General features: G+C 49.0%; 4 protein-coding genes, 1 long non-coding RNA gene, 2 other non-coding genes and 1 pseudogene across 21 annotated transcripts; 3 read left to right on the top strand and 5 right to left on the bottom strand.

Annotated features, from left to right (window-relative positions):
• Positions 1-16,022: 16,022 nt before the first annotated feature.
• LOC126963525 (uncharacterized) lies at positions 16,023-16,203 on the top strand (annotated as a pseudogene).
• A 7,487-nt stretch (positions 16,204-23,690) lies between these two features.
• On the top strand, positions 23,691-47,912 carry HNRNPF (heterogeneous nuclear ribonucleoprotein F). 11 transcript variants are annotated; one of them, XM_050804321.1, is made up of 4 exons: positions 23,691-23,803; positions 36,802-36,936; positions 38,684-38,742; positions 45,995-47,912. In XM_050804321.1, the coding sequence occupies exon 4, from the start codon at positions 46,047-46,049 to the stop codon at positions 47,292-47,294; it is 1,248 nt and encodes a 415-aa protein (XP_050660278.1). In that variant the 5' UTR covers positions 23,691-23,803; positions 36,802-36,936; positions 38,684-38,742; positions 45,995-46,046; the 3' UTR covers positions 47,295-47,912. The 11 variants fall into 11 exon arrangements, with proteins under 11 accessions (XP_050660278.1, XP_050660276.1, XP_050660283.1 ...); XM_050804326.1 differs by having other exon boundaries at positions 23,728-23,844; XM_050804324.1 differs by lacking the exon at positions 23,691-23,803 and adding an exon at positions 24,056-24,208.
• A 2,768-nt stretch (positions 47,913-50,680) lies between these two features.
• FXYD4 (FXYD domain containing ion transport regulator 4) lies at positions 50,681-62,443 on the bottom strand. 5 transcript variants are annotated; one of them, XM_050804350.1, is made up of 9 exons: positions 62,378-62,443; positions 60,964-61,009; positions 59,977-60,109; positions 59,305-59,337; positions 59,168-59,194; positions 58,235-58,309; positions 58,092-58,131; positions 57,756-57,793; positions 50,681-57,678 (listed from the first exon to the last, which is right to left on the bottom strand). In XM_050804350.1, exons 3-9 carry the CDS (start codon positions 60,011-60,013, stop codon positions 57,659-57,661), a joined length of 270 nt encoding a protein of 89 aa, XP_050660307.1. In that variant the 5' UTR covers positions 60,014-60,109; positions 60,964-61,009; positions 62,378-62,443; the 3' UTR covers positions 50,681-57,658. The 5 variants fall into 5 exon arrangements, with proteins under 5 accessions (XP_050660307.1, XP_050660306.1, XP_050660305.1 ...); XM_050804349.1 differs by having other exon boundaries at positions 59,977-60,136; XM_050804348.1 differs by lacking the exon at positions 57,756-57,793.
• A 2,350-nt stretch (positions 62,444-64,793) lies between these two features.
• On the bottom strand, positions 64,794-65,675 carry LOC126962806 (60S ribosomal protein L7a-like). The gene has a single exon (XM_050804340.1). The coding sequence runs from the start codon at positions 65,654-65,656 to the stop codon at positions 64,856-64,858; it is 801 nt and encodes a 266-aa protein (XP_050660297.1). The 5' UTR covers positions 65,657-65,675; the 3' UTR covers positions 64,794-64,855.
• Positions 65,676-67,814: 2,139 nt separating this feature from the next.
• Positions 67,815-67,918, bottom strand: LOC126963439 (U6 spliceosomal RNA). The gene has a single exon (XR_007729077.1). It is a non-coding gene; the product is annotated as a U6 spliceosomal RNA (small nuclear RNA).
• A 35,397-nt stretch (positions 67,919-103,315) lies between these two features.
• LOC126963495 (U6atac minor spliceosomal RNA) lies at positions 103,316-103,440 on the bottom strand. Its single transcript, XR_007729124.1, has one exon. It is a non-coding gene; the product is annotated as a U6atac minor spliceosomal RNA (small nuclear RNA).
• A 15,375-nt stretch (positions 103,441-118,815) lies between these two features.
• LOC126962813 (NEDD8) lies at positions 118,816-119,428 on the bottom strand. Its single transcript, XM_050804352.1, has one exon. The coding sequence runs from the start codon at positions 119,331-119,333 to the stop codon at positions 119,088-119,090; it is 246 nt and encodes an 81-aa protein (XP_050660309.1). The 5' UTR covers positions 119,334-119,428; the 3' UTR covers positions 118,816-119,087.
• An 8,175-nt stretch (positions 119,429-127,603) lies between these two features.
• Positions 127,604-129,700, top strand: LOC126962820 (uncharacterized). The gene is made up of 3 exons (XR_007728818.1): positions 127,604-127,651; positions 127,950-128,311; positions 129,452-129,700. It is a non-coding gene; the product is annotated as an uncharacterized LOC126962820 (long non-coding RNA).
• Positions 129,701-140,651: the final 10,951 nt, after the last annotated feature.

The raw sequence follows: 140,651 nt of genomic DNA on the forward strand, positions 1-140,651 counted from the left end.
GCGCCTGTAGTCCCAGCTACTTGTGAGGCTGAGGCAGGAGAATGGTGTGAACCTCGGAGGTGGAGCTTGCAGTGAGCCGAGATCGGGCCACTGCACTCCAGCCTGGGTGACAGAGCAGCCTAGGCAACAGAGCAAGATTCTGTCTCAAAAAAAAAAAAAAAAAAAAATTAGGCCGGGCGCGGTGGCTCAAGCCTGTAATCCCAGCACTTTGGGAGGCCGAGGCGGGCGGATCACGAGGTCAGGAGATCGAGGCCATCCTGGCTAACACGGTGAAACCCCATCTCTACTAAAAAATACAAAAAACTAGCCGGGCGAGGTGGCGGCGCCTGTAGTCCCAGCTACTCTGGAGGCTGAGGCAGGAGAATGGCGTAAACCCGGGAGGCGGAGCTTGCAGTGAGCTGAGATCCGGCCACCGCACTCCAGCCTGGGCGACAGAGCCAGACTCCGTCTCAAAAAAAAAAAAAAATTAACCAGGCATGGTGGCAAGCACCTGTAATCCCAGCTACTCTGCAAGCTGAGGCAGGAAAATCATCTGAACCTGGGAGGCAGAGGTTGCAGTGAGCAGAGATCACGCCACTGCACTCCAGCCTAAGCGACAGTGCGAGACTCCATCTCAAAAAAAAAAAATACAAAAATTAGCTGGGCGTGGTGGCGCGATCCTGTAGTCCCAGCTACCCAGGAGACAGAGGTGAGAGAATCGCTTGAACCAGGGAGGCAGAGGTTGCAGTAAGCTGAGATCGTGCCATTGCAACATAGGGAGACTGCGTCTCAAAAAAAAAAAAAAGAACCACAGATGTAGCCAGGCACAGGGGCTCATGTGTGTACTCCGAGCTACTCAGGAGGCTGTGGTGAGAGAATCACTTGAGCCTGGAAGTTTAAGACCAGCCTAAGCAATGTAGTGAGACCCTGTCTCTAAAAAAAAAAAAATTTAGGCCGGGTGCAGTGGCTGACGCCTGTAATCCCAGCACTTTGGGAGGCTGAGTCAGATGGATCATGAGGTCAGGAGTTCAAGGTTCAAGACCAGCCTGGCCAAGATGGTGAAACCCTGTCTCTACAAAAAATACAAAAATTAGCCTGGCATGGTGGTAGGTGCCTGTAATCCCAGCTACTCGAGAGGCTGAGGCAGAGAATTGCTTGAACCCAGGAGGCGGAGGTTATGGTGAGCCGAGATTGTGCCACCGCTCTCCAGCCTGGGCAACAAGAGCAAAACTCCATCTCAAAAAAAAAAAAAAAAAAATTAATAAGCTAAAACAGGCTGGGAACATGGCTAAAACCCGTCTCTACAAAAAACATAACAAAAAAATTAGCCAGGTGTGGTAGCAAGTGCTGGTGGTCCCAGCTACTCAGGAGGCTGAGGTGGAAGGATCACCTGTGCCCAGGACATTGAGGCTACATTGAGCCATGATCATGCCACTGCACTACAGCCTGGGCAACAGAGTAAGACTCTATCTAAAAATAATTAAAATAATTATAAAATTAAATGTAAAACCCCAAATGTGGCTGAGATGCAGTGGCTTATGCCTATAATCCTAGCACTTTGGGAGGCCGAGGCAGGAGGATCAGTTAAGCTCAGGAGTTTGAGACCAGCCTGGGCAATTAGTGGGACCCTGTCTCTATAAGAAATAAAAACCACAAATCTACAGGAGGAACAGGGAAAGTTTTGGTAAGGCGGCATTGTCAAATCAAAGGAGAAGGAAGGAAGGTATGTCTTAGGCTCTGCAAACACATTGACACATCTCCTGAGCCTTTCTTGGTGGTGTCAGCATCCCCCAACCCCATCCCCTACTCCCAGACTTCCCCAGACACAGAAATTAATCAACACTGTACAGGATAACCAACAAAACAGAAAATAGCGTATTCCAGCCTGGACACCAGACAGTCACCATGGGACAGCCCAGCCTTCTGCAGTAACAGTGGACAGATGTTTTCACTCAGGGAATCCACTAATAAAAGGAAGATGAATGTGCATGTTAAGGGCAGAAAAGAGGGAGAAGAGGGATTACTTGACTCATAACAATTGTAACTTTGACTGAAGGAGCCTGTCTTCCGGAATCTGATGGCTTTCATAATTATGTGGTAAGAGTGGAGGCTACCTCTGTAGCAGTGCTGTAGAATAGAACACAGAAATACATAAGCTGGCCAGGCACAGTGGTTCACGCCTGTAATCCCAGCACTGTAGGAGGCAGAGGCAGGTGGATCATCTGAGGTCGGGAGTTTGAGATTAGCCTGACCAACATGGAGAAACCCTGTCTCTACTAAAAATATAAAATTAGCCGGGCATGGTGGCATATGCCTGTAATCCCAGGTACTCCGGAGGCTGGGGCAGGAGAATTGCTTGAACCCAGGAGGCGGAGGTTGTGGTGAGCCGAGATCACGCCGCTGCCCTCTAGCCTGGGCGACAGAACAGGACTCCATCTCAAAAAAAAAAAAAAAAAAAAAAAAAAATTTCTACTAGCTGCATTTATAAAAGTAAAAAGAAACGGGTGAAATTAATGTTGTATTTTTATTTGATTCAATATATCCAAAATATTATAATTCACATGTGATTAATAAAGTTATCCATGAGACATTTGACATTCTTTTTTTCTGTATTAAGTTTTTGAAACCTGGTATTACAGCACATCTCAATGCAGATGCTATATTTTCCTGGGTATACTTAATTTTTATTTAGAACCCGTAAAAACAATAGTTGATGCCGGGTGCAATGGCTCAAGCCTGTAATCCCAGCACTTTGGGAGGCCGAAGCGGGCAGATCACGAGGTCAAGAGATCAAGACCATCCTGGCCAATATGGTGAAACCCTGTCTCTACTAAAAATATAAAAATTAGCTGGACATGGTGGCAGGTGCCTGTAGACCCAGCTACTCAGGAAGGTGAGGCAGGATAATTGCTTGAACCCTGGAGGCGGAGGTTGCAGTGAGCCGAGATCAGGCCACTGCACTCCAGCCTGGCAACAAAGCAACAAAACAGAAAAAACTCCAGCCTGGACACCAGACAGTCACCATGGGACAGCCCAGCCTTCTGCAGTAACAGTGGACAGATGTTTCCACTCAGGGAATCCACTAATAAAAGGAAGATGAATGTGCATGTTAAGGGCAGAAAAGAGGGAGAAGAGGACTAAAAAAGTCCGTCTCAAAAATAAAATAATAGTTGAAAAAGTAGATTCACATACCTAAGTTATTCCAAACATACTTAAAAGTCTTCCAATAACTGAATGAGTACTTGTTTTTAAATTTAAATTAAGGCAAGGACATGAAGAAATGTCAGCCCTGTGTACTGTTGATAGAAATGTAAAATGGTGCAGTCATTATGGAAAACAGTTCTGGCAGATCCTCAAGAAACAAAAAATAGAATTACCATACATATGATCCAGCAATACCACTTCTGGGTCTATATGCAAAAGAATTCAAAGCAGAAACTCAGATATTGTATGTTCATGTTCATAGCAGCATTATTCACAATAGTCAAAAGGTAGAGGTGAGCCAAGTGTCCACTGGTTAGATGAATGGATGAACAAAATGTGGTATATACATACAGTAGAGTTTATTGTTATTTTTTTTTTCTGAGACGGAGTCTTGCTGTGTTGCCCAGGCTGGAGTGCAGTGACACCATTTTGGCTCACTGCAACCTCTGCCTCCCAGGTTCAAGCAATTCTCCTGCCTCAGCCTCTCTAGTAGCTGGGATTACAGGCACATGCCACCACGCCTGGCTCATTTTTGTATTTGTAGTAGAGACAGGGATTCACCATGTTGACCAAGCTGTTCTCAAACTCCCGACGTCAGGTGAACCACCCACCCCAGCCTTCCAAAGTGCTGGGATTACAGACAAAGCAAGACCCTGGCTCAAAAAGTAATAAAATAAAAAGTCAGGCTCTCAGTGGCACTAACCACATTTTTTTTTTTTTTTTTTTTCTGAGACAGAATCTCGCTCTGTCGCCCAGGCTGATGTGCAGTGGCGCGATCTTGGCTCACTGCAACCTCTGCCTCCCAGGTTCAAATGATTCTCCTGCCTCAGCCTCTCGAGTAGCTGGGACTACAGGCACGTGACACCACGCCTGGCTAATTTTTTGTATTTTTAGTAGAGACATGGTTTCACCATGTTAGCCAGGATGCTCTCGATCTCCTGATCATGTGATCCGACAGCCTTGGCCTCCCAAAGTGCTGGGATTATAGGCGTGAGCCACCAGGGCCAAACTAACCACATTTCAAGTGCTCAACAACTCTGCATGGCTAAATGGCCCCCTGTATCATACAATGAGCTCTAGTCTGAGACAGAACAATGGAAGTCCCATCTTAAATCTGACCTGTTGCTCAGTCTGTGTGCTAAGGTACTGCCTTTCTTGACTTATCCTGAAGGGCTGGAGCCCCTTTATCTGACAAGCCTTGATTATTATTCTGTTATTTCACAAAATGCTGCAGTATGCTGTGGGAGTCTTACTAATATGTATAGAAGAGGCTGGGCGCAGTGGTTCATGCCTGTAATCCCAGCACTCTGGGAGGCTGAGGTGAGTGGATCACCTGAGGTCACGAGTTCGAGACCAGCCTGGCCAACATGGTGAAACCCCATCTTTACTAAAAATACAAAAATTAGCCAGGTTTGTTGGCACACGCCTGTAATCCCAGCTACTCGGGAGGCTAAGGCAGTAGAATCACTTGAACCCAGGAGGCGGAGGTTACAGTGATCTGACATCGTGTCACGGCACTCCGGGCTAGGCAACAGAGTGAGACTCTTGTCTTTAAAAAAAAAAAAAAAGTATAGAAGAAAGTGCAGCCTTCTAATATGCTATCCATCCACTTTTACTCTGTGGATGCAAAATTTATCAGAATGGAGGCATAGGAAGCTTACTCTAACTCCATTTGTCACCTCATGAAATTGTACCCTAACATGGATGACTTCACACCAAAGGCAATGATCCAATGTCTATGAATTGAAAGCAGCTTATTGTAAGGTTGTCTCATTTATGAATAGCACAGGGACTTGATATCTGAAACAGGGTGAAGGAATGCTGCCCCATAAGCATCAGAAGGGTTTGCTCTGACTTTGCCTTAAGGGTTTAATGTGGTTGGTTTTAATTTAGTTTTTAGTAGAGTATAGGGTTCCTAACAGATGCACAATATACATTTATTTCAGATAAGTATTGATTGGAAATGTGCTATTTTTATATTAGTCTTTATATTTCATTGCTGTGTGATTTAATCAAACTTTTCGATTCTCAAATATTCTTTTTGTTTGTTTTCAGTTACATGCAGCTCCTGCATATGTCTTCTTTTCTGAAAATGTATAATATCTGACTTATCCCTCAGCTTGGCAGTAAGCGCTCTAAAAAGCAAGGATGCTGGCCAGGCACAGTGGCTCACACCTGTAATCCCAGCACTTTCGAAGGCCGAGGCAAGCAGATCACAAGGTCAGGAGTTCGAGACCAGCCTGGCTAGCATGGTGAAACCCTGTCTCTACTAAAAATACAAAAAATTAGCTGGTCGTGGTGGTGCACACCTGTAATCCCAGCTACTTGGGAAGCTGAGTCAGAAGAATCATGTGAACCCAGGAGGCGGAGGTTGCAGTGAGCCAACATCGTGCCACTGCACTCCAGCCTGGGCGATAGAGCAAGACTCTGTCTCCAAAAAAAACACAAAGCAAGGATGCTGGTATCCAAGACATTAAAAATAAAAGCGCCGGGCACGGTGGCTCAAGCCTGTAATCCCAGCACTTTGGGAGGCCGAAACAGGTGGATCATGAGGTCAGGAGATCGAGACCATCCTGGCTAACACGGTGAAACCCCGTCTCTACTAAAAAAATACAAAAAAAAAAAAACTAGCCGGGCGAGGTGGCGGGCGCCTGTAGTCCCAACTACTCGGGAGGCTGAGGCAGGAGAATGGCGTAAACCCGGGAGGTGGAGCTTGCAGTGAGCTGAGATCCGGCCACTGCACCCCAGCCTGGGCGACAGAGCGAGACTCCGTCTCAAAAAAAAACAAATAAATAAAATAAAATAAATAAATAAATAAAAGCAAGGACAGAACAATTTAATTCTTCCTGTCTTATATAAGTTCTCAGTATTTGCTGACTACTAGAAATGTTTTTCTGTAAGAGTTCATGCGTATTTTAATCTTACTGCATATGCTACTGAAGTGAGCACATGTTCGTGTATATTTTGTGTTTTTTTTTTTTGGTTTTGGTTTCTTTTTATTTTTTGAGACAGAGTCTCCTCTGTCACCCAAGCTGGAGTGCAGTGGCGCAATTTTTGTTCACTGCAACCTCTACCTCCTAGATTCTAGTGATTCTCCTGCCTCAGCCTCCCAAGTAACTGGGACTCCAGGCACACACCACCATGCCTGGCTTATTTTTAAATTTTTAGTAGAGACAGAGTTTCACTATTGGTTGGCCAGGCTGGTTTCAAACTACTGAATTCAAGTGATTGGCCCGCCTCAACCTCCCAAAGTGCTGGGATTACAGGCGTGAGCCACGATGCCCAGCCCACATGTATTTTCTTTTTTTTTTTCTTTTCTTTTTTTTTTTTTTTTTGAGATAGTGTGTCAGGCTGTCACCCAGGCTGGAGTGCAATGGCACGATCTCAGCTCACTGCAACCTCCTCCACCTCCCGGATTCAAGCGATTCTCATGCCTCAGCCTCCAGAGTAGCTGGGATTACAGGCGCCCGCCACTACACCTGGCTAAATTTTGTATTTTTAGTAGAGACAAGAATTTCACCATGTTGGTTAGACTAGTCTTGAACTCCTGACCTCAGGTGATCTACCCACCTTGGCCTCCCAAAGTGCTGGGATTACAGGTGTAAGCCACCATGCCCGGCCTTTTTTTTTTTTTTTTTGAGACAGGGTCTCACTCAGACTGGAGTGCAGTGGTGCGATCGTGGCTCACTGCAACCTCCACCTCCCAGGTTCAAGCGATTCTGCTGCTTCAGCCTCCTGAGTAGCTGGGATTACAGGCACATGCTACTACTGCATGGGGTTTCACCATGTTGGCCAGGCTGGTCTTGAACTCCTGACCTCAAATGATCTACCTGCCTCGGCCTCCAAAGTGGCGTGAGCCACCGCACCCAGCCCCACGTGTATTTTGAATTAAATTATCCTGTTTTATTTAACAAGGGGAAATGGCTTTATTTAACAAGTAATCAAGGGCAACGACCAACTTCAGCTTAGTTACTGCTGCATCCAGTACAGCTGGCAAGGCCCCTGCCTGAAGGAAGGACACGAGCAATGCTGAAACAGTCCTTAGAAAGAACTTCCATATTTTATGAATATTTCAGATGTTAAAAAGTAGAGCAAAAGTGAAATTTTTTACATCCTCTGTTTTTGCTTTTTTCAAGTCAGGGTCTTACTGTGCACACAGGCTGCAGTGCAGTGGCATGATCTACACTGAGATCTACAGCTGAGACTACAGGTATGTGCCACCACACCCAGCTGTCCTCTCAGATTTTATAAACATAAATACTTTTTTTTTTTTTGAGACAGAGTTTCGCTCTTGTTGCCCAGGCTGGAGTGCAATGGCACCATCTCGTCTCACTGCAACATCCGCCTCCCGGGTTCAAGCGATTCTCCTGCCTTGGCCTCCTGAGTAGCTGGGATTACAGGCATGCGCCACCACGCCCGGCTAATTTTGTATTTTTAGTAGAGTCAGGGGTTTCTCCATGTTGGCCAGGCTGGTCTCAAACTCCCAACCTCAGGTGATCCATCCACCTCGGCCTCCCAAAATGCTGGGATTGCAGGCATGAGCCACCGTGCCTGGCCAAAAACATTTTTTTAAAGAGATTGGCAGGGCTGGGGGGGAGGTCTCACTATGTTGCCCAGGCTGGTCTTGAATTGGCTTCAAGTAATTCTCCTGCTTTAGCCTCCCAAAGTGCTGGAATTACAGACATGAGCCACCACATCTAACCCATAAAGGCACATTTAAGGGGCATGATTGCCCAAGTGCATTTCAGCACCAGAAAGAACCATGAGGAGAGGATCCCAGCCATGGAAACAGGCCTGTCAGGTGTGGTCAGGATGAATGAAAACTAACTTTGTGACTAAGTCAGCCAACTTATAGGAAATCAGCAAACTGATAGGAAATAATGTTTATAGTTAACATTTTCAGAAAACCAAATTGCTTTTCACTGCTTTTACAGATATCAGTAGACTGACTTACAGATTCAGTATTCATTACTTCGTTACATATTGAATCAAGTGGCCCTCTCTCTCTTAGGGGATGAAAGTTAGGCCTGGCTGGCAGAATTCAGACTGGCTGGGATAGAAGAGAAAGAGTCCCAGTTAAGACCGGTTATTTTGCTGTCCAGAAAACTCATCCCGGGGAAGCTAAGCAACTTTGCAAAAGTTGCCTAAGTGGTAAATAGCTGCACAGAAACCCACTGTGCCTGGGTCCTATTCTAATCATCTTCCTCTCAAGCCAGACTGATTTATTTGCTATGTGTGTGTGCATGTGTGTGTCTCCCTGCTTTGCCCAGTAAAAAGTACTGAAAGTACTGTACCGTAAGTACAAAGTAGTGTAAGACTGTAAAAATGAACATACAAGCTGATACCATGCAAAGCAATCTTAATGATCAATAAGAAAAATGATTGTTCTGTAACCTTCAAACTTTTTTGCCAAAACAATAAAAACTCTTTTAGTTTTAAATGTCCAGGGAAATGAAAATAGTAAAACTAATATTTATCTGGTACTATGTAATTTAATACATTAGAAATATTGAGGCTGGGCGCAGTGGCTCACACCTGTAATCCCAGCACTTTGGGAGGCCAAGTCAGGCAAACCACCTGAGGTCAGGAGTTCAAGACCAGCCTGGTCAACATGGTGAAACCATCTCTACTAAAAATACAAAAATTAGCCAGGTGTGGTGGTGGGTACCTGTAGTCTCAGCTACTTGGGAGGCTGAGACACGAGAATCACTTGGAACCGGGAGGTGGAGTTTGCAGTGAGCTGAGATCACACTATTGCACTCCAGCCTGGGTGACAGAGTAAGACTCTGTCCCCCAACAACAACAAAAAGAAAGAAAGAAGGAAGGAAGGAAGGAAGGAAGGAAGGAAGGAAGGAAGGAAGGAGGGAGGGAGGGAGGGAGGGAGGGAGGGAGGGAGGGAGGGAGGGAGGGAAGGAAGGAAGGAAGGAAGGAAGGAAGGAAGGAAGGAAGGAAGGAAGGAAGGAAGGAAGGAAGGAAGGAAGGAAGGAAGGAAGGAAGGAAGGGAGAAAGAAATACTGAGAATTAGGTTTTTTTGTAAAAACCTACCAAGAGGCCCGGTGTGGTGGGAGACAAGAAGCAACACAACCACATGCCTTTCTGTGCATAAGTGAATGAAATAACAGACTTTCAAAGAAATTATGCAACTTGTCACTGATCATGTACACTTGTTATTCACACAGTGCTTTGTGCACTGACGAGCTAGCAACGAAGTTTATATTTTATGTAATTGCTCACACTTAATATACTGTAGTAACTGATATTTGAACCCTGTTGTTGGGAGACTGATGTTACTTAACAAAACCACGGTTAGCGAAATCCATGCATATCTGGGCCTTGTACAATGAATTCTGGCTGTATAATGTATTTGTATGACATTGGACAAGTCCCTCTGAGATAAAACCACCCATCTCTCAGAGTTACCATGCAAGGTAGTGATCACATAAATATGTTCTACGCAGCAGTGGCCAGACAGCTGCCAGGCTTTTGAGTAGGAATAGTTAATATTTATGGCAGCAGAAATAAAATCTAAATTTTTTGTAGAAAATTCCAAAATTAGGCTGGGCGCGGTGGCTCAAGCCTGTAATCCCAGCACTTTGGGAGGCTGAGACGGGCGGATCACGAGGTCAGGAGATTGAGACCATCCTGGCTAACCCGGTGAAACCCCGTCTCTACTTAAAAATACAAAAAACTAGCCGGGCAAGGTGGCGGGCGCCTGTAGTCCCAGCTACTCGGGAGGCTGAGGCAGGAGAATGGTGTAAACCCGGGAGGCGGAGCTTGCAGCGAGCTGAGATCCGGCCACTGCACTCCAGCCTGGGCGGCAGAGCGAGACTCCGTCTCAAAAAAAAAAAAAAAAAAAAAAAAATTCCAAAATTAGGCAGGTGCAGAGGCTCACGTCTGTAATCCCAGCACTTTGGGAGGCCAAGGCCGGCAGATCATGAGGTCAAGAGATCAAGACCATCCTGGCCAACATGGTAAAATCCCATCCCTACTAAAAATACAAAAATTAGCTGGGCATGGTGGCGCGCACCTGTAGTCCCAGCTACTCGGGAGGCTGAGGCAGGAGAATCGCTTGAACCTGGGAGGCAGAGGTTGCAGTGAGCCGAGATTGCACCACTGCACACCAGCCTGGGCAACAGAGCAAGACTCCATCTCAAAAAAAAAAAAAAAATCCAAAATTGCTTTTAGATTCCTACTGATGTGATTAAACAGAAGATTCAATACTTTATGGAAACATATATATTTCCTATGCCCAGCTAATTTTTGTATTTTCAGTAGAGATGGGGTTTCTCCATGTTGGTCAGGCTGGTCTTGAACTCCCGACCTCAGGTGATCTGCCCACCTTGGCCTCCCAAAGTGCTGGGATTACAGGCATGAGCCACCATGTCTGGCCACTAGTCTGAAACTTCTTAAGTCTTACCTAAATTATCGAGTTTTGAGAGGATGAAGAAGGCAGTTAGAATGTCTAAAGCAAGGTACTGTGTAACCACAGAAGAGGACTGTTGCCTTGTTTCCAGGGATGGAGGAGGCAGAATAGGGGTAAAAAGTGAGAAAAGGGATGGTGTTCCACAACAGTGTTCCGTGTTTTTCTGAGTCAGATCTACACGGGAGCTTCATTATTTGGTCTGCAATTTCTAAAATCTCTAAGTCTAGTCCCAAGTGCAAGAATGAACATATTCCAGTAACAAATAACAGATTAAATTTTTAACATTTATAATTTTAGTTTTCTATAGCATGTTCCTAAGTGTTTTATTTTATTTATTTATTTATTTCTTGAAATGGAGTCTCACTCTGTCGTCCAGACTAGAGGGCAGTGGAGCAATCTTGACTCACTGCTACCTCCACCTCCCAGGTTCAAGCTATTCTCATTCCTCAGCCTCTGGAGTAGCAGGGATTACAGGCATGTGCCACCACACCAAGCTAATTTTGGTATTTTTTAGTAAAGACAGGGTTTCGCCATGTTGGCCAAGCTGGTCTTGAACTCCTGGCCTCAAGTGATCCGCCAGCCTTGGCCTCCCAAAGTGCTGGGATTACAGGCATGAGCCACTGTGCCCAATCTAAGTGTGCTTTCTATATGGAACTACAGATATATCGATGAGTCATATGCATAAAGATAACAAAGTCCACGACTTTTTTTTTTTTTTAAGAAACAGGGTCCTGCTCTGTCACCCAGGCTGAAGGGCAGTGGTGTGATCCCAGCTCATTGCAACCTCAACCTCCTAGGCTGAAGTAATCCTCCCACCTCAGCTTCCCAAGTAGCTAAGACTATAGGTATACACCACCACACCTGGCTAATTTTAAAATTTTTTTGTAGAGATAGGGTCTCGCTTATGCTGCCAGGGCTGGTTTTGAACTGCTGGGCTCAATGAATGCTCCCACCTCGGCTTCACAAAGTGCTGGGATTACAGGCATGAGCCACCATGCCCAACTGACTCAGTCTTTAATACAATTTTTTTCCCAGCATCTATAATATGGTCATTCAGGACAGTGTAGAAACAGCTTATCTGATGAGTGGATTGCTCATCAGATTCTGATAGTAGTCGGTGGAATTAACATTGGTAAGAAGCAGTTGAGACCTGTAAGAGCAAAGAGAGACAATTTATTTCAAGAGGGTGCCCAGACGACCTGCAAACAAGTTTGCTCCAGTGAGGTCCCTGAATTTGGAGAAGCAATGAAGGAGACAGGGCTAAAATAACAGAGTGGGTTGTTCCAGTGTTCCAAACGGGAAAAAAGAAACCACTAAAAACATTTTGAGGTATATCCTTCCAGAACTTTTTAATGTATATTAAAGTATACATTGTGTATATATATATATATATATTTTTTTTTTTTTTTTTTTTTTTTGAGACGGAGTCTTGGTCTGTTGCCCAGGCTGGACTGCAGTGGCCGGATCTCAGCTCACTGCAAGCTCCGCCTCCCGGGTTTACGCCATTCTCCTGCCTCAGCCTCCCGAGCAGCTGGGACTACAGGCGCCCGCCACCTCGCCCGGCTAGATTTTTGTATTTTTTAGTAGAGACGGGGTTTCACCGTGTTAGCCAGGATGGTCTCGATCTCCTGACCTCGTGATCCGCCCGTCTCGGCCTCCCAAAGTGCTGGGATTACAGGCTTGAGCCACCGCGCCCGGCCTACATTGTATATTTAATCCCTATACCCTAATCCATCATTCTAGGGAAATGTACACGGGATCACTATAAAAGTTCTAGATTATCTCCCTCAGCCTAGCCCCAAGTCTTCCCGAAGGCAGAAAAGTTGACCACTTGTCAGATAGGAGGTTAACCTCTGCCGTGGGTGTTACGATAGCAGTAAGAACTCAGCCTCGTCTCTAAGCACCCAGTTATTGAAGTATGGAGTACATGGTACAATTCCTTATCTCTGTTAGTGGCCTCCTGTATCTATCAGGGTTCAAAGGGAGAAACACCACCAGTCACGCCTAGCGTATCTGAGATGTGTTTCAGGGATCTGACGTTACGCAACTGCGGGAGGGAGTGGAGGGCTGCAGGAACATGCTGGAACGCACCTCAGGTCTCCCGTTCTCCGCGCCTCTGACCTCGGCAGCCAGGACGTCTCGTAGAGGGCAGGGACCCTTCTCCACTGAGCTGCACACGCCTGGCCCCGGAAAGGCGAGGAGTAGCCAAAAGAGGCTCTCGGCCGGGCGCGGTGGCTCATGCCTGCAGTCTCAGCACTTTGGGAGGCCGAGGCAGGCCGGTCGGTCGCTTGAGCTCCGGAGTTCGGGAGCAGCCTAGCCAACATGGAGAGACCCCCGTCTCCACTAAAAATACAAAAAATGTAGCCGGGGGTGGTAGCACCCGTTCGTGGTCCCAGCTACCGGAGCGGTTGAGGCGAGAAGAGGCTGAGGCTGCAGTGAGCCGTGATCACACCACCGCACTCCAACCTGAGCCACAGAGCCAGACTAGGTCTCAAGAAAAAATCAGAGGCCGGTGGCAGCCGCTCTCTGCAGAGCCTGGGAGTCCGCGTCCCGCCCCGCTCAGCAGGCGCGCCCGGCCCCGCCACCGCTGGCGGCGCAGGAAGGGCGCTCTGGGCCACGTGGTCCCGCGGCCGCCCCCCCTCCCCAGCTCCGGGCGGACAAGGGCGGCCTGCTCCGGGAGGAGCCCGCGTTGGGCGGGCTCAGTGCTTCCTGATACCAGGCGGCTGTGAGGCAACTTAGTTTTCTGAGGAAACTTTGTTTTATTTTTCTTTGTCCGCAAAAGAGGTCAGCCCTATCCCTTGTTTCCCATTTTTCGCGGGTCTCTCTCATTGCCCCCAAACACCAGTTTTAACCACAGTTAAACTGGGAAAGAGCTGGGCATGGTGGTGGCACACGCCTGTGGTGCCAGCTACCCGAGAGGCTGAGGACGGAGAGATCGCTTGAGCCCGGGAGGTCGAGGCTGCAGTGAGCCGGGATCGCACCACTGCACTCTAGCCTGGGCGACACAGTGAGACCTTCAACAAAAAAATAATTTAAAAAACAAGGCCGGGCATGGTAGCTCACGCCTGTAATCCCAGTACTTTGGAAAAAGGAGACGGACGGATTGCTTGAGCAATCCGTTCAAGATGAGCCTGGGCAACATAGCGAGACCGCGTCTCTATAAAAAGAAAAACACAAATATTAGCGGGGTGTGCTGGCCAGAGCCTGTGGTCCCAGCTACTCGGGAGGCAGAGATGGGAGGATCGCTTGAGTGCGGGAGGCAGAGGTTGCAGTGAGCACAGACTGAGCCAATGCACTCCAGTCCGGGAGAAAAAGCGAGACCCTGTCTCCAAAAAGTAAAAAAAATTAAAAAAAAAAAATTAAAAAAGGAATGGTGGCGGGAAAGGAAGGATAAGGAGAGATTTGCTAAAGGATATACATAAGTACAGCTATCTGATTTTCTGTGCCATAGGATGACTGTGGTTCACCATAATAGTTTCAAATAGCTAGGAGAAAAATATTGAATGTTCCCAACACAAAAAAATGATAATTATTTGAGATGATGGATGTTAATTATCCTGATCTCTATACGTTACATGTATCAAAACATCACTATGTACTCCATGAATATGTACAATTATTTGTCAATTAAAAATTATTTTAAAAAGATCAACTGATCTTTATGAACTATCTTTTTTCCCCACCCTCTGTTGTAGGAGGGAATAAAACTTTAAAGTCAACTTTATTAAGAACCATTATGATGAAGATTTTATAAAAAGCTCAGATTTGGCCAGGCACAGTGGCTCATGCCTGTAATCCCAGCACTTTGGGGGTCCCAGGTGGGTGGATCACTTGAGGTCAGGAGTTTTACACCAGCTTGGCTAACGAATGGTGGAACCCCATCTCTACTAAAAATACAAAGATGAGCTGGGCGTGGTGGCATGTGCCTGTAATCCCAGGTACTTGGGAGGCTGAGGTGGGAGAATTGCTTGAATCTGGGAGGTGGAGGCTGCAGTGAGCCAAGATGGAGCCACTGCACTCCAGCCTGGGTAACAGAGCGACTCTGTCTCAAAAACAAAAACACAAACAAAACAGGTTACCTTAGGTGAGGTATGGTGAGGTTAGATGCAGTACAGGAGTCACAAACCAGTTTTACAAGTTTTACAGTTTTAGTTTTTGTTTTTTCTTTGAGACAGTCTTTCACTTCCTCAGGCTGGAGAGTAGTGGCGCTCCAGACTCTCAGAGGAGGTTGCTCCTCCACCTCCCAGTTTCAAGTGATTCTCCTTCCTCAGCCTCCCGAGTATCTGGGACTACAGGCGCGCACCACCACACCCGGCTAATTTTTGTATTTTTAGTAGAGACAGGGTTTCACCATGTTGGCCAGACTGGTCTTGAACTCTTGGCCTCAAGTGATTTGCCTGCCTCTGCCTCCCAAAGTGCTGGGATTACAAGCGTGAGCCACCATGTTGGCCCAAGTTTTAGTTTGGTACTCTCATTTCCCTGGGGCTTCACACAAGGCCACTCAGCAGGAACAGAAGGGGTCACTAGGCAGAGGGAGTGAGGGGGGAACTGCGGAAGAGCTTTTGTTGTGGTTTTTGCAGGAAGAGAAGGGTTAGGCAAGGCCAACAGGTTTGGGATTAGCTAATTTGAGTAATTTCTGGGGGCTGAAGGACATGGGGGCTGACTCTAGTTGTCTAGTAGCTGGCCCTGGAGTGATTAGGCTGGGTGTATAATGGTCCCTAGTGTTTGAGCCTGATAACGGAGGTGGTTGGGGATGCAGACATAATCGGCAGCTCAAGAAGAGGAACTGACTTTTAGCCAGAGCCTAAAAACAAGTCAAGACAGCACACACCCACACACAAACTACATTGCCTGAAACAATATTCTTTAAAGATATTTACCTAAAGGGCCACAAATTTAATTAAATCCCTGATCCTGAAACTTCAATACTCCCCATTGACTGTATAAAATTATCTTCAGGTTTTTTTTTTTTTTTTTTTTGAGGAGTCTCGCTCTGTGGCTCAGGCTGGAGTGCAGTAGAGCACTTGGCTCACTGCAACCTCCACCTTCTGAGTTCAAGCAATTTTTCTGCCTCAGCCTCCAGAGTAGGTGGGATTACAGATGTGTGCCACCACGCCCAGCTGATTTTTGTATTTTTAGTAGAGACGGGATTTCACTATGTTGGCCAGGTTGGTCTTGATATCCTGACTTCAGGTGATCCACCTGCCTCAAGCCTCCCATAGTACTGGGATTACAGGCGTCAGCCACCGCACCAGGCCTGTATTTTTAGTAGAGAAGGGGTGTCACCTTGTTGGCCAGGCTGGTCTCGAACTCCTGATCTTAGGTGATTCACCTTCCTCAGCCTCCCAAACTGCTGGGATTACAGGTGTGAGCCACTGTGCCTGACCAATTTAGAAATATTTTATCACTCAAAAATTAGGCAGCTTTCAGGGATCATTTCTGTAGCTGGTTACTAGAGAACTTTCTGTGAAAGTGTAGAGCCCCGGAAACGACAGGAGGTGCAGTTTTCTCCTGAGTGTGAAGCCGGTGTTGCTATCACCATTGATGTTTCTTCTCCTCCGGGGGGAGTGAGAGGGAGAGGACACAGGCTGAGTGGTTTCAGTTACCAAAGGAAAAAAATATATTTACAGCAATGCTTTTTATGTATTTATTTTTCTGAGACAGAGTCTTGCTCTGTCACCCAGGCTGGAGTGCAGTGGCATGATCTCGGCTCACTGCAACCTCCGCCTCCCAGGTTTAAGCAATTCTCCTGCCTCAGCCTCTGGAGTAGCTGGGATTACAGGTGTGCACCACCACGCCCAGCTAAGTTTTGTATTTATAGTAGAGACGGGGTTTCACCATGTTGGCCAGGCTGGTCGCGAATTCATGACCTCATGATCCGCCCACCTTGGCCTCCCAAAGTGCTGGTATTATAGGTGTGAGCTACCACGCCTGGCCTGCTTTTTATTTTTTATTTCATTTTATTTTATTATTTATTTATTTTTTCTGAGACTGAGTCTTGCTCTTGTTGCCCAGGCTGGAGTGCAGTGGTTCAATCTCGGCTCACTGCAAACTCCGCCTCCTGGGTTCAAGCGATTCTCCTGCCTCAGCCTCCCGAGTAGCTGGTATTACAGACGCCTGCCACCACGCCCAGCTAATTTTTGTATTTTTAGTAGAGATGGGGTTTCACCATGTCAGTCAGGCTGGTCTCCAACACCTGACCTTGTGATCCGCCAGCCTCGGCCTCCCAAAGTGCTGGGATTACAGGTGTGAGCCGCTGCAGCACCCGGCCAGTAATGTTTTTCTTTTTTTCTTTTTTTTTTTTTTAAGGGTTTCACTCTCGTTGCCCAGGCTGGACTGCAATAGCACTATCTCTGCTCACTGCAACCTGCGCCTCCCGGGTTCAAGCGATTTTCCTGTCTCACCCTCTCGAGTAGCTGGGATTACAGGCATATGCCACCATGCCTGCCTAATTTTGTATTTTTAGTAGAGACAGGTTTCTCTGTGTTGGCCAGACTGATCTCGAACTCCTGACCTCAGGTGATCCGTCCACCTCAGCCTGCCAAAGTGCTGGGATTACAGGCACGAGCCACCGCGCCTGGCCCAGTAATGCTTTTTAAAGAGTCGAAAAGCACCTCAGAGCGCTGGTTTATCTGTAATCTTTTTTTTTTTTTTTTTTTTTTTGAGACAGAGTCTTGCTCTGTTGCCCAGGCTGGAGTACAGTGGCACAATCTCACTGCAACCTCTACCTCCTGGGTTCAAGTGATTCTTCTCCCTCAGCCTCCCGAGAAGCTAGAATTACAGGCACAGGCACATGCCACCACACCCAGCTAACTTTTGTATTTTTTGTAGAGACGGGGTTTCACCATGTTGGCCAGGCTGTTCTCGAACTCCTGACTTTGTGATCTGCCCGCCTCGGCCTCCCAAAGTGCTGGGATTACAGGCGTGGAGCCACCGCGCCTGGCCTATCTGTAATCTTTTGTCCAAAAACAATAAAAGGAAAGAGCAAAATGTCTGTTAACTTTGTTATATATCTACAATTTTCTGTATGTTTAAAATATTCCATAATTTTTTTTAAAAATGGAAGTTAATAAGAGAAAAAGAAAGGTAGAGAGAAAGAGAAAATGCATGCTGTCCTGTCCCTTGCACATTTTGATCCAAATGAAGTTTTCTGACTCTCCTGAGGCTCCATAGAGATGAAGGCATCTAACTGTACAGTTTTTGGTGGGAAAACTCATGATCAGACTAAAAGATGACTTAGAATGAAGAAAGAGCTGGCCAGGTGTGGTGGCTCATGCCTGCCTATAATCCCAGCACTTTGAGAGGCCAAGGCAGGTGGATCACTTGAGATCGGGAGTTCCAGACCAGCATGGCCAACATGGTGAAACCCTGTCCCTACTAAAAATACAAAAATTGGCTGGGCGCGGTAGCTCATGCCTGTAATCCCAGCACTTTGGTAGGCCAAGGCGGGTGGATCACCTGAGGTCAGGAGTTCGAGACAACCCTGGCCAACACGGCAAAACCCCATCTCTAGTAAAAATACCAAAAAAAAAAAAATGTAGCTGGGCATGGTGGTGGGTGCCTGTGATCCCAGCTGCTCAGGAGGCTGAGGCAAAAGAATCGCTTGAACGCGGGAGGCGGAGGTTGCAGTGAGCCGAGATCACACCATTGCACTCTAGCCTGGGGGACAAGAGGGAAACTCCGTCTCAAAATATAAATAAATAAAATAAAAGTAAATAAATAAAAATACAAAAATTAGCCAAAAATTGCTTGAACCTGGCAGGCAGAGGTTGCAGTGAGCCCAGATCGTGCCACTGCACTCTAGCCTGGGCGACAGGGTGAGACTCTGTATCAAAAAAAAAAAAAAAAAAAAAAAAAAAAAAGGGTGAAGAGCTAGAACTTAGCTTACTAACATCCAAGTAAGGCCCTCAGTTGCTTGCTTGGCCTGCTGGGGAAATGGGCAAAGTAAGGGCAGCCACTCCACCAACACTAGCCACTACCACCTAATCAAGCTGTGGTCTTTTATTGGGCAAAGAAACCAATTCAAGCAAGTAACCAGCAAGCTCAGGTATCCCATAATCCTTCTTTCACTATTTAATACATAGTAAAAAATGTTATTTGAAAGAACTGTCAAGTTCTCTGAAAGAACTGCAAATAACCTAGGGGTCCAGCCTTCCTGGTGGTAGCTCACTTCAGTGAGCATCAGAGCAGCTTCAAAGTTGCACTTTTCTATATTAGTCAAGAAAATTAACCAGACAAGGCTGTGACTGCCGAATTTGCCTCTTCCCACCTGGGTTATCTCTGCCTCCTAGAGCACCTCACTTCAAGAAGAAAACTGACATTTGGACAGGGACTATACTGTGACTAGACAGGTCAGTTGGCTTTCTCACTTCATTCTCCTCTCAGATGGGAAAGGGACGAGAGGAGGGGTTTAGGAGACAGCCTGAAAAGCCCGTTTCTTACTAGGATCTAGATGCAGTAGATGAGAACGGACCCTGGAATCAGATGGGGCCTCCAGCCCCCATACAACTTCCAGCTCAGCCATCTGGAAGCTGGGTGACTCAGTTTCTTTCTGCCAAATGGTGGTAGTATCTACTGCTGGGTTGTTATGAGGTTTCAATGGGATTAAGTAGAATAGTGCAAAGCATAGTGAGAATGCAGTATGTGTTAGCTACAGTTATTGCTATTTAACAGATACTATGATTTTTGAGCAAGAGACATCTCTGAACCTTGGTGATCCCTGCCTACTTAATGGCACTGTCCTGGGGGAAAGGGGAATCTCAGCTTAATAGGTAAGGTAATTTTTCAAGAACTACTAAGTAGAAGATTTAAAAACCTCTGTAACACTCCAAACCTGTAACCAATTGTATGGATGAGGAGTTTCTAGAGGGGAACTTGTTTTTTAAAACTCACAATACTGGCCAGGCGCGGTGACTCACGCCTGTAATCCCAACACTTTGGGAGGCCAAGGCGGGTGGATCATGAGGTCAGGAGTTCGAGTTTAGCCTGGCCAAAGTGGCGAAACCCCATCGCTACTAAAAATACAAAAATTAGCCAGGCCTGGTGGTGGGCACCTCTAATCCCAACTACTGGGGAGGCTGAGGCAGGAGAATCGCTTGAACCTGGGAGGCAGATGGTGCGGTGAGCGAAGACCGTGCCATTGCACTCCAGCCTAGGCGACAAGAGCAAGACTCCATCTCAAAAAAAAAAAAAAAAAAAAAATGCCTGACAATATTTATTAAAAAGTATTAAGTTTTTGGCCAGGCGCGGTGGCTCACGCCTGTAATCCCAGCACTTTGGGAGGCCAAGGCAGATGGATCATGAGGTCAGGAGATCAAGACCATCCTGCCTAACATGGTGAAACCCTGTCTCTACTAAAAATACAAAAAAATTAGCAGGGCATAGTGGCAGGTGCCTGTAGTCCCAGCTACTCGGGAGGCTGAGGCAGGAGAATGGTGTGAACCCGGGAGGCAGAGCTTGCAGTGAGACGAGATTGCACCACTGCACTCCAGCCTGGGCAACAAGAGCGAGACTCCGTCTCAAAAAAAAAAAAAATAATAAAGTTTTTGATAATAATCAATGTACATAAACAACAGGAAATAATCAGGCAGGTCAAGCAACATTTTGCAATTCAATTGTTTTAAACCATAGATCTTAAAGGTATACCTCTGTGAAGATGCTCTCAAGCATCAAGGTGCTCTGTGAATGTTTAGATTTCAGAGCTTAGGTAAGACATTTCTATGCACAGAGGTGAAAGGGCTACAGATAAGGAGGTAGTCCAGGTGGACCAGGTGTGGATGAGCATTTGCCAGTTGATAAAGTGAGCCCAGTGTGGAAAAGGCCGAGGACCTGTGGCATCATTCTGATTGATGCCAAGTCTTCACTGTGGAAGAAAGCCTACATGTGACTGTGCTAGTACTCAATGCTGAAAAAGATATAGTGGACACCTGGGATGACTCCTTAGGACGGCAGGAAGTTCATAATCAGGCCAAAGTACTAGTCTTGCATTCAGAGAAGACCATCTCCAACAACTATTACCTCATTTATGAATAATGGAGAACTGTCAAATTTGAGTGAGGGGATCAAAGGTCCACTTAGCTCAGAGGTTTTTTTTTCGTTTTGTTTTTTGTTTTAAAAACTTTTAAAATACAGACCGGGTCTCACAATGTTCCCCAGGCTGGTCTTGAACTCCAGGGCTCAAGCAATCCACTGGCCTTGTCCTCCCAAAGTGCTGGGATTACAGGTCTGAGCCACCGCGCCCAGCTAGAGAGACTCTTAATACAAAGATTGCATGAATATATCTTCTTGCAACTGGTTTGACAGTCCCTAACTTCTGAAGTATTACTAGTCTTTTGGTTTAATTTTCTTTCTTTCTTTCTTTCTGAGACAGAGTCTTGCTCTGTCGGCCAGGCTGGAGTACAGTGGCAAAATCTTGGCTCACTGCAACCTCTGTCTCCCGGGCTCAAGCAATTCTCCTGCCTCATCCTCCTGAGGAGCTGGGATTACAGGCATGTGCCACCACGCCCAGCTAATTTTCGTATTTTTAGTAGAGACAGGGTTTCACCATGTTGGCCAGGCTGGTCTTGAACTCCCGACCTCAGGTAATCTGCCTGACTCAGCCTCTCAAAGTGCTTGGATTACAGGCGTGAGCTCTTTTGGTTTAAGTTTCCTAATATTTGATTTAAATTGGCTACTTGAATTTTTCTCTCCAGAAACATCTTTCTACAGCATGAGCTGTGATGCAGTCTATTTATTTATTTATTTTTATTTTTTATTTATTTATTTTTTTTGAGACAGAGTTTCGCACTTGTTGCCCAGGCTGGAGTGCACTGGCACAATCTTGGCTCACTGCAACCTCTGCCTCCTGGATTCAAGCGATTCTCCTGCCTCAGCCTCCAGAGTAGCTGGGACTACAGGCACGTGCCACCATGCCCAGCTAATTTTTTTGCATTTTTGGGAGAGACAGGGTTTGGCCATGTTGCCCAGGCTGTTCTGGAACGCCTGACCGCAAGTGATCCACCCACCTCGGCCTCCCAGTCTTGGGATTACAGGCGTGAGCCACCGCGCCTGGCAGGCCACAACTTCTTAAGGATACCTACCTATCTGATTTTCACCCCCTTCCTATGGTGCTAAATATCTATCTGATTTTTGCAGGAACTATTTTCTGTAATTTGGCCTCAAATTACATAGTTTTCTCTTCTGACATTTTTACCTCTTCTGACAGCTCCTGCTTTACTCTTTCCGTTCTCTTTCTTGGAATTAGTTTTTTTTTTTTTTTTTGACAAACTCCTTCCTTCATCACAGTCATCCCACTCATCATCTGACACTATTTTGAGCACTCCTTTACTTTCTCTGGTGATTTAGAAAATAACGTTCAGCCAGGTGCGTGGCTCAATCCAGTAATCCGAACATTCTGGGAGGCAGAGGTGGGCAGATGGCTTGAATCCAGGAGTTCCCGACCATCCTGGGCAACATAGCAAAACCCCATCTCTACAAAAAATACAAAATTTAAGGCCGGGCACGGTGGCTCACGCCTGTAATCCCAGCACTTTGGAAGGCCGAGGCGGGTGGATCACGAGGTCAGGAGATCGAGACCATCCTGGCTAACATGGTAAAACCCCGTCTCTACTAAAAAATACAAAAAATTAGCCGGGCGTGGTGGCGGGCTGCTGTAGTCCTAGCTTCTTGGGAGGCTGAGGCAGGAGAATGGTGTGAACCCGGGAACCAGAGCTTGCAGTGAGCCGAGATTGCGCCACAGCACTCCAGCCTGGGCGACAGAGCAACACTCGGTCTCAAAAAAAAAAAAAATACAAAATTGAGCCGATAGTGGTGGTGCTACTCAGGAGGTTGAGGCAGGAGGATTGCTTGAGCCCAGGAGGTCGAGGCTGCAGTGAGCCGTGATTGTACCCACTGCACTCCAGCCTGACTGACAGAGAGAGACCCAGTCTGGAAATAGTAATAATGTTCAGCTTAACCTGTGATGAGTGCCTTGACATCATCTCTTCATGAAGAAGGTCCACCAAAATGAAATTATAATTATTAGCCTTACAAAGCGTGAGAAAAAAAAAAAAAATCTGTCCCTGGCTTAGCCATTAGCCACCAAATCTCTGTGTTGAGGTGCGCTGTGACGGAAAACCTTGCCCTCGACCTGGGTCTGAGTTACATTCTGAGGTTTGGGGGCTTCTCACACCACGGAATTACCACGTGAGCAACTTTGACCTGACAAATCCCTCCTAACGCTTGCCCCGCTCTGAGACGCCTTTAAGCGATCTCTGGAGTACTCAGCGTACTTTTTTTTTTTTTTTTTTTTTTTTGAGACGCAGTCTCGCTCTGTCGCCAGGCTGGAGTGCAGTGGTGCCATCACGGCTCACGCAACCTCCGCCTCCCGGGTTCAAGCGATTCCCCTGCCTCAGCCACCCGAGTAGCTGGGACTACAGGCGCGCGCCACCACGCCCGGCTAATTTTTTGTATTTTAGTAGAAACGGGGTTTCACCATGTTGGCCAGGATGGTCTCGCTCTCCTCACCGCGTGATACGTCCGCCTCGGCCTCCCAAAGTGGTGGGATTACAGGCGTGAGCCATTGCGCCCGGCCCTCAGTGTACTTCTTTCCTTATTTTTTGAGACAGCCTCTCGCTCTGTCGCCCAGGCTGGACGCAGTGGAGCAGTCACGGATCACTGCAGCCTCGACCTCCCGGGCTCAAGCGATTCTCCCGCCTTAGCCTCCCAAATTACTGGGACCACAGGCTTGCGCCACCACGGCCTGCCATGGTTCTCATTTCCTTTTCCCATCCTAGTCTTCAAATCAGGCGTCCTTTGAGCGCACGTTTCAGTGTCCTGCGGGGCTTACCAGTGGCCTTCCTCCAGGGCCTCAGGGGCAGTCAGAGGGATCTTTCCCGCCGCTCCACTTCCTCCTCCTCCTCCCCCATCCCCTCCCCACCCCTCCCTTCTCCTCCCCCCCATCCCCTCCCCACCCCTCCCTTCTCCTCTCCAGAAACATCCTCGCTAGTCTGCCTCCGCCGCCTCCCCCACACCCCCGCCCCCAGTGTCGGCTCAGCTCCGCGCCCGGCCGGCCAACCGGTAGCTCCGCTCTGGGCGCGTCACAGTAGCGCCGTCGCGGCCCCGCCCCCGGGTGCAAGACGCAGAAGCTCCGCCCTACCGCGGTCCTTGCGTCCTTCCGGCTCCGTCGTGGAAGCAGGACTGCGCCGCGTCTTCCTTAAGGTGGGGTTCGGGGTGGCACTGAATCGCTGTCACGCCGGCAGGTAGCAGCGGGGTGGGGACGCGGGCTCCTTGGGCTTCTGTTTCCGGGTGCTCAGGGCAAAGGGCCGAGCCGGGGAGTAGGGCCGAGACGGGGCCTGGCACGCCGGGAGCAGGAGGGCTTCCGGCAAAGCCGCGTGCTCTCGTCGGGCAGGCGCTAAGGACTGGGGCCGGCAGCGCGCCTGACCCCGCCCCTCGTAGGCCCCGCCCCGTGCTCGCAGCCGGGGGTTTCCATGGTGATGGTCAACAAGCCTCAACTGCCTCTGCTACAACTGCCAAGTTCCCCGCGTCCCACCCTCCTCTAGGTGCTCCGAGGGACCACCGGGGTGCCTGATGTGAGAGCGGGAGCGTAGAGACTCGGAGGCCGAGGTGAGGGGTGGCCGAAGTCTCCGACGTCGAAGGCCGCACACCCGTGACCGAGCGGGGACCGGGTCCCCCTGGGGGTGTGGACAGTGGGCCTGGGATTTGAGATTGGGGAGACCTTCCGAAGTCCAGGGCCCCGTACCCGGACTACCTGGGGTTTGGGCCTATTGGGGTGGGTGGGGCTGGGGCTGGGATTTGGGATCAGGGAGGAGAGATCTGAGTTTAAGCGCCACGCATCTGGGACCGATCGAGGACTGCACATAATGAGGGGCCGCGGCGCTGAGATTTGGGGGACGGATTCGAGGTCGAGGGGCCGGTACGTGGGACCGGCGAGAACTGGACCCCTTGGGATCGGGAGACGCAGTGTCGGAGGTCGAGAGCCGCACGCCCAGATAGTGGTCCCACGCGGTGAGCACCGCGGGTTGAGATTTTGGAGTCAGGGGCTGCCGGGAAGACACGGCCGGCCGGTGCGTTAGTTCAGCCTCCTGGTCGGGCGCTGGCGACCACCGGAGGGCTCTGAAAGTGAGAACAGGCCTGGCTCAGTGGGAGGCCCAGCCGGGAGGATCTCTTGAGCCCAAGAGTTCCCGACAAGCCTGGGCAACATAGTGAAACTGTCTTTGCTAAAAAGTTAAAAAAAAAAATAGAAAGCCACGTGTGGTGGCGCGCGCCTGTTGTCCCAGCTACTCGAGAGACTGAGGCGGGAGAGTTGCTTGCTCTGAGGAGGTCGAGGCTGCAGTGACAGTGACTGTGCCACTGCATTCCAGCCTGGCCGATGGGAGTGAGACCTTGTCTCAGAAGTAATAACAGTAGTAATAATACCTGAATAAAATGAAAGCCGCGCGCTCACGTGGCTGTAGGCGCCTGAGAGTTGCACAAGACTTCCTTGTGGGGAGTTGGCTCCGCCCTCCTCCCACGCCCGGTTCCCGGAGCCTTAGCGCTCTGCCCTGGGCCCTTTTTCTTCCTCGGCGGCGCCGCGTGTCCTCGTAGCGCGGTCTCTGTGTTGGTCTCCTGCTCCTAGAGGTACCGTGTTTGTATCTGGGGTGAAAATCTGACTCGTGCGCGCTCTTCGGCTTAGTCGTCCCTTTTTTTTTCCCTTCTGCTTGTGTGTATGAAGCATTTTCGTCGATTCTGCCCTGCTCCTAGGAAACTTGCGGACGGGGCCCGGCTCCTGCTGCGCCGGCTGCCCCGCTCCCCCAACCGCAGAGTCGTGGACCAGGGTTTTGAGGAGCAGGGCACCCGACTCGCCCTCCCCGCCAGACCGCCCAGGTCGCGGGGACCCCTCCCGCTAGGTGCCTGGGATCCCCGCACGGCTCCGCGTGTCTCCCGGCTGGAGGGTGGAAGGAGAGCCGAGCTCGGCCATTGCCCGCGGGGCGCCCTTCGCTGCGGCTTTTCGGTCTCCGAGCGGCCCGGGGACGAGCTAACGCGCCTCTTTAGTTTTCGAAACAGCTTGCGGGCGCTGGGGGCTCGGGCCGGCCATCTGCGTGGCGGGACAGGAGGCGCGCGCTGGCGGCTGCGCGCGAAGGGCAACGGGCGGCGACGGCGGCTTCCCGGAACCGCGCGGGGCGGGCGCTGCGCCGGGGTCAGGGCCACAGCCTCAGGCGGCAGGGAGTTCTGAAAGTGTTGTCTTCAGTCGTTCCTTTCAAAAAGTCATCTTAATTCTTCCAAAAATGTACACATATAATTCTTTCTACTTATATTTTTAAAAGTTAGATACGTGGTTGTCTCTGAATTCCTAGTAAGATAAAAATTTATTGGGTTCTCTAGGTAGGTGAAAGATATCTTAAGTGCTATCCCTGAAAAGTGACTCGTTGCTTTTACAGAATTTATAAAATAAGACATTACTACTTTAATGAATGTAAAGAGAGAGATTGCTTTATTCCTAAGCAAAAAGATCTTTTGCCTTGTAGGTATTACATTCCGGTGTGCATTCTGTAGATTAGAGTCACTGCCGGCCGGGCGAGGTGGCTCACGCCTGTAATCCCAGCATTTAGGGAGGCCGAGGTGTGGGAGAATCGCTTGGGCGTCAGAGACCGACCCCGTCTCTATAAAATGATATATATATTATATATATTATTTTTTGAGACAGGGTCTCACTTTGTTGCCCAGGCTGGAGTGCAATGGTGTGATCTCGGCTCGCTGCCGAGATCCTCCTGTGCTCAAGGGGTCCTCCCACCTCAGCCGCCGAGTATCTGGGACCACGGGCATTCTCCAGCACGCCTAGCAAATTTTTGTATTTTTTGTAGAGATGGGGTCTCCTTGTGTTGCCCAGATTGATTTTCAAACTTTTGTGTTCAAGCGATTCTCACGCCTCTGCCTCCCAAAGTGCTGGGATTACAGGCGTGAGCCATCATGCCTGGCCACTTTTTTGTAAACTGTCAAGTTTTCTGTTAAGGGTAGCGTTACAAAGCTTTATTCAGGTAAAAATTGCAATTTATTTAAGGGAAAATAGTGAGTAAATAAAGTTACTTCTCCCACGTGGCCAGAACCTTGGAAAGTCTGGAGGCAAATGAGAGCCTAGTGCGGGTAGATGCCTGCAGGGGCTGCAGAAATGTGACAGGCCCTTTCCGTGGAGGTGACTTCTCTAATTCCCCTCCTCCACTGAGCTCTGGTTCTCTGCTCTTCGAGAGAACCACATTAGTTGATTCTTACTAGGTCCTAGAAGTTTTACTCCATTTTCTAATTACATTCTCAGGACTACTGTAAAAGGGGTTGCTATTAGCCCCAGATGAGAAAATGGAGGTTGGGAGAAGTCACGTGCCCAGGGACACAATTGGGACTGGGTCCCAAGTTGGACCGGGACACCCCTCCCCTGCCGGGGCCCTTGCCCTGTCTTAGTTCCCCTGAGCTACGGTTCTTTGGAGGGCAACAGGGTGGGCAGAGGGAGAACTGTCAGCCAAGACGACCCTGGGTTATTTTACAGCAAATCCCAGACCAATAAGGTGTTTATTAATAAATAAATCCGCAGTATTTCTAAGGACTTTTAAAATCTAACCATAATACTGCTATCATACCTAAAAATACATTCCAAAATACCAAGTTTCCAGGGTTTAAATGTTTCCGTATTAAATATTTTAAACAACTGGTTGGTTTGAGTCAGGATCCAAAGTCACACCTTATATTTTGTAGATAACTTTTTAAATTCAGAGCAGCACTGGCCAATAGAAATATAATGTATGCTATAAATGTAATCTTATATTCTTTTTTTTTTTTTTGAGACGGAGTCTCACTCTGTCGCCCGGGCTGGAGTGCCGTGCGGATCTCAGCTCACTGCAAACTCCGCCTCCCGGGTTTACGCCATTCTCCTGCCTCAGCCTCCCGAGTAGCTGGGACTACAGGCGCCCGCCGCCTTGCCGGGCTAGTATTTTGTGTTTTTTGGTAGAGACAGGGTTTCACTGTGTTAGCCAGAATGGTCTCGATCTCCTGACCTCGTGATCCGCCCGTCTTGGCCTCCCAAAGTGCTGGGATTACAGGCTTGAGCCACCGCGCCCGGCCAATCTTATATTCTCTAGTGGTAAAAGGAAACGTGATTCATTGTATTAGTAATTTAACCTAACATATCCACTATTAAAACACTTTCGTTTCTCCATGATCTTGACTAAAATAATTAAAAACAATCCTGTGAACCTGTCAAAATCCAGTGAGTTTTACACATACACATTTCAGGTGTGGTGAATGGATGCTGTATCAGTGATCATCTAGAAGTTCCCCTTTCTTAAAGGCCCCATTCCCGGTTATATTTGTCGGGTTGTCTTGCAGCATTCCTTCCCCACACTTCGCATTTTTCTGATTGTTTTTCCCTGGTGGCCTTTGAGTCTCTGTTCTTTATATTTGCTGTAAAGTGATAGTTACCTCTAGAAGTGGTGTTGGTTTTGGTTTTATTTTTGTTTTTAAAACAGAGTTTTGGTTTTGTTGCCCAGGCTGGAGTGCAATGGCAGTGATCTTGACTCACTGCAACCTCTGCCTCCTGGGTTCAAGCAGTTCTCTTGCCTCAGCCTCCTGAGTAGCTGGGATTACAGGCGTATTTTTAGTAGAGACAGGGAATCACCTTGTTGGTCAAGCTGGTCTCGACCTCCTGACCTCAGGTGATCCACCCGCTTCAGCCCCCCAAAGTGCTGGGATTACAGGTGTGAGCCACTACACCCAGCTTGGAGGTAGTTTTGATTCAGATGGGAGTTTTTGGAAAGAATACTTAGTTGAGGTGCTGTGCCCCTACTGGAGGCACATATTGGTTGGTATTTTCCCTTTTGTCATGTTACAGCAGCTATTAATGATCATTACCTAGATCTATTATTTTCTTAAATGGTTTCCAAATTAGTGATATTTTAATAATCGATTCCTTCTCACTTATTAGCAGGAATACTTTTATAAGATGATAACTCCTTCAATGATCATTTGATCACTCTAAGATGTACTTTTGTTTTCCTTTTTTTTTTTTTTTTTTTTTTTTTTAAGACACGGAGTCTCACTCTGTCACCCAGGCTGGAGTGCAGTGGCAGGATCTGGGCTCAGTGCAGCCTGAGCCTCCTGGGTTCAAGCAATTCTCAGGCTCATGAGCAGCTGGGATTACAGGCGTGCAGCACCACCAGGCCTGTCTAATAGTAGAGATGGTTTCACCATATTGGCCAGGGTGGTCTCAAACTGCTGACCTCAAGTGATCTGCCTGCTTTGGCCTCCCAAAGTGCTGGGATTACAGGCATGAGCCACCCACCACACCCAGCCCCCTACATTTTGTTTGTTTTTTTTTTTTTCAAGAAACAATTTCATTTTGATGCGCACACTGGAGTGCCATGGTGCAAACAGAGCTCACTGCAGCCTTGACCTCCTGGGCTCGGGCAATCCTCCTACCTCAGCCCCCCAAGTAGCTGGGATTACAGGTGTGTGCCACATGCCCAGCTAATATTTTTTTGTATTTTTTTGTAGAGAAGGGGTTTTGCCATGTTGCCCAGGGTGGTCTCCTGAGCTCAAGTGATCTGCCCACCTCGGCCTCCCAAAGTGCTGGGATTACAGGTGTGAGCCACAGTACATGGCCTCGTTTCTTCCTTGACATAAATTCAGTTTAGCATTTCTCATAAAACATTAAAAAATTACCTCTGTACTTTGTCTCCATTGATACATCAGTATGATAAATTGCAGTGATTGAGTTTGAAATGATCAACTACACTTGCATTCCTGAAATAAACCCAACTTGGTCATAATATTGCTTTACATATTGCTGGATTTGGTTGACTGATACTTGGTTTGGACTTTCGCATCTGAGTTCTTGAGTAAAATTAGCCTGTGATGCTTGATGAACTAATTGTAAACTCTTTTGGAAATGAAAAAATCAATTTCAAGTTCATTGTAGATCTAAGTGTAAAAATTTAGGTAAAAACATCAGCGCTTTGTAAGTTCAGATAACCATATGGACTTGGGCTAGGAAAAAGATCTCTTGAAAATGACACAGACTGGACGGGGTGGCTCACACCTTTAATCCCAGCACTTTGGGAGGCTGGGGCAGGCAGATTGCTTGAGGCCAAGAGTCCAAAACCAGCCTGGCCAATGTGGTGAAACCCCATCTCTACTAAAAATACAAAAATTTGCTGGGGGTGGTGGTGTGCATCTGTAATCCCAGGCTGAGGCAGGAGAATTGCTTGACCTCAGGAGGCGGAGGTTTCACTGAACTGAGATCGTGCGCCTGCACACTAGCCTGGGTGACAGAGCCAGAGTCCGACTCAGAAGAGAAAAAGTGACACAGAGCAGGCAATGTAGGCTCACACCTGTAATCCCAACACTTGGGAGGTCAAGGTGGAAGAATGGATTTGAGCTCAGGAGATCAAGACCAGCCTGGGCAAGATGGCAAGACCCTATCTTTTCAAAAAAGAATTTTTAATTAGCCAGATGTGATAGCGAACACTTGTAATACCAGCTACTTGGCAGGCTAAGTGGGGAGGATCCCTCGAGCCCAGTAGATAGAGGATGCAGTGAGTTGTGATCGCACTACTGCATACCAGCCTGAGCAAGAAAGCAAGACCGTTTAAAAAAAACACACACACAAAAAGCCATCATAATTAAGGAAAGGCATGACAGATTAAGACTCCTATTAGATTTATCCTAACAGCATGCCTCCTGTTAGACAACTCTTCACCTAATATAAATACAGATACTCCTACTTACTACGTTACATCCTGATAAACCCATCATAAGTTATTTGATTAGAATAGGACCATCTAATAGAATTATGACGTTTATGACAAATACCTATCTTTTCTAATTTAAGTTGGTGTTAGAAGTACATAGAATTCAGAAGTTAGTTTTCTTGTGGTGTTTTTGTCTGGTTTGGTAACATGGTGTATTAGTATGCTAGGGCTGCCATGCAAAGTAATAGAGACTAGTAACAAATTTTCTCACAGTTATGGAGGCTAGAAGTCTTAAGATAAGGGTGTTGATAGGGTTGGTTCCTTTTCAGGCAGGAGAAATAATGTGAATAGTAGGAATTCCAGAAGGAGAAAAAGAAACAGATGGAGGCAGCAAGAGAAACGATAAAGCATAGAAGTGAATTTTCCAGGCTTAAGATCCCTGTAGTTCCCATTAGGATATTGTGAAAAGACACAGCACAGGCGTGTGTTGGTAAAACTCCTAAGTTTAAAGTATAGTGGAAACTGTTTTGGAAAAAGTATGTCATGCAAATCTCTTATCTTCTCCCCCATTGTTTCTGTTTTGATGTTTATTCTACTGGATTTTCCTTTCTTTGAATTCATTACTAATTTTTAAATTTGAAACTCGATTTTAGTTCCAGAAAGTTTTTTTTTGTTTGTTTTTGTTTGTTTGTTTTGTAATGCAGTGGTATCTGAAGTTGCTCTTTTTTTTCCTGTTAAAATCATTTTGGTTTTTGTTTAGCACTTCTTGTTCCCTGAAACCTGCCGAAGTCTGAGGTGTGATACGTTATTTCTGAGTGCTGGAGCCCCTCTTCTGTAAATTGTCATGTTCCTTTCCTCTTTCCATCTCTGTTCTCCACAGTTCTCCCAAGGCAGAATGCAGTGGTCCCCTGGGCAGCACAGCTCAGGGCCAGCAGTCTCAGCTCAGGGCCTGCTGCTTGGAACCTAAGGTGTCATGTTTCCATGGAGGCTTCAGAAAGAATTCCCATCCCAAGGGATGTACCTTCCTCAGGGGGCTGAGGATACCCCACAGGCCTCCTTTCTGTCCAGCTCCAGGGTTTGACTATGCACCTACTTAGGGGCTGCTTGCTCAAGGGAGAGAGGTACAGGAGGTGGTCTGGGAAAAACAAAATTGATCTTCCTATCAATTGTATTTTTGTTTAGTGGAATCTGCACATACCCATTTCTTAGGTAGGCATGGGTATTATTTCCAGTTAGTCCAGGTAATCCAAATAATGACATTTTCCCTCAGTTAAGAACAGATTTTATTTTTAGGAACAGCAGTCTAGTAGCAGTTTTGCTTTTTATTAACATTTTAAGGAACATTTACCTTAGATATCATGATTCTTGAGTCATTTGCAAAATGCAATCAATATCAAATAGCAATGGTTGCTTGTTTTATGATCAGTCAAAAAAATGTCCCTTACATTAATTTCAATACAAACAGTATATTTAAAATGTAACATTACATTATACTACTCTTGATGCTTTTTAGTAACACATCTTTTGAAAAATGAATGCTGAGGGAAGCAGTGTGTTATCCCCCCAGATTTAGCTACAGCAAGTAAGTGAAAGAACCTGATAAGATGGTAATGGAAAACAGCTTTCCTGTTGCAGGCAGATCAGAACAGATGCCCTTTGGTGGATAAAAATGTAGTAATAATGGAGTAAACATTTAAAATGTTAATATATGCTCCATCTGCAGCTTCTCAGTCCTTTTTTTTTTTTTTTTTTTTTTTTTTTGAGATGGAGTCTTGCTCTATTGCCCAGGCTGGAGTGCAGCGGTGCTCCCTGCAAGCTCCGCCTCCTGGGTTCACGCCATTCTCCTGCCTCAGCCTTCCGAGTAGCTGGGACTACAGGCGCCTGCCACCATGCCTGGCTAATTTTTTGTATTTTTAGTAGAGATGGGGTTTCACTGTGTTAGCCAGGATGGTCTCAACCTCCTGACCTCGTGATCCGCCCGCCTCAGCCTCCCGAAGTGCTGGGATTATAGGCATGAGCCACCGTGCCCGGCCACTTCTCAGTCCTTAATAGCTTTTAGGATAGCTCTGTGTATTGAATTTGGCATGTTGTGTGAATTGGGTTGAATTCTCACACTTCAGATCCATGTGCCCTTGAAAAATTAAGTACAAATGTGTGCGTTGGTGCATTTTTTGTAATGGAATTAGTGTCTTGTATCATAATTCTTGAGTTCATGACAGCAGGAAGTACTTTAGAGTCACAATAGGGATTTTATAAAATTGCTGGGTTGGAAGAGACTTTTGAGGCCATTAAGTCCAATTTTCAATATCATTTCCAACAGAAAAGGAAGACATCCATAACAAATAGGTCTGTGATCTGCTCACATACTATATACCATGATGGGGAATTTTTGCCCCCAAGACCCATCTTGTGCTTCTCATGTGGTGAACAGACGTGAGCAGCAGCAGCAGCTAAATTTCTTCAATCGAAAGAATTCACCACGAAATAAGAATATGAATACAAAGCATCCAGCACCAAAATGTATCCTAGTAAAGGGCTTTGGTAAAAAATATAAATAATTTGAACAAGTATGCAGAGGGGAAATAATGTACAGAAGGAAAAAAGAATAATGGGCTTTTAACTTGTCTTTTTTCCCCCCTCATTTTTATTTTTCCTATATAGAGATGGATGGGGGGGTCTCACTATATTGCCCAGGCGGGTCTCAAACTCTCTTGGGCTCAAGTGATCCTCCCACCTCGGCCCCCCAAAGTGCTGGGATTACAGGCTTGAGCCACTGCTCCTGGCCAGCTTCTACTTTAAACCTCAGCTATTTATCAAGGAAAAAAGAATTTCCCTTCTTTCTACATGAAATTCATCACTCAGTGTTCCCACTCACCCATGCTCCTGTTTAATTGTCACTTCCTCAGAACCCCAATCTGAGCTAATCCCTATTTTCTATTTTTTGTTCATTCCAAAATTTGTCCTCAAATATTTGTACATTTCTTGATTTCCTTTTTTTTTTTTTGAGACGGAGTCTCACTCTGTCGCCCAGGCTGGTGTGCAGTGGCCAGATCTCAGCTCACTGCAAGCTCCGCCTCCCGGGTTCATGCCATTCTCCTGCCTCAGCCTCCCGAGTAGCTGGGACTACAGGCGCCCGCAACCTCGCCCGGCTAGTTTTTTGTATTTTTTAGTAGAGATGGGGTTTCACCGGATTAGCCAGGATGGTCTTGATCTCCTGACCTTGTGATCCGCCCGTCTCGGCCTCCCAAAGTGCTGGGATTACAGGCTTGAGCCACCGCGCCCGGCCTCATTTCTTGATTTCCTACTCCACTGTTACTGGACCCACCAAGGCAGGAACTGTGTCTCTCTACCACTACAGTTCCTGCATCTTTTAGGTGCGCAGTATTTCTTGGTGAGTCAATCAATTTCCAGATTGTCATTTTTCTCTACATTACTCAAATCCTTTCACATTCTTCAATTCCCAGCAGTCTTCCTAGACTTATTTCATTCCTTCCCATCTTATCTCTATGTATCTATTCCCACCATTCATTTTCCAGATAGCATCTAGACTGTTAAAAAGCAAAACTGCAATCACACCACATTCCATTAAATGCCTTCCCACTGGCCTTTGAACGGCAAACCAGGCCTTTAAGGCTATGTCATCTCCTACCATTGATCTCAGACCTAGCTGCAGTTGCACAGTAAGACCCCTGGCTCAAGTCTTGTGCACACGTTGTTCCCTCACAGGCAGGAACCCTATGGTGACTGATCAATAATTAAAACTTGCCTTGGGCCAGGCACAGTGACTCACCCCTATAATCCCAGCACTTTGGGAGGCCAAGGTGGATCAGTTGAGCCCAGGAGTTACAGACCAGTCTAGGCATCATAGAGAGATCTTGTCTCTACTAAAAAAGGAAAAAATTAGCCCAGCTTGGTGGCATGCAACTGTAGTCCCAGCTGCTTTGGGGAGGCTAAGGTGGGAAGATCACTTGAGTCCAGGATGTTGAGGCTAATGTGCCTGTCACCCAGATTCAACAGTTATTCTCCATCTCCCCACCTACTACTTTGTGGACAACTTCAAACAAATCCAAGCCATCACAGATATTTCAAGATGGATTTCTAAAACTTAATTGCTTTATTTTATAACATAACCATAATTCTGTGGGTTCTTTTATCTGGAACTATTCTGAGGAAGGACTGGCTCATTTGTCCTTGTAGTTTCTACATCACTATATGCAGTATGTTACTGTTCCCTGTAATTGCTGTCATCTAGTAAGTGCATTGTAAAGACTTGTTTTCTCTCACTTTTACAGACAGTTATATTAGCCCGGCGTGGTTGCATGCCTGTGGTCCCAGCTACTCAGGATGCTGAGGTTGGAGGCTCGCTTGAGCCTGGAAGATTGAAGCTGCAGTGAGCCAAGATCGTGCCACTGCATTCCAGCCTGAGCAACTGAGTCGGACCCCGTCTCAAAATAATTCTGTTAAAAATGTCAAACAGGCCGGGGTGCGGTGGCTCACGCCTGTGATCCCAGCATTTTGAGAGGCCGAGGTGGGTGGATCACAAGGTCAAGAGTTCGAGACCAGCCTGACCAACATGGTGAAACCCTGTCTCTACGAAAAATACAAAAATTAGCCGGGCGTGGTAGCGTGTCCCTGTAATCCCAGCTACTCAAGAGGCTGAGGCAGGAGAATTGCTTGAACCTGGGAGGGGAGGTTGCAGTAAGCCGAGATCGCACCACTGCACTACAGCCTGGGGGACAGAGTGAGACACTGTCTCAAAAAAAAAAAAAAAAAAAAAAAAAAAAAAAACCGCAAACAGGCCGGGCGGGGGGCTGGCGCCTGTAATCCCAGCCCTTTGGGAGGCCGAGGCAGGGGGATCACGAGGTCAAGAGATCAAGACCAGCCTAGCCAACATGGTGAAACCTCATCTCTATTAAAAATACAAAAAGTAGCTGGTACAGTGGCATGGGCCTATAGTCCTAGCTACTCGGGAGGCTGAGGCAGGAGAATCGCCTGAACCCAGGAGGCGGAGGTTGCAGTGAGCCGAGATCATGCCACTGCACTCCAGCTTGGGCGACAGTGAAGACTGTCTCAAAAAAAAAAAAAAAAAAAAAAACCAAAAAAAGTCAAACATACACAAAAGTAGAAACAAGTGTAATGAAACTGCATCAGGAGCTTTAATAATTACTAGCTCATAGCACATCTTGTTTCATGTGTATTTCCACTTTCCAAGTAATCTGAAACATATTCGAGAAATCAGTTATCTGCAAATATTTGTGGCTCTAGAAAGGGTCTTTTAAAGAAATAAAATTACAGCATAATTACAACAAAATTTATAATTCCGTAATATAAAATGTCACTGTTCATAGTATCGAAATTGCTTTATAATTGTTCTCCAGTTCATTTGAATTAAGATTCAGAGGTCCACAAAATTGCGTGGTTAAAAGTTTTAGGAATTGCGTTCTAAAAATTGTTTTTCAAAGATTTTTTTTCAAAATCTTTTACGTGTATCCACGGTCAAATGTACAAACCAAGGCACCTCCTCTAGTTCGAATTTAGAGACAGCCTCCCGGAGAAAGGCTGTGTCTAACTTGCTGGCTTCTCTTCCACTCTGCAGTGCCCGCCCCTCCCCGTGGCTGGCACTCTGGACTTTCCCCAGGTCGCGCTCGCGCCCAGCTCCCTTCGGGAGAACTCGGAGAACTATCTTCCCGCCGCCCTGACTCTCCTTCCCCCACTTCCTGCCTGGGCCCAGCGCGCGGGCCACGGGGCCGCACCTGCAGGCACGCGTTTCCCATTGGTGACATCTTGGCGGGCCCGGCGGTGGCACTTCCTCCTCTACACCCCGTGACCCACGTCCGGTTGCCGGTCTTGAATCACGAGGCCTCCGCTTCCCGGACTCCGGACCCCGCGCCGCCTCGGGGCCGACGGCCCGTCCCTGGCGTGGTGAGCCGCTGCGCGGGCGCACCAGCCCCGCCACTCCAGCCCGGGCCGCCCCCCAGGTCCCTTTCCGCCGCCCTGGTCGCCCAGAGACGGACCCAGACCTAGGAGCGCCTCTTCCTTCCCTCCCCTCAGCCCCGCTCGGACCGTGGGTCCCGGAGGTCCCGCCCAGGCGGGCTAGCTCGGCGGGCCGGGGAAACAGCCCCCACCCCACCTCGCCGTCGCCCTCACCCTCAGGGCCCCGGAAGCCCGCCAGGCGCCCCCTCCCCTCCCCCTCCCGCAGGGCGCCTCTCCCTCCGGGAGTCCTCCAGTCCCTGCCCCCCCCCGCCCCGCTTGCTCCGCCCCCCGCCCGGAAGCTCCCGCCCGAGCCCGCGCAGGCCCTGGGGCCGACCTTCCTGCCGGGCCGGGCGGTCCGAGGCTGCCGGAGCGCTGGGAGGAGGCCGCGAGAACGTCGCCGTCACCTTCTCTCGGGTCCTAGGCGCTGCTTCCCGCCAAAACACGCTTATCGCGCGTCCGGGCCTCCCACCTCGCGGAAGGGGCTCCCCACCACTTGGATTTCTGTTGCAGGTTGAGAACAAAAAGATGCACCTGGACTTTCCCCGGAGCCCTCTGCGTGGTTGAGCTTCGGTGGAATTTCGGGGCTCTTGGCTGCCAGCCGCGCTTGCCTGGTAGCAACAGAAACCAGTCCCGCTCGCCTCCGTGGTAAGTCTTAGAGCGTGAAAGTCCGTGGGCCCGACCGGGTGGACTTTGGTTTGAGAGTGTAACTGAGTAATGGGGGCGGCGCGGCCGAACGCGCTCCCAGCCGCCTAGCGAGAATGCTACCCGGTTTCCCGGGGAGCACGGGAGTGTGTCTAGGAGGGGAGGCCAGGGTTCCTCCTCGAGTCCTGTCCTGAACAAAAGAAAACGAGGTGGGTGGTGCTTGAACGGCCCTGTTTACTCTGCAGATAGCCAGACTAGTAGGACTCCGGCGCGCCCTGTTTATCTTGATTGGCTCTGCCTGAAGGCAAGCGTTAATCCCGTCCAACCTGTATCACAGCGAAGAGCTCGTTCGAGAGCGCTTTTTGGAAATGGAGATTCTTAGCCCCCACCCAGATCTGTTTTAGGGTCGCTGTTTTAATTATCTAGGTAGACCGCGTGCAAGCTCGCTCGGAAAACCTCCCTGTCCAGTCACCTGGGGGAGCTGAGCAGCCCTCCCCGCCCCCAGCGGTTTCCTGGCTCTGAGGGCGGGGAGACCAGACTCTTCCTCCGTGTGCGTTGGCGGTACGCTGTGGCCGGGGTCTACAGGCTCACAGCGACTGGTCCATTGGGGTAAATGGGTGTACGTGGGTCTGGCTGCCAGGTTGTGCATGTCCCCAGAGGCCTCAGGGTGTTGGTCTGTGGATCACGCAGGGATAAACTAGGGCAGAAGTGGATCAGATCATTAAGATGACTGGGTTCCACCCTTCAGATCCTTCAACAAGACGATTGTTGAAGCCTTTGAAAACCTGATTCCAGAGTACTTGAAACTATTTCACCCCGAATAGGTTTCCTAATAAATGTAATGCTTTTCATTTGTACACCCCCCAAGAGTGTCTTATGTAATAATCACTGGAAGTTTGCAAGACAAGGCAGATGTGATTGTCTTCATTTTAAGACGTCAGGTTCAGCAAAATTAGTTGATTTTACTAATTCCACATTTCCAAAACTCATGCAGCTTGGTTCTCAGAATTCCATAGCCCTCAGTCCGTGTCCTAGTCCTATGGGGCAGCGTTATTACTGGGATGTTGGTGATCTAGTGATTGTGATGTATTTTTTAGTGAAGCATATTTCAAAGAAGTTACCCAATAAAACTGGAAGTGTCTTTTGGATGTGTCTCCACACTGCTTGCAGAGGTGTTCCTATAACAATTTCTAGCAAGCACCGTTGCCCCATGCCCGTGCTATCCCAGTGAAAGAGGGGTCTTAAGGTCAAATCCCCTGTGGTTGTCACTTCTCCCCACCCACCTACTTCCCAAGTGCCCTGCCCCTGATGTTTAAATTTCCTCCCAGCACTTAGGGTCCTCAGTGTAGAAACTCAGGAATTGGGCAGAGGCAGGCGGATCACCTGAGGTCAGGCATTCAGGACCAGCCTGGCCAACACAGTGAAATTTCGTTTCTACTAAAAATACAAAAATTAGCTGCGTGTGGTGACTCACGCTTGTAATACTAGCTACTGAGGCAGGAGAATCTCATCAAGAGTAAATCTAATCAAGATCAATAAGGCCTTTCTCTTTTGTTGTGCTCTGTATTGCCCTGTGAAAAGATAATACTTCCAAAATGCTGTTAGGCGGATGGGGTGTGAGATTTAATTTAAACCCAGGCGCTATGTAAAGGGCTTCCCAGCTATATCCTGTCCTTACCTGGAGTTCTGATCCCAGAGCCAGTGCCCAGGATCTTGAGATCATACAGCCAATATCGCTCTGTTTTTTTAGGACAGTTCATTACCATCCAGAAGTGTCTCCCACTGAAGGCATCCGCGGTTGTTTTTAAGGTGAGCTATTTTAAGAAGAGCCCTTTTTCAGCTGCAGTATTTATATTTGTTATACTCAAATTTGCTTAGCAGCCTGGAGTGAAAAAAGTTTTGTCACAAACTTTAACCTTGAGCAGGACACCACAGGGCTCTTTTCAGCTTGAGTTTTAGTTAATGAAAAGCCTTAGGACTTCTGAGAAATGGAAAAGAAAACCAATTCTGGAGTAAAAATAAGCAGTAAGTGTTTTAAGTGGTGTGTACACATGTGTTTTGGAAAGGAATGGTCTCTTCCCTTTGCCTTCAGAGAGGAAGTCATTCTGCTTCTGAAACATTTCCTGGTGCAAAACACGACATGTAAGAGATTAGGCATTTTAAGTAATTCTTCTATGAAATGTGTTTTTTTGTTTTTGTTTTTTGATGCTACTTGTGTGTCTTTTTCAGCCTAGCCAGGCAGGCTACTGCATTCTTGAGGAAGGTGTTGACCCCCCTGCACATGGGCAGCAGTTAATCCTGGCTAATCTTGGGCCAGCTGGGTCAAGCCTGTACTGAGGATGGGGTCATGGTGACCAACAAAACAGGCACAAGTGTCTCCCCAATAGGCTCCCATTGTGGGTTTGAAGACCCCTTTAACAACACAGCAAGAGTGCTGTGGTAGTGTAGAGCATGAGACAATTTGGATAATGTGAAGACATTTGAGAAAGGTGGTGTATTTGAGCTTAGACCTTAAGGATTAGTGGGATTTAGGTAGACAGAAGGTTGAACAGAGTATATTTGGGGAGAGAATTAACCATGAGTGTGAACTATGTGCGTCACTGAAGGAGCAGAGAGCTTGGCACATTTCAGGAGAAAAAAGGAAGTGAAGTGAGCTTAGGTAGAAGAGTGTTGCAGGCAAAAGTTGCAAGGCCTGAGGCACCCAACTGAGCCAGTGGTCCTTGTTCTGAGGGCCATGGGAAACCACTGAGGACTTGGAAGCAGGACGGTGATTAGTTTTAAAAGTATACCTGAGCCGTAGATGGGATTGCAGTAAGGCTTAGCCAGTATGCTTGGAAAACGTTTTTTTTGTTGTTGTTGTTTGTTTTGTTTTGTTTTGTTTTGTTTTGTTTTTTGTGGAGATGGAGTTTTGCTCCTGTTGCCCAGGCTGGAGTGCAGTGATGCGATCTTGGCTCACTGCGACCTCTGCCTCCTGGGTTCAAGCGATTCTCCTGCCTTAGCCTTTCTGCGTAGCTGGGATTACAGGCATGCACCACCACGCCTGGCTAATTTTGCATTTTTAGTAGAGATGAGGTGTCTCCTTGTTGATCAGGCTGGTCTTGAACTCCTGACTTCAGGTGACCCGCCCGCCTCCCAAAGTGCTGGGGATTACAGGCCTATGCTTGGAATACTTTAAAAGAGATCAGTAGCCTGGAATTGGCTGTTCATACAGGAATTAGAATAGGAGAAATACAGCATGAGATAAAATGACAATTTGATAACTCACAAAGAAGAGAATTACTGAGTTCATAGGCTGCCATTACAATGTGTTAGGAACAGCGTAGAGCTATGAGGCACCTTTATTGCTGAGGAAATCAAGGAGTTGAATAGGATTTAGGGATGAGGATACTGTGGAGAATGGGATCACCCAAGGGAGTTGATGAGTTGATTGGATTTGAGGGCTTGAGAGAAGGTCAGGGATTACTCCAGTTTCCTTCTAGGACCTCTGGGTGCAGATAGGGGCATTCATGCTGCTATTGGAGTGTGACAGAAGAGAGAATGTGAGGTTCAGTTGTGGCACAGAGGAGAACCTGTGGAGTAGAGTTGTATCTACCCGTCTGGGCTTCAGGGAGCCAAAGACTGGAGGCTTGCATATTTCCTGACCCTGGAGATGATTATGGAGACCCTGGGAGCAGGTGGGGCCACTGAGAAGAGGACTGGGCCCAAGCCCAATTCCCTATGGTTAAGGAAGGACTCAGAGACTAAGAGTGTCTAAGGAATTAACTGGAAAACCAAGAGTAATTGCCAACAGGGAGTGAAAGGGAGAGGATTTCCGGGAAGAAATGGTTAAGATGAAGATGAAAACATTCGCTCTTTTTCTTGCCGTGAAGATCTGTATGGTAGGATCATGTAGGTTTTTTTTGTTTGTTTTTTACACAAGTCTCACTCTTGTCACCTAGGCTGCAGTGCAGTGGCACGATCTGGACGATCTCAGCTCACTGCAACCTCTGCCTTCCAGGTTCAAGCGATTCTCCTGCTTCTGCGTCCGGAGTAGCTGGGATTACAGGTGCCTGCCACCATGCCCGGCTAAATTTATTTATTTATTTATTTATTTTTGACAGAGTCTTGCTGTTTCGCCCAGGCTGGAGTTCAGTGACGCAATCTTGGCTCACTGCAAGCTCTGCCTTCCGGGTTCGTGCCATTCTCCTGCCTCAGCCTCCCGAGTAGCTGGGACTACAGGCGCCCGCCACCACACCTGGCTAATTTTTTGTATTTTTAGTAGAGACGGGGTTTCACTATGTTGGCTAGGCTGGTCTGGAACTCCTGACCTCAAGTGATCTGCCTGCCTTAGCCACCCAAAGTGTTGGGATTAAAGTCGTCAGCCACTGCGCTCAGCATAGGTGACCACCACTATGCTCAGCTAATTTTGTATTTTTGGTAGAGGCAGGATTTCACCATTTTGGTCAGGCTGGTCTTGAACTCCTGACTCTGGTGAGCCACCACTCTTGACCTTGATCGTGCAGTTTTAATGGTGGGGAGTAGAAGTGACAGTAGAGACCTTTTGACAAGATTTTACTAAACAAATCAACAAGTAGCTAGAGACAAAGTTGGCGCAGGGGAGGTATGACATGATTGGGTAGAACTGAGCATGTTTAATTACCAAGTAGACAGTGCTCAGTGGAGAAAGGGGAAAGAAAGAAAAAAGCATGGACCCCGGGGTATGTGAGGTTGGACCCAGAGCAGAGCTGTTCATAATGTCCGCTGTAAGGGACCCACTACTTGATTACAAACTCCTAGACTCTGACTTGACTTCACAAAGTCCACTTCCTAGAGTAATGTCGACCAGCTGGAGAGGAGGTGAGAATCTGTAAGGCTGCCCCAGACATCTGAAGGGCTTTGGACAAGCAGGGTGCTGGGGTAGGACAGTGGGCGATATTGATGGCCTGCTTACTCTTAAGGCTGTTCACTCTGATTTTCTTTTCTTTTTTTTTTTTTTTCTTCTTGTGTGGTGGGTATTTTGTTTTGTTTTGTTTTGTTTTTGTGGAGTCAAGATTCTCACTCTGTCACCTGGGCTCAAGTGCAGTGGTGTGATCTCCACTCTGAAAACTCCGCTTCCTGGTTTTCTCTCACCTCAGCCTCCCGAGTGGCTGGGACTACAGGAGCCCGCCACCACATCCAGGTAATTCTTTTTTGAGACGGAGTCTCACTCTGTCGCCCAGGCTGGAGTGCAGTGATGTGATCTTGGCTCACTGAAACCTCTGCCTCCCAGGTTCAAGCGATGCTCCTGCCTCAGCCTCCCAAGTAGCTGGGACTACAGGCGCCCGCCACCACGCCCGGCTAATTTTTTGTATTTTTAGTCGAGACGGGGTTTCACCGCGTTAGCCAGGATGGTCTTGATCTCCTGACCTCGTGATCCACCTACCTCGGCCTCCCAAAGTGCTCGGATTACAGGCATGAGCCACCACACCCAGTCTAGTGTTTTGTATTTTTAGTTGAGGCACGGTTTTGTCTATTGGCCAGGCTGGTCTGGAACTCGTGACCTCAAATGATCCCACCCACCTTGGCCTCCCAAAGTGCTAGGATTATAGGTTGGAGCCACTGTGCCCGGCCTCACCCTGATTTTCTATGGTATTTGACAACTTGAGGGCAGCATTAGCCACCAGAGAACATTTGGGAATGTCTGGAGACATTTGGTTGTCAGAACAGGAGGTGGAGGGTGCTGCTGGCATCTAGTGGGCAGAGACCAGGCATGCAGCTAAACATCCTACAGTGCCTGGGCCTGCCCCCAGACCACAAAGAACTGTCTGGTCCAAAATGTCAGTAGTCCTGAGGCTGAGAAATCGTAGCCTAGAGGCACCATTTGGCCTGTCTGTGTGCAGCTGAGCCACTCAATACATCCATGGAGTAGTCAGATATTTGTTTGGAATCTTACAGAGAGCTCTGGTTTTACTGGGTGCGTACAGTTAAGGAAGAAGTTCATTGAATGAATTCCATGTATTGTGAGGAAGGAACCTAAAATGATACTTGCTCTAAGCTAGATTATGAAGAATGAGGAGAGAATGAGAGGCTGTGTGGATAAGGAAGCCAGGGTCCCTACAAAGGAGGGGGATAGCAGTTGTGGTGGAGGGAGGAGGATGTGATTAGGATGGGGTTTCCTGCAGGGAATGGTGAAATCATTGGAGGTGTAGGGTCCAGGAGAAAATGGTTAGTGGATTATGGCTTCATCTCCCCCACCCAGAATGATGGCTGGACCGAAGGCTGGGAACAGAACCTGAGGGAGGCCTTCAGATACTTTCCATGTTTGAGGAGCAAGACCAGGGTATGGTCAAAAACAAAAGGACAGGTGGTGCCTAGGCTGACCGGGTGTTAGGAATGGAATTGCATAAGGAGCCCCCACCTGTAATTGTGCGATCCCGGACCCATTATCCCAAGAGACACAATGCAAACTTGCCCTGACTTTCCAAGGAGGAGCTTCTGAGCTGTTAGCACAGAATTCCCTCCATGGGCAGGAGAGGAAGAAGCTCCTGTGACCTTGCTCTGCCAGGTCAGCATGTTGCCGTGGCCATGTGCTGCTGCAGGGGATTTAGGTAAGGCCTGGGGAGGCAGGGACCATTACATTCTAAGGTGGAGGCTAAACCCCGGTGTTTATTGCAGACCCAAAGCACAGTTTGAGAATTGGAGATAGGATTATTTATGCCCAATCCTTTGCCCTTCAGGATTATTTTATAAAAGTTGATTGAGTTGATGTACATAGTCAATACATTTGAGGTAGGCAATGAGCAATCCAGGTTAAGCTCCCCTTGACTCTCATCCCAGAGGCTTCCATGTTCCACTCATTAGCAAGGGTGACGTCTTTTACTTAGGCTGTATACTTTCAAAGCCCTTGCATGCCAAGTCACAGTTCATGAGTAAATGCCGGGTATTTGGTCTTGGTGATGTGTTCAGGATATCACATACTGTTCTGTTTCATTTGTGTCATTATGCTTGTTATTGGGAGAGGAGACATGTCTTGTTGTCTTTATAATCTGGTGTAGACACAGGCAGATTTAAAAGATTTACACAATTATCCTTTTAGACATTGTCAATTTGAAATAACGAAGCACTGTATGATAAATGTCATCTGCATTGGCTACATCAAACTTTAAAATTACTAATATGATCAGTCAAAATGGTAACTACTTGTTACTAATTTAGTTTTCCCTGAAGCTAGTGCAGTTGAGCATTTCATTTATTATGAATTTGCTTTTCCTTTTCTTAAATTGCACTTACCTATACTTTTTGTCTGTTTTTTAAACTGTGGGTTTTTTTTAATGGAGCATTTTTCCCCACATGATGAGCCCATATTGCTTGAAAAGACTAGCAGCTTGTACCTATTATGCTTGATGTAAAATGACACTTTGAAACATTAGATTTCCAGCTGTGCATGGTGGCTCATGCCTGTGATCCCAGCACTTTGGGCAGCTAAGGCGGGCGGATCACCTGAGGTCAGGAATTAAAGACCAGCCTGGCCAACATGGTGAAACCCCGTATCTACTAAAAATACAAAAAATTAGCTGGGTGTGGTGGCCTGTAATCCCAGCTACTCAGGAGATTGAGACAGGAGAATTTCTTGAACCTGGGAGGCGGAGGTTGCAGTGAGCTGAGATTGTGCCATTACACTCCAGCCTGGGTGACAGATTGAGACTGTCTCAAAACAAAAACAAAAAAAATTATCTGGGCATGGTGGCACACACCTGTAATCCCAGCTACTCGCGAGTCTGAGGGGAGAGAACCACTGGAACCTGGGAGGCGGAGGTTGCAGTGAGATGAGATCCGCCACTGCACTCCAGCCTGGGAGACAGAGCAAGACTCCGTCTCCAAAAAAAAAAAAAAAAAAAAGCTCGGGGGAGTGGATCACCTGAGGTTGGGAGTTAGAGACCAGCCTGACCAACACGGAGAAACCCCGTCTCTACTAAAAAAAAAAAAAAAAAAAAAAATTAGCTTGGTGTGCATGCCTGTAATCCCAGCTACTCGGGAGGCTGAGGCAGGAAAATCGCTTGAACTAGGGAGGCGGAGGTTGCAGTGAGCCAAGATCGTGCCACTGCACTCCATCCTGGGCAACAAGAGTGAAACTCTGTCTCAAAAAAAAAAAAAAAAAAAGATTTCCATATACTCCTGTGCTCATTTTGAGCATCATCTTTGACATTGTTCATACAAAAATATGTCTTCGGCACCATAATACTGCAGTATTTTTCTTGCTTATGGCTGGCTATGCTGTATACCCTGGCGTCTGGGTCAGCTGCTGCTCTTTCTCAGAAGACTGCCTTCTAGTGTGTAGTTGGCCTTATTCTTTGAGTTTGGACTTCCAAGTGCCATGTACCACCCTGGTGGGAAGGGCATTTCTCAGCCCTCTTGGGATTGCCCTTTCTTCCTGGTGCCCTCTTCTAGATCTTAAGCAAAAGACAGCAATTCTGCTATATTTTATGTGAACTGGTGAATCTGATATTTAGTTTGAATTGACGATTTGGGAGCAAAATCATACCTCTGTAGACACTGTAAGCCGTTACTGTCTTGTATCCTGGCAACATTACTGCCGATGAGAAAATTAGAAAATCTTACCCTATGTTGTGGTTTAAAAACAGCCTGCTATGTTCCCATCCCTTCTCATGAAAGTAAAAGTATCCTACCATAAACAATAAAATTTACTAAATTTACTGTTTAACCAAATGTAAGGCCTATAGTTTAGGAAGAACTGAGGTGCTCTTATAAGTGAACTGCCACATAATTATCATGACAAACGTGGAATAAATATAACAAGGAAATGCGCTTGCTCTCACCTGACTGAAATTTACATTTCTCTGTGTTCAAGGCACCACGTTCACATGCATCGTCCTGTCTTGTAAACTCCTGATTTTTTTCAAACTGCCTATGACTGCTCATGTAATTTTTTGAGAAACCTGGAGTTAAATCTTAGCTCTCAATTGTATTTGGTATATTTCTTAATGTCTTGCTACCTCTCTCATCTGTAAAATGGGGAAATTTTCTGTTGCATACTTTTGTTGTGCATATTAAATAAATTTGTCTTTTTTTTTTTTTTTTCCAGCCACAAAAAAGCCACACCCAAGATCACCTGACACCCACCCTGTCAAGTGTCCATGATGCTGGGCCCTGAGGGAGGTGAAGGCTTTGTGGTCAAGCTCCGTGGCCTGCCCTGGTCCTGCTCTGTTGAGGACGTGCAGAACTTCCTCTCTGACTGCACGATTCATGATGGGGCCGCAGGTGTCCATTTCATCTATACTAGAGAGGGCAGGCAGAGTGGTGAGGCTTTTGTTGAACTTGGATCAGAAGATGATGTAAAAATGGCCCTGAAAAAAGACAGGGAAAGCATGGGACACCGGTACATTGAGGTGTTCAAGTCCCACAGAACCGAGATGGATTGGGTGTTGAAGCACAGCGGTCCCAACAGTGCCGACAGCGCCAACGATGGCTTCGTGCGGCTTCGAGGACTCCCATTTGGATGCACAAAGGAAGAAATTGTTCAGTTCTTCTCAGGGTTGGAAATCGTGCCAAACGGGATCACATTGCCTGTGGACCCCGAAGGCAAGATTACAGGGGAAGCGTTCGTGCAGTTTGCCTCGCAGGAGTTAGCTGAGAAGGCTCTAGGGAAGCACAAGGAGAGGATAGGGCACAGGTACATCGAGGTGTTTAAGAGCAGCCAGGAGGAAGTTAGGTCATACTCAGATCCCCCTCTGAAGTTCATGTCCGTGCAGCGGCCAGGGCCCTATGACCGGCCCGGGACTGCCAGGAGGTATATTGGCATCGTGAAGCAGGCAGGCCTGGAGAGGATGAGGCCCGGTGCCTACAGCACAGGCTACGGGGGCTACGAGGAGTACAGTGGCCTCAGTGATGGCTACGGCTTCACCACCGACCTGTTCGGGAGAGATCTCAGCTACTGTCTCTCCGGAATGTATGACCACAGATATGGCGACAGTGAGTTCACAGTGCAGAGCACCACAGGCCACTGTGTCCACATGAGGGGTCTGCCATACAAAGCGACCGAGAACGACATTTACAACTTCTTCTCTCCTCTCAACCCTGTGAGAGTCCATATTGAGATCGGCCCAGATGGAAGAGTGACGGGTGAAGCAGATGTTGAGTTTGCTACTCATGAAGAAGCTGTGGCAGCTATGTCCAAAGACAGGGCCAATATGCAGCACAGATACATAGAACTCTTCTTGAATTCAACAACAGGGGCCAGCAATGGGGCGTATAGCAGCCAGGTGATGCAAGGCATGGGGGTGTCTGCTGCCCAGGCCACTTACAGTGGCCTGGAGAGCCAGTCAGTGAGTGGCTGTTACGGGGCCGGCTATAGTGGGCAGAACAGCATGGGTGGCTATGACTAGTTTTGTTAGGAACATTTGAGTTATTTCAATCAAATTTTCACAGGCAGCCAACAAGCAGTTAAGAGCAGTTATAATAGAGGAAGCTGGGGGACCCATTTTGCACCATGAGTTTGTGAAATCTGGATTAAAAAATTACCTCTTCAGTGTTTTCTCATGCAAAATTTTCTTCTAGCATGTGATAATGAGTAAACTAAAACTATTTTCAGCTTTTCTCAATTAACATTTTGGTAGTATACTTCAGAGTGATGTTATCCGAGTTTAAGTAGTTTAAGTATGTTAAATGTGGATCTTTTACACCACATCACAGTGAACACACTGGGGAGACGTGCTTTTTTGGAAAACTCAAAGGTGCTAGCTCCCTGATTCAAAGAAATATTTCTCATGTTTGTTCATTCTAGTTTATATTTTCATTTAAGATCCTTTAGGTTAAGTTTAAGCTTTTTAAAAGTTAGTTTTGAGAATTGAGACACAATACTAATACTGTAGGAATTGGTGAGGCCTTGACTTAAAACTTTCTTTGTACTGTGATTTCCTTTTGGGTGTATTTTGCTAAGTGAAACTTGTTAAATTTTTTGTTAACTAAATTTTTTTCTTAAAATAAAGACTTTTTCACAATGACTGGCACAGATTACTCAGCAAAAGATAGCAAAATGGGTTGAAGATAATTCATTTTAATCGTAATGTATTTTAGTGTGAATTTAAAAATTTCATACATCAAATCTATGATCTCCCTTATATTCTTATGATGAGGCTAAATAAAAGTCTAATAAAAATGTTAAATATGTGAATGGTGGAAATGGTGACTAGCAGCACACATTCCGGGAAGCATCAAATAGACACACAGCCCCAGCCACTGGCAACTTACGTGCACTGTTCTAAACCATTCAGAATTTCCTGCTGGGCCCTTGATGCTGGAGTCACATCTGTTTATAGCGGGAGAGCTTTAGTTTCAAGTGCTACATTGTGAAAACCATTATTTTGTTTCTAGTTTTTATAAAATGCTGATTTAAATTTTTTTTGGGGTCACTTTCCTGATTTCTGTAGGGTGCATTTGTTGATTAGGTTATGGCAGGATACCCGTTACCAAGCTCGAGACCTGTTTTCAAATTGCTACCCACCTAGGCAACAAAGCAGTGTTAAAATTCAGGCAGCTCTACATACAGCATACAGTATTACTATCATTTTAAACCTTATGCTAAATACAAACCATTAGGACTTTAAAATGTGGAGTTTATTTAAAACCATTCTATTCAAAAATGTTTATTTTCCCCCTTTACTAGCTATATAGTGTTAATGATTTTACCAGTATTAAGGGTCTTCATTAGTATCTTAAGGAGTAAATGCTTTTGGTTAAACCCCTGAGAGTTGCATTAAAAATTAAGTCTGTGAAGTCTTCAGCCTTTTCTAGCTCCATTGGGCTTCAGAGGCTCAGCTTAGGTACAGTCCTTAGTTCCAGTGTTCTGCATGCTTGGATGGCCTGATGTGAGGGCAGCAGCATCACCAGGAATGGCAGGATACAGGGATGCAGAAGACTGGCATAGGGAAAACCTAGAGAGAACTATCCTTGCTGTAGCCCTGATCTGGGATCTCTGCCTACCCATGGGCCTACCATGCTTCGAGTGTCAGCATTGCATGGGGAAGCAGAGGACTACAGGTGAGGGAAACCCAGAGAAACAGTGAAGTTTCCATTGGAAAACTGGAGTTTCAGCTGGAAACGGGGCTGGAATGCGGTGAAGATGAGACCTCGGATTTTGTAGAGTGGTGGGGAGAGTACCTGCACACCCCTGGAAGTCTGCTAGATTTAGGATGCATGGGTGGAAAGGGCTTCAGGGGATGGGAAAGTGAGTGTGTTAGATGACCTGATGTCCCAAGGTAACATGGACAGCAAAACACATCCCCTTGCTCCAGGATTGTTAACTCGGGGAGGAGCAAATCTCTGATTCCCAGGTTGGGTCTAGTGGCATGATGCTGGCTCGCTGCAGTGTCAGCCTCCTGTGCTCAAGTTATCCAGTTGTCCTCCCACCTCAGCCTCCCAAGTAGCTGGGACTGGAGTCCCACACCACTATTCCCAGCTAATTTCTGTATTATTTGTAGAGTTGGGGTCTCACTATGTTGCCCAGACTGGTCTTGAACTCAGCTCAAGTGATCTGTACTCTTCGGCCTCCCAAAGTTCTAGGATTTCAGGCATGTACCATGGCACCCAGCCAGGCCTATTTCACACAGCCATGCCCATTTGTTAATACGGTCTATAGCTGCCCAGGTGTTACAGCAGGCAGGCAGATGGGTAGTTGTATCAGAGACCACATGGCCCACAAAACCTAAAATATTTACTGACACTGTTACAGGAAATGTTTTTCAACCTGTGGCCTTGGGCATGACAAGGGCATTCCCTGCAAGGTAAAGGTCAAGATACTGCATCTTGTTATGTTGTAGAACCCCAAATTCAGGCTTGTGTAGCTGATGCCAAACATCGAGACACAGGTGCTTGGAGATAAAGGTTTATTTGATTTGGCCAAGGTGAGAAATCTGCCTTAACAAAAATGAAGCAGCGTGGAGGTTTTGTTTTGTTTTTTATTTTTAGAGATGGGATCTCCCTGTATCACCCAAGCTGGAGTGCAGTGTCTCAAAGTGCTGGTATTACAAGCGTGAGCCACCACGCACGGCCTCAGCATGGAAGTTTTGACCTCCGTTTTCAACCTGGGCCAGTTCACCCCTCCTTAGGCAACCTAGTGGTCCTCCACTCCTGGGAGGTCATATTGAGGCCGAACTTGCTGCAGATACACAATTGACATAGTACACTATAGCCTCAGCCTTCCAAAGTGCTGGGATTACAGGCATACGCCACCATGGCAGGCTTAGGGAGTTTTTACACAGCTAGAGAATAAGGGAGGAGCAGTTTCAGAGAACTAAGGGGGGAAAAATCTATGTTTCTTTAGTCTCACATAGTGTCTTGAATAACCAGACTTCTGGGTGTCTGCAGCTGGTCACAGTGTGTTTAAAGATACTCATTCGTTCTGCAAAATTTTGTTATGGCCCTGAAGTTAACCCCTCCTTCACAAGGAACAGTATTCCAGCAGTTTATAATTTCATTATGGAAACAAGGAATATTGGGCAAAAAGCAAGTGGTTAACGTGTAAGCAAGTAAGGACCTGATAAGAATTTTCATTATTTGAGTCACTAAAAATGCCAGGTGTTGAAATCTCAAGGGTCCTGGTTACAGAAACTCATCACTAAGAAAGAGGCATAATTTTGGGTAGTAGTTTTGGATTTTGGAGAAAGCTGCTTTAACACTTGAAAATACCCTGAGGCCTGGCACAGTGGCTCATACCTGTAATGCCAGTGCTTTGGGAGGCTGAGGCAGGTGGATCGCTTGAACTGAGGAGGGTTTTTGTTTTGTTTTGTTTTGTTTTAAGACAGAGTCTCACTCTTACCCAGGATGGAGTGCAGTGGTGCGATCTCAGCTCATTGCAATCTCCGCCTCCCTAGTCAAGCGATTCTGCCTTAGCTCCCTGAGTAGCTGGGATTACAGGTGCATGTTGCCACGCCCAGCTAATTTTTGTATTTTTAGTAGAGATGGGGTTTTACCATGTTGGCCAGGCTGGTCTTGAACTCTGGACCTTAGGTGATCCACCCACCTCGGCCTCCCAAAGTACTAGGATTACAGGCGTGAGCCAGTGTGCCCAGCCGAGCTGATGAGTTTGAGCAGCTTGGGCAATATAGCGAGACCCCCAACTCTACAAAAAATATAAAAATTACTCGGGCCCATGGTGGCTCACACCTGTAGGCCAGCTACTTGGGAGGCTGAGGTGGCAGGATCACTTGAGCCCAGGAGGCAGAGGTTGCAGTGAGCCAAGATTGCACCACTGCACCTCAGCCTGGGTGACAGACCCTGTCTCAAAAAAATATAAAAGAAAATACTACTGCTAATTACCAGGTGACCAGAAGGATGCAAAGACTCCACCAGCTGCTCTGCCATCTGCTACCAATGACAGCATAGGCCCCATCAAAGAGGTACCTGTGTTCCTAAATGATTTCATGTGGCGCCTCTGATGAGTCTCAGTAAACACTCAGGCCAAACCCTGAAACTCTGAGTGTTCTGAATCAAGGCCATGTTTTCTGCAGGAGAGGGCTAGTTACCTTTCTTTTCTTTTCTTTCGTTTTTTGTTTTTTTGTTGTTTTTTTTTTTTGAGACGGGGTCTCGTTATGTTGCCCAGGCTGGAGTGCAATGGCGTAATCTCGGCTCACTGTAATCTCCTCCCAGGTTCGAGCGATTCTCCTGTCTCCGCCTCCCGAGTACCTGGGATTCCAGGCACCCGCCACCACACCCGGCTAATTTTCGTATTTTTAGTATACACAGGGTTTCACCATGTTGGCCAGGCTGGTCTGGAACTCCTGACCTCAGGCAATCTGCGCACCTCGGCCTCCCAAAGTGCTGAGATTACAGGCGTGAGCCACCGCGCCCGGCCTAGTTACCTTTCAAGAAGCAGCCCCTGAGTACTTAGCAGTATGGGAGATAAGTCACCTGCACTAAGACCACCCTCATGATTTGGGTGCTGGCAGATGCATCAAGTCTCAAGGCATCTCAGTTTTATTGTTTTTGTTTTTTTAAAAAGACAGAATCAGGCTGGGAGCGGTGGCTCACACCTATAATCCCAGCGCTTTGGGAGGACGAGGCAGGCGGATCGCCTGAGGTCAGGAGTTCCAGACCATCCTGGCCAACATGGTGAAATCCCGTCTCTACTAAAATTACAAAAATTAGCTGGTGTGGTGGCACATGCCTGCAGTCCTAGCTACTCAGGAGGCTTAGGCAGGAGAATGACTTGAACCCAGGAGGTGGAGAGTGCAGTGAGCCAAGATCAGGCCATTGCACTCCAGCCTGGCGAGAGAGTGAGACTCCGTCTTGAAAAAAAAAAAAGACAGAATCTTACTCTGTTGCCCATGCTAAAGAGCAGTTGTGAGATCACAGCTCCCTTTTTTTTTTTTTTTTTTTTCTTTTTCTTGAGACCGGGCCTTGCTCTGTCACCCAGGCTCGAGTACAATGGCATGATCGCAATCAGAGTTCACTGCAGCCTCAAACTCTCCAGTGGTTCAACTGCTTTATCCTAAGTAGCTGGGACTACAGGCATGTGCCACCACACCCAGCCTAACATTCTTTTTTTCTTTTTTTTGAGACAGAGTCTCACTCTATTGTGCAGGTTGGAATGCAGTGGTGCAGTCTCGGCTCACTGCACCTCTTCCTCCCGGGTTTAAGCGATTCACCTGCTTCAGCCTCCGGAGTAGCTGGGATTATAGGCGCCTGCCACCACGCCTGGCTAATTTTGTATTTTCAGTAGAGACAGGGTTTCAACATGTTGGTCAGGCTGGTCTCGAACTCCTAACCTTAGATGATCCACCCGCCTCAGCTTCCCAAAGTTTTGGGATTACAGGTGTGGGCCACCATGCCAGGTCCTAACATTCTGGAAATAACAAAATTATAGAGATAGAGGACAGTTTAGTGGTTGCCAGAGGTTAGGCCTGGAGGGCCTAAGTAGGGAGGGAAATGGGTTTGGCTATAAAAGAGGAGCATGAGGGATCCTAGTGATGAACTGTTTGAGATCTTGACTGTGGTGGTCACAGGAATCACGGGTGATAAAGTTGCACAGAACTAAACACATGCGCACACAAATGAGTGTTCTAACACTGGTGAAATCTCAGTAAGACCGATGTTTCTAGCAGTTTCAATATTCTGTTGTGATATAGTGTACTATAGTTATACAAGAAGTTGCCACTGGGGGAAACTGGCTTATCTCTCTGTATTATTTTTTACAATTGCATGTGAATCTATAGTTATCTTAAATGTAAGGTTTTTTTGTTTTGGTTTGGTTTGGTTTAGTTGAGAAAAAAGAGGCAAGCCAGGTGCTGTGGCTCACCCCTGTAGTCCCAGCACTTTGGGAGGCTGAGGTGGGAGGATTGCTTGAACGCAGGAGTTCCAGACCAGCCTAGGCAACACAGTGAGAGCCCATCTCTACATCAAAAAAATTCGCTGGCCCGGGTGCAGTGACTCATGCCTGTAATCCCAGCACTTTGGGAGGCTGAGGTGGGCAGATCACCTGAGGCTGGGAGTTCAAGACCAGCCTGACCAACATGGAAAAACCCTGTCTCTACTGAAGAAAAAACAAAACAAAATTAGCCAGGCATGGTGGCATATGCCTGTAATCCCAGCTTCACAGGAGGCTGAGGCAGAAGAATCGCTTGAACCCAGGGGGCAGAGGTTGTGGTAAGCCAAGATCGCGCCATTGCACTCCAGCCTGGGCAACAAGAGCGAAACTCCGTCTCAAAAATAAAAAAAAAATTAGCTGGGCATAGTGACACGCGCCTGTGGTCCTAGCTAATCCGGAGGCTAAGGTGGGAAGATTGCTTTAGCCCAGGAGGTTGTGGCTGCCACATGCTACTGTACTCCAGTCTGGGTGAGAGAGTGAGACCCAGTTTTAAGAAATAAATTTTAAAAAAAAGAAAGAAAAGAAAAAACATATAGAAATTTTAAAAAGAGAGCTGGGTGCCATGGCTCATGCCTATATTCCTAGCACTTGGGGAGGTTGAGGTGGGCTGATGGCTTGAGCTCAGGAGTTTGAGACTAGCCTGGACAACATGATGAGACCTCATCTCTACAAAAAATATAGCCGTGTGTGGTGGCATGTGCCTGTAGTTCCAGCTACTTGGGAGGCTGAAGTAGAGGTTGTAGTGAGGTTGCACCACTGCACTCCAGCCTAGGTGACAGAGCCAGACCCTGTCTCAGAAAAAAAAGGATTATTTTAAATCAGAATAAGTCCTTTCTCTAGTCCTCAACTTTGGGTTCTGAAACAATAGCCTGAGTTCTTTTTTTTTTTTTTTTTTTTTTTTTTTTGAGACCGAGTCTCACTCTGTTGCTAGGCTGGAGTGCAATGGCTCGATCTTGGCTCACTGCAACCTCCACCTCCGGGGTTCAAGTGATTCTCCTGCCTCAGCCTCCTGAGTAGCTTGGATTACAGGCATGTGCCACCACGCCCAGCTAATTTTGTATTTTTAGTAGAGACGGGGTTTCACCATGTTGGTCAGGCTGGTCTTGAACTCCCGACCTCAGGTGATCCGCCCACCTCAGCCTCCCAAAGTGCCTGGATTACAGGCTTGAGCCACTGTGCCCAGCAATAGCCTGAGTTCTGATCTCAAACTCACAAGGCCAACTCCCAGGTACAAGAGGGAAAAGATGATCTGAAAGATTAGCAAACTTTTTTTTTTGTGGGGGCAAACTTTTAACCTTGATAATTTGGGGGTGCTAGGTTAGAAGTTGGTTTACCTTGTGAGTAAATGTCTCTGTGATGTTTGTTTTCTTTTCTTTTCTTTTTTCTGGAGACAGAGTCTCGGTCTGTCACCCAGGCTGGAGTGCAGTGGTGCGATCTCGGCTCACTGCAACCTCCACATCCTGGGTTCAAGTGATCCTCCCACCTTAGCCTCCTGAGTAGCTAGGATTACAGGCGTGAGCCACTGCGCCTGGCCGATTTTTGTATTTTTAGTAGTTACAGGGTTTCAACATGTTGGCCAGGCTGGTCCCGAACTCCTGACCTCAAGTGATCCTCCCACCTCAGCTTCCCAAAGTGCTGAGATTACAGGCATGAGCCACTGAGCCCAGCCCTGAAAAATAAAAAGATTTTTAAAATAAAAAAGTGAGGAAGGATGTATAGTCACCCAGCAGCACAGTCCCTGGGCTCTGTCTTTGACAATGATAAACATTGGGAAGGCAACAGGCCCCAGACCTTTGGAAACAGGGCTCAGGAGCAGGACACCTGGGTTGGAGGCTGGCTGTGGAATTCGTTAGCCCATGAGAACCTCTGGGTGCCTCCTCTCCTCTAACCTAACCCTAACCCTAATGTCATCCGCATCTCATAGGTTGCTAGGAAAATTGGACATGTGTGAAGTATTTACAGTGGTGTCTGTCACATAGTAAATCCCCAACTGAGTGGAAATGACCCTTTGCTTTCTCTGGTCCCCCCCACCTCTCCCCGCAGCCCCTCAACTAGGAGAAGATGACAAGGAGAAATTACCCCCCACCTCCGAAACAGGCCCCAGGAAGGGGTCTCTGAGGCACAGCCAGTAATCCCACAAAGGGAAGCCTGGAGAGCCTGTGTCATGCCCTAGTCATCCCATTCCTCACTCCCAGAAGGGAGAGAGGAGAGCTCATTTCTGCTGGGAACCAGCAGCCCAACTCCAGGGCCCAGCCTCACCCACCTGGGGCTGACACTGACTCCGTCCTCCACTGTCACCCAGGCCTGGCCTCCCATCAGTCTCTGACTCCTCCCATCATGATTTCCCCAGGCTCCATAAGCTAGAGCTGTCACCCTCCACATCGGAGGGATAAGCCTGTCACTGGGCAGTCACACCTAGGGACTCATGTGCGGTGGGGCCTCCTACATAAGTGGTCACTTACAGGACTTGGGGAAACTGTGGCACCTGTCCAGGAGAAGTTTAAATGAAGCAGCATGAGAGCTTGAAAGCAGAGCAGCAGGTCTCCACCACGATGTGGCCCCAGGACACATGTAAAGGTGGAGGTGGGTGGATGTCATGTCCAGAAACCTCTGCTCCCCAGCGGGGCACTGGGGTTGGAAGTCAAGGCTGCATCTCTTGTCAGGGTCATGGGGCCACCATGCAAGGACAAGGTTTGCTAGGATTTCAAACAGCAGAGCTCCTGATAGTCATGACTGCGTCCTGGGTTCCTCAGTCAGAAAGCATGCACTGCTTCCAGTCACCTTTGTGTGGCTTCCCCTGGGTCTGCCACTGCAGACTCAGCTTTCTTACCTCACTTTTCATGTTCTCAAAAGCAGTCCCTCACACCAGCGTCTTCCGGTGCCAATGAGGAGAGAGCTCTGCACTGCACCCCCTGGATGAGGAGGCATGCTCAGGAGCCCCCTTCTATCAGCCCTGCTGGGTGGCTCCCACCCCTGCCTCTGTGGCCTTGCCTACAGGGCTGGGCCTTGCTTCCGCAGTGATCCTATCGCCTGCATTCCAGTCATGCTGCTGATTCCCTCCACCAGGGTGGTTTGCGCACAGGCCCCTCCCTGGGTCCACCTGTGCAGACTCAGTGCCGCCCCCGGACTGGCCATACCACCTGGGGCTGCCAGTACAGGGCAGCTTCCCCAAAGCACTGGGGCTTGCCAGGTGTTCTGTGACCCACCCAAGATTCCCTGATAGTGGTTGGACTCAGCCAGGTATCCTGAGTCCCACTCAGCCCCACCTTGGAGCCTTGCTCTCAGCCCCTGCATGTCCTGTTTCAAAGGCTCTGGCAGACATGTGGACCTCATTTTTATACCTCTGTGGGGCCCTGCACAAGTCTCTGACCCCAGCCCACAAGTCAGGAGACCCTAAGTCTAGGATACATCATACTTCTCAAGGATGTGGCCCACCCTGAGAAGTGGAGGGAGGATGCATCATTGGAGACAGCTGCCCATCCCAGGCCCTGGCCTCAGATTGGGAGATGCCACCTGGCAGGGACTCTGTTGTGCTCTGGCCTTTGCTGGGGGCAGAGGCTAGAAGTGGGCTCAGTTCCTTCTCCTGGGCTGTCAAGGGGCAGGACTGCAGGACGGGCACCAGGCAGGAGCGGCACTTCACACCCCTGCCTGGGGGGCTACAGGGACATTGCCAGGGAGGTCTTCCTGGAGGGGAGTTCGGGCATGCCAAAGAACTCAGATTTGCACACATGGTGTTTGACTCCCGCATGCACTATGCAGGGCTTCTCAAGACATAGTTCTTCATGGAATTTCACAGGATATTTCCTGGGAGGAGGGGGGCCCACAGGGTGAGCTGAGGGTTTTACTGGAATGGGTCGAAGGAATTGCTACATTTTCTACCATAGAGAGCACTCACTGGGTGAGATGAGGTTTCAATGGGGGGCGAGCCCTGGGGGTCACTCTAGGTTAAAGGAAGTCATGAGTACCTGAGGCATCAGGACTTCTAGGACCCCCGTGCAAGTGGTGGAAATGGAAAGGTCTTCTGTTATAACACTGTGGTGTCTCACGGTACATGGGTCTCTGTGGGGCTTGCTGGAGTGGGAGCCATAGGAGACAGTTGGGTGGCAGGGACTCAGGGATCGGGAAGCTCGTTGGGAGTGGGCCTCCAGGGAAAGTCAGCAATCCGAGGGATTACTCGCCCCCAGACCCAAAGACGATGGATCACAAGACTACAGAGGAAGGGGTGGTGGGGCGAGTTTAATTCAGAAAAAAAGCCTCCTGATTGGAAAGGGGCCTAACAGCCTGCCCTTGGAAAGAAGTCCTTCTTTGAGGATAAGGCCTCCCAGGGGAGGAGGCGCTGGGGGCCAGTGTTAGGCTTCAGGCAATCCCTGGAGGCCGGTCCTATGCTCAGCAGGTAGTGGTAGAGCCTGCAGAGAGTGGCAGGCAGGCCATCAGACACAATCCTTACACAGGCACCCCCTCAGCCCACGGAAGCCCGTCTCACCTGGAGTGATGAGTGGGATAGTTTTCTCAAGTACGGAACTAGAGAAAGGACCGCATCAGAGTAGTATCAGGTTAGCCTGGAGGACCTTCTACCCTACATCCCAGACTCTTGCCGCCTGGCCCCAAGAGTGCACCTCCTTGCTCTCCTTCCATGGTCACTTCACACAATACCGAGGTCAGAGCTTTCCCTGACTGGGGCCCTTCAGGGTTGACTATCTGAATAACAAAGCTGGCTGCAAGTCCAGTGAATGGCCAGGACCCTGTCCACTCTCCAGGTCAGGACTGTCCTCCCATAGTTCTGCCCTGAAGGAGGGGCGCACCACAGGGTTGGGCTCACCTGTGCTGCTTCTGGCTGCTCTTGCATTTGCATTTGCTACCTGGGAGGGAGAGAGGGGTCAGTGCCAGGGTCAGTGCTGGAATCAGAGCACTCTCTCTTCCTGCCCCACCCTGTCCGCCAGCCCCACCTGCCCTGCCACTCACTCAGAACTGCCACGATCCCAGCAATGGCCAGGAGCCCTCCGCAGATCAGTCCGCTCAGCTGCAGGTTTTTCCAGTCTGGGGCAGGTACAGAGAGTGTGCTTGCACCAGCCTGGGGCCTCACTCATTCATTCAAAAGACATTCGTGGGCCCCTGCTTGTGCCAGCCACTGCCATATGCATAAAGACAAGCCAGCAACACAGACATCATTCTGTGTCTGGTGGGGAAACATTAAGAAGAAAAAAGGTGAGGCCAGGCATGGTGGCTCACACCTGTAATCCCAGCACTTTGGGAGGTTAAGGCGGGCAGATCACCTGAGGTCAGAAGTTCGAGACCAGCCTGACCAATATGGTGAAACCCCATCTCTACCAAAAATACAAAAATTAGCTGGGCATGGCAGCGGGCACCTGTAGTCCCACCTACTTGGGAGGCTGAGACAGGAGAATTGCTTGAACCCAGGAGGTGGAGGTTGCAGTGAGCAGAGATCATGCCACTGCACTCCAGCCTAGGCGACAGAGTCAGAATCTGTCTCAAGAAAAAAAAAAAAAAAAGAAGAAGTGGACGTGCGCAAAGAAGGGGCTTTGAAGGATGATCAAGGAAAGCTATCCTGGGGCTGAGGCCCAGGGGAGAGGAATAGAGGAGAACTGCCTGAGGGCTGGGGACTAGGGAAGGGGAGAGTGAGGGTGAGTGAAGGCAGGAGGGTAGGGGTGTTGTATCGGGGGGCCTAACCGCCCAGACACCAGCCCTTCACCAGGAGCGTTCCTAAGCATCCTGTGGCCACCCTCCCCTTGCTGGAGCAACGCTCTCACAGAGACCAGGTTTAATCCTCCATCCCACTTTGTGTACACTAGGTCCACACCACCCCTCACCAACTTGTCTGGCAAAGAGGTCCAGGATAAGCAAGGGGAGGGTGGGGGTGGGAATATCAGCTCTTACCATAGTAGAAGGGATCATCTTCATTGGCTAGAAAAAGTGGGGGAAAAAGACTTCAGAACCAGAACCAGGAGACAGGATGTGGGTATCAGAGGGGAGATGTGGGCAGAGTGGGCAGGCTGTTTGGGGGCCTCACTCACCAAATGGGTCATTGGCTTCCAAGGCAGTCAGGCCTGTGTGGGAGGAGCAGAGAAAATGGGTGGGAATTCATGACACTGGTGTCCAAGTAAGTCAGGCAGCAGGACCCCAGCACAGAGGTTGTGGGGTGACCCTGGAGCCACCAGTTCCCTTCCTCACGCCCTCCCCAGCCCCACACAGCCTCAGGGTTTGGCCCCGCCCAAGCCCTGCCTTCCCAGGCTTCCTGATGCTCCTGTGTACCTGCTAACAGGGATGGTTTGTTATGTCTCTGCCCCCTGAAGAAACAGGGAGTGCTTGTCTTTTTTTTTGAGTTGGAACCTCTGTCACCCAGGCTGGAGTGCAATGGTGCAATCCTAGCTCACTGCAGCCTCGACCTTCCAGGCTCAAGTGATGCTCCCACCTTGGCCTCCCAAAGCGCTAGGATTACAGGCCTGAGCCACTGTGCCATCCTGCTTTTGTCTTCAAGCCACAGATGGTTAATGTTTTCCATGGTTCAATTCCTCTGGAGCTATTAGGACCTTTTTGCAATATTCTCATCCTACCTGTACTGTCATTTCCTTCATGTTTTTCTCTAAATTGTCAGTTTAAATAACTTTGGGAGATGTTGTCTGACTTTTGCTGCCTTTGTGGGTGGGGTGATTGCAAGAGGGTCCCAAGAGACTGGGAGGACTCACCTGCCAGTAGGAGAAGGGCCAGGGTCACTCTCTCCATGTCACAGTTCGAGTGGCAGGACTGCAGGGGGATAGGCACTGGGGCTGGGGTCTGCAGCCCACGGATCTGCTGCAGGCTCACAGCTCACTTGGTCAGCTACAGGGGGCGGGGGCAGGCACAGCCCTGTGGTGAGAGTAGGTGTACAAACCCCAAGGATACACTTGCTTGTGGGGTGATCTTGGGAAAGTGACTACTTTCTGCCTTCCCACCTAGAGATAGTGACGGCCTGGGGGAGTAAGCACGAGCTAAGAGCTCAGAACTGTGCCTGCACAGAGTAAGTGCTGCAGAAGGCGTTGTTAAAATCCATGTGACAAACCCACCCCCTACTCCTCCCTATGAGGAAGGCACTATTATTGTCTCAATTTCAGAGGAGGAAAAAAAAGAAATGGAGCTTAGAGAGGTGTAATCAGATGCCCAGGGTCAGGTGGCTGCTATTCTAAGTCAGGGTCTGGACTTCCTAACCCCACACAAAGGGCATTGTTATCAGGCCCCAGGCTATTGCTCCCAAAGGTCTGGGCCTGGGGTGGCCAGAGTCCAGTGCCCTGAGTCTGAATTCCCAGACAGCCTCCACAAAAGCAAGGGTGCAGAGGAGGAAGGAAGCGCTGAATCCTGGGATGAGGTGACTACAGCAGCCAGGACCTCCCCTGCCAGCCCTGGCAGGGGACCCTGCTCCAGCAGCCCCAGATTCTGCTCTCAGAGTATAGACCTCCTGTGGTATGACATTTCTCCCTCAGGTTGGAAGTAGCCAGGACCCCATTTACTTGTCCTTGGGGAGGCTGAGTCTTTGAGCGCAGGGCCCCTCCCAGCCCTCTGCATATTGTTAGCCTAGTATGGTCAAGTCTTCAATACTGAAGCCATTGTTATCATCTGCTGTACCCAGCTCTGGCCTCCTGATGAGATCACAGATCCAGGGCCAGCTGTCTGGGCTGGGTCGATTCTCAGCAACTTACCAACGGTGTGACTCTGCAGGTTCCTCACTGCTCCTTCACCAGTGTCCTGTAAAAGGAGGATCATCAGAATAGTAGCAACTTCATAAGGTTATAGCAATGGAATTACATGAACTACTATTTGCGAAGCCTAAGAACCATGCCTAGCACACAGTAAGCACTAAAAACCTGTTACAATAAATACATCCATAGGGGCCGGGCGCGGTGGCTCAAGCCTGTAATCCCAGCACTTTGAGAGGCCGAGACGGGCGGATCACGAGGTCAGGAGATCAAGACCATCCTGGCTAACACGGTGAAACCCCGTCTCTACTAAAAAATACAAAAAAACTAGCCGGGCGAGGTGGCAGGCGCCTGTAGTCCCAGCTACTCGGGAGGCTGAGGCAGGAGAATGGTGTAAACTCGGGCGGCGGAGCTTGCAGTGAGCTGAGATCTGGCCACTGCACTCCAGCTTGGGCGACAGAGCGAGACTCCGTCTCAAAAAAAAAAAAAAAAAAAAAAAATACATCCATAGGTTGGGCGCAGTGACTCACACCTATAATCCCAGCACTTTGGGGCTGAGGTGGGTGGATCACCTGAGGTCAGGAGTTCAAGATCAGCCTGGCCAACATGGCAAAACCCCGTCTATACTAAAAATACAAAAATTAGCCAGGTGTGGTGACAGGCGCCTGTATTCCCAGCTTCTTGGGAAGCTGAGGCCGAAGAATCACTTGAACCTGGAAGGTGGAGGTTGCAGTGAGCTGAGACTGTGCAAGTGCACTCCAGCCCGGGCAACAGAGTGAGACTCCATCTAAAAATAAATAAATAAATAGATACATCCCTAAATAAACTGCTCCTTCTGCAGCGGGAGGGAGGCACTGGAGGGAGAGACTCTTAGGCACTGCTTCTGAACATGGGTTATTGGGCTAGGAGCAGTCTCCAAAGCTGACTTCCCCGAGCCTTCACTGGTCTCTCTCTACCTTCACCAACAAGAGTTCCTGGAATATGAGGGTCTCAACTCTAGGCCACATTTTTTATTTTTTTATTTTTATTATTATTATTTTTTTGAGACAGGGTCTTGCTCTGTTACCCAGGAAGGCAGCAGTGGCATGATCTCGGCTCACTGCAGCCTTGAACTCTCTTGGCTCAGGTGATCTCCTCACCTGAGTATCTCAAGCAGTTGGGACCACAGGTGCACCCCACCAGTTCATATATTCTTTAACCAAGGGCTGGCTTCTGTTTCCTCCAGCCCCCAACCCACCATCCATATGACAGTAGGTGCAAAGCAAGAGGCCTTCAAGCGTCTACTGCAGCCATATCTGCCCTCAGACACCTCAACAGGCTTGTCATTACTCAGAATTCTTGGGCACCCACCCCCTTCACCCAGCAGCCCCGAAGTGGACACCTGGTCACCTGCAAGGTCACCTGGGTGAGGACTCACCTGAGCTGGCAGCGCAGAGAATGGATCTGAGGAGGTTGCTGGGCTGTGGAGGCCCAGGCAGGTGGGTCGGCTCTTTAAACCCTGCAGCCACGCCCAGGGCTCCATGACGCAGGCTGGAGGGAAATGGTCAGGCTTCCTGAGACTCAGCCTGACCGGCCTGCCACACCCAGGGCTGTTGGGGAGGGGTGGGCTGGGCCGAAGACCCTCTTTTGGCTTCTCCTTTTTTTTTTTTTTTTTTTTTTTGAGACGGAGTCTCACTCTGTCTACCGGGCTGGAGTGCAACCTCTGCCTCCCAGGTTCAAGCAATTCTCCTGCCTCAGGCTCCGAGTAGCTGGGACTACAGGTGCACGCCACCACGTCTGGCTAATTTTTTTTTTGTATTTTAGTAGAGATGGGGTTTCACCGTGTTGCCCAGGCAGGTCTCGAACTCCCGAGCTCAGGCAGTCTGCCCACCTCGGCCTCCCAAAATGCTAGGATTACAGGCATAAGCCACCACGCCCAGGCTTTCTTTTGGCTTCTTTAGCTCACCCAGATCCTAAAAGAGGGACCCGGAGGGTGCTGGACAGGGTGTTTCTGGGCTCTTGTGCCAGCTGTGGGGGTTCTGGGACCTTTGTGTGGGGGTGTCCTGGGGACCGTGGAGGATACCAGGAGCCAGGCACTGACCTGCAGGCTCCCTGTGCTCAGTGGTGCCACTGCTGTCACTTGGGCTGGATGTCTACTGAAGGGAGGCTGGTGGCTGGTGGGCACCCCTGGGGGTGGCTCACCCTCTGACAGGGCCCTGACACCCACTTAGCCTCCCCCATAGGAGAGGGATGGGTCCAGGAGGAGGATAGCCGCCCCCGAATAAGGAGTGGGCTACCTCCCTCTGCAGACCTCAGGCCTGCCTTGTTGCTGGCGGCCAAACACACCCTACACAGGCATGTGGAGGACCCAGGCCTCCCTAGTCTGCTGTTACCCCTCCCTAATTCTTTTCCAAATGAGGGACACTTGTCCCTGTCCAGAAGGTAAGGGGGGATGGCTGACAAGGGATGGGGGTCTCTGGGCTGGGAGGGCTAGGGAGGGCAGTGACGGTTTAGATGGTTTATTTATTAATTTATGAGCCGGAGTCTCGCTCTGTTGCCCAAGCTGGAGTGCAGTGGCTCAATCTTGGCACACCACAATCTCCACCTCCCAGATTCAAGCAATTCTGTCTCGGTCTCCCGAGTAGCTGGGATTATGGGCACACACCACTGTGCCCAGCTAATTTTTGTATTTTTAGTACAGACAGGATTTTGCTATGTTGAGCAGGCTGGTCTCGAACTCCTGACCTCAGGTGATCCACCCGCCTGGGCCTCCCAAAGTGCTGGGATTATAGGCGTGAGCCACTGTGTCTGGTCCAGACATACTTTTAAGTAGAAAAAAAGTATAGGGCATTCTGAATAGGATGCTGTCACTTGTGTAAAAATATAAAATATTGGCTGGGAATGGGGGCTCAGGCCTGTAATCCCAGCACTTTGGGAGGCTGAGGCGGGCCTGTGTCTCTGTGTGTACACTGCATGGGGCTTAGCACAGAGGAGGGGTCCAGGTGTTTCCTCGGCCAGCTGTTTACTTGAGCTCATTGCACTTAGCCCTCACAGAAGTCCTTGGAGGTATACACTCTCATTAGCCTGTCAATCTACAATAGTCAAACAGGTCAGATTTTAGTTTTAAAGGAGTTTATTTAAGTGTAAAGGTTAAGGATGGCCTGCTCAGGAAGTATGAATTGTAGAGAATGGAAGGCATGGCTGGGGGCGGTGGCTCACACCTGTGATCCCAGCACTTTGGGAGGCTGAGGCAGGCAGAACATGAGGTCAGGAGTTCAAGACCAGCCTGGCCAACATGGTGAAACCCCATCTCTACTAAAAATACAAAAATTAGCCAGGCATGGTGGTGCACTCCTGTAGTCCCAGCTACTTGGGAAACTAAGGCAGGAGAATCACTTGAACCTGGGAGGCGGAGGTTGTAGTGAGCTGAGATGGTGCCACTGCACTCCAGCCTCGGTGACAGAGCGAGACTCCATCTCAAAAAAGAAAAAAAAAAGAAAAGAATGGAAGTCAGAGTTTTAAAGTCTTGGCGAGGTGTGGGGGTTCAATCCTGACACTCTGGGAGGCCAAGGGGGGCAGATCGCTTGAGCCCAGGAGTTTGAGACCAGCTTGGGCAACACAGCGAGAACCCATCTCTACAAAAAAAATAGAACAAACAGTCTGGCGTTGTGGCACACACCTATACCCCAGCGGAGGTGAGAGGAGCGCCTGAGCATGGAGGTCAAGGCTGCAGTGAGCCCAGGAAGCACCACCGCACTCCAACCTGGGCGACAGAGGGAAACCCTGTCTCACAATAAATAAGTAAAGTGTAAAAGTTTGGGATCATTTATTTTATTATTATTTTTTTATTTTTATTTTTTGAAGGAAAATTTGTATTTTAATTATTTTTATGTACAGAAAACTCAACAGTGTACATTTAACCCCGCTTAGTGGCAAGTTCTTTAGCCTTTGCCTTTTCGAGCTTGGCGATACGAGCCACAGACTTGGGACCCAGGACATTGCCGCCCCAGTGACGGCGGATCTCATCGTATCTGTCGTTGTAATTGGTCCTGATAGCTTCCACCAGCTTAGCCAAAGCGCCTTTGTCTTCCGAGTTCACCTGTGTGAAGGCGACAGTGGTGCAGGTCTTCCTGTGGACTAGACGGCCCAGTCTGGCCTTCCCCTTGATAATGCAGTAAGGGACCCCCATTTTACGACACAGGGCAGGCAAGAAGACAACCAGCTCGATGGGATCCAGGTCATGTGCAATCACCACCAGCTGAGCCTTCTTGTTCTCCACCAAGGTGGTGACAGTGTTAACTCCTGCTCGAAGGACAGGTGGTTTCTTAGTGGGGACATCCCCTTTGCCAGCAGCTTTCTTCTCAGCCCGGGCCAACAGCCTCTGCTTCTTCTCTTGTTTTGTCTCTGGTCTGTACTTGTGGGCCAGCTTAAGCAGCTGAGTAGCTGTTTGGCGGTCCAGGGCCTGGGTGAACTGGTTAATAGCAAGAGGCACTTTCAGCCGCTTATAGAGGATGGCTCTCTGCCGCTGCAACCTGATATAGCGAGGCCATTTCACAAAGCGGGTGAGGTCTCTTTTGGGCTGGATGTCCTGTCCAATGCCAAAATTCTTAGGTCTTTTCTCAAACAGGGGATTCACCACTTTCTTGGCCTCCTGCTTTTTCACGACAGCAGGGGCTGGAGCCACCTTCTTTCCCTTGGCCTTCTTTCCTTTCGGCATCTTGGGCGGCGGGAGGAGAGAGAAACTATTTTTATTTTTTTGAGACAGAGTCTCATTCTGTTTTTTTTTTTTTTTTTTTTTTTTTTTTGAGACGGAGTCTAGCTCTGTTGCCCAGGCTGGAGTGCAGTGGCGCAGTCTCAGCTCACTGCAAGCTCCGCCTCCCGGGTTCATGCCATTCTCCTGCCTCAGCCTCCCGTGTAGCTGGGACTACAGGCGCCCGCCACCTCGCCCGGCTATTTTTTGTAGTTTTAGTAGAGACGGGGTTTCACCGTTTTAGCCAGGATGGTCTCGATCTCCTGACCTCGTGATCCGCCCGCCTCGGCCTCCCAAAGTGCTGGGATTACAGGCGTGAGCCACCGCGCCCGGCCCAGAGTCTCATTCTGTTACCCAAGCTAGAGTGCAGTGGCATGATCTCTGCTCACTATAACCTCCACCTTTTGGGTTCAAGTGATTCTTGTGCCTCCGCCTCCTGAGTAGCTGAGATTACAGGCCCGAGCCTCCACTCTCAGCTAATTTTTTTGTATTTTTAGTAGAGACAGGGTTTCACTATGTTGGCCAGGCTGGTCTCAAACTCCTAACCTCAAGTGAGCCACCTGCCTCAGACTCCAAAAGTGCTGGGATTACAGGCATGAGCCACTGTGCCCGGCCTAGGATCATTTATATAGACACAGTTTAGGAAAGTTTAATAGGACTTTAACTGTTTTTTGTTTTTTGTTTTTTTTTTTGTCTTTTTTGAGACAGGGTCTCCCTCTGTCACCCAGGCTGAAGCACAGTGACACAGTCATGGCTCTCTGTAGCCTTGACCTTCTGGGCACAAGCAATTCTCCTGCCTCACCATCCTGAGCAGCTGGGACTACAGGTGCACACCACCACACCAGGATAATTTTTGTTTTTTTTTTGGGGGGTAGAGACAGAGTTTTGCCATGTTGCCCAGGCTGGTCTCAAACTTCTGGGCTCTAGTGATTCACTCGCCTTGGCTGCCTAAAGTGTTGGCATTACAGGCATGAGCCACCCACTGCACCTGGCTGAATTTTAACTTTTTAAAATGTAAGGTTTAATGTATCGTTATAATGATCTGGGCCGAGTGTGGTGGCTCATGTTTGTAATCCCAGCACTTTAGGGGGCTGAGGCAGGTGGATCACCTGAGATCGGGAGTTCGAGACCAGCCTGACCAACATGGAGAAACCCTGTCTCTACTAAAAATACAAAATTAGCCGGGTGTGGTGGTGCATGCCTGTAATCCCAGCTACTTGGGAGGCTGAAGCAGGAGAGTCGCTTGAACCTAGGAGGCAGAGGTTGCAGTGAGCCAAGATTGTGCCATTGCACTCCAGCCTGGGCAACAAGAGCGAAATTTCATCTCAAAAAAAAAAAAAAAGTTCTGATCAGTTGTGGTAGTCTTTCTTTAGGAGGAAGGTCTATTTAATACTTTATTTTAAATTTAAATATTTGTATATAAAATGAAGGCTGGGTCAGGCCAGGCGTGGTGGCTCACACCTGTAATCCCAGCACATTGGGAGGCCGAGGTGGGAGGATCACGAGGTCAGGAGTTTGAGACCAGCCTGGCCAACATAGTGAAACCCCGTCTCTACTAAAATTATAAAAAATTAGCTGGGTGTGGTGGTGGGCGCCTGTAATCTCAGCTACTCGGGAGGCTGAGGCAGGAGAATCGCTTGAAGCCGGTGGGTGGAGGTGGCAGTGAGCCGAGATCACGCCATTGCACTCCAGTCCAGGGAACAGTGCGAGACACTGTCTCAAAAAACAAACAAACAAAAAAAGTGAAGGCTAGATCTCACTGTGTTGCCCAGGCTGATCTTGAACTCTTCGTCTCAAGTGATCCTCTTGCCTTGGCCTCCCAATGTGCTGGAATTATAGTGGTGAGCCACTCCCCTCAGCCAATTTATTCTTTTTTTTTAAATTAAAAAGTATGGAATCAGCCTGGACAACATGGTGAAACCCTATCTCTACCAAAAATAGAAAAAATTAGCTAGGTGTGGTGGTGCACACCTGTGGTCCCAGCTACTTGGGAGGCTGAGGCAGGAGGATCGCTTGAGCCTGGGAGGCAGAGGCTGCAGTCAGCTGAGATTTCGCCACTGCACTCCAGCCTGAGTGACAGAGTGAAACCCTGTATATATATATATATATATATATATATATATACACACACATGGGATGCTTTGAAAATTTGCATGTCATCCTTGTGCAGGGGCCATGCTAATTTCTGAATTATTCCAATTTTAGTATATGTGCTGGAGAAACAAGCACTGTTTAACATTTTACACTGAAAATGTAATTGTCATAAGGTCTCTGTCTGAGTTAGGTACAGGATGATAAAGGAAGCAATTAATTATTATTATTATTATTGAGATGGAGTTTCACTCTTGTTACCCAGGCTGGTGTGGAGAGGCGCGATATCAGCTCACTGCAACCTCCGCCTCCTGGGTTCAAGTGATTCTCCTGCCTCAGGCTCCCAAGTAGCTGGGATTACAGGCATGCACCACCATGCCTGGGTAATTTTGTATTTTTAGTAGATACGGGGTTTCACCATGTTGGTCAGGCTGGTCTCGAACTCCTGACTTCAGGTGATCCACCTGCCTCAGCCTCCCAAGGTGCTGGGATTATAGGCATGAGCCACTGCACCTGGCTAATTATTTTTTTTGTAGAGACAGGACCTCACTATGTTGCCCATGCTGCTCTCAAACTTCTGGGCACAAGTGATCCTCCTGCCTCAGACTCCCAAAATGCTGGGATTACAAGTGTGAGCCACTGCACCCAGCCAAAACAGTCAATTTATAACAAAGATTAGTGATTGGAAGGGGGATGTATGGTCTCTTGTCTTTTTTGTCATTTTTTTTTTTTTTTTTTTTTTGAGACGGAGTCTCGCTCTGTAGCCCGGGCTGGAGTGCAGTGGCCGGATCTCAGCTCACTGCGAGCTCCGCCTCCCAGGTTTACGCCATTCTCCTGCCTCAGCCTCCCGAGTAGCTGGGACTACAGGCGCCCGCCACCTCGCCCGGCTAGTTTTTTGTATTTTTTAGTAGAGACGGGGTTTCACGGTGTTCGCCAGGATGGTCTCGATCTCCTGACCTCGTGATCCGCCCGTCTCGGCCTCCCAAAGTGCTGGGATTACAGGCTTGAGCCACCGCGCCCGGCCTTTTTTGGTCATTTATTAAAGAAGCACACTGAGAAAGAAAGTTAAGTTGTAATTTAAGAAATAGACTGGTGAGGCCAGGTGCAGTGGCTCACGCCTGTAATCCCAGCACTTTGGGAGGCCGAGGAGGGCGGATCACAAGGTCAGGAGATCAAGACCATCCTGGCTAACACGATGAAACCCGTCTCTACTAAAAATACAAAAAATTAGCCGGGAATGGTGACGGGCACCTGTAGTCCCAGCTACTCGGGAGGCTGAGGTAGGAGAACAGCGTGAACCCAGGAGGCGGAGCTTGCAGTGAGCTCACATCATGCCACTGCACTCCAGCCTGGGCGATAGAGCGAGACTCCGTCTCAAAAAAAACAACAAAAAAGTAGACTTGTGAAATGTTATGTGATTCAGATCACAGTCACATCTCTCTTAAAGCTTAAAGTATTTTAGGTGTTGTAAGCTTTATTTTCACAATCCCCACTTTAAGGGTGAGAAAACTGAGGTAGAGACAGGTTGAATGACTTGCCCCATGTCACATGTAGGGTGGATGGGAGGTCAGGACCCCAGCCTGCTGGCTGGGTGGCGACACCCTCACTGCCTAGGGCAGTCACTTTGAGATGGAGTCTCGCTCTGTTGCCCAGGTTAGAGTGCAGTGGCATGATCTCAACTCACTGAAACCTCCGCCTCCCAGGTTCAAGCGATTCTCCTGCCTCAGCCTTCAGAGTAGCTGGGACTACAGGCACATGCCACTATGACAGGTTAACTTTTGTAATTTTAGTAGAGACTGGGTTTCACCATATTCGTCAGGCTGGTCTCAAACTCCTGACCTCAGGTGATTCACCCGAAAGTGCTGGGATTACAGGCGTGAGCCACTGCACCCAGCCTCACTGTGCTTTTTATGTTGTAGACTCTCTGGGTGTCATGGTCTCCTGGAGGGCAGATCTTGGCCAGCTTGACCCTGTGTTTCCTGGCCTCTGCCTCCCACTCTCTCTCTGCTGGTCTCTGGGCGTGTGTCCCCCAGCCATTCTCCATGCAGGAAGTAGAATGTAGTGGCTCTGCAGTAACTGAGCAGAGTTTAAACTTGGGGCCCGTCTCCCAAGCCAGGTGACATTGGAGAAGATTTCTACCTTTTTGGGTCTCTGTTTCTTCATTTATTAAAGGAGACTAGTGAGAGCATTGTTTTGAGGACTCAACGTCCTGAGCTAGCTCCCTTACCATAGTGGTTTCTCTGAGTGTGGTGTCACTGCAGCAGGGTATATCTTCTCCCACTTTCTGTCTGGGTCTCCTAGGTCTTTTTTTTTTTTTTTTTTTTTTTTTTTTTTAGATGGAGTTTCGCTTTGTCACCCAGGCTGGAATGCAACGGCGTGATCTTAGCTCACTGCAACCTCCTCCTCTTGGGTTCAAGCAATTCTCCTGCCTCAGCCTCCCGAGTAGCTGGGACTACAGGCACCCACCACCACACCTGGCTAATTTTTGTATTTTTAGTAGAGACGAGGTTTCACCATATTGGCAAGGCTGGTCTCAAACTCCTGACCCTGTGATTGCCCTCCTTGGCCTCCCAAAGTGCTGGGATTACAGGCGCGAGCCACTGCACCCGGGCTTATTTTTTTTTTTTTTTTTTTTTTTTTTTTTTTTTTGGAGACATAGTCTTGCTGTCACCTAGGCTGGTGTGTGTAGTGGTGCTGTCATGGCTCACTGTAACCTTGACCTGCCAGGCTCAAGTGATTGTCTCACCTCAGCCTCCCAAGTAGCTGGGACTACAGGCATGCGCCAACATACCCAACCAATATTTTAAATTTTTGTAGAATCAGGGCCTCTCTATGTTACCCAGGCTGGTCTTGAACTCCTGGTCTTAGGTGATCCTCCCAGCTCAAGCCTCCCAAAGTGCTAGGATGACAGGCGTGAGCCACTGGGTGCGGCTTTCCTGGGCCTTTTAAAATCTCAGCTTGTGTGTGTGTGTGTGTGTGTGTGCACGCGCGTGCTGCTCTCACACGCGAACAGGTAGAGCACTCCTCAAAATAGACCATCTCAGCCTTCTACTGATGCCTGTAATGTTCAGTCCATCTTGGAAAACAGAAATCTCAGGTTATGTTCCCACTGTGTGCCGGGTAAGATACTTGCCACTTCCCTTTTATTTTACATCTGGGTACATTCTAGTCTTTATTACCTTTCCTCAGGGAAATTAATACCGTCATGCACACATCTATGTTCTTCATAGAGCAACAGGGAAAAGCTTATTCTGGGAGTAGCGGAGGCCAGGTGGCAGGGAGGGGTCCCAGTTGCGAATGCTGATTTTCAGGTGCCACTCTGGGCCACAGACTTCCCTTCCTCCGCACCAGGTCTTGCTCTGTCGCCCAGGCTGGAGTGCAGTGGCCGGATCTCGGCTCACTGCAAGCTCCGCCTCCCGGGTTCACACCATTCTCCTGACTCAGCCTCCCGAGTAGCTGGGACTACAGGCGCCCGCCACCTCGCCCGGCTAGTTTTTTGTATTTTTTTTTTAAGTAGAGACGGGGTTTCACCGTGTTAGCCAGGATGGTCTCGATCTTGTGACCTCGTGATCCGCCCGTCTCGGCCTCCCAAAGTGCTGGGATTACAGGCTTGAGCCACCGCGCCCGGCCAATATTCAAAACTTTTAAAGCTTTCTACACCATTCGGTGATCATTTATTTTTAAGTACTAGGTTTAATACCTAAGAAGATACGTTCATCAACCTAGGGACTGACTTTGCATCACTTCCAGTGTAAAAGGTGTTGCTGCAGATTGAGTGTGTGGCCAGAAATTGGGGGCCTCTCAGAGGGCACAGACACAGTGCTAAGGCATGGTACACACCATGGATGAGGTGATGTACCGTTGCGCTTGCAGAAAGCACGCTCAAAGAGCTGGATTCCCAATCTCTGGATCTGTCCAAGCCTCAACCTGTCCCCTGCCTTGGATGGGATCAATACCACCTGGCTGAGGTGAAGTTTTCTTTCCACCTGTTAAAGGTTATAATACCTCATAGCAATAGGAATAGGAATGGTGGATCCCGAAGAGGGCAGAAGTTGTTGCGGGGGGGGAGGGGGCGGGCAAAAACGCTAGGGCCTTCTGGAGAAGTGCATCTGAGGTTCCTCTTGGAGACCTTCCAAAGCAAAGTTGGCTTTTGGGACTTACAGGACCCCTTTCCTATGAACGCCTTCTTTCTTGAGGCTTAGTCCCCTGCCTCTCGGCGCCATCTCGGCTCACTGCAACCTCCGCCTCCCAGGTTCAAGCGATTCTCCTGCCGCCTCAGCCTCCCGAGTAGCTGGGGCTACAGGGGTGCGCCACTATGCCTCACTAATTTTTGTATTTATAGTAGAGACGAGGTTTCACCATGTTGGCCAGGATGGTTCTCGATCTCTTGACCTCATGATCCACCCGCCTCGTCCTCCCAAAGTGCTGGGATTACAGGCGCAAGCCACCGCGCCCGGCTTAGACTGTCTGTTTTGAGGCAGAGGAGGAAATCCGAGGTCCCTTGCCCCGAGGCCTCTCCCAGCTGTCTCCAGGAGGACTACTGGACTCCCGCCTGGACCCCCGCCCCGTGAGTGCCCCTGCTCTTCCCGTCTCTCGGCAGATTCCTCGGGCCCACGGAGGTGAAGCCCACTCCCTTGGAGGGCCCTGGGGAGGGAGGCGACCAACTCCGCTCACCTCCTGCCGGTGTTAGGCAGGCAGGCAGCGTCAGGCGCGGCTGCTGTCCCAGGGCTCAGCTTTAGGCTGACTCCCGCGTGTAGGGCAGAGATGGGACGGGGCCCTTAGCGCAGGGGGCTCTGAGCCCTACGGGCAAGGCGGCACGGAAATGGGGCGGAGATCTCCTCCGCAGCGACTACCCTCGGGACTCTAGAAGTTAGCCCCACTTAGGCCGCCAGAAACTACTCCATGGCCTCTAGGAGGCCCTCCCGAAAGGGGCCACGAGAGAGCCAAACGAAAGAGGACTGCACTGGCCGCCAGCCAGTCAGCACCAAGAAATGTCGTTGAGGCGGGCCCGCGGGAGAAACCGCCAGTGAGGAGAGGGCCCAGGAGGTGTGGGCGGGGCTTTCCTCCGCGGAAGTGGTCCCGACCCTCTTCGCGTGGATTGGCTGCGCCGGCTCACTGTCAAGCCCCTGCTCCACCGCGCTTGCGCAGCCGTTTCCAGTGTAGCGCGCGTCTAGTGTTACTCTTTGCTTGAGTCTCAGTCCATTTGTTTGCCCATTTCGTGCTGCGCCATGTCGCGATGGTGGCGGTCTTCAGTAACGGGGACCTTGGAGGCTGGGAGGGATAACTGGACGTGAAGGGCCAGCACTGGGGGCGAGCTCGGGGTGGGCAGGGCTGAGGGATGGGTGCGAGAAGTGAGGCCTGCAACCCCGCAGGCCCGTAGGGGGTCCGGGACCCCAGGGAGAGTTTCCTGTTGGGGTGAGACAGTTGTTAGGTTTGCATTTCAGAACGTTCTGGTAGGGGCTGTGTAGCAGGGTGAGAGTGAAGACCTGTGCAAGAGGAGAAGCCGAAATTGTTCAAGATGGTAGGCGAAATCATTTGTCGTCAATCTTTGCTCGTTCTGCGCCTGGTAGAACGCGAGTGCTTTCCTCCTGCACAGGTAACCTCTTAGCCCCCTGGAGCAGCTCCTACTCATGCTTCTCCTATACCAGACTTCTCAGGTCTTGGGCACCTCCCTTTCATTTCCTGCAGGCACTTCACAGCCAACAACCGTTAAAATAAACTTTTCCGTTCCCCCACCATCTCTGACCTTTCAGAATTTCCCATCTCAGGTCGGTCTCTTTCCCAGGTGGTCGCACAGGCCACCACTAACCACAGTCATATGGAGATATCTGCTGAAATGTGTGCCAGCTCCTCAGGATATGACCCCCTCAAGGACATGGACAGTGGTCCAAAGTCACAGCGCTCAGCATACAGTCTGACTCCACCAAAGGGAAGTTAGGCAACTCGTTTCCCTGTCCGCCCCCCAGTCAGAGCCCGTCCTTCTAGTTTCTCCATATTTCGCGTATTCAATCTTTTCTCTCCATCCTAATTCTCATCCTCTCCCAAGGACCACTGTGAGCCATTTCCACTCTGTCCAATTCAACTTCCTCACCTGGGAAGCCACCTTTCCTGTTCACCTGCCTCCCCTCCGGGAGGCCCACCTTTCCCAAACCCTACATCACAGGTATGGGTGTATCTGTCTTGACCACTCACCTCCCTTTTCTCCCAGGGCTGTGATTTCAGGTCACTCCGCTTCCTGTTCCCAGAGACCCTGGCACATGGATGGAATTCACTGTGGGAACTGGATGGATGTGTGAATTAACTATTGAGTAAAATGATTGATAAATCACTGAGTAGGAAGGGCGCCATGGCTCACGCCTGTAATCCCAGCACTGGGAGTCCCAGGCAGGTGGATCCCTTGAACCCAGGACTTCGAGACCAGCCTGGGCAAAATGGCGCGACCCTGTCTCAATAAAAATAAATAAATTGGCCAGGCGCGGTGGCTCACGCCTGTAATCCTAGCACTTTGGGAGGCTGAGGCAGGTGGATCATGAGGTCAAGAGACGGAGACCATCCTGGCCAACATGGTGAAACCCCGTCTCTACTAAAAATACAAAAATTAGCTGGGCGTGGTGGCCTGCGCCTGTAGTCCCAGCTCCTCGGGAAGCTGAGGCAGGAGAACTGCTTGAACCTCGGGGGAGGAGGTTGCAGTTAGCTGAGATCGCGCCACTGCACTCCAGTCTGGCAACAAAGCGAGATTCTGTCTAAAAAATAAGTAAGTAAATAAATAAATAAATAAATAAAATAATTGAGTACTATTTGGGTGGATGGATACACGTTTGGATGGATAATTAGGTCTTAACCCCCTCAGCAGCCTCTGAGATTTGGCTGCTCGCTCCTGGAAACTCGCCTCTCCGACCTCTCTCCTCAGCTGGAGACCACCGGGGCCACTGCCTGCCTCCTGTCTCCACATGCATGTCTCATAGTTTGCTGAAACTTGACATTTCCTGAAATAAATACTTGGTTTCCTCTTTAAACCACTCCGCCTACTCTCTGTGCTCCATCCAAGTGGTAAAGTTGAAGGCCTGAGCATCATCCTAGACTTCATTTGCCTCCAAATCCCCATAACCGATGAAGCGATTCTTGTCCATTTTGCCTCCTAAACAGCTCTGTGACTCATCCCTTTCTGCCCTCCTCTGAGGGCATAAAGTGCAGTACAAGCTTTGGCATTCAAGGCCCCGCTTGAATCCCTTCTTGGGCAGTCTCCATCAGCCCTCTCCTGCCGAACCCTAGAATCTTTTAGATTCCTCATGACCCTTCAAAAGTCTAAGCTCCTGCTATTTCGTTTCTGGGCCACTCTCCTATTCCCATATTTATAAAATAAAGTAGTCTTTGAATGTTTGCTCTGGTTTCTGAAAAACTACATATCCATTGCACAGTTTTATGTTGCTAAAGTTTCTCATCATAAAAGTAAATAATTGCAAAAGATATAATTTCTGGTATGTTTTAATATTGATATTTTAAAGTAAAATGGCTACATGATTCTTAATATATCTAGTGGAATCTGAACACCATACATACTATTTTTTTTTGAGATGGAGTTTCACTCTTGTTGCACCATACTATTTTTATTCCAAATCTCCATTTGAAGATTTACTTAACTCTTGTTTAATATTAGTTACTCCATACCGCCCCCTCCTTTTTTTTTGGCCTGAGTTGAGTCTATTTCCTTCCTCTGTTATCCACCGAACTTAACCTAAGTAATGTATTTTTATTCTTGGAAGTCTTTTTTTTTTTTTTGAGACGGAGTCTTGCTCTGTCGCCCAGGCTGGAGTACAGTGGCGCAATCTCGGCTGACTGCAACCTCCACCTCCCTGGCTCAAGCAATTCCCCTGCCCTGCCTCAGTCTCCCAAATAGCCAGAATTATAGGCGAACATCACCACATCCGGCTAATTTTTTTGTACTTTTAGTAGAGATGGGGTTTCACCATGTTGGCCAGACTGGTCTCAAACTCCTGACTTCAGCCAATCTGCCCATCTCAGACTCCCAAAGTGCTGGAATTACAGGCATGAGCCACCACGTCGGGCATTCTTGGAAGTCTTTTACTGGCCACCTGTTGAAACACTTGTCTTCCTTTCTGTGTCTCCTTGGCACATCACCTGATGCCTGCAGTCATTAAGAACCTGTTCCCGCCGGGCGCGGTAGCTCAAGCCTGTAATCCCAGCACTTTGGGAGGCCGAGACGGGCGGATCACAAGGTCAGGAGATCGAGACCATCCTGGCTAACATGGTGAAACCCCGTCTCTACTAAAAAATACAAAAAAAAACTAGCCGGGCGAGGTGGCGGGCGCCTGTAGTCCCTGCTACTCGGGAGGCTGAGGCAGGAGAATGGCATAAACCCGGGAGGCGGAGCTTGCAGTGAGCTGAGATCCGGCCACAGCACTCCAGCCTGGGCAACAGAGCGAGACTCCGTCTAAAAAAAAAAAAAAAAAAAAAAAAAAAAAAAAAAAGAACCTGTTCCTTGGCACGTTTTCCACATAGAGGTTGAGCATCCCTAATCCAAAAATCCAAAATTTGTCCGGGTGTGGTGGCTCACACCTGTAATCCCAGCACTTTGGGAGGTCAAGATGGGTGGATTTCTTCAGCTCAGGAGTTTGAGACCAGCCTGGGCAACCTGGTGAAACCCCATCTCTACAAAAAATATAAAAATTAGCCAGGTGTGGTGGTGCACACCTGTGGTCCCAGCTAGTCGAAAGACTGAGGTGAGAGGATCCCTTGAGCCCAGCAGATTGGGCTTCAGTGAGCTGTAATTGTGCTACTGCATTCCAGCCTGGGTAACAGAGTGAGACCCTGTCTCAAAAAAAAAAAAAAAAAAAAAAAAAAAAAAAAAGGCCTCTGAAATCCAAAAATGCTCCAGAATCCAACTTTTTGAGCACTAACGTGATGCCACAGGTAGAAAATTCCACACCTGGCCTCCTGTGACAGCCCATATTAAGCAGTCAAAACTTTGTTTCATACAGAAAATTATTTGAAATATGTAAGATCTGCCGGGTGTGGTGGCTCACTCTTATAATCCCAGAACTTTGGGAGGCCGAGGCAGGCAGATCACGAGGTCAGGAGATGTATATCATCCTGGCTAACACGGTGAAACCCCATCTCCACTAAAAATACAAAAACAAAATTAGCTGGGCACGGTGGTGGGCGCCTGTAGTCCCCGCTACTCGGGAGGTTGAGGGGGGAGATTGGCGGGAACCCGGGAGGTGGAGCTTGCAGTAAGCCAAGATTGCGCCACTGCACTCCAGCCTGGGCGACAGAGCGAGTCTCCGTCTCAAAAAAGAAAAAAAAAAAAGAAATATATAAAATCATCTTCAGGCTATGTGTATAAGGTGTATATGAAACATAAATTATTTAGACGTGGGTCCCATTCCCAAGATATCTCATTATGCATATGCAAATGTTCCGAAATTCAAAAAATTCCACAATCAGAAATATCTCTGGTCCCAAGCATTTTTTTTTTTTTTTTTTTTTTTTTTTTTGAGACAGAGTCTTGCTCTGTTGCCCAGGCTGGAGTACAGTGGCGTGATCTCAGTTCACTGCACCCTCTGCCTCCTAGGTTCAAGTGATTCTTCTGCCTCAGCCTCCCTTAGCTTGGGATTACAGGAGTCCACCACCACACCTAGCTAATTTTTGTATTTTTAGTAGAGATGGGGTTTCACTGTGTTGGCCAGGCTGCTGGTCTTGAACTCCTGACCTCAAGTGATCAGCCTGCCTTAGCCTCCCAAAGTGCTGGGATTACAGACATGAGCCACTGAGGTGGGCCCCTTTTCTTTTTCTTTTTTCTTTCTTCTTCTTCTTTTTTTTTTTTTTTATTTGAGATAGAGTTTCGCTCAGTTGCCCACGCTGGAGTGCAATGGTGCTATCTCGGCTCACTGCAACCTCCGCCTCCCAGGTTCAAGCAATTCTCCTGCCTCAGCCTCCCGAGTAGCTGGGATTACAGGCATGTGCCACCACGCCTGGCTAATTGTGTATTTTAAGTAGAGGTGGGGTTTCTCCATGTTGATCAGGCTGGTCTCGAACTCCTGACCTCAGGTGGATCGCCTGCCTCAGCCTCCCAAAGTGCTGGAATTATAGGAATGAGCCACCGCGCCCGGCCCCATTTTCTTTTTTTAATACAGAATCTTGCTCTGTCACCCAGGCTGGAGTACAGTGGTGCAATCTCAGCTCACTGCAACTTCTGCCTTCGGAGCTCATCCTCCCACCTTAGTCTCCTGAATAGCTGGGACTACAGACAGGTATGCACCACCATGCCCAGCTAATTTTTTTTTTTTTTTTTTTTTTTGAGAAGGAGTCTCGCTCTGTTGCCCAGGCTGGAGTGCAGTGGCGCAATCTCGGCTCACTGCAACCTCCGCTTCCCAGGTTCACACCATTCTCCTGCCTCAGCCTCCCGAGTAGCTGGGAACACAGGCGTCTGCCACCATGCCAGGCTAATTTTGTTTTTGTATTTTTAGTAGAGACGGGGTTTCACCGTGTTAGCCAGGATGGTCTCCATCTCCTGATCTTGTGATCCGCCTGCCTTGGCCTCCCAAAGTGCTGGGATTACAGGCATGACCCACCGTGTCCAGCCAGCTAATTTTTTTTTTGAGATGAAGTTTTGCTCAGTCGCCCAGGCTGGAGTGCAATGGTGTGATCTCGGCTCACTGCAACCTCTGCCTCCTGGGTTCAGTCAGTTCTCCCACCTCAGCCTCCCGAGTAGCTGGGATTACAGGTGCCTGCCATCATGCCAGGCTAATTTTTTGTATTTTTAGTAAAGAGGGGGGGTTTCACCATGGTGGCCAGGCTGGTCTTGAACTCCTGACCTCAGGTGATCCACTTTGGTCCTCAGCCTCCCAAATTGCTGGGATTATAGGCGTGAGCCACTGCACCCAGCCTAATTTTCGCATTTTTAGTAGAGATGGGGTTTCACCATGTTGAAACTGCCTTTGCAAAATTATGACTGAGACAGTGAAAGAGATCTAACTTAACCGACTCCTTCCTGCTTCTGACCGCCAAGCTGCCTTTGTTCATTCCTGCGTATGGGCTGAACTTACTTTGGGAAAAACTTAGTTTGTAGTTTGTTTGTTTGTTTATTTATTTATTGAGATGAAGTCTTGTTCTCCTCTTTTGCCCAGGCTGGAGTTCAGTGGCAGGACCTAGGTGCAATCTCGGCTCACCACAACCTCTGCCTCCTGGGCTCAAGGGATTCTCCTGCCTTAGCCTCTGGAGTAGATGAGATTACAGGCACCCGCCACCACACCCAGCTAATTTTTTTTTTTTTTTTTTTTTTTTTGAGACGGAGTCTTGCTCTGTCACCCAGGCTGCAGTGCAGTGGTGGGATCTCCACTCACTGCAAGCTCCGCCTCCCAGGTTCACGCCATTCTCCTGCCTCAGCCTCCCAAGTAGCTGGGACTACAGGCGCCCGCCACCGTGCCCGGCTAATTTTTGTATTTTCAGTAGAGTGGGGTTTCACCGTGTTAGCCAGGGTGGTCTCGATCTCCTGACCTCGTGATCCGCCTGTCTCGGCCTCCCAAAGTGCTGGGATTACAGGTGTGAGCCACTGCGCCCGGCCATTTTTTTGTATTTTTAGTAGAGACGGGGTTTCACCGTGTTGGTCAGACTGGTCTCAAACTCATGACCTTGGGAAATCCACCTGCCTCCTAAAGTGCTGGGAGGTAAGCCACCTCGCCAGGCCTGTTTATAGTTTATAGTTTAAACAAAGATGGTAACAGCCCTTTCTCAAAGCAGACCTCCTTCTTGCCTGGGGACTAGGCTAACATTAGCCACAGAATTAGAAATTATGGGCCGGGCGCGGTGGCTCAAGCCTGTACTCCCAGCACTTTGGGAGGCCGAGACTGGCGGATCACGAGGTCAGGAGATCGAGACCATCCTGGCTAACACAATGAAACCCCGTCTCTACTAAAAATACAAAAAAAATTAGCCGGGCGTGGTGGCGGCGCCTGTAGTCCCAGCTACTCAGGAGGCTGAGGCAGGAGAATGGCGGGAACCCGGGAGGCGGAGCTTGCAGTGAGCCGAGATCGCGCCGCTGCACTCCAGCCTGGGCGACAGAGCGAGACTCCTACTCAAAAAAAAAAAAAAAAAAAAAAAAAGAAAAAAGAAATTATGGTTATTATGGTTTAGGAGTCATGCAGTTGGAGGCTACAAGATTCTGACCCTCCCTAAACTGCTCCTAAGATCAGTGCTTGGGATATTTTACAGACCTGCACTTGTGGATCAGCTGGCACCACCCAGATCAATAAACTGGCTTGTTTGACATTGTGTTCCACACCCAGGAAGTGACTCAGTGCTAGAAGACAGCTTCTACTCCCTATGATTTCATCTCTGACCAATCAGCACTCCTGGCTCACTGGCTCCCCCTCTACCCACCCAAGTTATCCTTAAAAACTCTGATCCCCGAATGCTCAGGGAGACTGATTTGAGTAATGATAAAACTGCAGCCTCCCACACAGCTGGCTTTGCGTGAATTACTCTTTCTCTATTGCAGTTCCCTGTCTTGATGAATTGGCTCTGTCTGGGCAGCAGGCAAGGTGAACCCCTTGGGCAGTTACAGTGTTGGCCCGGATTACTTGAAGCCAACACGGTGTGCATGACCATGCCTGGTTAATTTTGGTATTTTTAGTGGAGACTGGGCCACCTGCCTCAGCCTCCCAAAGTGCTGGGATTACAGGTATCATCCGCTGTGCCTGGCTCCTTTTTTTTTTTTTTTTTTTTTTTTTTTTTGAGACGGAGTTTTGCTCTCGTTGCTTAGACTGGAGTGCAGTGTTGTGATTTCGGCTCATTGCAACCTCTGCCTCCTGGGTTCAAGCTATTCTCCTGCCTCAGCCTCCCGATGAGCTGGGATGACAGGCATGTGCCACCACACCTGGCTAATTTTGTATTTTTAGTAGAGACGGGATTTCTCCATATTGGTCAGGCTGGTCTTGAACTCCTGACCTCAGGTGATCCACCTGCCTTAGCCTCCCAAAATGCTGGGATTACAGGAGTGAGTCACTGTGCCCGGCCCATTTAAAAAATCTTAACTGGCTTTGTGATTCTCGAATAAGGCAATACTTCCTTTCATAAAATGGAATAAATGTTCCAGGGAACTGAGCAGAGGAGGTTGGTTTTATAGACCAAAAGGGCTAAATAAAGCAGAAACAAAAAAGAAAAAGTGAATTGGTCATTTTAAGGCTGCTTTCCTCCTAAGGCGAGAATAAGGAGACAGAACAATAGAAAAAAGAATGATTGGCTAACCTCGGGTCCCCTTTTATTGTAAGGATTAAAGGCAGAGAGAACTTCATTATCATGCCACTGAAGCTGGCCTGTTTGGGAAGTTGGACTGTTATATCTCTCCTGTTGGAAGGCCAGAGATGACTCTGTTTTGGAGTAATTGTATTAGAATGAAAATGCTTTGAAAGTTATGTTAGATAAAAATTATAGGAGACCCTGGTTTTTGTTGTTTTTGTTTTTGTTTTGAGATGGAGTTTCAAGTTTTGCTTTTGTTGCCCAGGCTGGAGTGCAACCTCTGCCTCCCGGGTTCAAGCGATTCTCCTGCCTCAGCCTCCTGAGTAGCTGGGATTACAGGCATGTGCCACCACGCCCAGCTAATTCTTTTTGTATTTTTAATAGAGACAGGGTTTCTCTATGTTGATCAGGCTGATCTCAAACTCCTGACCTCAGGTGATCCACCCAGGAGACCCTTTTTTTTTTTTTTTTTGAGATGGAGTCTCACTCTGTTGCCCAGGCTGGAGTGCTGTGGCCAGATCTCAGCTCACTGCAAGCTCCGCCTCCCGGGTTCCCGCCATTCTCCTGCCTCAGCCTCCCCAGTAGCCGGGACTACAGGCGCCCGCCACCTCGCCCGGCTAGTTTTTTATATTTTTTAGTAGAGACGGGGTTTCACCGTGTTAGCCAGGATGAGACCCTTGTTTAGGACTAAGCTGATCCTAGGCAGGAGCTTAGTCCAAAACAAGGGTCTCCTATAATTTTTATTTATAGAATTACTTGGTATTTGTGGATTGACTCAATACACACATCTCACTGCAGTTCAAGGGGCTGCAAAGGGACAGCGCAGAGCTCCTGCCTCCAATGGATGACATCACAGTGGGCTTCAAGTGGGAGGAAGAAATAGATGTGTTATCTTCCGAGTGTTGACTGACAGTGTAGTGAAGATTCATAAAGCAGGCTGTGAGGCAGAGTGCTGGGGCAGGGAGTCAGCTTTCTCAATGGTCAGAGTCAGTCAGTGAGAGAAACAGGTTTTCTTTTTTTTTTTTTTTTTTTTTTTCTTAGTGATACTTGATCACTGTTTCTGAAGAAACAGGTTTTAAATATTTGTAAGCCAGAGTCATAAATTTCTCTTTGCCATTTCCTCCAGTTAAACTGAGCCAATGAAGTAAAATACTTACCCAGATTTTAGATTAAGGCATAATTTATGAAAAGGGTTTCTTATCTTGAACCAGTGGTTCATTCCAATAAATGTCTCTCCATTGAACTCCTTTATCTAAATCTTTATAAAAATCTCATTATAATGAGATTAAGCATCTGATAAGGGGAATCATTTATTTACTTGGTAGGAGTAGAATAAAATAATGTTTTTACTGGAACTGAATGTTAAAGTTGAAATAATTCCACAACACTACGATTTGGAAAAGTCTTAGTTCTGGGTTTGTTGGCATGGAATGTGACCATGAATGTCAGTAGTTTGTAGAGTCTTGTCTGTTAAATAAATTAAATAAATTATTGAATTTGTGGCCACCTGAAACCTCGATTCAAATGCGACCAGAGCTCCACTCCTCTTTGTTGTCTCCACAGCAGTAGCTAATATAAAATACCAACCATTTGTTATTCGGCCTCCCCAGTAAACAAAGGGAGCTGGTAGTGTGCGCGCCTCTGATCAGACTACAAAAGAGAAGGACAAGTGCTTCAGAGCAATGTTTACCAAACCAGAAAGAACTACTGAAGAAGTCAAAATTTAGTAAACAATGGGGAAAAAATCCAATCATGTTTTTAAAAATAGAGCAGCAGGGTTTTTTTTTTATAATGTAAAATTAAAATGTCTTGTGGTTTGATGTATAAATTCTTGAGAGCTATTATTTGCCTCTAAGTTCTTAATAAACTGGTAAAATATTAATATATTAACTTCTGATGATCAACATTGGGATTTTCCACATTGAGGGTCCGAATTTATAGCCTGTACCGCAGAGGAACTGGAGAACCCATTTTGATCCGAGGGTATGGGTAGAGTTTGCTATTTTCCACCTTTTCACTGACACAGGTGATTAGGACCCCTCCAGGTTCCTGGGTTTGGGCAGACCAGGAGTTCATGGGACTCATTTCCAGTCCTAAATTCGCACACCTGCCTTGGAAAACAATCAACATTGCCTCTGAAAGCTGAAGTTGTGCACACGTGGTGCTCAGCAGGGATGCCCCAGGTGCCTCCCTCAGAGGACCCGACACACTTGCCCCTGGAGGAGGAGGGCAGATCTGAAAGTAGGAGCTGAAGTTGGCACCATAGGGAGAGTTATCTCTAAGAAAAGAACACAAGATTAGGCCAGGCGGGTGCAGTGGCTCACGCCTGTAATCCCAGCACTTTGGGAGGCCACAGGCGGGCGGATCACCTGAGGTCAGGAGTTCAAGACCAGCGTGGCCAACATTGTGAAACCCCGTCTGTACTAAAAATACAAAAATTAGCCGGGTGGCACGCGGCTGTAATCCCAGCTACTCGGGGGGCTGAGGCAGGAGAATTGCTTGAACCACTGCACTCCAGCCTGGGTGACAGAGACTCCATCTCAAAAAAAAAAAAAAAAAAAAAAAAAAATTAACCAGGCATGGTGGCGCACACCTGTAATCAGGAGGCTGAGGCACAAGAATTGCTTGAACCTAGGAGGTGGAGGTTGCAGCAAGCCAAGATGGTGCCACTGCACTCCAGCCTGGGCTAGAGTGAGACTCTATCTTGAAAGAAAAAAGAAAAGAGCACAAAATTCTGAATATAGTCAGTTTGTCTCAAAGTTTGTATTTATTTATAATGATAAAAGAATGATTTTTAGAATGACAAAAGCAAAACAATTGCAAATTTTCAAAAGCATAGCATAACACAATTCCGAAAGATGAATTTTAAAATTAATTCCCTTGTAATTACATTTTACTGCTATCAGTAACTGCATAATCATGATCACTGCTTCATATGATAACGATTTAGAATATTAGAACAATTTCTTTGAGAAAGAATGAAGGACAAACGGGTCTTCTGGTTTGATTGACCCCCTCTCTTTTTTTTTTTTTGAAGTGGAGTTTGGCTTTTGTTGCCCAGGTTGGAGTGCAATGATGCAATCTCAGCTCACTGCAGCCTCCGCCTCCCGGGTTCAAGCAATTCTCCTACCTCAGCTTTCCGAGTAGCTGGGATTACAGGCGCCTGCCACCACGCCCAGCTGAGGTTTTTTTTTTGTATTTTTAGTAGAGACAGAGTTTTACTATGTTGGTCAGGCTGGTCTCGAACTCCAGACCTCAAGCAATCCATCTGCCTCGGCCTCCCAAAGTGCTGGGATTACAGGCGTGAGCCACCACGCCCAGCCGACATCCTCTCTTAAATTTTTTTTACTCATAGCTTAGAAAATGTGCATTCCGGCTGGGCGCGGTGGCTCAAGCCTGTAATCCCAGCACTTTGGGAGGCCAAGACGGACGGATCACGAGGTCAGGAGATTGAGACCATCCTAGCGAACACGGTGAAACCCCGTCTCTACTGAAAAAATACAAAACACTAGCCGGGCGAGGTGGTGGGCGCCTGTAGTCCCAGCTACTCAGGAGGCTGAGGCAGGAGAATGGCGTAAACCCGGGAGGCGGAGCTTGCAGTGAGCTGAGATCGGCCCCTGCACTCCAGCCTGGGCGACAGAGCAAGGCTCTGTCTCAAAAAAAAAAAAAAAAAAAAAAAAAAAAAGAAAGAAAGAAAGAAAGAAAATGTGCATTCCAGTTCACCACTTATTATTACTAACGTTTCCCCCCATACCAGTTGCCTTGAATATATGCTCCCCATTGCTAATGTGAAAGTTTTGGACATTGTCAAATTTGGGGAAACCTCTTTCAAGTGTTTTTCATACAGGAAAAGCAAGATTTCAGGGCTCTCACGTTCTCCAGTGCAGTGCCGTCTTGAACATTCTTTGAATTGAGGATACTCATTAACTACATTGCTGCCACCAAACCCCCAAAAGCCTTGGCAGGGCCTCTGGGGTGTGTGTGGGGAGAGGAGGTTTGGGGGGTGTGGAGGGGGCCTGGAGCCTAGGGCGGGCCCGGCGCCGGGCAGGGGTCTGGGCGTGGGGAGGTGACCAAGGTGTGACAAGAACAGCTGTGAGGAAGGCCCTGGGCATGGGAGAGTCAGATATGGGGTGGGGCCGGGACGTGGGGGTCGGTGGCCAGGGGGTGTGGGGGCCTGGAATGCAGGGGGCTGGGATACTGGGGGATTGGGCATTGGAGAAGTTCCTGGGCACGGGGAAAGGCTGGGCGTGGGAGGAGGCTCAGGCCATGGGGAGTGGGCTTGGGTGGCCTTGGGGAGAGGTTCTGGGTGTGGGGCGGGCGTGGGGTGCAGATAGTGGGCCGGGATCTGAGCTGGGTGGCTGGCTGTGGGTGGGTCGGGCGGCTGAACGGGGGACCGGGCGTGGGTGGGCCTGGCGCGTGGGGTTGAAGCTTCAGAGACTCTAGTAGTGCAGAAATGTTCCCGCCAAGCACTGTCTTTAACAGAAAAAAACAAACAAAAAAAAACAAAAACAAAAACAAGAACGACACATATGTGCACTGACAGAAGAAACGTCTCCAGTAACAGGAGAGACTGTCGCGGCGCCGGAGCGGGTTGGGACGGAATTCGCGGTGACCCAGGCACTGACTGGCACGCGCGGCTGCATGCAGGCACCGAGGAGCTGATGGAACGAGCGCGTGGAGCGCCGTTCACGCTGAGCTCCAAACTCTACAAGGAAGCCCCGAGATGGAGACGATGAAAAACAAGCGCAAGGTTCACTCTGGAGTCCCTTCGAGCCGCAGGAAAGGGAGAGGCGGCGCGCGGGGCGGCCTGCCGGGTGGCTGTGAGTTGAGATTCGCTGAACACCGGGCACAGCGGCCGCTTGGAGCAGCAGACGCGCGGCTCATTTGGGGAGGGCGCGAAGGTGTTTCATGGGGGCGGCGCAACTAGCTTCTGAAGTGGGAATACAGGGATTGTTTCCAGGATTAGCAGCCATGGAGGGGGTGGGGGTGCAGGCTGGATACGGGGCCATTCTTGCGGATTGGCAGCCAGTTTGGGCAGCTCGGTTGGAGGGGTTGTTCTCCAGTATTACTGGCCATAGTTCGGGCAGCCTGGACTTTATGGGGGAATGCAGGGATTGTTTGGAGCAATCAGCACCCATAGGCTGGGCAGGCTCGATTCTTTTTTGGGGGGTGTCTTGCTTTGTTGCCCAGGCTGGACTCAAATTCCTTGGCTTAAGTGATCCTCCCACCTCCTCAACCTCCCAAAGTGCTGGAATTACAAGCGTGAATTGCTGCACCCAGCCTGCTCAGTGACGTTGATGCTAGCAAGATTCCATCTTATCTATGGAAAACGGAAGCACAACAGGTGAAGTTGCCTGCCAAGTCAGCCAGCTGGTAAGTGGTGGCACTAGAATTAGATCCAGGCGGTCAGGTTCCAGCATCTGGGTCTCTGGGCACAGGCAACAGAGTGTTTGTGGAAGAATGCTGAATGTGGCCTTGGGGTGGGGGAAGGTAAGAGGAAGATTGTAAGAAAATGTCATCTCCTGACTGAGGAGGAGTTCACATCTCCTCCTTCCCCAGGCCTTACACGATGGACTTCCCAGCCTTCTTCAGGAGGCTGCACTCATGAGGAGGCAGTCCTGGTTCTGCTAATAAAGCCTTGGCCACTGGATGGGGGCAAGATGAGGCCACAAGGCTGTCCAGGCAGGTTGGGACAGGTTCTGTTCCTCAATCAGGAAGGGGTCTTCATCAAAGCCCAGGAAAAGTCACTGACATTTCCAAGTCACAGTTCTTTAATTTGTATTTTTGTAGAGATAGGGTCTTGCTTTGTTGCCCAACCTGGTCTCAAAGTTTTGGCCTCAAGTGATCCCCCTGTCTCAGCCTCTTAGTGTTGGGATTAGGGGTGTGAGCCATCATGCCCAGCAAAGTTTTGTTTTTGTTTTTGTTTTGAGACAGAGTCTTGCTCTGTCACCCAGGCTGGAGTGCAGTGGCACCATCTCAGCTCACTGCAACGTCTGCGTCCCGGGTTCAAGCGATTCTCCTGCCTCAGGCTACTGAGTAGCTGGGACTACAGGCGTTAGCCACCACACCTGGCTATTTTTTGTATTTTTAATAGAAATGGGGTTTCACCATGTTGGCCAGGCTAGTCTCGAACTCCTGATCTCAAGTGATCCACCCACCTCAGCCTTCCAAAGTGCTGGAATTACAGGCATGAGCCGCCGCGCCTGGCCAGGTTCACAGTTCTTTATCAGCCTCAGTGGGACAGAGCTAGTTGAGAGGAAACCTCTCTCAACACAAAACCTCCATTTTTGTGTGAAAAGGCAAGCATACTCACCAGGAGAATGAGACAGCAAAGAGACATGGCAGTGGAATTTAGGAAGCTGAGAAGCCTGCTGCCACAGAAAGAGTCCTAGCCCATCCTGGGGAAAGTCCCACAGCAAGCCCATTTGTACCAACGAATCCCAGAGGACTAGGATACAGAGCTCCTGGGAACTTCTGAAATCAGGTGTTGGGCTGGGGCGGGAGGACTGTCTGGATGCCACAGGATGGGGAGAGGAAGAGCTCTTCCTGCTGGGGGATCCCTGCCTGTCTCGGCTCAGGTCAGAGAAGATGCTTCCTTTTCCACCATGTCTCGGGGTGCCGGGCTGGGGGGCGGGGGGCTTCTGTGTGTCTCAGTCCTTCCGAATCTCTCTGGCTTGGTTGGTATCTGTCTGGGAGAGTCTCTCTATCTTTCTCTGGGTGTCTCCCTGTCCTTGCTCCGTCTCTCTCTCTCTCTCTCTGCTGAACTGTTGTTTCCTTCTTTATCTCTGCATCTTTGCAGTGTCCAGGCATCTCCCAGTAACCCTGCATTTGCTTGTTTCTGAAATTTCTGTGGCTTCAGATGTCTGCCTTTGTGTCCCCTCTCCAGGCCAAACTCAGCAATGCCCCACCCTGGCCACAGCCCCACTAGGAATGAAGCAAGTGCTTAGTGCATCTTGTCACACACACACAGGGCCCTTCCTGAGGACTGGCCTCAGCCTCTAGCCAAGAGAGGGCGATTTTTGTTCATGGAGACGGCTGAGCCCACCTCCTCTGTCCAGAAGGGGGCGGTCTAGGACAGTTTGGCATCAATTCCACCCTCCTCACTGCTCTCCCTGGTGCAGACTCCCAGGATACAGGAAGCAGATTTTGGGTGTCTGCACGTTTGCTCAAGCCTGAAGTTTTCTTTAAAAATTCGGACTAGTCCACTAATTCTCATGACATTTTATTTATTTATTTATTTATTTTTGCAGAGACACTCCCAAATTAGGGAGAGTAGATTTTGAGGGTCTGCAAATTTGCTCAAGCCTGACGTTTTCTTTAAAAATCTGGACTAGCCCACAAATTCTCATGACACTGTAAAGGTTTATAAAGTGGCTGGTGTGGCAGCTTTTCTTTTCTGTTTTTGAGACGGAGTCTCGCTCTGTCGCCCAAGCTGGAGTGAAGTGGCAGAATCTCGGCTCACTGCAAGCTCCACCTCCCGGGTTCACACCATTCTCCTGCCTCAGCCTCCCGAGTAGCTGGGACTACAGGCGCCCGCCACCACGCCTGGCTAATTTTTTGTATTTTTAGTAGAGACGGGGTTTCACCGTGTTAGCCAGGATGGTCTCGATCTCCTGACTTCGTGATCCACCCGCTTTGGCCTCCCAAAGTGCTGGGATTACAGGCGTGAGCCACTGCGCCCGGCCGACAGCTTTTCTTTGTTGGGCCCTGGCTTCCTCTACTGTAACTTGGGGATGACGGAATCATCCACCTCAGAGTAGAGAAGATGAGATGAATAATGCCCCTGCAGGACTTAGGCCAGCCCTTCGAACACAGCATGCTCAGTGCACCTCGAATACCATAAACATCACATTCCTGTATTTCCCTTCCCTTCTCCCCACTGGCTGTGCTGCTCCCTGGGTGCCTGCCTCAACAGGCCCTCAGTTTCCCCACTGGCATCTTGATACAGGACTGGACAGGATCATCTGGAGATCTTGGTGGGAAAAGCATGTTTTCCTGGTGTCCAGTGCCTTAACTAAGCTTCCCTAACCATTAAGTATCTTGATATACATTTATTTAATAACTGTATATATCTTATCTATTAAGAAATGTGTGACTGGGTGCAGTTGCTCACGCCCATAATCCCAGCACTTTGGGAGGCTGAAGCAGGTGGATCACCTGAGGTCAGGAGTTCCAGACCAGCCTGGCCAACATGGCAAAACTCTGTCTCTACTAAAAATACAGAAATTAGCCGGGCGTGGTGGTGGGCACCTATAATCCCAGCAACTTGGGAGGCTGAGGCAGGGGAATCTCTTGACTTGGGAGGCAGAGGTTGCAGTGAGCCGAGATCATGCCACTGCACTCCAGCCTGGGTGACAGAGTGAGACTCTGTCGCAAAAAAAAAAAAAAAAAAAAAAAAAGAGAGAGAGAAAGAGAATATATAGTATTTTTTTCCTGAAACAAGTTCTTGCTGTCTTGCCCAGGCTGGTCTCAAACTCCTAGGCTCAAGCAATCCTCCCACGTTGGCTTCCCAAGTCTGGCACTACAGTGCAGGCCACTGTGCCCCATGCTTTATAGTATTTCTATAAATAGTGTCCCTTTAAACATTATATTTATCCAATTGCTATATATATGCAAATGTATAACTTAACCAATTTATAGAGAGACATATGTGTGTATATTTGCATATCTATATCTATATCATTTCTCCACTTAGAATTAATTTTAGCACTATTCTACATTTTTTCATCATTCTTTCAATATTTATGTAACCGCTATAGTTATCCATTCTATGTATTTATGCATGGTGATTACTAAACTACTCTACATTTCTACATGTAGGAAGATAGATGTGTAATACATTTCTTGCATAGACAGCATGTAAATTCCCTCCATGTTGTATCCTATGTGCTTTATATCACTGATGTGTGCACCTTGCCCTGCTCTTTGTGAGACTCTCAGCCTTGCATATGTGGGCACTGAACTCTTGTGCTGGAAAGCGGCATTAGGAGCCGTCATCTTCTGGCAGGACCTCATGGCTGATACTATATATGTATATATATGTGTGTGTGTATATATATGAGTGCGTATGTATATATACACACACACACTTTTAACTGTTTTATTATTATTATTATTATTGTTATTATTTTGAGACCGAGTTCTGCTCTTGTTGCCCAGGCTGGAGTGCAATGGTGCAATCTTGGCTCACTGCAACCTCTACCTCCTGGGTTCAAGTGATTATCCTGCTTCAGCCTCCTGAATAGCTGGGATTACAGGTGCCCACCACCATGCTGGTTAATTTTTTTTTTTTTTTTTTTGTATTTTTAGCAGAGACGGGGTTTCATCATGTTGGCCAGGCTGGTCTCAAACTTCTGACCTCAGGTGATCCACCCGCTTCGGCCTCCCAAAGTGCTGGGATTACAGGCATAAGCCACTGCACCCGGTCAAAGTCTTACTCTGTCACCCAGGCTGGAGTGCAATGGCCCACTCTTGGCTCACTGCAACCTGTGCCTCCCAGGTTCAAGCAATTCTCCTGCCTCAGCCTCCTGAGTAGCTGGGATTACAGGCAACTTCCACCACACCTGGCTAATTTTTGTATTTTTAGTAGAGACGGGGTTTCACCATGTTAGCCTGTCTGGGCTCGAACTCCTGACCTCAGGTGATCTGCCTGCCTATGGCTTCCTGAAGTGCTAGGATTACAGGCGTGAGCCACTGCGCTTGGCATTTAACTTTTTTATTTTGAGACAAGGTCTCATTCTGGCTCTCAGGCTGGAGTGCAATAGTGTGATCATGGCTTACTGAAGCTTCAGCCTCCCAGGTTCAAGTGATCCTCCCACCTCAGCCTCTTGAGTAGCCGGGACCATAGGTGTGAACCACCATACCCAACCTTATTTATTTATTTAGCACTTTAATTTCTTTCAACAATGTTTTGTATTTTTCAGAGTACACATTTTGCAATTATTTTGTTAAATTTACTCCTAAGACTCTCCTTTTTTTTTTTTTTTTGAGATGGAGTTTGACTCTTATCACCCAGGCTGGAGTGCCATGGCATGATCTCCGCTCACTACAACCTCTGCTTCCTGGGTTCAAGTGATTCTCCTGCCTCAGCCTCCCTAGTAGCTGGAACTACAGGCACCCACCACCATGCCCGGCTAATTTTTGTATTTTTAGTAGAGACAAGGTTTCACTATATTGGCCATGTTGGTCTTGAACTCCTGACTTCAGGTGATCCACCTGCCTCAGCCTCCCAAAATGCTGGGATTACAGGCTTGAGCTGCTGTGCCCGGCTGAGACTGTTATTCTTCTTAATGCTACTGTTAATGTTTTCTTGTTTGTTTTTGGATTTTATTTTATTTTATTTATTTATTTTTGAGACGGAGACTTGTTCTGTCCCCCAGGCTGGAGTGCAGTGGCGGGATCTCAGATCACTGCAACTTCAGCTTCCTGGGTTCAAGCGATTTTCCTGCTTCAGCCTCCTGTGATTACAGGTGTGTGCCACCATGCCTGGCTAATTTTTGTATTTTTAGTAGTGACACGGTTTCACCATGTTGATCAGGCTGGTCTCATACTCCTGACTTCATGATCCGCCTGCCTTGGCCTTCCAAAGTGCTGGGATTACAGGCGTGAGCCACCGCACCTGGCTGACACTTTTTTTTTTGAGACTGTCACCCAGGCTGGAGTGCAGTGGCACAATTTCAGCTCACTACAAGCTCTGCCTTCCGGGTTCACACCATTCTCCTGCCTCAGCCTCCTGAGTAGTTGGGACTACAGGTGCCCGCCACCTTGCCCAGCTAATTTTTTGTATTTTTAGTAGAGACGGGATTTCACCATGTTGGCCAGGATGGTCTTGATCTCCTGACCTCGTGATCCGCCCGCCTTGGCCTCCCAAAGTGTTGGGATTACAGGCATGAGCCACTGCACCTGGCCTGACACTGTTATTCTTCTTGATGCTACTGTTAATGTTTTCTTGTTTCTTGTTGGATTGTTAACTAAAGATGTATAGAAATACAGTTGACATTTGTATATTGATCTTTTATCCTGTAACATTGCTGAATCCATTTATTGTTTTTTTTTTTTTTTTTTTTTTTTTTTTAGACAGAGAGACTCTGTTGCCCAGGCTGGAGTGCAGTGGCATGATCATAGCTCACTGTAGCCTCAAACTCCTAGGCTCCAGAGATCCTCCTGCCTCAGCCTCCTGAGTAGCTACAACTACAGGCATGTGCCATCATGCCTGGCTAATTTTTAAAATTTTTATTGTAGAGATTGAGTCTCATTATGTTGTCCGGGCTGGTCCTGAACTCCTTGCCTCCACTGTCTTCCCTCCTCAGACTCCCAAAGTGTTGAGATTACAAACATGAGCCGCCGTGCCTGGTCCATTTATTTGTTCTAATAGCTTTTTTTAAGTGGTTTCTTTGGGCTTTCCTTCCCCTCCCCTCCCCTCCCCTTCTCTCCCCTCCCCTCCCCTCCCCTCCCCTTCCCTTACCCTTCTCTTCTCTTCTTTTTTTTCAGATAGGGTCTGGCTTTGTTGCCCAGGCTGGAGTTCAGTGGCTTGATCACTGCAATCTCCGCCTCCCAGGTACAAGAGATTCTCCTGCCTCAGCCTCTGGAGTAGCTGGGATTACAGGTGCCCACCACCACACCCAGCTATTTTTTGTATTATTATTATTATTATTATTATTATTATTATTATTATATGGAGTCTCACTCTGTTGCCCAGGCTGGAGTGCAATGACACGATCTCGGCTCACTGCAACCTCTGCCTCTTGGATTCAAGCAATTCTCCTGCCTCCCAAGTAGCTGGGATTATAGGCGTGTGCCACCATGTCTGGCTAATTCTTTGTATTATTAGTAGAGGGGGCATTTCAGCATGTTGGCCAGCCTGTTCTTGAACTCCTGACCTCAGATGATCCACCTGCCTCGGCCTCCCAAAGTGCTGGCATTTCAGGCATAAGACACCATGCCCGGCCTCCAGGATTTTCTATAAACAAGATTATGTCATCTGCAAATTTTACTTCTTTTCCTATCTGGATGCCTTCTTTATTTTCCTTGCTAGAATTGCCAGAACAATTTGAATAGAAGTGGCAAAAACAGATATCGTTGTTTTATTTCCCACCTTAGGGGAAAGTAACTCTGAAAACTGATTCTCTTCTTGCCTCTCCTGGTTTGTTTTTGTTGTTGTTTGCTTGTTTATTTATTTTTTTGACTTCACTACTCTATTATAATGGAGTCAATTTCCCCTGCAACATGGAGCCTCTGATGACACTCCTCAGGTAGATAGATAAATACATATTTATAAAGAAATAGGCATTGGGAGGCCAAGGCAGGACAGCTTGAGACCAGCTGGGACAATATACTGAGAGCTCATCTCTAAAAAAAAAATTATCCATGCATGGTGTGGACGCCTGTAGTCCTAGCTACTTCAGGAGATTGAGGTGGGGGGATTCCTTGAGCCCAGGAGTTCGAGGTTGCAGTGAGTTTTGATTGGGCCACTATACTCCAGCCTGAGTCATAGAGAGACCCTGTGTCTAAAAAATAAAATAAAATAAAATAAAATAAAATAAAATAAAATAAAATAAAAGGCTGGGCATGGTGGCTCACACCTATAATGCCAGAACTTTGAGAGGTTGAGGTGGGCAGATCACTGGAGGTCAGGAGTTCAAAACCAGCCTGGCTAACATGGTGAAACTCCATCTCTAGTAAAAATACACAAATTAGCTGGGCATGGTGGCGCACGCCTGTAGTCCCAGCTACTTGGGAGGCTGAGGCAGGAGAATTGCTTGAACCTGGGAGGTGGAGGTTGCAGTGAGCCAAGATCGCACCACTGACTCCAGCCTGGGCAACAGAGCGAGACTACGTATCAAAAAAAAAAAAAAAAAAAAAAAAAAAAAAAAAAAAAAAAAAAAAAAGAAGAAGAAGAAGAAAGAAAGAAAATAAAAAAATTTAAAAAATAATGAAATGTAGATGTTATATATAATTCCATATTCATATGGGCATGTAGACATTCACCCCAGGGTGATCATGGTTTTAGCAGGGCTCTTTTTGACTATCTCTCTCTCTGATTTCTCTGTTAAGATGTTTGCCTCATTTGGTATTACACCCATATGTTAGGCTTCACTAATTACTGTAGTATTTTTGGGAGAGTTCTGGGGGCATAAATTGCTCAGCAGTCTGAAACAATTAAATTTAGGCAAGCTAGTTCATGAGGCTGATCTTTGAGCAGGTGAGCTCTTCTTAGCTATCTCCATTCCTGGCTCTCTCTCTTGCGAACTACCTAGTTGATGGTTTAGTGCAGTGGTCCCCAGCCTTTTTGGCACCAGGGGCTAGTTTCGTAGGAGGCAGAGCTCAGGCTTGCCTGCCACTCACATCCTGCCATGAGGCCTGGTTCCTAACAGGCAGCAGACAGGTTCGGGCACCGGTCCGTGGCCTAGGGGTTGGGGACTCCTGGTTTAGTGTATTGTTCTTTTTTTTCTTTCCTTTCCCTCTTTTTTTTTTTTTTCTTGAGATGGAGTCTTGCTCTGTAGCCCAGGCTGAAGTGCAATGGTGCGATCTTGGCTCACTGCAACCTCTGCCTCCCTGGTTCAAGCGATTCTCCTGCCTCAGCCTCCCGAGTAGCTGAGATTACAGGCACACGCCACTACGCCCAGCTAATTTTTGTATTTTTAGTAGAGACAGGGTTTCACCATGTTGGCCAGGATGGTCTCGAACTCCTAACCTCAGGTGATCCGCCCACCTCAGCCTCCCAAAGTGCTGGGATTACAGGCGTAAGCCCCCACACCTGGTGTATTACTCTTAATTTACAAGGAGCTTGGCCGGGCGTGGTGGCTCACGTCTGTAATCCCAGCACTTTGGGAGGCTGGGGCGGGCAGATCACGAGGTCAAGAGATTAAGACCATCCTGTCCAACATGGTGAAACCCTGTCTCTACCAAAAATACAAAAATTAGCTGGGTGTGGTGGCACACACCTGTAGTCCCAGCTACTCGGGAGGCTGAGGCAGGAGAATTGCTTGAACCTGGGAGGCAGAGGTTGCAGTGAACCAAGATCACGCCGCTCACCCCAGCCTGGGTCACAGAGACTCCATCTAAAATAAAATAAAAATAAAAAAAGAGGAGCTTTTGTTTTCTTCCTTCCTTCCTTCCCCCTCTTCCTTCCTATTTATTTATTTATTTATTTATTTTGACAGAATCTTGCTCTGTCACCCAGGCTGGAATGCAGTGTCACAATCTCAGCTTCCTGCAACCTCCGCCTCCTGGGTTCAAGTGATTCTCCCGCCTCAGCCTCCCCAGAAGCTGGGATTACAGGCATACGCCATCACGCCAGGCTAATTTTGTATTTTTAGTAGAGATGGGGTTTTTCCATGTTGGTCAGGCTGGTCTCAAACTCCGGACCTCAGGTGATCTGCTGGCCTTGGCCTCCCAAAGTGCTGGGATTATAGGCATGAGCCACCGCACCTGGCTTTTTTTTTTTTTTTTTTTTTTTTTTAAAGACAGGGTCACCCTGTTGCCCAGGCTGGTCTTGAACTCCTGAGTGCAAGCAATCTACCCACCTTGGCCTCCCAAAGTGCTGGGATTACAGGTGTGAGCCACCTAGCCTGGCCAGGAGCTCTTGGTTTCCAGGGTGCCCTTAAACTTGAATTTCTCCATTTCTTTCTTTTTTCTGAGTTTTTTGTTTTAGTTTTTGTGGTTTTCTGTTTTAGTTTTTTGTTTTGTTTTGTTTTGTTTTGTTTTGAGGCGGAGTCTCGCTCTGTCACCCAGGCTGGAGTGCAGTGGCATGATCTCGGCTCACTGCAACCTGCCTCCCAGGTTCAAGCGATTCTCCTGCCTCAGCCTCGGAGTAGCTGGGACGCGCCACCATACCCAGCTAATTTTTGTATTTTTAGTAGAGATGGGGTTTCACCGTTGGCCAGGATGGTCTTGATCTCTTGACCTCGTGATCCACCTGCCTCAGCCTCCCAAAGTGCTGGGATTACAGGCCTGAGCCCCAGCGCCCTGCCTTTTTTTTTTTTTTTTTTTGACGGAGTCTCACTCTGTCGCCAAGGCTGGAGTGCGGTGGCTCGATCTCAGCTCACTGCAACCTCTGCCTCCCGGGTTCAAGTGATTCTCTTGCCTCAGCCTCCTGAGTAGCTGGGACTACAGGTGTGTGCCACCACACCCAGCTAATTTTTGTATTTTTGGTAGAGACAGGGTTTCACCATGTTGGCCAGGCTGGTCTCCAACTCCTGACCTCAAGTGATCTGCTTTGGCCTCCCAAAGTACTGGGATTACAGGCTTGAGCTACGGTGCCTGGCCCTCTTTTTTTCTTTTTTTTTTTTTTTGAGATGAGGTCTTGCTCTGTCACCTAGGGAGTGCAGCGGTGCAGGAACAGCTCACTGCAGCCTCAACCTCCCAGGCTCAACCAATCCTCCCACCTCAGCCTCCAGAGTAACTGGGATGACATGGACATGCCACCACACTCAGGTATTTTTTATAGAGACAGGGTCTTGCTATGTTGCCCAGACTGGTCTCAAACTCCTGGACTCAAGCAATCCTCCTGTCTCAGCCCCTCAAAGTGCCAGGATCACAGGTGTGAGCCATGGTTCTTGGCCACACATTCTGTTTCAAAGTCAGTTCCTTTGGGAAGAGACTCAGAGCTTACTTTATATTTGTTTATTTAGACAGGATGATAGAGTTCGGATGTGTGTCCCTGCCCAAATCTCATATTGAAATGTAATCCCCTGTGTTGAAGGTGTGGCCTGGTTGGAGATGACTGGATCATAGGGGTGCATTTCTCATGAATGGTTTAGCACCATTCCCCTTGGTACTGCCCTTGAGATAATGACTGAATTATCATGAGATCTGGTAGTTTTTGTTTGTTTGTTTGTTTGTTTTAGACAGAGTCTTGCTCTGTCGCCCAGGCTGGAGTGCAGTGGCACAATCTTGGCTCACTGCAACCTCCACCGCCTGGGTTCAAGCGATTCTCCTGTCTCAGCCTCCCAGCTAGCTGGGACTACAGGTGCCCGCCATCACGCCTGGCTAAATTTTGTATTTTTAGTAGAGATGGGGTTTCACCATATTGGTCAGGTTTGTCTCGAACTCCTGACCTCGGGTGATTCACCTGCCTTGATCTCCAAAAGTGCTAGGATTACGGGTGTGAGCCACCATGCCTGGCCAAGATCTGGTAGTTTAAAAGTGTGTGGGAACTCTTGCCTCTCTCTTGCTCCAGCTCTGGCCCTGTGACCTGCCTGCTTCCCCTTTACCTTCTGCCATGATTGTAAGTGTATTTTTAGTAGAGACAGGGTTTCACCATATCGGTCAGGCTGATCTCAAACTCCTGACTTCAGGTGATCTACCCACACTTGGCCTCCCAAAGTGCTGGGATTATAGGCATGAGCAAAGTTTTGCTTTATAAGTTATCCAGTCTCAGGTATTTCTTTATCGCAATGCAAGAATGGACTAATACATAGGGTCTCACTATGTTGCCCAGGCTAAGTTTTCACTCCTGGGCTCAAGTGATCCTCCCACCTCAGACTCCCTGGTAGCTGGGACTATAGGCATGTGCTATTGCATCCTTGTGTCTGGCTTCAGAGCTTTCTTTTTTATTTTATTTATTTTATTTTATTTTATTTTAATACGGGGTCTCACTTTGTACCCAGGCTGGAGTGCAGTGGTACATCAGCTTGTTGCAATCTTCACCTCCTGGGCTCAAGTGATCCTCTGGTGTCAGCCTGCTGAGTAGCTGGGATTACAAGTGTGTGCCACTGTGCCCTGCTAATTTTTTGTCTCTGTGTGTGTGTGGTTTTTTTTTTTTTTTTTTGAGACAGTCTCACTCTGTCAGCCAGGCTGGAGTGCAGTGGCGAAATCTTGGCTCACTGCAAACTCCGTCTCTCAGGTTCAAGCGATTCTTGTGCCTCAGCCTCCCAAGTAGCTGGAATTACAGGGGCATGCCATCACACCCAGCTAATATTTGTGGTATTAGGAGAGATGGGGTTTCACCATGTTGGCCAGGTTGGTCTAGAACTCCTGACCTCAAATGATCTGCCCATCTCAGCCTCTCAAACTGCTGGGATTACAGTCATGAGCCACTGGGCCTGGCCAATTCTTTGAATTTTTTTGTAGAGATGGGGTTTGCCCAGGCTGGTCTCAAACTCTTGGGCTCGCGTGATCAGCCTGCCTTGGCCTCCCATAGTGCTGAGAATACAGGCATGAGCCACTGCACCTGGCCTTCTCTTTTATTTATATTCGTTTATTTATTTGTTTTTAGAAATGGAAGTAGTGGTATGTGCTCAGGCTAGTCTGGAATTCCTGGTCTCAAGCAGTCCTCTAGTCTCAGCCTCACCTCCTGAGTCTCTGGGATTGCAGGCGTGAGCCACAGTGCCCAGACACAGCTTTCTTATTTAATTGGCTGCTTCTCCCCCTGGATATCTGTGACCCACGTCTCAAGTAGCTGCGTGGATGTGGTTGCCTTGGCCTTCTTGGCTTCCTTCTCCTGGAGTGAACCTCTGCCCTGCCCGTGAGCTGGGTAAGGGTTGTCAGAACTTTATATTCTTCACCTGCTGTGCTTGTGGTAGAGCCTCTATCTTACGGGTCAAGAGAGTTCCTCACCTCTTGGTCACACGAAACAAGAATTTTGCCTCTTCACCTTGGAGTTGGAGACAGAAATGATGCTATCCTGCTCCTCCTGGTGAAGTACAGCAGCCCTTGATTGGGAGCTAAGGGGAGAGGGAGCCCTATTTTCTTTTTATTTTCTCTTTCTTTTGTCTTTTCTTTTCTTTTCTTCTTTTTTTTTTTTTTTTTTTTTTTTTTTTTTGAGACAGAGTCTCACTCTATTGCCCAGGCTGCAGTGCAGTGGTGCCATCTCGGCTCACTGCAGCCTCTGCCTCCCAGGTTCAAGTGATTCTCCTGCCACCAGAGCAGCTGGGACTACAGGCACATGCTACCACACCTGGCTAATTTTTGTTTTGTATTTTTAGTACAGATGGGGTTTCAGCATGTTGGTCAGGTTAGTCTCAAACTCCTGACCTCAAATGATCCGCCCACTTCGGCCTCCCAAAGTGCTGGGATTACAGGCATGAGCCACTGTACCAGGCGGGAGACCTATTTTCTTGGCCGCAGCTGCCCAGGGTAGAGTTTGTGTCAAGCTGAGTTGGGGCAGGGGAGGGAGTGGGATGTGGTTCAAATGCCATAGACTCTTGCAGCTCTTGGCAAGTTCTAGTAGCTTTTTGTTTTCTTTTCTTTCTTTTTTTTTTTTTTTGTTTTGAGATAGAGTCTTGCTCTGTCGCCCAGGCTGGAATGCAGTGGCACGATCTCGGCTCACTGCAAGCTCTGCCTCCTGGGTTCATGCCATTCTCCTGCCTCAGCCTCCCAAGTAGCTGGGACTACAGGTGCCTGCCATCATGCCCAGCTAATTTTTTTTTGTATTTTTAGTAGAGACGGGGTTTCACCATGTTAGCCAGGATGGTCTCGATCTCCTGACCTCGTGATCCGCCCGCCTTGGCCTCCCAAAGTGCTGGGATTACAGGTGTGAGCCACCGCACCTGGCCAGCTTTTCTTGAATAAAGAAAAGAGAGCGATGAGATAGAGAAGCAAATGCCAGCCCAGCTTCAGAGCAGGAAGAGCGAGGAAGCAGGGACAGAGGGGGACGCTGGGGGAGTCCGAGGGGTTTTTAGCGGTGCCTATCCCCTTCGCCATCCCACATCAGAAATTCCATGTCTCCTCCGGAGCCCAGGGTCAATTTTCCCTTCTCAGGAATGCCTCCTGATTGCTGGGATCGCACACTGCTCAGCTGTTTGTCTATACCTTTCTCTAATTTTTTTTGAGACAGGGTCTTGCTCTGTCACCCAGGCTGGAGTACAGTGGTGTGATCACAGCTCACTGGAGCCTAAAACTTGTGGGCTCAAGCCTCCTGCTTCAGCCTGCCCAGTTTCTGCATAATAGGCATGCACCACCATGCCTGACTAAGGTAAAAAAAAAATTTTTTTTTTTTTAGTGACAGGGTCTCACTATGTTGTCCAGGCTGGTCTTGAATTCCTGGCTTCAGGTGATCTTCCTGCCTTAGCCTCCCAAAGTGCTGGGATTATAGGCATGAGCCAGCATGCCCAGACACACTTTTCTCTTAACTTTACTACTCTGTCCTCTGTGACAGGTGGCTGCTTCCTCTGTACACCTCACCCCAAATCTGAAAGCTCTTGGAAGGAGCAGTGCCTCACACACACCACAGCCATTCTGGCGCCAGGTTGGAGCAGCTGCACATTTATAAATGCCTGCCCATTGCCTGATCTCGGGGTGCCACTGAGGACGAGGGGCCTGTGCACAGCATGCGTGTGATGTGCACTTCTGGGTCACAAGAGTCCTGGGGAGACTCCAGAGGGAAAACCACCCACAGGCTCTGTGCTATGACCACACCCATCGAGAACAGGACAGTTGTGACTCAGTCACCAGGGAGAACGCTGGCCAGAGATGAGAGATTCTGAGGCTGATTTTCTTTCCCTGACCTGATGAGCCAGAGCTCGGGTCATAGCGCCATCTCCCAGGGCCAGTTGAGGGAACTCCAACTGCAGAGGCCCAGAGCCTTGGGCTGGAAGGCTGCCACTTGCAGGGGCTTCTATTAAGAAGGAGACCACTACTACTCCTGCTGCCCTCCTGCCCCGACCTTGCCTAGTTCACAAGACAGGAGGAAAGAGAGAAAGCAAATAGTTAAAAAAAACAACAACAACAAAAGGAAGATAAATAGCCAGACAACCTTGGCACCACCAAGCGGTCATAGGAGTTAAAAAAAAAGTAATAATAATAACATCAATCCCTGACCTAAACTACTTGTGTTATCTGTAAATTCCAGACACTGTATGAAAAAAGCATTGTAAAACTTTTTGTTCTGTAGGCTGATGCATGTAGCCCCCAGTCATGTTTGCCATGCTTGCTCGATTTATCATGACCCTTTCACACGGACCCCTTAAAGCTGTAAGCCTTTAAAAAGGCCAAGAATTTCTTTTTCGGAGAGCTCGGCTCTTAAGACGTGAGTCTGCCGAGGCTCCCAGCCAAATAAAAAACCTCTTCCTTCTTTAATCCGGTGACTGAGGAGTTTTGTCTGCGGCTCGTCCTGCTACACTATTAGGGACACAGAGGGCCAAACACCAATAAACTGCCCTCTGCTTGCTGCCATTAGGGTCAGCAGAATCAGTGCTGCTGGGACAACCTCGGCCTGACACACTGTGGACAGTGCCCTGCTTACGGTACTGGGAAGATACCAACATTTGTGAAATATGAGGCATGATGTTTTCTACACATTTGGGGGAAAATGGCAACTGGAAAAATGACATAATAGGCCGGGCGTGGTGGCTCACGCCTGTAATCCCAGTACTTTGGAGGCCAAGAAGGGCGCATTGCTTGAGCCCAGGGTTTGAGACCAGCCTGGGCAATATCTCGGAACCCTGTCTCTAGAAAGCATACAAAAATTAGTTGGACAGTGGTGCCTGCCTGTGGTCCTAGCTACTTAGAAGGCTGAGGTGGGAGGATCGCTTGAGCCTGGGAGGTGGAGGTTGCAGTGAACTGAGATCCCACCACTGCACTCCAGCCTGGGGGACAGAGCCAGATCCTGTCTAAAAAAAAAGTAGCAGAGGGTGGAGCTGGACAGACCTGCTGTCCTGTGTTGGTTCTTATTACTGGTATTATTACCAGTGCCCACCTGCTGATTCGGACTCTTAGCGATGCCTCCAAAGCACTGTCCTGAGGGTGAAATGAGATCGGGGACAAAGTGCCACCAACTGGAAAAGGTGAACTCAACACCATCTGGCACCCGCCAGAGCTTCCTACACCGGGAGTGCGTCAGAACCACCCCAGGGTGTGAAAGCGGACACTGTCACACTGTCTTAGGATTCTAAATCATTCACTATTTACAGGAGCACAGAAATAAACTAGAATGAGATGTGTTAATTTTCTGTGTTAATTGTCACAGACCGCACTCTATCCCCTGACGGTTCTGCAGGTCGGAGCCGGGTATGCGCTCCTCCTGAGGCGGGCTCACGGGCCTGGCAGGCCCAGGACAAGGGGTGGGAGTAGGAGAAGGGAGGGCTGGGGCAAAGCAGCCTCTCCCCAGCCTCGCCCGGGCCCACCACGCCTGGCGACCCACCCCGCCACCGTCTCCATGGTGACGGTAAACAAGCCTCGTCGTTCGCCTAGCCAGCGCCCCAGTCTCTGGTGGAAACCAGTGAGATGGAACCCCGGGGTGAGGCACAGGCCCTGGGTGGTGGTGGAGGGGGAGGTGGGCGGAGGGCCAGGCAGGGCACAGGCGGCCTGGGCCCAGCGCAGCAGGCACTGGGGGAACGGGGCGGGGTGGGGTGGGGGGGCCAAGCTTAGCCGGGCGAATGGAGGGAGGTGGCAGGGCCGGACCAGCCTGGGCCTCTGTTGTTCTCACCGCCTGCACCCCCTCAACCCCAGGCGCCGCAGCACTCCGCCGGCCCAGCCCCAGGACTCCACCCTGCGCAGCACCGGAGCGCTTGGCAGCCCGCACACGTTGTCCCGGACACCCTCTGCTGGCTTGCCTCAGCCACTCTCCCAAGGCATCTTCCTTCCCGACTCTCTGCACACTCGGTCTTGGTTTCTCCTGAGAGCAGCCATCAGGAGGGCTCCTACTCGCCCGCTGCATCCTCTGCCCACCTTCCTGCCTCTGGCTCCGGACCAGCCCGGTGTCCAGTGCGCCACGCGATGAGCCCCTAGTGCCCGCGTCCGCACAGCCTCCCTCCCTCCCTACCCTCCACTCCATCAGGTCTCCCCAGTCTCCTCACTCCAGGACGTCCTTCCTGCGCTTCTCCCCTTGGCCTTCTCCACGGAGACGGTACCCTCCGCATGGAAATACGCTGCTTTGTTCTCTCTCTCTTTTTTAATTTTTAGTTTTTAAAAGATTTAAGGGCCGGGAATTGTGGCTCACGCCTGTAATCCCAGAACAATTGGAGGCCAAGGGGGATGAATCGCTTGAGGTCAGGAGTTCGAGATCAGCCTGGCCAACATGGTGAAACCCCGTGTCTACTAAAAATACAAAAATTAGCCAGGCTTGGTGGCGGACGCCTGCAATCCCAGCTACTCAGGAGGCCGAGGCAGGAGAATCTCTTGAACCTAGGAGGCGGAGGTTGCAGTGAGCTGAGATCCGACCACTGCACTGGGATTGTCAGGGTTGGAACTTTTCTCTAAAACGTCCACTCCCATTGGTGACCTCATCCCTTCTTCCTGAAGGCACACGTTTCCCAAATGCGCCTCATACTAAAAAAAAAAAAAAAAAAAGAAAGAAAGAAAGAAAGAAAAAAAGAAAAAAAAGAAAAAAAAAGATTTAAAAAACGAGGGTTAGATGCCAGAAGTAGGTGGGAGCACCTTAACCCTCTGTGTGTTGTCAGGCCCGAGGGCCTCTTCCATCCCTGTCAAGGGGAATGCCAACCTTCTTTCCCTTCATACGGCACGGTTTTCTCCTAAAACCCTCTCTTGACCCCACTTCCACTTGCAGCGACCACCTCACTGCTTTGTGCCCCTTAACAGCAAAGTCATGCTGTGTTGTCCACCTTCATTGTTTCCACTTTCTCACCTCCCACCCCAAGGCACTCTCCCTCGTTCCACTCCAACTCCATCTGCCTTTTCTGCCTGACCATATCATGGCTGATCATTTCTTTCTGAAATTTTTGTTTGTTTGTTTGTTTTTTTGAGATGGAGTCTTGCTCTGTTGTCCAGGCTGGAGTGCAGTGGCACGATCTCGGTTCATTGCAACCTTCGCTTCCCAGGTTCAAGCGATTCTCCTGCCTCAACCTCCTGAGTAGCTGCTGGGATTATAAGCATGTGCCACCATGCCCGGCTAATTTTTTTTTTTTTTTTTTTTTTTTTCAGACAGAGTCTGCTCTGTCGCCAGGCTAGAGTGCAGTGGCACGATCTTGGCTCACTGCAACCTCTGACTCCCTGGTTCAAGGGATTCTCACACCTCAGCCTCCCAAGTAGCTGGGATTACAGGCACACGCCACCACACCAAGCTTATTTTTTGTATTTTTAGTAGAGACAGGGTTTCACCATGTTGGCCAGGATGGTCTCAATCTTCTGACCTCGTGATCCGCCCATCTCGGCCTCCCAAAGTGCTGGTATTACAGGTATGAGCCACTGCACCCGGCCTATGCCTGGCTAATTTTTGTATTTTTAGTAGAGATGGGATTTCACCATGTTGGCCAGGCTGGTCTGGAACTCCTGACCTCAAGTGATTCACCCACCTTGGCCTCCCAAAGTGCTGAAATTACAAGCATGAGCCACTGCTGTTGCCCTGAAATATCTTTTTCTTGGCCTCCAGCACCTCTGTCCCATGGTTCTCTTACCTCGCTGACCAGCCCTTGGTCCTCACTAGTTCCTCATCACTGTCCCAATCTTTTAATGTTGAAACGCCCCCTGGGACTGTCAGGGTTGGAACTTTTCTCTAAAACTTCCACTGACATTGGTGACCTCATCCCTTCTTCCTGAAGACACACAGTTCCCAAATGCTCCTCATATCCTGGGCCTCTCTCCTCAACCCCAGGCTCTAATGCATTTGTTCCCCCAACGTCTCCACCTGGACATCTCCTAGACACCTTGAGCTGAATGTGCAGCCACTGATCTCCTTCAAACCAGTCATCACATTCGCCTAACCAGGATTCTTGCGAACGCCTCATTTCTCACACCGAGCACAGCACCCACAAGCAAATCCTTCCCATCAAGGCTGCAGGTACTTCCAGAAATAGGCCATGGTCACCACATCCCCCACTATGGCCTTAACAATGAGTCACAGTCCGTGCTTTCTGCATTCCCACCGGTTCCTGCCGTAGCCTCCTGACTGGATATCCTGTGTGTGCACTTGCTTTTCTTGTTCAGTTGTCAGCTAAGTCAGCAGCAGCTCAGTCATCCCCAGCCATGTCCCTTCTCAGCTGCAAACCTTCTGAGGGCGCCAACTTGCCTCAGAATCCAACCCGGAGTCTGCACAGTATTTCCCATGACCCTGTGTGAAGTTCGTTGTCACCTCTCTGCCTTCACTTCCTCTTCCTCTCGCCTTTGCCCACTCTGTTCCAGCTGCACTTGCTTTTCCAGCCATAGCACCAGGCACCAGGAGCGCCAGACCTCTCCTGCCCGTAGAGTGTCGACACTGGTTCCCACCCTTGATAGCTCAGCACCTTCACATCTTCCTCTAATATTGCCTGTGAGACCTTTCCTAACTATCCTGTTTTAGAATGGAATTCTGCCACACTCCTCTTCCTTCCCGCCTAATTCTACCCGTAGCATTTTCACCGCCCCACACAACGCCCCAGGCCAGCCTCTCCCGTGGCCAGGGCTCCTGTCTACTGCCTCCTACCCCAGCACTTAAAAACACTCTAATCATAGGCTGGGCGCGGTGGCTCACACCTGTAATCCTAGTACTTTGCGGGGCAGAGGCAGGCGGATTGCCTGAGCTCAGGAGTTTGAGACCAACCTGGGCAACATGGCAAAACCCCGTCTCTACTAAAAATACAAAAAATTAGCTGGGCATGGTGGTGGGTGCCTGTAAATCCCAGCTACTCAGGAGGCTGAGGCAGGAGAATCGCTTGAACCTGGGAGGCAGAGGTTGCAGTGAGCCGAGATCGTGCCACTGCACTCTAGCCTGAGTGACAGAGCAAGACTCTGTCTCAAAAAAATGACAACAGCAACAACAACAACAACAACAACAACAACAACAACAAAACCACTCTAATCGTTTCTACTCCAAAGTCCTCCCTCTCTCCCTGACCCTCCCCTACCCCACCCCGACCGAATTTCCCATCTTATTTCTTCGTGGGGCTCCTCATCCCCTTGGCTTTCTTCCTGTCTCTGTGACTCTCCTGCATACACACACGGCCCCTCCGGAGCCCATTGTCCTCCCCTACCCCACCAGCCCCTCCGGCGTGGACTCTTCTCCCCACTTCTGTAACAAGCCCTGTCAGACACTGCCAGCCCCTCAGGCTGCCATATGCATTCTTCTTTCCTTCTTGACACATTTCCGTCCTGAGTGTCTGTTCCCAGCGTGCATCTCCCCTTCTGTCCTCTTGCAGCAGTGTGGTTCCCAGCCCTGGCATCCCTGTGGGCTGTTTTGTCAAGGCTGCTCGTTCCTGACCTCCTGGCCACCTCAACATGGGCAGTGTGGACTGGTGGTTAGGGAGGTGGTTCTAGCACCAACTCAGGTGCAGGTCCTGACTCCACTGCTGCGTGGCTGCGTGGCTTTGGGCCAGTCTCCTCCTCCTGGAGAGTCACATTCCCTTGCTGACAGTTGGAGATGAGGCCAGTGCCTCCCCACTGGCCAGCCCTTGGGGCTGGGCCCCCTGGACACACTAGCCAGGAAGCCCTGCGGGTCCCCTCCACGTGGCCCTGCCTCGGACCTCAGCTAGCTGGCACTTGGCCTCACAGTCCTTTCTGCCTCTTATGTGCCTGTGTCGCTCTCCTGACACTCCTGGAGGTTGGAGCTGTTTTTTGTCCCCGCTGGTACAGCCAAAGCTCAGGGAATGCAGAGTTATCCCCTCTTAACATCCATTATGTTAGATGGAATTTTTTCAAGCACTGCTCTAGCCATGTCTGGTCCCCACCAGAAAACCTCCCCCATGGCCTCCTCTTCTCCCAATCAGCTCCAGCCACAGCATCCCTCTGACTCCTCCCTGTCTCATCCACCCTGCCTCCCACCCGTGCAACAGTTCAAACCCGCCGTGCGCTCGGTCGGCTTCACCCTTTGTTCTCTCTACACTGGGTGCTGTCTGCCCGGCTGGCCCCATGGGATTTGGAACTGCTGGCACATCCAAAGCAATACACAATTTAGGAGCTGCTCAGGGTTAGGCACAGAGGAGTCGTGCTCAGAGGGACTTTCCAAGGCCTCTGGTGCTCTGTTCCCACAGGCAAGATCCTCTCAGGACTGATGCACTCGGTCCCATAGCCACTGGGAAGAGTGGCTACTGGTGGCTCTCAGCTGAGTCCCCTGCAGGAATTGCCCTCGGCCCACAGTCATGCCCCTCCTTTTGCTATCTTAGCACCTCCAGTGGCCTGGAAGGGCAGAGTTCCCTTGCCTCAAGGAAGGATGTCCCTGACCAGCCATCACAGCATCAGAGCTCCCCCAGGGATCGGGCGAGGTCTCCGTTGTGGCATCCTGTCTCCTTCATTCTACCATGGGGGTGGCTCCTCCCTGCACAGGACCAGCTTGAGTTTTCCAGAGATCCTGACCTGGGGGCTTGGTTCCAGGGTGGGTGGAGGAAGCAGTCTCCACATGGGATGTTCGAGCTGCTTCACATCACTGCTGGCGCCAACCCTGGTGGTGGGTGGCAGGTTGATGCCCCTGGCATGCTGAAGTAGGTGAAATTGTTAGAACCTCCACATTTGGTGAATTAGAATGGGAAAACATGCACTGGGGATGCCATAGCTCAGTTGTCTGAGAGGTCCTGGGGATGGACGTCAATAAAGCCTGGAGTTGGATGGGTGCTGCTGAGACCATCAGTTAGAGAACGACAGTGAAAGGCTAAGCATGATTCACCACCAACCACACCACAGCACAGTGTTGGTCACAGGGCCTTCAGGCTGCAGCTAAAGAGACTATTTCCTGCTGCTGGAGGGCTAAAAATGCTGAGAATTGAGCCCAGGGCATAATTAGAGAAAATTGTGAACTCTCAGTCCTGGTCAGTTTAGCTCCCTCTGTGGGGACAGAGGCTCCCTGAAGTTTGGAATGGGGTCGTCTGAAGGGAAGCACACAGGTGCCCAGCCGCCACTGACTTGCAAGGCAATGGCCACCCTCAGGTCCAGCCACCTGCTCCTGGTCACACCGGAACTTGAGACTACACTTGGCTGGGAAGGCACTGGGCTTGGTAAGAAAGGGCAGGGACCACATTCTAAAGAAGCTGCAGGACTTGGTCAAGGTGACTGGAAAGAGCGAGTGAGAGAGGGAGGTGTGCGTGTGCACCTGTGTGTGGGGCAGGCCCGAGGGTCCTGGGACAAGGTGGGGAGGGGGTAGAACATAAAGTTGGATAAGGTAGGGTTTATTTTTATTTATTTACTTATTTATTTGAGACAGCGTCTTGCTCTGTGGTCCAGGCTGGGGTGCAGTGGTGCGATCATGGCTCACTGCAACTTTGACTTTAAAGCAGTCCTTCCACCTCAGCCTCCTGAGTTGCTGGGGCTACAGGCATGTACCAGCATCATGGGCTAACTTTTTCTATTTTTTGTAGAGATGGGGGTCTCACTATGTTACCCAAGCTGGTGTGAGAACACTATCCTAAGATACAGGATACAACATCCTAGAAAGAGCCCAGGAGGTGGGGCCAACATGCTGCCTCTGTAGCCCCTGGAGGCTTGGAGAAAGCATGGCCCTCTCTAAGCAGAGGTGCCAACATTGCTGTGGCAGCCGGGGACATCTGACCTTCCCAGAACTGTGGAGGTGGTGAATTGAGCAGGTTATTCCTGTGGCCAAGGAGGAGAACAGTCCACAAAGTCATTGCTTAATCTACACAACCAAAAGAAATCCAAGATGGGAGATGGAGGCTGAGGGCAGCCTCCCCAGTGAAAAGCTTCAGACCAGAGCCCAGTGCCTGAAGGAGAGGCTAGGTTTCCAGAAGGAACAACTCCTTCACGGCAGTGAGTAAGTGGTCGTGATTCCTCAATTCTTCCCCCACAGCACTAATGGCTATTTACTAGAGTTGCCACATACTAGGTAAAGAGGAATTTAAACATTTCAGGTGCCGGTAGACACAGAATCCATCTTGGCATTGATACCCAAGGACCCAAAGCCTTATTGTGGTCCTCTGTTAGTGTTGGGGCTATATGAGAGTTAGGCAATAGAGTTTTGACCCAGGCCCAACTCACTGTAAGTCCACTGCATTCAGGAATCCACCCAGAGGTCCCTTTCCCAGGTTCTATGCATGACTGAATAGACACATTTGGTGTTTTGAGAGCACCCACATTTATTTCTTTTTTTTCTTTTTTTTTTTCTTTTTTAAGACGGAGTTTCACTCTTGTTGCCCAGGCTGGAGTGCAAAGGCACGATCTTGGCTCACCGCAACCTCCGCCTCCCAGGTTCAAGTGAGCTCTGTCACCCAGGCTCGAACGCAGTGGCATGATCATAGCATACCGCAACCTCCACCTCCTGAGCTCAAGAAATTGTCCCACCTCAGCCTCCCGAGTAGCTGGGACTACAGGCATGCACCACCACATCCGGCTAATTTAAACAATTTTTCCCACAGATGGGGGTCTCACTGTGTTGCCCAGGCTGGTCTCGAATTCCTGGGCTCAAGGGGTCCTCTTGCCTCAGGCTACCAAAGTGCTGGGATTATAGGTGACAGTCACTGCACTCGGCCAAAATTGAAAGAATACATATATATATGTGTGTGTGTATATATATATGTGTGTGTGTATATATATACCTGTGAAATAATCACCACAATAAAAAAATGACTACATCCATCACTGAAAACTTTCCTTATGCCCTTCTGTGATCCTTTTCTCCCTCCCCCAAGACTCCCTTGGAGAGGCAAAGCAATGCCACAGGCAAGCACTGATCTGCTTTCTGTTTGATTTGTTTGTGATTTCCAGAATTTTATATAGATGGAATCATACAATGTATACTCCTTTGTCTGGCTTCTTTCCATTAGCGTAATTATTTTGAGATTTATCTGTAGTGATGTGAATATCAATAGTTTATTCTTTTTTTTCTTTTTTCTTTTTTAGACAGGGTCTTGCTCTGTCACCCAGGTTGGAGTGCAGTTCATTCTTTTAAAATTGCTAAACAGTATTGCATAGTATGGACGAGCCACAATTTGTGCATTCTTCCGTTTTTTTATTTTTGCCCCTGAGATGGGGTCTTGCTCTGTTGCCCAGGCTGGAGTGCAGTGGCTCTATCTCAGCTCACTGCAACCTCCGCCTCCTGGATTTAAGCGATTCTCCTGACTCAGCCTCCCGAGTAGCTGGGATTACAGGTGTGTGCCACCACGAGCTTCTGATTTTTGTATTTTTAGTAGAGGTGGAGTTTCACCATGTTGGCCAGGCTGGTCTTGAACTCCTGACCTCGTGATCCGCCCACCTCAGCCTCCCAAAGTGCTGAGATTACAGGCGTGAGCCACTGTGCCTGGCCGCATTCTTCTGTTGATGGACACTTGGGTTGTTTCCAGTTTCTAACTATTACCAATAAAGTGTCTATACATATTACTGTGCAGGTCTTGTGTGTACATATGTTTTCATGAAACCTGGGTAAATCCTTATGAGTGAAGTGACTGAGTCATATGGCAGATTTAACTTTTTTCTTTTTAGAAACAGGTACTCGCCAGCTGGGCGCATGGCTCATGCCTGTAATCCCAGCACTTTGGGAGGCCAAGGCGGGCGGATCACCTGAGGTCAGGGTTCAAGACCAGCCTGCCAACACGGTGAAACCCCATCTCTACTAAAATACAAAAATTAGCATGGCGTGGTGGCATGCGCCTGTAATCCTAGTTACTCAGGAGGCTGAGGCAGGAGGATCGCTTGAACCTGGGAGGCGGAGGTTGCGGTGAGTGGAGATTGTGCCACTGCACTCTAGCCTGGGTGACAGAGCTAGGTAGACTCTGGCTCCAAAAAACAAAAAAACAGGGTCTTGCCATATTGCCCAGGCTGGTCTCTAACTCCTGGGCTAAAGCCATCCCCCCGCCTCCACCTCCCAAAGTATTAGGATTACAGGTGTGAGCCACCATCCCTGGCTGTATGCTTAACTTCATAAGAACCTGCCAAACTGTCTTCCGAAGTGGTTGTGCCATTTCACATTCCCACCAGCAGCGCATGAATGTCCCAGTTTCCTCACACCCTCACTACCACTTGCCATGGTGATTCTCTTTGGTTGTAGCCATTCTAGTGGGTGTGTCACGGTGTCTCTTCGTGGTTTCAATGAGTGTTTCCCTAACGACTAATGATGTTGAGCATCTTTTCCTGTGCTTATTTGCCATCAGTTTATCTTCTTTGCTGAGGTGATTATCCAAATATTTTACCCATTTTATTTATTTATTTATTTATTTTTGAGATGGAGTCTTACTCTGTCGCCCAGGCTGCAGTGCATTGTCGTGATCTCAGCTCACTGCAACCTATGCCTCCCGGGTTCAAGCGGTTCTCCTGCCTCACCCTCCCAAGTAGCTGGGATCATAGGCACGTGCCACCACACCCGGCTAATTTTTGTATTTTTAGTAGAGATGGAGTCTCACCATGTTGGTCAGGCTGGTCTCGAACTCCTGACCTTGTGATCCACCTGACTTGGCCTCCCAAAGTGCTGGGATCACAGGCATGAGCTACCATGCCCAGGCTACCCATTTTTAAAAAAAAAAACAGAAAAAAAATACTACAGTGCAAGTGGCTGTTCACAGCCTTCCCTTTCCTTTGTGTCCTGAGGAGGTACGAGTGTTTGGCTGCTCCTTATGGGGCCTTTGCTGTGGGAGTGGGCAGAGATGGGAAGAGTCCAGGCTGATCCATGTTAGAACAGACCTGGGAGTGCTTGCGGGAAATCCAGCAGTCCTGTTGGAGGGGATAGGAGGGGAGAGGAAGAGAAGGTTGGAAGCTTAGAGGGAGAGAAGTGGATGGGGAGAGAGGAGGAGATACTGGAGGATCTGCTTTAAAGCGCAGCTTTGGTCGTTGGTGGGAAGGACGACATCAGGAAGTTTTGCTTTGCATCCTGAGGTGGGAGCCTCCTCTCCACAGTTCTCCCAAGAAAACCTGAAGCAAAGCTCTCCTCGACTGCTCAGGGTTTTGGACCTGCATTATTTTTGCCTATGTCACTACACTGAGATGACGTGGAGAAGGGTGGGGGTGGTTTTATCTGGGTGTTACAAAAACACTGAGCAGTTGTAGCTTTATTCTTAAGTGCTGGCCTTCGTGGATCACTGCCTGAGATAGCAACAGAAGTGCAGCGGTGGAGAGGAGTGGGTGGAGAAGCATTTTAAAAATAATATATGGTAAGAATTTTAAAAATTGGGGCCGGGCGCGGTGGCTCAAGCCTGTAATCCCAGAACTTTGGGAGGCCGAGACGGGTGGATCACGAGGTCAGGAGATCGAGACCATCCTGGCTAACACGGTGAAACCCCGTCTCTACTAAAAATACAAAAAACTAGCTGGGCGAGGTGGCGGGCGCCTGTAGTCCCAGCTACTCGGGAGGCTGAGGCAGGAGAATGGCGTGAACCCGGGAGGCGGAGCTTGCAGTGAGCTGAGATCTGGCCACTGCACTCCAGCCTGGGTGACAGAGCGAGACTCCGTCTCAAAAAAAAAAAAAAAAAAAAAAAAAAAAAAAAAAAAAAAAAAAATTGGGCAGGGTGTGGTGGCTCATGCTTGTAATCCCAGCACTTTGGTAGGCCAAGGTGGGCGGATCACTCGAGGTCAGGAGTTCAAGACCAACCTGGCCAACATGGTGAAACCCTATCTCTACTAAAAATACAAAAATTAGCTGGATGTGGTGGTGCATACTTGTAATCCCAGCTACGTGGGAAGCTGAGACAGAAGAATCAGAAGAATCGCTTGAACTTGGGAGGCGGAGGTTGCAGTAAGCTGAGATCGGGCTATTGCGCTCCAGCCCGGGTGACAGAGTGAGACTCTGTCTCAAAAAAAAAAAAAAAAAAAAGTTTAAATTTTGAAATGATTACAGACCCACAGGAAGTTGCCAAAAAAAAAAAAAAAAAAAAGTTCAAGGAAGTTTCATGTACCTTTCACCCAGTTTCCCCCAATGATAACATCTGCTCTACCTATGGTTTAATATCAAAGCCAAGATGTTGATGTTGATATAGTCCTCAAGCTTGTTTGTACTTCATCAGTGTCACATGCATTCACTTGTGTGTGTTGTATGTATGCGTGTGAATAGTTCAATGCAATTTTATCACGTGTAGGTTCGTGTAACCAGCACCACAATCAAGATACAGAACAATTATCACCACAGAAGTCCTTCATGCTAACCCTTTACCTATGTCTGTCCCCTCTTCCTCTGCCCCTAAACCTTGGCAACTGCTAATCTGATTTCCATCTGTCTATTTTGTCATTTCAAAAATGTTATATAAATGAAATCACACAGTATATGGCCTTTTGAACTGGCTTTTTTTCACTGAGCATAATTTGCTTGAGATCCATCCAAGTTGTTGAATGTATCAATTGTCAGTTCCTTTTTATTGCTGAGTAGTATTCCATGGTATGGGGGTATCAGAGTTTCTTTAACCATTCACCCACTGAAGAGCATTTGTGTTTTTCCCAGTTTTTGGCAATTGTGAATAATGCTGCTGTGGACATTTGTGACCAGGTGTTTGTGTGAATAGTTTTCATTTATCTGTGATAAATGTGAATGTGGTTGCTGAGTTTTATGGCCAGTATATACTTAATTTTATAAGAGACTACCTGCCAGGCGTGGTGGCTCACACCTGTAATCCCAGCACTTTGGGAGGCTGAAGCGGGAGGATCACCTGAGTTCAGGAGTTCAAGACCAGCCTGGCTAACCTGGTAAAACCCCGTTTCTACTAAAAATACAAAAAATTAGCCAGGCATCATGGCGCACACCTGTAATCCCAGCTACTCGGGAGGCTGAGGCAGGAGAATTGCTTGAACCCAGGAGGCGAAGGTAGCAGGGAGCCAAGATCTCGCCATTGCACTCCAGCCTGGGCAACAAGAGCAAAACTCCATCTTAAAAAAAAAGAAAAAAGGCCGGGCGCGGTGGCTCAAGCCTGTAATCCCAGCACTTTGGGAGGCCGAGGCGGGCGGATCACGAGGTCAGGAGATCGAGACCATCCTGGCTAACACGGTGAAACCCCGTCTCTATTAAAAATACAAAAAAAAGTTAGCCGGGCGTGGTGGTGGGCGCCTGTAGTCCCAGCTGCTCGGGAGGCTGAGGCAGGAGAATGGCGTGAACCCGGGAGGCGGAGCTTGCAGTGAGCTGAGATCCGGCCACTGCACTCCAGCCTGGGGGACAAAGCAAGACTCCGTCTCAAAAAAAAAAAAAAAATTTTTAGTAGAAATAGAGTTTCACCATGTTGGCCAGGCTGGTCTCAAACTCCTGACCTCAAGTAATCCGCCTGCCTCTGTCTCCCAAAAAGGTGGGATTACAGGCGTGAGCCACCATGCCTGGCCACATTCCTAACAGTAATGTGTGGTCTAGTTTTCCTGCATCCTCACTGTTATTTGGTGTTATCACTTTTTTTTTTTTTTTTTTTTTTTTGAGGCAGAGTTTTGCTGCGTCACCCAGGCTGGAGTGCAGTGGCACAATCCTGGCTCAATGCAGCCTCAATCTCCTGGGCTCAAGCAGTCCTCCCACCTCAGTCTCCCAAGTAGGTGGGACTACAGGTGTGAGCCATCATGCCCAGCTAATTATTATTTTTTGTAGAGATGGAGTCTCACTATGTTGCCCAGGCTGGTCTTGAACTGCTGGACTCAGGCAGTCTTTCCCCCTCAGCCCTCCAAAGTGCTGAAAGTTCAAGTGTGGGACACTACACCAAGCCACTGTTTTTGTGTTTAGTCACTCTGATAGGTATATAGTGATTGTGGGTTTATTTGAGTTTCTCTAATAGCTAATCATGTTGAGCATCATTTAATGAGCTGATTTGCCCATGTATACCCTTTTTGGTGAAATATATGTTTATGTCTTTTGCTCACATACGAACTGGATTTTTAAAAATTGGGTTGTTTGTCTTCTTATTATTGAGTTATAGGAGTTCTTTATGTATTCCAGATTCAAGTTTTTTGTTGGACATATATTTTGCAAATGTTTTTCAGAGTATATGGCTCCCCTTTTCTAACAGAGTCTTTTGAAGAGCCAAAGTTTTAATTTTGAGAAAGTTCAATTTACTGATTTGTTGCTTTCATGGATTATGCTGTTTGTGTCTTATCTAAGTAATCTTTGCCAAACCAAAGGTTGTTAAGATGTTCTCCTATGCTTTCTTTAAGGAATTTGTGTTAATTACACGTTAATCACCCTAAGTGTTCAGCTGCTGAAAGGACCTGCAGGACTCAGTTTATACTTGTGCTCTTTTATAGGCACAGTAGCAAAAGCAGAAGGCTATGCACTAAAGGGACTTTGAGAGCTAGGTATTTTTAACACTGGGACCCATAGGATGCACTTTGATTTCAGATCTTGCCCTTGAACACTGTGTGTGGAAGCACCTCGGTCCCAAGAAGCCTGAAGTCTGCTCATGGTGGGAGTGGAGGGTCTTAGAGTGAGCTGATCACATAGATATGTTCCGACTTTGTGACCAGCTTTAGCTTTCAAAATTTTCCAGACCCCTCTAAAACCAAGTACGAATAGTAAATTCAATTGTTATTGAACAATGCTGACAGGCTGGTAGTCCTGCCCTGAAACAACTCACAGACTCATAGAACATCTTTATCTTTAGTTAATCCATTGCACAGCTTTGGCCAAGGGTCAATACCTTGTAATAAGCATGTGTGTATTGGTCAGGGTTCTACAGAGAGACAGATCAATAGGAGCTATCGATAGATATAGGCATATGAGAGGGGGTTTATTAGGGGAATTAGTTCACTTGATTACAGAGGTTGAAAAGTCCCACGACAGGCTGTCTACAAGCTGGAGACTCTGAGATGCTGGTAGCATGGCCCAGTCCAAGTTCAAAAGCCTTAGCACCAGGGAAGCCAATTATGTAAGTCTCTGTCTGAGGCTGCAGTCCTGAGAACCTGGGGACAGGAAGAGGAGAGTGTCCCAGTTCCAGGAGAGAGAGGGGAAATCCTTTCCCTTCGTTTTTTGCTCTCTCTGGACCCCCAGCCAGTTGCATGGTGCCTGCCCACATTGAGGACAGATCTTCCTGACTCAGTGCAGCAACTCACACATCAGTCTCCTTGAAACACCCTCACAGACACACCCAGAAGTACTGTTTTGTCAGTTCTGTAGGTATTTCTTAATCCAGTCACGTCAACACCTAAAATTAACCGTCACAATGTGGTTAATCCAGATCAGCTGAGATTAACCCATGCCATGTAAGTCTCATAGTTTTAGCTAACGCTAAAACTGTGGTTTAGGGGTATGATCCATTTTGAGCTAATTTAATTAATTAATTAATTAATTAATTTTTTTTTTGAGATGGAGTCTCGCTCTGTCGCCCAGGCTGGAGTGCAGTGGCCAGATCTCAGCTCACTGCAAGCTCTGCCTCCCAGGTTTACACCATTCTCCTGCCTCAGCCTCCCAAGTAGCTGGGACTACAGGCGCCCGCCACCTCGCCTGACTAGTTTTTTGTATTTTTTAGTAGAGACGGGGTTTCACTGTGTTAGCCAGGATGGTCTCGATCTCCTGACCTCGTGATCCGCCCGTCTCGGCCTCCCAAAGTGCTGGGATTACAGGCTTGAGCCACCACACCCAGCCTATTTTTTTTTTTTTTTTTAAGAGTTAGTGTCTTTCTCTGTCACCCAGGTTGGAGTACGGTGGCATGATCATAGCTCACTGTAACCTTCAACTCCTGGGCTCAAGGGATTTTCCTGCCTCAACCTCTCAAGTAGCTAGAACTACAGGTTTCTCAGGAGGTTGAGGTGGGAGGAGCCACCACACATGGCTAATTTTAAAACTTTTTGTAGAGATGGGATATCACTATGTTGCCCAAGCTGGTCTCGAACTCCTGGCCTCAAGAAATTCTCCTTGCTTGGCCTCTGAATGCACTTTGAGTTTATTTTTGTGTACCTAATCGATTGATGTATATATTGACCTTGTATCTTCCAACCTGCTAAACACATTTGTGGAGACTTCAGGATTCCAGTGGTTTGGGACATGCTTGGACATTCCTTCCAAAGTAAAAGACAAGTGATTACATCTCATACCTCCCACCAACAAGAATAAAGCACAATGCTTATTAGGCTCCCTTGGGTTTAAAGGTAGCAAACCCCATGGGTGGGCATGCTGCTCTGGCCGCCTTATTGAGCTGTATGAAGGCTTTGGGCCCAGAGCTGGAAAGGGCTCTGTAGCAAGTTCAGGTTGTGGGTCAGCAACCCTGCTCCTTGCATCATAAGATCCAGCAGACCTTATTGTATACGAGGTATCTATGGTAGAAAAAGAGGGCATTTGGAGTTTACAGCAGGTTCCCATGGGAGAATCACAATATAGACACTTAGAGTTCTGGATCAAGACCACACTATCTGTAACTGATAATCATACATATACCACCCAAAAAACCAAACCCAACCAGAACAGCTCCCAGCATGCTACCAGGCCCTGATGGAGACAGAGCACCCAGCAAGAGACATCAAGCGACTCTGCAGCCAGAACCGCCCATCCTGAGCTGGGTTCGGCTAGAACCCAAGTTATAAAGTCAGTGGTGGGCCCAACAGCCCCATTCACAGTACGATGGTGATGGTGCATTCCATTCCGGGCCAGAGCAAGGCCACATGGCAGCCAGGAGCTGCACAAGCAGGTGGCCCAGGCCCTATGTTGTCTGCAAAGGTTGCATCGCGCCCCTGTCTCACTCAGCTCAGAACCGGGGTTGAGGTGGGAGTAAAGGGGCCAAACTTGGGTCATGGCTTGATAGGTGGGTGTAAGCCCCAAATGCTGTTGTGCTATAGCCTGCCATGGGACGGCCCTGAAAAACAGTGGTGGGGGAAAGTCCTCCCAATGGGCAGAAATTGTGACAGAGAACCCATCATTCACTATGTGGAAAGAAGCAGACTGAGGTTAAACATGAAACTGATGGGCAGGGGCTGATGGCTGGGCTGGTGATCAGGGGCCTAGAAGGAGAAAGACTGGGAGGTGTGGTGGGCTGAAAAATGCCCCCCTGCAAAGTGTGTCCATGTTCTCTTCCTGAAATCTGTGAATGTGACCTTATTTGTGTGATTCATTTAAGCATCCTCAGGTGAGGGTCATCCCGGATTATCTGGGTGGGCCCTGAATGCCATCATAAGTGTCCTTGTGTGAGAGAGAGGTAGTGTGAGATTAGACACACACAGTTGGAAGGTCACGTGATGGTGGGAGCAGACATTGGGGTGTACAGCCACAAGCCCAGGAACACCAGCAGCCACTATAGGCAAGGCATGGGTTCTACCCTAGAGGTTCTGGAGAAAGTGCAGCTTTGCTGACACCTTCACTTCAGAGTTCTGGACTCCAGGACCTGTGATAAAAAACTAGTCTGTTTTTTTTTTTTTTTTTTTTTTTGAGACGGAGTCTTGCTGTGTCACCCAGGCTGGAGTGCAGTGGTGCGATCTCGGCTCACTGCAAGTTCCGCCTCTTGGGTTCACGCCATTCTCCTGCCTCAGCTTCCCCAGTAGCTGGGACTACAGGCGCCTGCCACCACGCCCGGCTAATTTTTTGTATTTTTAGTAGAGACAGGGTTTCACCATGTTAGCCAGGATAGTCTTGATCTCCTGACCTCGTGATCTGCCCACCTCAGCCTCCCAGAGCGCTGGGATTACAGACATGAGCCACCGCGCCCGGCCTAGTCTGTTCTTTTAAGTCACTAAGTTTGTGGTAATTTGTTACAACAGCCCAGGAAACTAATAAGAGAAGGCGAGGCAAGAGGAGGTCTTTGCAGAGGCCTGTGACAGAGCTGTGGAGTGGGCATGTGAGGGTCCATACGCAGTCTGCCTCTCTTGCAGTGCCCCAGCCTGCGACTGATGGGGTCAAGGAAGCTCCCAGCAAGGGCTTGCATTCATTCTCACGTCTCGCCTCTGCCTTGTGCAGTGTGCTGTGATCCTGCCCGCCACCCATGGCTCACACTGCATGGGAACTAGCCGCCTCCTTTTTCAACCCTCGTTAAAAAAGAATTTGTCTGGGTGACATCTGTCCTCTCTCTCCTCTGATGTTTTATCTTCTCTGTCTGGTGTTGGGCCAAGTTTCTGCTGCCTACAGCTGAAACTGCTCACAATTTCTTTTTTTTTTTTTCTTTTCCAGGAGACCGGGAAATATTTTATTGACAACCAGGGACACAGCCATAAGAGAGGGAAGCACACAGGACTGCAAACTAACACCCAATAGCCAGCAAGCGCCCTCTGGGCCAGGAATACTGAATCCTGGGGTCCTCACAGTCTCCCACCAGTAGATGTACAATACTGGGCATCCAGGGGAGGGGGCAGTGGCTCTGGTGTCCTAGAGAGTGAGAGGATATATGATGCCTCATTATAAGCGACACGGTACGGAGGTAAAATGGAGGGTCCATCACTGCCTAAGACCACTTCCTCCTCTCAGAGCCAACACCAGGTGAAGGACTGAACCACTTAAAATCTTGTAATCAGCTGCTGTCTTCTCATCATTCATCTGTTTGCCACTGTAGATGAGCCTCTGCTGTTGTGGGGGGATTCCCTCTTTCTCTTCCACACGCTCCTTGATCCACTCCACCTTGTCTGTAGGTTCAATGTCAATCTCAATCTCCTCTCCGGTCAGCGTCTTCACTTTAATTAGCATCTTCTTTCCAGTTTGGGGCTGCACACGGATACATTGCTGCTCCTACCGCTCCGGTCGCCGCCGCCGCTACTGCTCACAATTTCATATCATCCCTTCCGTAAGGCAGGGCTTCTAGAACAGACGCCCCAGAAGTTCTCACTCAGGGGTCTGCTCCCACTGGCACGGAGCTTCCTGTTGCAACTGCTCCGGCATCTTCTGCCAGGCACTGTTTTCTTTGAGCCGATGGAGTTCAACTTTGTACCTGTCTGCACTTTGTTTAGCTTCCTCAGGAGGGTCTTTTAACCTCTAAATTTTTGGCCTATACAAATTTTAATAAAATCTTGCAACTGGGGCCAGGCATGGTGGCTCGTACCTGTAATCCCAGCACTTCTGGAGGCCAAGGTGGGAGGATCGCTTGAACCCAGGAGCTCCAGACCAGCCTGGGCAACATAGTGAGACTCCCATCTCTAAAAAAATAAAAATAAAAAATAAAATTAGCCAGCTATGGTGGTGTGCGCCTGTGGTCCCAGCTACTCAGGTGGCTGAGGTGGAAGGATTGTTTGAGCCTGGGAGGTCGAGACTGCAGTGAGCTATGACTGCACCACTGCACTCCATCCTGGGTGACAGAATGACACTCTGTCTTTAGAAAAAAAAAAAAATCTTGCCATCAGCTCATAGATAATCAGCTTTCAAGTATATTTAAAAAATCAGCCAGGTGCAGTGGCTCACACGTGTAATCCCAGCGCTTTGGGAGGCTGAGGCAGATGGATCACTTGAGGCCAGGAGTTCAAGACCAACTTGGTCAAACATGGAGAAACCTTGTCTCTACTAAAAACACAAAAATTAGCTGGGTGTGATGGCACGTGCCTGTAATCCCATCTACTTGGGAGGCTGAGGCACGAGAATCACTTGAATCTGGGAGCTGGAGGTTGCAGTGAGCCAGAATCGAGCCACTACACTCCAGCCTGGGTGATAGAGCAAGACTCTGTGTTAAAAAAAAAAAAAAAAAAAAAAAACCAGGCTGGGCACGGTAGCTCACACCTATAATCCCAGCACTTTGGGTGGCCAAGGCGGGTGGATCACGAGGTCAGGAGATAGAGACTATCCTGGCTAACATGGTGAAACCCCATCTCTATGAAAAATACAAAAAATTAGCTGGGCTTGGTGGCGAGTGCGTGTAGTCCCAGCTACTAGGGAGACTGAGGCAGGAGAATGGCTTGAACACAGGAGGCGGAGCTTGCAGTGAGCCGAGATTGCCCCATTGCACTCCAGCCTGGGTGACAGAGTGAGACTCCATCTCAAAAAAAAAAAAAAAAAAAAAAAAATTCTGTTCTCTTTTGGTCTCCAAAAAGCAAGCCGATTTTCTACTCATCTTTAAGCCCTGATGGTTCCTCCAAGACATTTTTGTTGTGTACCTTACTTCCTTGAAAGGTTTTGTTTTGGGTTTCTCTTCATTGTCTGATTAAACACTTAAACAATTTTCTTTTGCAATATATCTTCGGGCTGGGCGCGGTGGCTCAAGCCTGTAATCCCAGCACTTTGGGAGGCCGAGACGGGCGGATCACAAGGTCAGGAGATCGAAATCATCCTGGCTAACTCGGTGAAACCCCGTCTCTACTAAAAAATACAAAAAACTAGCCGGGCGAGGTGGCGGGCGCCTGTAGTCCCAGCTACTCGGGAGGCTGAGGCAGGAGAATGGCGTGAACCCGGGAGGCGGGGCTTGCAGTGAGTTGAGATCTGGCCACTGCACTCCAGCCTGGGCGACAGAGCGAGACTCCATCTCAAAAAAAAAAAAAAAAAAAAAAAATCTCTCTCTCTCTCTCTCTCTTCATCTGTCGTTCAGTTATGTGCTGTCTTCCTCCCCCACCCCCCACAGGAAAGTGAACTCCCTAGAAGAAAATGGCTCCCCAAAATTATATGCTCCTAACTCCTCCTGACAAACAGACTGAGGTTTTCAGGCAGAGGGGCCACTAGACCTCCGTGAACGCTCAGGAAGCGCGGGGCCCTGCCGCTCTGCCCAGAGGGAACCTGGTGGGCGGCCTGCACCACCCCCTCATCCCACTCTAGTCCCTCGGGGCTTCCCATTCTAGACACCCTAGTGCCAGAGCGTTATAATCGCCAGGTCCTCCTGGGCCTTCATCCTCTCTGTCGTCTGTTATCCTGGCTGTCTTTTGGGCTCCATCTCTAGCTGTTTCGTGGGTTTCACAGAGAAAGTTTCTTGGTAGGGAGGATGGGAGCCCAGGAGTGTCCAGTGGGAGGCATGACTTTGGCCTTAGTGACATTGCCCGGAAACAGTGCGTTTGAAGCCGCTGAGACGTCTCTGCTCTCTGCAGGCTCCCCGCTCTCTGTGGTGCCCCAGGGGAGTGGCGAGAAGGGGCATCCGTCCTCTCCCTCTGCCCAGCCCAGGCCGAGGGGCCTTCACCAGAGCCTCAGCCCCGCCCCCTCCGACTGACTCACCCTGCCCCGCGCCCAGACGGCCAATCACTGGCTTAGCTCCGAATGCTCCACCAGGGCGCTGGCAGTCCGGGCCCCTCCCCAGCCCAGGACGCACTGTTGCCATGGTGACGGTAAACTGGCTGGGTCTGAGTAGCCTACCTCGCGCGTGAGACCCCTGCACAGGCTCTCAAGGGGCAGGTGAGGCACGGAGGGGCCACGATTGCGAGAAAAAAGGTCCTCCAAAGCCCCTGCAGCTCTCCTTGTTGGTTAGTGAGATTTTGGCCCCACCTCGCGTCTCTTCACCGCTTCTATCATCTTCCCGGATTCCTTCAGCGTCTACCTTGGTCTCTTGGGGCTTTCACTCCTTGACCGCGAAAACAAAGTCGCTTCTTCCCTAAAAGTCTTCCTTTCTTCCTCAAAGTAATCATTCTTCAGGCATCTTGAGCAAAGTGCACAAAGAGCGGAGCCTCCCGAAGGCCGTTCCCTTTGTCAGGGATTGGAGTAGAGTTGGGCCAACTTGGCAGTTCCGCCCAATTCTGACTGGCAGGACCAGAAACCAAGGACTTTCTGTGTGTGGTATGGGAAAGTGGCCTTGGTAAATGACGTGCGGAGCTTCGGTGCCATCCATGACTTGGGGAGAAGAGCATCTTTAAGAAGCCAACCCCGGCCAGACGCGGTGGCTCAAGCCTGTAATCTCAGCACTTTGGGAGGCCGAGACGGGCGGATCACGAGGTCAGGAGATCGAGACCATCCTGGCTAACACGGTGAAACCCCGTCTCTACTAAAAAATACAAAAAAAAACTAGCCGAGTGAGGTGGCGGGCGCCTGTAGTCCCAGCTACTCCGGACGCTGAGGCAGGAGAATGGCGTGAACCCGGGAGGCGGAGCTTGCAGTGAGCTGAGATCTGGCCACTGCACTCCAGCCTGGGTGACAGAGTCTCAAAAAAAAAAAAAAAAAAAGAAGCCAACCCCATCACCCAGTTTGTGTGGTTTAGAGATATCCAACCCAGGCGCCTTGGGCCTCTAGACTCCAGAGATCACACCCTGTTTTTTTTCGTTTGTTTGTTTTGTTTTGTTTTAGACAGAGTCTCACTCCATCACGCAGCCTGGAGTGCAGTAGTGGGATCTTAGCTCACTGCAACCTCCCTTTCTGGGTTCAAGCAATTCTCCTGCCTCAGCCTCCTGAGTAGCTGGAACTACAGGAGCAGGCCACCACGCCGGCTAATTTTTGTATTTTTATTTAATTAATTTATTTTTTGATGAAGTATCGCTCTTCCGCCAGGCTGGAGTGCAGTGGCTTGATCTCGGCTCACTGCAACCTGTGCCTCCCAGGTTCAAGCGATTCTCCTGCCTCAGCCTCCCGAGTAGCTAGGAATACGGGTGCACATACCATTTCCAGCAGATTTTTGTATTTTTAGTAGAGACAGGGTTTCACCATGTTGGTCAGGATGGTCTGGATTTCTTGACTTCGTGATCCACCTGACTCTGCCTCCCAAAGTGCTAGGATTACAGGCATGAGCCACTGTGCCTGGCCTTTTCTTTCTTTCTTTCTTTTTTTTTTTTTTTTTTTTTTTTTGATATGGAGGCTTGCTTTGTCACCCAGGCTGGAGTGCAATGGTGCGATCTCGGCTCACTGCAACCTTCACCTCCTGGGTTCAAACGATTCTCCTGCCTGAGCCTCCCAAGTAGCTGGGATTATAGGTGCATGCCACCACGCCCAGCTAATTTTTGTATTTTTTAGTAAAGAAGGGGTTTTGCCATGTTGGCCAGACTGGTCTTGAACTCCTGACTTCATGTGATCCACCTGCCTCGGCCTCCCAAAGTACTGGGATTACAGGCATGAGCCAGCATGCCTGGCCAACACCCTGTTGTTTAAGCCACTTTGGCCAGGATTTCCTGTACTTGAACCTGGAAGCATCCTTTATAATATGCCATCCTTATGATAACACCTCTGTCCCACTGTGAACACCCACGAGACTCTGGACCTCAGTATTACCAGTCACTGTACCGTCTCCGAATCTCCAGGTCAGCCATCTCCCTCCCATACCCTGCCCTGCTTTCTGGTGGACCTCACCATCTCTTTGAAACCCTTTCCTCACTTGACTTGAGACAGCATTCCCTGGTCTTCAGCCTTTCTCAGGGGGCCTCCCTGGGTCTCACTCTCTCACCTTTGTGGTGGCAGTGGTGCAGGCTCCATCCAGCTTTGGACCCTTCTTTTGATCTCTTCGCCCTCCTTAAATGAAGGTATCGAGCCATGATTTTTAAATTCCATCTGCATGCTGACTCCCCAAGCTGCTGTCTCCAGCCTGTTTTTGTGAACACAGGCTCAACCAGCCAACTGCCTCACACACATCATGCTTGCATGCTGTATTAGTCTGTTCTCACACTGCTGAAGAAAGGCCTGAGACTGGGTAATTTATAAAGAAAAGAGGTTTAATTGGCTCACAGTTCTGCAGGCTGTACAGGAAGCATGGCAGCATCTGCTTCTGGGGAGGCCTCAGGGAGCTTTCACTCATGGCAGAAGGCAGAGCCGGAGCAGGCATCTCACATGGCAGGATCAGGAGCAAGAGAGGGAATGGGGAGGTGCCCCACACTTTCAAACAGTCGGATCCCTCCAGAACTCACTCACTAATAGGAGAACAGCTCCGAGGGGATGGTGCTAACCCATTCATGAGAACTCCGCCCCCATGACCCAATCACCTCCTGCCAGGCCCCACCTCCAACACTGGGGATTACAATTGAACAGGAGATTTGGGTGGGAACACAGATCCAAACCATATCAGATGTCTAATGCCCATTTCAAATTGAGCATGTTCGAAGTAGAATTACTGATGTCTCATGCGTCCGTGTGAAGAGACCACCAAACAGGCTTTGTGTGAGCAACATGGCTGTTTATTTCACCTGGGTGCAGGCGGACTGAGTCCTAAAAGAGAGCCAGCAAAGGGTGGTGGGATTATCATTAGTTCTTATACGTTTGGGGATAGGCAGTGGAGTTAGGAGCAATGTTTTGTGGGCAGAGGGTGGATCTCACAAAGTACATTCTCAAGGGTGGGGAGAATTACAAAGAACCTTCTTAAGGGTGGGGGGATTATAAAGAACCTTCTTAAGGGTGGGGGAGATTACAAAGTACATTGATCAGTTAGGGTGGGGCAGAAACAAATCACAATGGTGGAATGTCATCAGTTAAGGCTATTTTCACTTCTTTCCTGGATCTTCAGTTGCTTCATGCCATCTGGATGTATACATGCAGGTCACAGGGGATATGATGGCTTAGCTTGGGCTCAGAGGCCTGACAACTGATACGCACCTCCCACCACCGCCTCCGCAAAAAAACAACAACAAACCAACAACAAAAAAAACATGACCCTCCAGCCGTGTTCCCTATTTCAGCAAAGGTGCCAGGCTTACCTGGAGGCCCAGACCTTGACCCTGTTTCCCATGTCCTCTCTGGTTCACATCTAAATTCATTGCCCCCACCACCTCCACTGCTCCTGCTCTGGTCTGTCTCACCTGAACTACTGCAAAAGTCTAAAGAAGGGATCCTCTTGCTGCTGTTCTTCTACATTTAAAATCTACTCAAGCACTCTGACAGACACCTCAGTTTTGTGGACCACTTAGTAATGTGCCTGGCAATGGCTCTCAGAGGGGCACTGGGATCCAGATCTCCAGGGCTCACTCCAGGTCCATTGATTGCCTGGAATTCACCCTCAGGTCTAACCACATAGAATGAAACTCAGCCACGGCCATTTACTCCCCCACACTGCTCCTGGGAGCAGAGATTCTATGTTGAAGAACTGGAGGCAAAAACAGAGGCAGGAATGTTAGATTCTCCAGTGGGGGGTGGTGGGGAGGTGTCCAGACAGGCACAGGCTCCAGCAGGAGCTGGGAGCTGCGGCAGTAAGGGGATGTTGTTCCAGAGACACATTGTAGCGAGTGGCCTTGGCAAAGCACTTATCCCTGATCTCAGCTGACCTCCAGGACAGAGCTGAGATGGATGGATGTTGGTCACCAAAGTTCAAAGGGACCCTCTTCCTCGAGGTCTCAAGCGGCACTAAATGAAAATGAGGGGCCACAGCATGAGCTCACTCATGACGCTGCACTTTGATACACTTTGCGATTTTTTTTTTTTGAGACAGAATCTCGCTCTGTCGCCCAGGCTGGAGTGCAGTGGTGTGATCTTGGCTTACTGCAACCTCCACCTCCTGAGTTCAAGTGATTCTCTTGCCTCAGCCTCCTAAGTAGTTGGGATTACAGGCACATGCCACCACACCTGGCTAATTTTTGTATTTTTAGTAGAGATGGGTTCTCACCATGTTGGTCAGGCTGGTCTTGAAGTCCTGACCTCCGCACCCGTCCCTTTGCACATATTAACTCATTGAAAATACACAACCGACCCATCAGTGGGGAGGCTCTCTTATCATTACTCTATAGAAAAGCAAACTGGAAATGCAGAGAAGCCACGGCCAGCTTGCGACTCTGTCTCCATCCCCTTCGCCAGGATCCCAGCTGGCTCCTGCATCCACCTCACTGTTTTCAGCCTGGCTCTCAAACTCCTCCTCAGCATCCTTCCTTGCTGTGGGCAAAGCAGGAGCCTTGTCTTGGCTGACCACCACAGGGACTTCTTGAAAACATGAGATTTCTCCTTGGCGATGATGTTCAGGCCTGAAGCAGTGGGTGATCCCACAGGGGTGTCTCTGGGGAAGCTGGACTGCCGTGTGTCCGGAGCTGGACCCCAGGCATCTCCCCTGCGGGATAGGAGGCTGGGGCAGCAGGCATGCTCGGACATTACCCACTCAGTGCACTCTCTTCTCCACCCACGCACTTCCCACGAGTAGGGGAAGCCACACCACTATTGTTTGTCAGTCAGTGTGAGGGCCTATTGCTAGAAAAGGTGTGATTTTGCTCACCCCACACTGAGGGCACCGCAGTGCTAAGGCACAAAGTGACAAGATGCTCGCCTCTGTGGCTTCCCGAATGTGAGCTTGTACCCCAGCCAGCCATGAAGTCATGGGGAGTTGCTTCCTTCTGTTCCCTCCTGAGAGTCCTAGAAACCCTCACTCGGCTCCTGGGCACAATCTCACAGGTAACATCTGGTGCGAAGATGCCTGCATCACCAGCCATGTCCTCCTGGTGTCGTTTGCTGAGTGTCCAATCCGGCTCTTTCCTCCCTGGCTTTGACACAATCCTCTGTTGGAGATACAGTGTCTAGCTTTTAGCTTAAACTGAGTCTCCAGGCAAGCATGGCAGAAAAGCAAAACCATCTACTCCGAGGTGACCTGACGACCTGGTTAAATGATGACAGTAGCTGGCAACAGAAGAGTCGAGGAGAGAAGTAACCCCTCATGAGGTTCGACGCAGAGTGATTTGGTAGGGATTTCCCCAGGGGCACACAGCACAGCCAGGACATGGACATGGCCCCAGGCCTTCCCATTCCCTCTGGAAAGAGTACGATTTCTAGGGCATTTTATTAATATAACACTTTATTCATATCTTGTACATTTTGCATATACAAAATTAGCCTCTCAGCTTCACTTTTAGATTTTAGAACTTTTTCCACCCTGTGGGCTGCATAAACAGGTCAGCAGGTCAGCTCTTCGGTGAGTAGCAAGTAGAAAATGTGGAGCTAATTAAAGGTCAAGGACACCACGGTACCTGTTATTTTCAGGGCCTGTCTCATGTGGCTGCCATCTCGGGCAGTGAGGTGAGGGATCTGGCTGTCTGTGAAGCACCAAGATGGTTTGGGTGTAAAGTCATGCCGCCAGTCTTGATGACTTCCTGAGTTTAGTGTCTGATCACAGGGAAGATGACATCACAAAGGCATGTCTGCAGAGGCTGGCCCCTTGGCCGAGTGAGGCAGGGACAAGACCAGGCACAGAGGAAGGGGAGGGCACATGAAACCCTCTGGTGTGTTTTTTCAGGGCATAACACAAAATAAAACCGCAACAAGCAGCAAGGAAACAGTTCACACCAAGGACGAGAGTGGAGTCTAGGGATGGGTCAGGGGATGCACTCACCTCCAAGGCTTGTGGGTTGCACCCTTGAGAGGCCACTCAGGCTCAGGCACACAGAGGTCACCTGAGGACATGACATGTCCTGCTTTCTATGTGGAGTCTTTCTATTAATTATTTATACCTTACCTTTATAACCTCTCTCACACACGATATCTTGTTTATTCTTTTTTTTCTTTCCCTTTTTGAGACAGGGTCTCACTCTGTCATCCAGGCTGGAGTGCAGTGGCACCATCCCAACTCTCTGCAGCCTTGACTTCTTGAGCCCAAGTGATCCTCCCACCTCAGCCTCCAAAAGTGCTGGGATTACAGGCTTGAGCCACTACACCCACCCTCATTTATTCCTTTAAAGTGAGGAAAATGACCACATACCAAACTGGAATTGTAACAAAGCCTGCACAAGCCTAGAACACAGCCCTTGACCGCCCCAGCACAAACGTCCTGCAAAAACCTGGTTTGGGAAAAACTTACCTTTGGAGATAACGTAGGGACAAGGAACCAGCAAAGGATCATCCTGAAGACCCGGCCCACAGCAGAATGATGGGAACACAGGCAGGTGAGTCAGAGCACTGACCAGAAGTTGCGGCCACATGCTGCATGAACAGCAGGTGACACTGGCGGAGGGAGCAGCCATCACTGCAAACCGGAGGCATGCCTGAGAGTGCGGGGAGGCGGCAGGGCCTCTGGGGAGAGGGGATGCGGCCTGGCCAAGCTCCAGGTTGGAAAAGCCCAGTTCAGAAATGATTTCCTTGGGAGTAGGCTGCAGGGAACCCAGTGCCAGATATCTACTGAAAGATATCTTCCAAGCTCCTTACATGCAGAACCAGAACAGGAAGTCCTCACTTATTACCATTTTATTCCTGGGGCTCCACGCTCCTTAAAACATCAAATGAATAAGCAATGAACTGAACCAAAGTTTAAAACTATCTGCACAGAAATGCCACATTGCTGAATACTGCCAGGTTGAGGCATTCTGGCCAAAGCAGCAAAGTCACCTTCCGAAAACCTGCAAGGCTAGGAATGGGCCTCACTCAGGGAATCACCCAAGGCCTCTGGAAGCCAGTCCAGGTGCACAGCGATAATCTGGAAGGAAGTTCTAGCCACAGGGAAGGAAGGCAGTTCAGGTGTACAGTCACAAGGCTGCACTCGCTGGGGCTCTGGCCTGCAGAGGCTCCCAGGGCAGGGAAGGCAGGAAGCACAGTGCTGTGGTGAATGGCAGAGAAGGCCTTCGATTCGCAGAAAGGAAGAAAGAAAAGAAAAGGATTAGCTGGGCCAGGCATGGTGGCTCATGCCTGTAATCCCAGCACTTTGGGAGGCTGAGGCTGGTGGATCGCTTGAGCCCAGGAGTTCCAGACCAACCTGGGCAAGACGGTGAGACCCCATCTCTACCAAAAAAACTCAAACAAAAATTAGACAAGTGTGGTGGTGTGCACCTGTGGTCCCAGCTATGCGGGAGGCTGAGGTGGGAGGATTTCTTGAGCCAGGGAGGTGGAGGCTGCAGTGAGCTGATTGCTTCACTGCACTCCAGCCTGGGTGACAGAGCGAAACCCTATCTCAAAAAAAGAAAAAAGAAAGAAAAGAGAAAACAAGAATGTGCAGAAATAGAAAGGAATAAGCAAAAAATCATCTAGACAAAGACAGGAGACAAGAAGTGCAGGGAAAATGACAGAAAACTGTCCACTCATCCGAAATACAGGTGGTGTCCCTGTACCAAGACAGACTGTGACCTCCATGCTCCAGGGCCAGCTACCGGCAGGCTCTGAATGAGGAGGAGTTTTCAGAGAAGAACATCTCAAAATGGAAATATTTCAAAGACCAAGCAGTGTAAAAGCATCTCCAGGAAGACTTGGGCTTCAGACCCCTACTGAAGGGGTCCCAGGCCCAGGCTTCCCCTGGTGGGGGGGTGGGGGTCTCTGAGGCAGTACTTTGTCACCTTTTCATGGAAATATCACGGTCCTAGAATAGAATCTGGGCTTGAAGAGGGGCCTCCCCTGGCCTCCAGGGGATGGAGCACTTTAGTGTAAATGTAATTTTTTCAAGAATAGTTTTGTTTTGTGTTATTTTAACACTCCCCAAGGCAATCTGCTTGCACACTCCAGTGCGGGCAGCATTCATCCTAGCAGTTCTACCAATGGGATCCGGGTCTGAGGACTCGTAGTTCATTCTGGCGCTCCTGCTGGGGCCTGACAAAGGCACAGCACCAGCATCCCAGGCAGCCTCAGGATGGAGCTGTGAGGACGCGGGATCCCCAAAGGTTAATGAAGTTCTCTCACGACCTCCACAGCGAGGACATTCTCTAGCAGGAGAACCAGCCCTGGATAACTCCCTGTGCTGTCCTAGTTCTGAGCACTTGGTGCTTTAACTCATTCAATGCCTACAACCACTAGTTTTGAAAAAGTGAGAGGAAGCCCAGGGACGTGGAGTCGCTTGTCCAAGATTGCACAGTTAGCATGTGGCCAACCCAGCGTCTGAAATCAGGCACTGTGAGTCAACGTCCAGCCCCATCCTCTGGCTCCCGGGACTTCTGTCACTTGTGCTCTCTGGGGTCCACTTCCTCATGCTGCCACCTCCGCCAGTCTCCCTAGGTGACGGGCAGGGTCAGTGTAGCCTGTGCTCAGCCTGAACCCAGGCTCTTCTCTACCAAAGCAGATTGAGGGGGGTAGGGGTGGCGAGCGAGTTGATGCCAGATGTGTGTTCATGGTGGTGCAGGGGGTTCAGCTCAGGCGCTGCTGGGTGGGCAGCAGACGCAGGCTCATCCCTGTCTGCCTCGCAGAGGGCAGCCCTGCCCCCGAGGTCACAGAGGTGGTCCTGCCTTCTGACACTGTGCCCTTCTTGCTGTTTCTGTGAACTCTCACTCGGCTTTCTCTGGCTGGCTCTGCTTTCACGCTGTTCTTTCCAGAACGCTTGGCTGACGATCAGCAGGGCAGGAGGTGGGAGTGCTCAGGGCCAGTGGGGCTGCCAGTGAAGCCCAGCTTCTTCTGTCCTGAGTCACCTTCAGCCCCAAGCCATCCCCTGCCTCTGTGGCCCACAGCCCCCAGCCCCTCCTCAGCCCCCTCCTGCCTGCTCCCGGAGGTGCGCACGCCTGTCCTTGTGTTGTCTCAATGCCCTGGGATGCCCTAGCTAAGGCAGGTTTTCTGTCCTCCTTCCAGAGCACTTCCAGGCTAGCAAAATGGCATGGACATCCTTTCCCCAGGATGAGCCTGTCCTGTGCACCATCTGCCTAACCCCTACTGAACGCTGGCCTGTCCAAGCACGTGGCCCAGCTGCCCTGAGTGTTGTCATCGTGATGGGTAGACATCCTCATCGCCAGGAACTGGGCAGTCTGGCAGTGAACTGATTCCGTGTCCAAGCCTCTGACTGTCTCCCCATTGGACCTGGCCAGCAGCTTGTGGCTCAGTAAAAACTTCCTCCCCACCAGTTGCCAGGCTGCCAGCCGCCGGTCTGATCCTGGGAGGCACCAGGTCTGATCTGTGCTGCCTCCTCTAGAGTCTGAGGGGCCCATTAGCAGTCCTCAGAAACAAGTCTACCTCGAGGACCAGTCTCTACTTGAGGCCTATGGAGCCTGGTTTGTGAAATCGCGTTGATGCTGGTGTGCAAGGTAGGTGTATTCAGAATTGTGTGTGCAGGTGACAAAGTGCATTTTCTGAGATAGCCAATTTGTTCAGCTCTCCAAGGGTCCGTGACCCCGGGGGCGTTAAGAGGCATCTATCGGAAGAGACTCATCCTGCTCTGGAAGGCCTAAGACAGACTCTTTCTGGGTCCCATTTTGCTCCCATTCTCAAAGGGCAGCGTCTGTGGGGAGCCTCAGGCCTGGGCTGGGGATGAGGGGTGTGGGAGGCAGGCCAGGGCCCCATGGTCTTCTGGGGCTCACTTAGGGACCTGCATGAATCACCGAATGCCCCCTACTGTAGCTTCAAGGCTCCGTGAGGGGCACTGCTGTGGGTCGGGGTGGGGGCGCTGTCAGTGAGGGGCCAGGTCTGTGCCTGCTGTGTTCCTGGGATAGCCAAGACGGCGTGGACTGGGGCTGGTCCCGCGTGTGATTTACCCTCAAAGTGGCTGAAGCAGGGAAGCATGCTGAACAGAGCACCTGTCCCTTGTTCAGTTTTCTATGGAACTCACCCAGGTTTGCTTGGTTGCAATCTCTTGTTCCTGGGCAACTGGACTCAACCATTAGGTGATTTTTTTAGAGCAGAAACAACAACAGGCCAAGCATCTGAAATGGAAGTCTCTCTGTCTTGATGTTCCTAAGCAGTGCCGGGGCTCTGGCAGGAACTGCTCTTTGCACTGGGCTGTCACTGAGCCTGGAAGGTGGCAGGGAACCGGTGGAGCCCAGGTGGAGGCAGCCTCACTCTCACAGGCCTTACAGGACCCTACCGCTTTCTTTTGCTTTAGACCTACCTGATGACTGGGATGCTGCAGATGAGCTGGGGTGGTGGCAACCCTGTAGTCTGAGCTACTCAGGAGGCTGAGGTGAGAAGGTCACTTGAGTCCAGGAGTTTGAGGTTGCAGTGAGCTAGAGTTGTACATGAGTTTTTTGTAGAGACAGGTTCTTGTTGTGTTTCCCAGGCTGGTCTGGAACTTCTGACCTCAAGCTCAGCCTCCCAAAGCACTGGGATTATGGGCGTGAGCCACCATGCCCAGCCCAGTGTTTGATTTATTATTTTTTTTTGAGAGTCTCACTCTGTCATCCAGGCTGGAGTGCTGTGACTCAATCTCGGCTCACTGCAACCTCCGCCTCCCAGGTTCAAGTGATTTTCGTCTCGTGCCTCAGCCTCCCGAATAGCTGGGATTATAGGTGCGCATCACCACAACTGGCTAATGTTTATATTTTAGTAGAGGCAGAGTTTCACCATGTTGGCCAGGGTGGTCTCGAACTCCTGACCTCAAGTGATCTGTCTGCCTCGGTCTCCCAAAGTTCTGGGATTATAGGCGTGAGCCACCGCGCCTGGCCCAGTGTTTGATTTAAAATGCTGTTGTGCAGGTGCTGCCCTGCAAATGATCCCAAAATGATCATCCAGCAAGGGGAGCAGAGGAACTGCATGGGGGCTGAAACGCCCGCCCTGTACGGCACTCAGCTGTGGGGAACTGCACGGATCGTCCCCTCACCGGCACTGTCCTCTGACCACGGGCGGCACCAAGGTCGAGCCCATGGCTCAGCATCCGCACCAGTGGTCATAGCTTTGGGGCCACCTTCCCAGCACAGCCCTGCTTTCTAGGAGACAACTTCATCGTTCATTCCAGCAACTGCCAGAAAGGCCCATCAACTCTTCGGTAGAAAACAGAAATAAGTTTAACCCTAGGGCTCTCTGAACCCTCACCTTGCTGTGTTTGCCACTTCTAAATTGCTGTATTGTGACCCTTACTCTAATCCTAACCAGCCCCACATTGAAAGACCCTAAACCAGACTTCATAGTCTGCCAGACAGCTCAGCCCTACCCTTCTGCCACCATGCGGCAGAGAAGCGTCTGCCTTTTCAGGTCCATCCTACAGAGAAAGAAGGAGAGCAGGGGAGAGAGGGAGGAGCAAGGAGAAAGAAAGAAGAAAAAGGGAATAAAAGGAAAAGAAAGAAGGAAACAAAAATAGACAACAGTAGGTCTCTCTCTCTCTCTCTCTCTCTTTCTCTCTCTCTCTGTCTCTTTCTTTCTTTCTTTTTTTTTTTTTTTTTTTTGAGACGGAGTCTCGCTCTGTCGCCCAGCCCAAGCTGGAGTGCAGTGGCGCGATCTCGGCTCACTGCAAGCTCCGCCTCCCGGGTTCACGCCATTCTCCTGCCTCAGCCTCCCGAGTAGATGGGACTACAGGCGCCCACAACCGCGCCCGGCTAATTTTTTGTATTTTTAGTAGAGACGGGGTTTCACCGTGGTCTCGATCTCCTGACCTTGTGATCCGCCCGCCTCGGCCTCCCAAAGTGCTGGGATTACAGGCGTGAGCCACCGCGCCCGGCCTCTTTCTTTCTTTCTTGATGGAGTCTCGCTCTGTGGTCCAGGCTGGAGTCCAGTGGTGCAGTTTCGGCTCCCTACAACGTCTGCCTCCCTGGTTCCAGCAATTCTTCTGCCTCAGCCTCCCCAGTAGCTGGGATTGCAGGTGCCCACCACCATGCCCAGTTAATTTTTGTATTTTTTTTAGAAACTTGGTTTCACCATGTTGACCAGGCTGGTCTTGAACTTCTGAACTCAGGTGATCCACCCACCTCGGCCTCCCAAAGTGCTGGGATTACAGGCTTGAGCCACCATGCCCAGCCAATAGCAATATTTCTTTTTCCTTTTTAGATACAGAGTCTTGCTCTGTCACTCAGGCAGAAGTGCAATGGCGGGATCATAGCTCACTGCAGCCTCGAACTCAAGTGATTCTCCCACCTCAGCCCCCAAGCAGGAGTAGCTGGGACCACAGGTACAAGTCACCACACCTGGCAAATTTTTGTATTTTTTGTAGAGACCAGGTCTCACTGTGTTGCCCAGGCTGGTCTCAAACTCCTGGCCTCAAGTGATCCTCCCACCTCTACCTCCCAAAGTGCTGGGATTACAGGTGTGAGCCACTGCGCCCCGTTGACAGTAGGTATTTCAGATGAGTTCTATGATTGTTTTTCTATGTATGATGTAAGCAAAGTAAAGAAGTAAAAAATAATCACCTAATATAAAACCGTTTGGAGGAATTAAAATTTATTTTTTCTTGTCCTTTCCAGTGTCTGTTAACACAACAAATAATTTTATTTTATTTTTATTTATTTTTATTTTTATTTTTATTTTATTTTATTTTTTTTTGCGACGGAGTCTTGCTCTGTCAACCAGGCTGGAGTGCAGTGGCCGGATCTCAGCTCACTGCAAGCTCCGCCTCCCGGGTTCACGCCATTCTCCTGCCTCAGCCTCCCGAGTAGCTGGGACTACAGGCGCCCGCCACCTCACCCGGCTAGTTTTTTTGTATTTTTTAGTAGAGACGGGGTTTTACCGTGTTAGCCAGGATGGTCTCGATCTCCTGACCTCGTGATCCGCCCGTCTCGGCCTCCCAAAGTGCTGGGATTACAGGCTTGAGCCACCGCGCCCGGCCAACAACAAATAATTTTAAATAATCGAAGAGCTCATAAGCAAATCTTTATGTTTCTCAAACTTTAAAAAGAAATAAAGATGGGAAAATCCTGAAGCCACATCCAGCAGAGGAGAATGGACTGTACTCGTGTCTGTGCTGGTTTGGAAGGGATCATGTCATCCCTAAGGTTAATTTGAGAACAAAATCAAGATTTCAATGAAAGCTGCTCCTCTACTCTGAATGTCTCCTTTCCATGTTGACATTGGAGCATTGGGGTTTATGTAAGGAGCATTTCCTAAAGTTAATATCTGAAGGAAATTAATGAGATCATCTCAATATCTAAACATGTAGCATCACCATTTTCAGTGTGGCAATTTCCACATCAGGTCTATGTGGTGAACATCTGAGAGAAACCTGAAAGGCCACAGAGTGAAACATCTAATGTGGCTCTATGTTGGGAATTTAGGCGACTGCCACTGTTTTCCACCTTCTAGTTTGTTTTTTCTAATTTCTATAATCAACAAGTATTATGTAACAGACGCTAAAAAGGAAAATGAGAAGGAAATGGCAAAGGCCATCAACAGACAGCTCAGAGCTAGAAATGTGCATTTAGGCCTGGCGAGGGCTTAGCCTGTGATCCCAGCACCTGGGGAGGCTGAGGCGAGAGGATCGCTTGAGCCCAGGAGTTCAAGATCAGCCTGGGCAATATAGTGAGACCCCATCTCTACAAAAATATTGAAAAATTAGCCAAGCATGGTGGTGCATGCCTCTGGTCCCGGCTACTTGGGAGGCTGAAGCAGGAGGATCACTTGAGCCCAGGAGGCAGAGGTTACAGTGAGCTGAGATCGCACCACTGGACTCTAGCCTGGGCATCAGAGCAAAAAAAAAAAAATGGCCAGGCACGGTGACAGGTGCCTATAATTCCAGCTACTCAGGAGGCTGAGGCAGGGGAATTGCTTGAACTTGGGAGATGGAGGTTGCAGTGAGCCAAGATCATGCCACTGCACTCCAGCGTGGGTGAGAGAGTGAGACTCTGCCTCAAAATAAAAAGGAAAAAAAAAGAAAAAGAAAATACCGAAGTTCTCTTTTTTCAGTTCTCAGAGGAATGGGTGTCTCTTTACATAATACCCAGGCTAAGATACAGCGCTGTGAGCCTGCTCATCATAAGTATACATGAAACCTTCCCAGTGAGGCAGAGCACATACAGGGGTGAGAGACAAAGGGAGGGGCTTGAGATTTTGTAAAATTCTTTTTGTGGCAGAAAAGAAATAGACAACTGTTAAATTTATGAAACAAATACAAGTAAATAAATGTAAGTGTGGATCTTAAGGACAACCACCATAAAAATAAACAGAGTGCATTGCTGCTGGGCGCAGTAGCTCACGCCTGTAATCCCAGCACTTCGGGAGGCTGAGGCAGCGGATCGCTTGAGGTCAGGAGTTCGAGACCAGCTGGCCAACATGGCAAAACCCTGTCTCTACTGAAAATACAAAAATTAGTGGGGTATGATGGCACATACCTGTAATCCCAGCTACTCGGGAAGCTGAGGCACAGGAATCGCTTGAACCCAGGAGATGGAGGTGGCAGTGAGCCAAGATGATGCCATTGCACTCCAGCTTGGGTGACAGAGCAAGGCGCTGTCTCAAAAAAACTCCAAAAAACAAAAAACCAGATTACAGTGCTTTTAAAGCACCACAAAAAGCCCTCAAAGCATGATCTATCTGGTGGATGCATGAAAGAAAAACAAAGAGACAAAACCTCTTTGCAAACTACATTTATAAGGGAACTTCCTTTTCTTGTTAAGGGTTATCTACCAAGATCTGCAACTGCCACATTTAAGACTTTAGGAGCATCCCCTTCAAAATCAAGCAGGAGATCAGATGTGTACATCACTGTGCCATAGTTAGCTGAGGTTTGCAGGTGTTGTAATCATGTATGGAGAACAACTACCAAATGAAACAGCTGTCTCCTGCGTTTTTCTCTGGCATACCACGAGACTGCCCCTTCCTCGGGGCCCCCTGCCCCTGTGGGCATGCCCAGGCTGGCTTTAGGAAAGGAGGTGGGACACACTCAATGCTGTGGTTGTTCCCACAGCAGGAAAGTGTTTGTTTCCACCTCTGCATCCTAGGGGAATCCTAGAGGCAGCACGAGAGGCAGAAAGACAAGCTCCAAACGTCAGCTTTTCTATTTTTAATATGTGTTTAATACCCTTGGTGTCAGTACATAAATAGCATGCGTGTGTGTATCACACATTCTTCCTCTCTCCATGCATGTGCAAACACACTCCTTGACCAAAAAAGTGCGAAACGGAATTGGAAAAGTGTCCACTCATGACACTGCATGTTGTGGGCCTTTCCCTCTCTCAGGTTTTGCGTCACAGAGATTACTGGGAAACCACATGCACTGCTTGGGTCGGGAGGACGGGACCTTTGGATTCCATCCCATCCACGCAGGAGCACACAGCCATGTGAAAGAGCCCTATTGTCAGTGAGCATATTGCTAAGAAAGAAGTGTTAACAGGCGAATTTATCATCCAAGCATAATTATTTGAGTAAACAAAATGTTAATCCATCAGGCCAATTGTGAGACTGAGATGTACAATTGCTAAAGAATTATTAAGCCACATGTGACACATAAACGTGAAAAAAAGATTGGAGTAGAACTTGGGAATGTCATAATTTCTAACTCAAAGATTAGTTCTCAATTGAAAAAATAAGAGGGAATGTAAGAGTTAAACAGAAAGCAGAGTTTCCATTGTCAACTCTGTCCACCATGTGCATTTTAAACACATAGATGCCCAGGGTCACACCTGGAGACGTCAGTGCAGGACAAGGAACTGGGCTGGGGAGTAGATGTCTCATGGTCTTTCCATTGAAAATAGTGACACAAAGCTGACATTTCCTTTCCTCTCCAGAATCAGATCTGAAGAGTGTGACAATCTCCACGTGCACAAGGGGAGGTGTGCTGAGTAGGGCAGGGGAGGGCAGGTTCAGAATGGGCTGAAGGAAGAGGGGCATCCTGCCCCCCAAATTAAAACACTTCTCTTGCAAGCTCAGGAATGGGTGCAGCTGCCTTCTCTGAGAGGAAGAAATCATTTGCAATTAAAAAAAATATGCCACAGCATGGACACCCCTTTAAAAGGTCATGCTAAGTGACAGAAGCCAAACGCAAAAGGCCACATATGATCTGATCCCATTTGCATCAAGTGCTGAGAGAAGGACATCCACAGAGACAGAAAGTGGTGTGGGGATGGGGTCGGGGGCTGATGGAAGTGCCTGAAAACTGGATTGTGGTAAGCGTTGCTCAATGGCATATACTAGCTAAAAATTACTGATTTACACCTAAAATGGATGAATTCTTTTTTGAGACAGAGTTTCACTCTTGTTGCCCAGGCTGGAGTGCAATGGCGCTATCTCAGCTCACTGAAACCTCCACCTCCTGGGTTCAAGTGATTCTCCTGCCTCAGCCTCCCGAGTAGCTGGGATTACAGGCATGTGCCACCACACCCAGTTAATTTTGCATTTTTAGTAGAGATGGGGTTTCACCATGTTGGCCAGGCTGGTCTTGAACTCCTAACCTCAGGTAATCCACCCGCCTCGGCCTCCCAAAGTACTGGGATTACAGGCGTGAGCCACCATGCCTGGCCAAAAATGGAGGAATTTTATGCGGGAGAGAGGTGCAGAAACCCCCTCCCAGGAGCAGGTCAGGCGCAGGTGAGAGGCCCCAGCGTGGCTGGCAGGGCCAGTGGGGAGGCTCCGTGGCCTAGCAGCTAGGTCTGCCTGGGGTTCTGCTGCCCCTTGACAGACCTTTCAGAAGCCTCAGCCTTGTCATCGCCATAAGCTAGGGTGATGGCACTGCAGGCTGGCAGGCTACACTGGAGATGCAGTCCTCCAGGTGGGGAATGGAATGATACCCCACCCTCAACCAGGAGCAGAGGGCCCTGTCTGGGGGCTCCTAGTGTGGCCCCAGAGTGCCCAGGGGCCACATAATCCAGCAGCATGTGGAACCCATATGCACACTCAGCTTCCCTAGTGACAGGTGAAGCCAGCTGGACTTTCTGGGTGAGTGGGTACTTGGAGAACTTTTATATCTAGCTAGAGGATTGCAAATGTGCCAATCAGCACTCTGTGTCTAGCTAAAGGATTGTAAATGCACCAATCAGCACTCTGTAAAATGGACCAATCAGCACTCTGTAAAATGGACCAATCAGCAGGATGTGGACCGGGACAAATAAGGGAATAAAAGCGGGCCACCGGCCTCCCCCCTTCCCCCTTCCGCCTCAGCCTCCAGAGTAGCTGGGGCCACAGGCATGTGCCACACCTGGCTAATATTTTTGCTGCTGTTGTAGAAATGTTGCTGTTGTAGGAATTGACTCTCCCTTTGTTGCCCAGACTGGTCTCAAATCCCTGGTCTCAAGTGATCCTCCACCTCAGACTCCCAAAGTGCTGGGATTACAGGTGTGAGCCACTACACCCAGCCATAAAACAGTTATTAACCAGACATTTCACATCCTTTTTTTTTTCTTACAAAGTATTCAAAATCCAGTGTGTATTTTACCCTCACAGCACATTTCCATTTGGGCCAGCCGTGTTTCAAATGTCCATCAGTTGCCTGTGGCTCCGGGTCACGGTAGTGGGCAGTTGTGGGGGTTCAGTCAGGCTGGTGGGAAAAATTTTAGTTATAATAGCCACAAACCCTCTTGAAAGACCTGAGAGTTTGCATAACTTCAGTAATAAATCTGACTGAAGGCAGCCTAGGCCCCTTACCTTTAGTTAAATAAATTAAGAGTAGAAACAAAGGAGTGTAGGGAGTTTATCTAACAAACTTGTTTAATCATGTGGTCTTAAGACTAACCTTTGTTCTACCAAGGGTGCTTAATTGTTTTCTACTTGGGAGGTCTGCAGTGTCAATTACCCTCTAGTGGTGTTGACTCAAACCTTTGTCAATTAATCTTTACTGAATAAATGCGAGTCTCGCTAGCTGTTCTGGTAGCAATGGCAACTGTTTACAGCACTCTGTAAGCGGCCCAGAGGCTCAGCTGGACTGGCAAAGCAGAATATCTGTGTATCAGTGTACTTTATTCATCCATAGTTGGGTCAGGGTCTGCAGGACAGACCCCCACAGCGGGTGAAGGAAGGTGAAAAAGGAACCACGTGGTCAGTGAGTAATCAGTAAGTCATTGGTGCCCACTGGGGATTTCCAAGTTTCGGGGAGATTGTTCATGCTGAGATTTCATCATGGGACAACAGTTAGCTCAACAGAAACAGTATATAAAAGTGTTGAAACACGGCCGGGCGCGGTGGCTCAAGCCTGTAATCCCAGCACTTTGGGAGGCCGAGACGGGCGGATCACGAGGTCAGGAAATCGAGACCATCCTGGCGAACACAGTGAAACCCCGTCTCTACTAAAAAAATACAAAAAACTAGCCGGGCGAGGTGGCGGGCGTCTGTAGTCCCAGCTACACAGGAGGCTGAGGCAGGAGAATGGCGTAAACCCGGGAGGCGGAGCTTGCAGTGAGCTGAGATCCGGCCACTGCGCTCCAGCCCCGGCGACAGAGCGAGACTCCGTCTCAAAAAAAAAAAAAAAAAAAAGTGTTGAAACAGTTGCTTAAGGCTAGCAGACCATCAGTTTCACAGGCTCAATTAAGGGACTTAATGCAAACTGTTGAATCCCAAAGCCCATGGTTCCCTGAAAAAGGCACACTAAACATGAAGCTCTGGGAACAAGTGGGGAGAAATATTTACTTATTTATCTGAGATGGAGTTTCACTCTTGTTGCCCAGGCTGGAGTGCAATGGCACGACCTCGGCTCACCACAACCTCCACCTCCCGGGTTCAAGCAATTCTCCTGCCTCACCCTCCCAAGTAGCTGGGATT

Source organism: Macaca thibetana, chromosome 9, assembly GCF_024542745.1.
Source record: "Macaca thibetana thibetana isolate TM-01 chromosome 9, ASM2454274v1, whole genome shotgun sequence".
Taxonomy (NCBI): Eukaryota; Metazoa; Chordata; class Mammalia; order Primates; family Cercopithecidae; genus Macaca; species Macaca thibetana.

Excerpts from the sequence above, each read along its gene's own strand:
- HNRNPF (XM_050804321.1), top strand. The coding sequence starts at position 46,047 with ATGATGCTGGGCCCTGAGGGAGGTGAAGGCTTTGTGGTCAAGCTCCGT.
- LOC126962813 (XM_050804352.1), bottom strand. The coding sequence starts at position 119,333 with ATGCTAATTAAAGTGAAGACGCTGACCGGAGAGGAGATTGAGATTGAC.
- FXYD4 (XM_050804348.1), bottom strand. The coding sequence starts at position 60,013 with ATGGAGAGAGTGACCCTGGCCCTTCTCCTACTGGCAG. Across the intron at positions 59,338-59,976 it reads GGCCCTTCTCCTACTGGCAG|GCCTGACTGCCTTGGAAGCC; the intron begins GTGAGTCCTCCC and ends CCTCCCACACAG. Across the intron at positions 59,195-59,304 it reads GGAAGCCAATGACCCATTTG|CCAATGAAGATGATCCCTTC; the intron begins GTGAGTGAGGCC and ends CACTTTTTCTAG.
- LOC126962806 (XM_050804340.1), bottom strand. The coding sequence starts at position 65,656 with ATGCCGAAAGGAAAGAAGGCCAAGGGAAAGAAGGTGGCTCCAGCCCCT.